The sequence below is a fragment of the Gopherus flavomarginatus genome, chromosome 12 (assembly GCF_025201925.1).
Source record: "Gopherus flavomarginatus isolate rGopFla2 chromosome 12, rGopFla2.mat.asm, whole genome shotgun sequence".
NCBI lineage: Eukaryota > Metazoa > Chordata > Testudines > Testudinidae > Gopherus > Gopherus flavomarginatus.
Window position 1 is genome coordinate 49,447,800 of NC_066628.1, and position 121,896 is coordinate 49,569,695.

A 121,896-nucleotide genomic window follows, 5' to 3' on the forward strand; every position below is an offset into this window, starting at 1 on the left:
CTTTCCATCCCCGTGCTGAGAAGGCAATGGTGCCTTGAGTTCTTAAGAGACATTAAGTGCAGGGGTGTTGCTTCCAATGTTTGTTTAGTCTTGTAACCTTTGTTCTAAGAAGTTTACCCACCCAGGGCTGTGCGTACTGAACTCTTTGACAGTTCAGCGCTGGGGTTTGTGGTTTTCTGTAGTACAGACTGAACCCAGATTAGCAAGTGTCTAGGGGCTCCTCCCCCTCCCCACCATATGCAGGTTTGCAATCACATAGCATCCCTGCACACGGACTGATTACGTGGCAAACTGGGAGGTTTGTTGTATATTTAGCTGTTCAGTATAGCTTAGCACAGGGGTCCCCAGTGCGGTGCCCCCAGGCGCCATGGTGCCCGCTGGGGCATCCATGGGTGCCCGCCTACTGGCCGCTGGACAAGCAGCTGCTGAAATGCTGCCGAGAAGTGGCAATGTTAAGAAGCACTATCATTGAAATCTCGCTGAATTTCAGCGGCGACACCTCTTGATGTTGCTTCTTGGTGGTGATGCCTCTTGACAGTGCTTCATGGCAGCTGCTTGTCCAGTGGCCACGGTCCATGGTGGCTAGTCGTCTGGTGCCCACCCCATGGAAAAGGTTGGGGACCACTGGCTTAGCAGCTAGAGAACTTGGAGGTGCCAGCACCATGTAACCAGCAGTCTCTCCGCAACCAGTTTGGAAGCCCTTGTTTGGCAACCTTTTGGTGCAAATGCTTCTCAGAGGGGCTTGATTTTACTAAGCTTAGTCTAGCAGAACAAAGGGTGATGGTTAAAGTGCTTGCAGGCCTGCATTTAAGAACCTTTCACTGGCGGTAGATTCCATCAGCGCTGATACCAGCTCTGGGCTAAGTGTCCCATGTCTCTCACATGTGGGTGCCTCAGCTCTGCCCCAGTTCTGAAGCCTCTCTTGCCAAATGTGGGCTGGCAAGACTGGTTGAGCTGAATAACATAACTGTCCCGGATAAAGAGTTCTCTGCAGCAGGCAGAGTGGATCTGCCTGTTGTCAGGGTGCTGTGTGCTGGATTTGTGCAGATTTCCAGGTGGATTAAGCTGAGATAGCCCAACCTCTCACCTTGTGAGATTCAGGCCAGTGCTTTAGCTTAAGTTCCTCTTCTGTTCCCCACATATGCTGCATTTCAACAGGAAGGCTTCCAAAGCCCCCTTCTTCATGCCGGCTGTTCTGTGCTGCTGCCAGTATTCAGGGATCTTCGAAGAATTGATGGTTTCTGAACAGTATCATTAGGCAACTCCTATGTAGTACAAGGTGCCACTAGGTGGCACCATACAATAAGTGCAAATTAATATATTTGCAGTGTGGTACCCTTGTTGGTCCCAAGAGATGAGAGCGAAGGTGGGTGAGGAAATATCTTTTATTGGACCAGCTGCTGCTGATGCAAAAGACAAGCTATCGAGTGCTCCAGAAAGAAACCAGCTTTCTTGCCTTTCACCAACTGAAGTTTGTCCATAGAATCTCAGAGTTGGAAGGGACCTCAGGAGATCATCTAGTCCCACACCCTGCTCAAAGCAGGACCAATCCCCAACTAAATGGCCTTCTCAAGGATTGAACGCACAACCCTGGCTTTAGCGGGCCAATGCTTAAACCCCTGAGCTGTCCAATACAAGATAATACCTCACCAACCTTGTCTCTTGCAAATTATTCATGCATCTTGAGCAGGGAGCTGAGAAAAAGCTGAGAACTTGCCAGAGGATTGAATAGCTAATTTTGTCCCTAGGAGAAATTGGCTGTTCTGCTGTGAAATGGGGAATCAGCATGGGCTAATAGAAAATCACAGGAGCGAAAAGGACCAATGACAATCTTCCTCCTTTTTTTTAAGATTGATTTTAATGTCTGTGTATCCAGAGATTCATTTTTGTCCTTCCCATCCTATGGTCCCCAGCTGACTGGCATGTTCTCATTAAAACAGCATAAAAGCTCAAAAGAGAGGGTGGTTGGTCTGTGCTCCCTGGTAGATCTCTTCAGTTGTCTCTGGAGAAGTAGCACAGTTTGCATCACATTTCATGACAGCATTTTTCGGCTGTGTTTGAACTCTGAATGGGCTTGCATGAGTGTTTCTGTTCAAGTGTCTCGTTAAAACTGCTTTTCTTTTACTGTGGACAGATCTTAAAGGGTTAAATTATCCTTAAACTCACATAATCTGTGCTTCCTGGGGGCTGGCTTTATGTATGCAACAGAAGGGGCTGGGATCTTAAAATTAATGTTACAATTTTTGGTGAAAAATCATAACCCTAAAATCACAGAACTGTGATTTTTTTTTTCTGCCCTAGTTCCTGATTTAGAGCCACTTTACTGTGTCTGTGTCTAGCAGTATGGCTATTACTAATGCACATGAAAGGAGCTATAACCAATAAACCATGACAAAGGACAGTATTTTATCAAGGATGTGTGGTGACAGCATAAACCACATGAGAAACTAGCTGCGTTTGTCAGTAGAACCATAGAGCTGATGTATAGAAGATGTTCTATATGCCTGTAATTTACTGTTTATAATATCCCAACATGAGCGAGATGGTGTGGTGTTTATTAAAACAATCGATTAGAAGGTGTGTAGGAGCAAGTGGGGGTGAGCGGGGGTAAGGGCCAGCGGGCTAGTCAGACAACTGCCATTCTTCAGAAAGCAGCCCTGTGTTTGAAGAATGGTGTTAGAACAGCGCATTCATTACATCAGCCTGGAGCTTATGACATCCGGCTGCCGAGTCTTGACATTGACACACACACACGGTTAGGCCTGGGTGTAGGAAGCAATAAAAGTGGAGTGAGGCGACTGTCCCATGTGACTCCCAGAGGTTCGGGGGGAGGAAGACTTATTGGATCGGCTGGTTAATTTCCTGGCACCCATGACAGGATTGCTTCTGGCACTGGAGTCTCAAGATCTCTGTGCGGTCTGATTTTAGAAGCAAAACCACTTTGAGCCAAGGTAGCTATGCTGCAGATCCTTCCCCTTCCAGTGCAAACGGTAACCAGCACACAAGTCCTCTAGCACCCCATCTACTCCACTCATCAATCCTTTCCAATCTCTCCTATCTCCCTGCCCAGCCAGTGGACACCCTTGAACTCCAGCCTCTATGGGTTGGTGTTAATGTGTTTCAGGATGGAGTCTGGGTGGGGGGAGGGGGCAGTCAGCGAGGGATGGTGTAAGACTGCAAATAGCAGCTGCTAGAGGTGTTCTGTAATCTTTAGGACAAGGTGATCAAATGAGTGTAGATAAGATGCTGAATGACTTAACTGCTTACTTCCTAGCTTGTCACAGCATGCAGAGGTGGCTCTGCAGTCCAGCAACCTTTTAAATCCAACATTAGCAACGTTTCTTGTTTGGGCATTTGCCTGGTAATACATATGACGCTTGTTATTCACCTGGGATGCGAGCTGGGTGGAGACATGGTTTTTAACCATATTCAGCAGAGCCAGGCCTCCCCCATTCACCTACCATAGCCCCCTGCATGTGCTTTCACATTCTGGGTTGCGTACTATGGCCTCCAATTGTCAGACCTTTTTTTCAGCTTTGTTCCAGAGCCGATGTCTTCTTTGTATGCCGGATGCCCAGGTCGGGGGAGCCTGTCTCTGGTTCTGACCGTTTCCCTGTAAAAGGCACACGGAACTGGAAGTGTAATGAGCGGAGGCCGTAAGCGGGTGCAGGAACTTTACTGAGGCCTGGTGCAATGGCACTATCTGTGCAACTACATTGTTGTTTTCCGGCCCAGCTGAATCGCTCCTGCCCCTGCAGGAAACCTCAGAAAATTCTTAGCTGTCCTTGGGGTTCTTTTCAACTGCAACTTCGGGATGTGGCAAGTGCCAGTTCAAAGGTGATCACGGGGTGAAAACAGGACTTAGAATGGGCCCTTTGTGTTCTCTGCTCTTCCCAGCTCCAGGGCTCAGTGAGAGCGGATGGTTCTGGCTTGGAACAGCCTGGGACCTACCCCAAACTCCCCCTGCAAAGCAATTCCCAAAGGCTGTTTCCTTCCGTCTGTGTGTGAGATTTAATTTGTTGCTGTGCTTTGAGATCTACATACGAGTGAAATGTGATTGTGTACACTGCAAGGCACTCTTAACCTCTCCTTCCTGTGGGGAAACCCTCTGCCCCCATCTGACCTGTCAGGCTGACCCTGCAACTCTGCTTCTGTTATGGATCCTTTACAAAACTGAGGTTATTGGGTCTGAGAGCATCTACCCTCTCCAAGCATCCATTGGGGAGGTCTGGCTGGGCTAATAACGCACTTGCTCCCAGCCGGTGTGCAGGCTTTGATTTCACTCATTTTCTCATTGTCCTGGTAGAGGACGAGTCCTTTGTTTAATCAGCTGCCTAAAATGTGACATTCAGAATCTGCAATCTCAGGCCTCTCCCAGGGGAAGGCACTGCCAAGCTGAACTCATTAGGTAAGTAAGTGTGAGCAAAGGACGGCAGGATGGCAGGTAAAGCTCATTTATATCCACGGTGGTGTTTACTTCCACGCAGCCTAGAAACGGCTTTCACTCTCCCCCCCAGCAGAGAGTTACCTCATCTAGCTGTTAGTGCTCAGCGAAGGAGGTTAAACCACCCCCACCCCCCCATGCACTTCTCTGTCTTCCTTAGTCTGCTAGTGAGTGCGTGTGACTGCCTGGGAACCACCGGCCCTTGCCCTTCTGAAATGGGGAGTGACTCGGACAGGCAACCTCGCACACGTTCCTCCCTCCCATCTGCAAAGCACCATCAGTCTGATTCTCCCGATTTCAAAAGCTAAATCCTGCTCCTGTGGAACTGGACCTGTTGGTCCTACCGGGCCTGGAACCACAATGCCGATGCATCTCTGCTCACCTTCCACTTTTTAAACAGCAGGGCCACGAGGAAACACTAGCAAGAGAAGTTTCTATTTGTTTCAAGCCGGCTCCTCTGTTTAGTACGTAAGTCATCAGTGTAGTTACTGAGGTGCAAGTCGAGCCAGCCAGAGGCTGCAGGGGACCTGCCGCCTGCTTTGGCCGATTGGTTCTCTGCATGTAGCTCTTATGCTAACGCAGTGCCTGTGGAAAATTGTAGCTTCTCCACTTTTCAAGGTGACCTCCCCCAGCTTTTGCTCGCAGTTGGGTCTCTGCCTGCCCTTGCTGCTGTATGGTGGCAAAAGATGGGCCCAGGGTAGCATTTGCACAGGAAAAAGCCCTTTTCTCTGCTTCATTTGTACGGTAGTGTCTGGTCTAAGTTTAAGAGCAGGATGTCAAGGAGTCAGGCCATTTCTATGATTAGCTCTCACCCCATGCTCTCTCCCTCAGCAGTGGGTGTTTGTATCATTAACAAAGCTGTCCTTTCTCCACGTCTTCATTAGTCATAGGTATTAAAAACAATCTCTAAACACGCAGACTAAAAATCTCTTCCCCTGATGTCTGGGCTCTCAGCGTGTGGGCTCCTAGAACATGACTAGATCTCTGTCTGAGGCAGGCCAGATAAGTCTCTCCTTACCAGGCTAGATGAGCATCTCACAACCTTTACAGTCTTTATCCTCCCAGCCCCACCAGGGCTATTATCACTTTCACAGATGGGGAAACAGAGGCACAGAGTGGCTAAGTGACTCGCACAAAGAGCCTGTGGCAGAGCAGGGTCTCACATCCTAGGCTACTGCCCTAAGCGCTGGACCATCCCTCCCAAGTCTCCACTGGCTCTGGACTTTTCCATCACAGCCACGGCCTGAGTTTCAAGGGAAAGAAGAAAAGACAATTTATTTAGATATAACCTTCCAAACCTCCTTTGTCCATTAGAAAGAAGCAAACTGTGGCCTGAGACTACTCTTGGTTCCCTGAGTGCCCTTCCTGCCCTCTGTTTCCTGCAGAATCTACAATACTTTTTTTTTTTTTAAATGTGGTTTCTTGCACTCTCCTTTTGGAGGTGTCCCCAGCGCTTGGGCGGGCCCTGCTCTCCCATTAACGGGCCTCTATTTGCCCCAGCCACTGCAAAGGTGCCTGTTGCAATCCTCCATCCCATCTGCAAGACGTTAACGCCAGGGCCTCATTGCGGCGACTTCACTGTAGGGTGACCGGACGTCCGATATTAGGGGGTTTGTCTTATACAGGCAACCTGTTACCCTTCCCCCCTGATTTTTCACCCTTGCGGCCTGGTCGCCCTACTTCATTGCCACGGAAGGGCATAAATGCTCAGCGAGAGTCCGAGCTCTTTGGGGAAACACCTCGTCTCACCTCCCTTTCCTGCAAAAATAGGATCTTGGCTTAGTCCCCTCCTGCCTCCCTACACGGGATTTCTTTGCCTGTGGACTCTTAGCAACTCTCCTTCTTTGCTAGTCTCATCTCCTGTGGGGTCTGGGGCTCTTTGTTTTAAAAAAAAAAAGGCAGTTCAATGACTCTATTATCCGGAAGAAAGAGACACCTGTTCCGTTCTTGGCTGTCGCGTTTGTGTATCTCAGCAGGGAGCCCTCCAGTGGAGTCAGTCGGAGCTTAATTGGATCTGCACCTTTAGAGCTGAACACTTTGTATCGAAAAGCACCACGACTCCTGCCCCTTCCTCCGCTTGGCTTTCGTAGATTTAAGCCCCGAAGAGCTCGTTGTGATCTCTAGTCTGAGCTCTGCCCACAGGCCGGAGAATGTCACCCAGTGGTTCCTGTATCAACCCATGACATCTAGCTGCACCCCTTCTGCTGGTATCTCTGGGCAAGTGGCTGCCAGATAATTAATTGCTGTTGGTTAATTTCCAGCATACTGCTCAGCACTGCATGAAATACAGACACCAGCAACAGCACTGAGACCATTTCAGGTGCAATTACCTTAGCTACCCCCACCTCCTTGTCGGGCAGGGGCAGGGGCGGCAGGTATTGAAGCCAGGGGAGGCTAAACATCCCCTAACCCAATCTGTGGTTCTGCCCATGCTCTGCCCCGTGGACCTGACCTCACTCCCCTGAAGCCAGCTGGAGCTCTGGTTGGGGCTTGGGCTGGCTGACGGCTAGGGACAGGGGGGCTAGGGCTCCTCCAGGCATAGGGGGTGTGGGGGTGGGCTCAGAGCTTCAGCTGTGAGAGGGGGGCACTCTAGCCATGGAGGGGGGCTTGGGCAGAAGGGGCAGGCTGGGGGCTAGCCTCCCCTACACGGGGTTCACCCACTACCCATGCAGCTGGTGGGGGCAGAGGGCTAGGAAGGGTGTGATGTTCCCCCTGGTGTTGTCTGAACTGGTGATCCGCTAGGTCATTCCAATCCTTGACTCTGGGAGCCAGCCTGACCCTGATCTGCTGTGAGAACCCCCACTCCTGGGCTCTTCACGCACAGCCTCTGGCATGGAAGGTGCTCCTTGGATTGTGCAACCAAATGACACTAGCCAATATCTGCAGTCCCAGACACAACCTAGGAACCTCCATCTTGCAGTGTCCAGTTACGCCCGCTGGCTGCTGCAACTTTATATAAGTTTGTTAATTTAACAAAGAAATTGATATGTACCAGGCTTGTTATCCCCAAGGGGAGCCTCTGACACACTTCAAACCAAATGCCCTGCTTCAGATAGAATAAACAAACAGATTTATTAACTATAAAGATAGATTTTAAGTGATTATAAGTGAAGGATAACAAGTTAGATCTGGTCAAATGAAATAAAAGCAAAATACATTCTAAGCTGATCTTAACACTTGCAATGTCTTAAAAATGTAGATGCACCACAGGCTGGCTGGTTACTTTTCAGCCAGGCTCTCCTCTTTGATCAGTGCTTCAGTCACTTGGTGGTGGTATCTGTGGATGTAGGTGGAAGAGAGAGAGCTTGGCAAAATGTCTCTCCGTTTTATCATGTCCTTTCTTTCCTCTTGGCTTGCCCTCCCCCCTCCCCTCACTTCAGAGTCAGGTGAGCAGTACCTCATTGCAGTCCCAAACTGACCAAAGGAAGGGGGGTGACTCCCTGGAGGGTCTAACAGATTCTTTTGTAGCTGCCTAAGCCAGTGTCTGTTGTTCCTGTGAGGCTGGGCTGGATTTGTCCCATCCATGCCCTAATGAGGTGTGAACTGCCTCTCTGTTCTTGGAGAGTTTTTGCATGGGCTTGCTTTAAGCCATGAGGATACATCTTCAGCCTCATAACTACATACATGAAATTATAACCTATAACCTTATAACATTACTGTAACAATTACTATAACATCATTAGAACAACAATGCTCAGTGTATTATGAGCCTTCCGAAGACACCCAACATGACAAACTTTGTATTAGATACTACACAATCATTTTATAAAGATGAACATGGGGGTGTAGGGTGTCCCCCGAGGTACAGAGTGTCAAAAAGGGATCTTAGAGGAAGAAGGGGCAGGCTCTGAGCTCCATTTGCTTGCTTCAGAAACTGTTTGGAAGCAGCCAGCACACTTGGCATCAGGAAAACTAGAGTTCAGTCCACGTGGGGGTGGGGGGTCACTTCTCAGCCCAGGAGCAACGGAAGCCGAGACACTGGTGGTGCTGCGTGGCCATACTGTGCCCTTCAGAGATCTCGGTGTTTTTCTAACAGGCATGAAGAGAGGCTCTCTGCAGGCCTGTGGGGTGAGCATCAAGCTCCCTCTTTTACAAATGGAGAGGTGCCGGAGCCCCAGAGAAGAGAAACAACTCGCCCAAGGTCATGTAGTGAGTCAGTAGGAGAATCCAGGGAGGAACCCAGGAATCTGGAGCCCCAGGCCTGTGCTATAGCTACTGATCCTGCTCCTTGGGGGTTGCATTTTTGCTTTGTTGCCCAAATTGTTGGTGGGAGCAGTGGGGATTTCATCGGGCTCCGAGTACACCAGCAGGGCTTGCTCTCAGCTCCGATTTTAATGCCCAATTATTATCCAGCACTAGCTGAGCAGGATTCTAGCTTGTTTTCCCTGAGCGCTGCACACAAGGATCCCCCCCGCCTGCCCTTTATAGCTCCCATTTTAAAACCAGGCCATGTCCCTCCCCGGCCGCTTTCCCCACAGCTCTAATGTCCTTTGGGGAAGCTCTGCACCGGCCTGGCTTGCAAATGTAGGCTCCAGTCTTTGGAAGGGCCGTGCCCCAATAGAGCCTGCTGGGGGCGGAGGGGGGGCAGTGCCCTATAGCCCCCACAGGGAGTGGGCGGTGGAGGGAGGGGGTGCCCCATAGAGCCCGCAGGGAGTGGGTGGGGCAGGGGCGGTGCCCGTATAGAGCCAGCAGGCTGGCGGGGGGGCAATGCCCCTATAGCTGTTGCTGAGGAAAGGGCAGAGCCCCTACAGACCCAGCAGGTTCTGGGGGGCGGGCTCAGCCCCTAGGCTCGGGGGGGCAGGGGACCTGCCCGCGCCGTCCCGAAGGGGGCGGGGCTGGGGCCGCGCGGGGCCGGGAGGGGGCGGGGCTCGGCCCGCGGGGCCGGGAGGGGGCGGGGCTTGGCCCGGCGGGGCCGCGCGGGGGCGGGGCGCTGGCCGGGGCTGGAGCCGCGCGCCGAGGAGCCGGTCCGCAGCCATGGCCCTGCTGGCCGCGCGCGCCGACTACCTGGCGCCCTGGTGGGCCGCCTGGCTGCACCGCTTCCCGCACGTCAGCCTGCGGCTGCAGCCCGTGCCCAGCGCCTTCCGCCCGCAGCAGCCCGACTACCAGCAGGTGGGTCCGGACCCGGGACCCCGCCCCCCGGCCCCCTCCTCCCCAGCCCCCCCCGGCAGCTCCCCTCCTCCCCAGCCCCCCCCGGCAGCTTCCCCCCCCGTGCACCCGGTCCCCCTCCTCCCCAGCCCCCCCCCCAGCAGCTCCCCCCCCCGTGCACCCGGCCCTCCTCCTCCCCAGCCCCCCCCCGGCAGCTCCCCCCCCGTTCACCCGGTCCCCCTCCTCCCCAGCCCCCCCCGGCAGCTCCCCCCCCGTGCACCCGGTCTCCCTCCTCCCCAGCCCCCCCCCAGCAGCTCCCCCCCCCGTGCACCCGGCCCTCCTCCTCCCCAGCCCCCCCCGGCAGCTCCCCCCCCGTTCACCCGGTCCCCCTCCTCCCCAGCCTCCCCCGGCAGCTCCCCCCCGTGCACCCGGTCTCCCTCCTACCCAGCCCCCCCGGCAGCTCCCCCCCCCGTACACCCGGTCCTCCTCCTCCCCAGCCCCCCCGGCAGCTCCCCCCCGTGCACCCGGTCCCCCTCCTACCCAGCCCCCCCGGCAGCTCCCCCCCCGTACACCCGGTCCTCCTCCTCCCCAGCCCCCCCCGGCAGCTCCCCCCCCCGTGCACCCGGTCCCCCTCCTGCCCCCGTGCACCCGGCCTCTGCACCCGGCTCCCCGACAGCCCCCGACCGCCCCCCCGGGCACCTAGCCCCCGTCCCTCCCTTGGCCCGCCCCCGTGCACCCGGCTCCCCGACAGCTCCCGGCCCCCTCCTACTCTGTCCCTCCCCAGGCAGCCCCCGTGCATCCTGGTCCCCTCCCCTCCTCGGTCCCTCCCCCCGGCAGCCCCCGTGCACCCGGCCCCCCGGCAGACCCTGGACCCTCCCCCCACTCCCCGGCAGCCCCTGCGGACCCAGCCCCTCATCTCCCTCCGTGTACCCAGCCCCCGTGCACCCTGCGCCTGGCAGCCCCCATGCACCCAGTCCTCCCCTCGCCGGCAGCTCCCGGACCCTCCCAGCCCCCGGGTCCTCTCCCCGGTAGCCCCCGTGCACCCAGCCTCTCTCCTCCCCAGACCCTCCTCCTGGCAGCCCCCTTGCACCCAGCCCCCCCTCCTCCCTAACAGCACTACGGCTTGGGGCATCCCCCAGGCACCTGCACCCCAGCTCTGTGTGCCATCCTCCCCCCCCTTAGTGCCTCCCCCACACCCTGTGCATTGCAAGCCCCAGTGCAGTCAATTCACACCTGCCACCTCAGGGCCATTTCTCCTGTGTAACCCCCACACACACCACCCTCTGCACACTGCAAACCTGGAGGGGCAGCTCTGGGGTCACCCTAGTGCACCCTTGTGTGCTGCCAACTTCCCCGGGGCAGCACCCCCATATGCCGATTCCCTGGCGTGCTAACCACCTACCCAGGGCAGTCTGCGTGCCCCATACCCTCTGCCTCACCAGCATCCCTGCAGGCTCTCCAGCTCCTCAGCCCCCCCCCTTGCCAACCCATGGCAGTTTCCACCCCCAGTAGGGGAGCAACCAGAAAACTGGTACCCAGAGCCCCCCATTCAGGCCCTAGTAGGGCAGTAGCTGGCCCCTTCTCATTACACCCCAGTCCCCCGACCTGCAGCTTGGGTACCGCCAATAAGAACCTGAATAGAATTAATGCATCCCAGGCCTTCCCCCAAATCTGGTCTCTGCACCCAGCCTGGCTATGGCTATGAACCTTTCCCAACCCAACGGGCTTTGCCTGTGGGGCTGTGTGGAGAGGGGGATGGGGAATTGCCTTTGGAAAGTTTGTGTAGTTACCAAATGGATTTGCTGGAAATCAGAGGGAGCTCTGGGTAGGGGAGGTGGGACCCATCCCTGCTTCCCATGGGAAAATTTCCAATTTCCAGGTAGCTTTTTCCTCCACACTCATGCTGCATGTGGATCTTTTGTTTGCTCTTTAAAAAAAAAAAAAAGGAAGGTGGAGCAGATACTCATCTCATGGGGGGGTGAGCTGCTGGGGAAGAACCTGTAGAGTAAGCAGAGAATGCTGATTTCTAGGCCACAGATGGCATGGCACCCTGTATGTCCCCCCTCCCCGAGTCCTGCAGATTAAGTTGTCACCTGAAATGGTATTTACAAAGGTAACGGCTCTTGCCTCCTAACCACACTTTCCTGTGTGCAAGAATCAGCAATTTACTCAGTTGTGTTAATGTTGAAACCCGTTCTGTTTGTTTTCGCTGTCATTCTGAGTGCGGCTGGCTGCAGGGAGTCGCTAGCCAGGCCCAGCATTTTAGGGGTTGTGTGCACATTAAAGGTTTGGCCAAACTTAGGTATTGAGGGAAAAAAATCTGCAAAATGTTTCTTGAAATGCAAAGTTCTTCTCTTCCCAGCAAAACATCCCCTTGCAGGGTTTGCAGCCCAGGCCTTGCACCAGGCTGGGAAGAAAAGCAGAAATGGCAACTTTCTAGTCAGTCTCTCGTCCGTGAATGAAGAGGGGGAAGCAGACAAAGGGACTTTGAATCACTGCTGCTCTTCTGCTCGCCTGGGCCTCTAAAGCATTGGATTCCATTAGTGCCACCCAGAAAGCAGCGCTCTCTTGTGCTAGCAGGGCCTTTGTCGCACTCCTCTGAACCCAACCCACAGGAAGGGAGTCGCCACTCTTTGTAATGTTAGGTCTTGGATGGAACACGTTTTGGGGGCAGTGGGAAGCTGCCCAGGTGTTCTCCTGTCCTTTGGTGTTTTCAGACTGTTTGTAGGTGCAGGGAGTGATCGGCTGGAGTAGCCGTTTACACACCATCTGCCTCCCTGGACGTGCTAGCCACGGTTACGAGCTGTGCAGGGCAAAGGATACTTGAGTTCATCTTCTGGAGCCCCCTTCAAGGGGCTCTCAGGGCAATTACTGTACTGTACCCCCCCATCCCCTGCCCTCCGTAATACTCTTCCAGCGCAGCAAGGTGCGTGGGTGGCGTCTTTCCTGTCAAAGCAAAGCAGAGGACGCAGCCATGACCACGGGATGCTGGAAAGCAGGGGACGTGGGCATTGGCGCACTTCTTTTTCCAGCCATCGGTCCTGCTGCTAGCTCTGTCCCACTGACTGACCCTTTCGCACCCTCCCACTGCCAGTCCTACCTGTCCCTCCTCTGTGCATTGCTAGGCCTTCTGGGCCTGCACAGCCGAGCAGTGTTACAGCCCTGTCCTTGTGGGTGTGCTACAGAGAGTGTCTGGGCTTTTGTGGTTTGTTGGCAGGGGACAGCTCAGTCACCTCCAGGAGGGAACCCCGGGTTGAAACCCAGCAGCACTGACTCCCAGAGCCTCCGAAGGCCTTCAGACAGTGCCATGCTGTTTGTTGGGGGCTTGGCCCGTGGAGGAGACATTAAAAGTTACTGCATTGTCATTATCCCCCCTCCTGTGATGCTGTTGTACTCTCTGCTGGTTGACTGCCACCCTCTGCCCCAGCGGTGTCTGCATTTCAGGGGTGCCTCCTCGATATAATTCCCAAAGAACTTTGAGTTGCAAGTCATTACAGAAATGCAGAAAATTTTACACAGTTGATGATTGACAGGGAGTGGCCAAAGGTTTCCAGTTACACTGGAAAACATGCTGATTCCACCCGATGCTAATTGAGTACAGGACTTTAAGCACAAGCCCGTGGGGTTAGAGGCGCGTCCTTTTCTTACTACCTGTCTGTGAGATGAGCTCCACAGACAGCGGGAATGGCTGTTGTTGGCAAAACGGGGGGAAACGGGGAGTGACATGGCTGGTGGGGGGAGGGGAGACTAATTGAGAACATTGTTTTTGAATTTGCGCCTAAAACCTAAGTATCTCAGCTTTGAACGTGAGCAGTGACTCTCGCCCTGGGACCCCATCTGTCCATTCGACAATGTGGGACGGCCAGGCGGGTCAGTACGTCACAATTGGTGAGTTGGAGCATGAGAACCAGGATGTGACTGGTCCACTCCACTGACCAGGCTGGGCAAAATGCAGAGAGCAGGTCCCTCTGCAAGGAAAAGCCACTTCAAGTTTTTCCCCCCTCCTTCGTTGATCTCGCCTGCTGGGTTGCTCACAAACACCTGCAAAGACGGCTCTTTCTGAGTAAGCTGACGTGTCCCTTGAAGCACCGTTGAGCTGTTTGGAGGACAAACGCCCGGCCGTTGGTGCTGAGAAGTTCCCCGTGCTCTCGTAGTGCCCACCCTGGCTTGATTTGTGCCTCTGAATGTCTGTTTAACAACAGGTACAAGGTACTTTGGAGCCTGACTGGTGGCATCGGCTGATCCTGCCTCCTATGAGCTTCTCCACCAGGGAAAAGTAGCGCGGCGTGAGGAAGCTAATGGGGGCTTGTAAGCAGCAAGAGGTGGCTGGCAGCACAGTGGACAGCTCTGAGTAGCTGCCAGGTGGGTGGTGGGGTGCCTATGACTGGAATCACTTGTTCTGATCGGTGCTGGACAGGCCCTGGGGAGCTGGGTGGAGGGTGCTGCCGATGGAGGGAGGTGCTGGCGGTGCTAGGCCTGCAGAGCTATAACCAGAAGGGGACCGATGCGGATGAGGTGTTGGTCACCTGGAGCGTGGACCCGAGCGACGGCTAGCTCCTCCATCTCGATGCGTGTGGCTCCGTCCCTGCTCGCTGCGGGTGGGCCCCAGTTCTCCTTCCTGGGATACAGGCCTGCTCAGGATGTGCCACCTGGACATGGGACTTGGCTGGTGGCTTCGGGACCTGGCCCTGCAGCGTTGGAGCGGATCTGGATGATCAGAGCCCAGGGGCTCTGAGATCCATTGAGAGCCCACGGCCACCCTTAGGAGAGAGTCACAGGGTCTGTGGACACTGAATGCAGCACTATGCGGGAAGCCGAGGTAAGCTCGGGGGGACCGGCTCACCAAGCCGGGTAGAGCGCAGCATTACCAGCTCCTCTGCCAGAGCAGCCACACCGGTCTCCCCTCACTCTGTGCTCCAGCCCCCTCACTGGGGCTTAGCTCCTGTCTGAAGGGCCCCTCCTGCTCCCACTCCGGCCTAAAGCAGAGCTTAAAGCAGGGCCTGTTCTAGTCAGGAGAAATTGTAGCACCACCAAAATGGAGCTCTGCCCCCTGAAGCACCTGTCTGTTGCCTGTGGACACCAGTCCCCATGAGTTAGGGGCCTGTCCCGCTGTCCTCTGCTAAAAACACACCACTCGCACCCCTATTCGGTGCGTTCCTCCCCAGGGGTAGGTGCGTGTCCCTGGTGCTGCCTGCATGTAGTCCACAAAGCACACATGGCGGAAAGACAATATACGGACATGTATGGCTATTATTTTTCCTCTTTAATCCTCCCCGCCATGAACGCACCGCTCCCCAGGAAAAGCGCCCCTCGCGGCTCCGTTCAGCACTCCAGAGCCCTTTCGGAGGGGCTGCTCAATGGGGTAGAGTCAGCTGCAATGTAATCAGAGCTGCAAAGCGCATCGGCCCTTGCTTAGCTCTGAATCCCATGCAGTTCTCTCCAGGGAGTGCTGTGGAGCCTGCCCATTATCTGCCAATAATAACTTAGGGGGAGCGGTTCCTGCTTGGTCTCGTGCCATCGGGAGCCGGTGGTGCACTCGATTCCAGCTGCCTTGATAAGATCATATCTGCTCACTATTAAGCACAGCTGTGCCAAACCAGGCTGGGCAGGAAGGAAACCTTCAAACAATACAGCCTCGCACAGGAAGCCCTTCGCAGCCCTGTCACCTTCCGTGCAAAGGTGTCCGGCGGGTTTTCTGCTGCTCGGAGCCCAGCAGCTGCCGCTGAGTGAGTGCACGGTGCTGCTCACTTTGGGATGGGGCTTGACGTGGGGAGGAGGGGGGTGCTGGGGCTGTAGGTCGTGGATAACATTTTCATAGCACCTCCGATCCCGTAGCTTACAGGCAGCGTGCGGAAATGTGCCCACCCCTGGGGTAGCATGCAGTGTAGCAGTGTGTAGAGGGGGCATGGAAGCCAGCAATAGTGGAGTGAGTCAGTATGCAGCGCTGTTACCTGGGTGGAAGGGGACGTGCTGCAGGGTTGTGGCAAGGTCTCCATTGGAAGGAGCACACCTCGTCAGCCTGGCTGGGTTTGGCTGCAGGGAATCGAGGGCTTGGCGCTGGGACAGGCTCTCAGGCTGAGCACGCTAGCAGTGGCAGCACTGTCCACTCGCTTCGGGCAGAAGCTGCTGAGGACACATGACACCTGTGCTCTTGGGTGGCTTTTGAATCTGGTTTCTCTTCTACACAGCCTGTTCAAACACAGGCGTTTGCCATCTCTGAGCCTGGCTCTCCGGGAGCCGACACGGAGCTGTGCGGCCTGCCGGGAAAGTTACTGCCCTGAATGGAGACCCAGCTTCCAGGCAGAGACATGGCAGTGTCCAGGGGCCATGCCTGTGGCAGGAGGCCGGCAGGGAACCCTGAGAGCCCTCCCATCCTGCATGGCCAGCACCTTTTCGCCCGCACCGACTGTTTCGCTGCAGTGTTCCTGGTCAGCTGACCCATAGCCAGCGTGCACCCCCTTCGTCCCTTCCAAGGGGGGCGGGGTGGCCTCGGGTTGCTGTAGAGTGAGAAGTGGGAGTGTAAGATGGCAGAGACCCTGCCGGGCGTCCCGTGGGGGCCAGAAAGCACCCAGGGCTTATCTGCACACCCAGCTCTCTGGCAGTCACTGGGTCACTCCACTGGAACTGAGATGTGTACAGAGGCTGGGGGCCAACCGATCCTGTGGTGCCCAGGGAGATGTGTACGGGGCAGGGGGCAGACCGGTCCTGTGGTGCCCAGGGAGATGTGTACGGGGCAGGGGGCAGACCGGTCCTGTGGTGCCCAGGCTTGGCAGCATGGCCTGGCAGAATGTGCATTGGAGGAGAAGCGTCAAGCCGGGCTCGTGTCTCCTAAACCCAGTGCTGGGGGACCGGAAGCTCCGCCAAGTTCCCCGCTGCACAGCGAGACTCGCCTTTCTCCTGGCGGGGGGTGAGGATTGGTTCGGACCTGTGCCACGCTTTGGTGCCAACGCAATGCTGCGTGGTGTGATGGGCGTGCCTGTCCCATGGGCACGGGTGTGGTTTAACTGATGATCATAGCTGGAGGGTCTAAGCCCTGACCCCCGATGTGCCAGGTTTGTCTCACTCCCTTCAGGGGTTGTGTGTCATGGGGGGCGTGGGGACCAGTCCACCTCGGAAAGCCCAGGGCTTCAGAGAAGAACGACCTGTCTGCTCTATAGCAGAACCATGCCTTCTTTGCAGGGTCACCCCGATGCCCTGTTTATCAGCCCCACCTTCCCCCAGAGGAGTGTGTGCAGTGAGAGGGAGAGGATGTGGCCAGAACGGCTTTCTTGTGCAACCCCAACATCCCGCAGCTCTGCTCTGAGCTAATGGCTGGGACTAGGCCCAGTAAGCCTGCTCTTCCAGCCCTGGCCTCTGTTTTCCTGACTGGGGTCCCCAGAGGTGACAGCACTGGGTGCAAGGCGGGGCCCTCGCTTTGTCCTCTCTCTCATAGAGATTTCAGCACAGTTCAAGGGTGCAGCCTCGCAGAGAGATCCCAGCGCCAGCTTCCGGACTCTGCCCCAGTGCTCGCTGAAAGCTCTGTTTTAACGGTGGGACAGACCTGCCACCTCACTCTCCCTCTGGTCCGGAAGTGTGTGGCAAGTTCCAGCCTGGGTGCCAGGATTCCTGCTGCAAAGAACTGACCAAGGACGTCCCCAGAACAAGCAGGGTCCCTGTGCCTGGTCACCTCAGGTTAATCATTGTGCCTGCCTCCAAATGACACCCTTTCACGCCCTTCCTGTGTCTGTTCCCAATGGGATCCGGCTCAGTCCGGTCAGCGGCTTTGAGCTGCTCCAAGCTCCTCTCCTGCCTGTGACCTCGTCAGCTTCCTCTCCCCTTTCTGCCCGCTGGTGCAGCTTTGCTTTCACACTTTGTAGGGTTGGGTTGGTCCTAACTGTTCCCCCACCTCTAACACACCTCCTGCCACAGCACTGGCTCCACCCAGCCCAGGGCTGGTGCTGGTCTAACCCACTATGAGCAAGTGCCCATCTGGCTCCTGGAAAGAGCCTCTTACCAGCCACTCGCAGTGTGGTGTAACTGCAAGGGCCACCCACAAAGCAAGTCCAAAAGGACGTGCTCCCTCGGCCGGTCTGTGGCCGAGCATCCTGGGACGTGAGAGCTGGGTCTGTAACATGGGGCTTTCGATGAGCTGAGAGCCCCTGGGCCTTGCCATTTCTGGGCTGGTACCAGCTCCTCCACTGATGCAAAACAGCAATGCAATAGCAGGTGGGGAGAAGGGTGCATGAAAGCCGACGGGACAAACGTGGCTTTATTGAAACCGGAGGGGATGAGGGCGTCCCTCCTTCAGAGAGCTGCTGTCGGGAGGCGAGATGGAGGAGCAGAAATTTGGGCTGATGGAAGCTGCAGGCTCGGTACCAGACCTTCTGTCGCTGTGTGTGAGCCAGGTGATCAAAGCTGCTTTCCCCTTTGTCACTGGGCTCATTCTGCTCTAAGCTAGTTGCCCCTGGAGCAGTGCAGAGCTGCTGCTGCTCCCTGCCCCTAGAAGCGGGTGAACGGCTGACAAAGGTTGGGATAAAAATATGCAGTGACAAGTGCACCAAAATAAAAGGGCAGGGGGAGCAGGCCGAGCAGGACATGGGCCTGCCTCTGGCTGAGGAAGGGAGTGGGAGAAGATCCCTGCCAGAGGGGGGTCAGCATCAGGAGTTCATCTGAGTCACTGTCATCAGCCAGTCACGCTCTGAGGTTTCCTGATCCGGGAAGGGAGGTGTTAAATATAAGGGAACTGGAAGCTAAAGGAAGATGGTGTCTGCCTGAGCTGTTGTGTGTCAGGATTTGCGTTGCACCAGTGTAATGCCTCAGAGGGGCCTGCTGTGTGCACGGTGAGAGAGTCCCTGCTCCAGTGAGCTCGCAATCAAGTTGCCCACGGTCGTGCCAAGCCGGGCTAGAACGCGTGGTTCCTGAGGCCCTGTCCAGTGCCGTACCCACAGGACCATCCTGCGATGAGCTCCTTTGCTGTTGCTCCCGTCTGTGCATCCTGGGAGAGGGTCACACCCTGCACGGTGATTGCTGTCTGCCTCTGTGGTGGGAGTCATGCAGTGCTGCTGAGGACACGAGGCTTCCAGGGATGCCTGCTGTGCGTCACAAGGACAGCCCACCTAGCCCAGCGTCCTGGCTTCTGACGGTGGCTGGAGCTAGGTGCTTCAGAGGGAATGAACAGAACAGGGCAATCACTGAGCGATCCAGGCCCAGCTTCTGTCAGTCAGAGGCTACGAGACACCCTGAGCATGGCCTGGTGTCCCTGACCATCTTGGCTAATAGCCATTGATGGACGTCTCCTCCAGGAATGCATCTAATTCTTTGTTGAGCCCAGTTATACCTTTGGCCTTCACGGCATCCCCTGGCAATGAGTTCCGTAGGTTGGCTGAGCCATGTGAAGCTGTGCGTTCTGTGGTGTGGATTGCATGCCATGTGCTCCTCTCCCTTTTCTTCTATAGGTTCTTGTCACTGGGGCAATGCCAAGTCCTGCCTGGTGGAGGGCGGGGAGCCTGTGTTGGTAACATGCCAGGAGCACGGGGCCTACCCCGATTGGCCCTGCATGGGAGTGAATAACAGCTGCCCACATCTGGACCATGGAGGTATGACCCTAGCAGACATAGCATGCAACCGTCAGTCTGCTACTCCGCTCAAGCTGGCGTGTTGCATGCTGGGACCTGTCGTCTCTCTGTGACCCACCTCCTGGTAAAGATGGCCCCGAACAGTGGGGGCCTGTGCTTGAATCACCATGTTGAGGCCCTCACGTAAGCGGGAATGTCTGAGGTGGCTGTCGTGGGGCAGCCCATCTATAGGGGAATTACAGCTCTGGAAATGGAGAGCCCTGGACGGGGAGGCACTGGCACCGTTTGTTAGGGCTGCAGGAGTAATTGCCCGTTATGGAGAGAAGTGATTCCTGCTGGTGCATTCTCCCTTGCCGTTCAGGCGGAGAACTCCTTGACAAAGAGCCCTGCAGCGTGGCTTTCCCCAGCAGCCTCCTCCCGCGCTCTGGCCTGCATTAGCTGGAGTAATCGAAGCCAGCCTCTTAGATTTGATTGGGCTTGGCAGGCAAGTGGGGCCGCTAATGACCCTGGAGCCCTCGGTGCCAGGAAATGGCTGGGCAGGGGAGGGTGTGCAGTAGCAGGGTCTGCAACTTGTTAGCGTGTGTTTTTAGTTCCCACAGCACCGGGTGAGGGGAGAACTGCAGGAGAGGATGTCCGTGCGGCTGACACCGGGAGGTTCAGCTCTGTGGAACCCCGGCCCATCTGGGCTTGGAAGCTCAGTCCATGATTCTCCCTCAGGGCGCTTTTCAGGCTGCAGCCGACTGATCGTTTAAAGGGAGATGAGGCGGCTGCGGTAACATCTCTAGTATCCTGGGATCCGCACAGCTGCCCCAAGGCCGCACTCTGCACTGCAGGATGGTTTGGGGCCCTTTCTCCTTTCAGCCACGTAACCAGTTTCATGAAAGGCTCCAGGGCTGCGGGAACTGGCATTGTGTTCTGGTCCCGGGAAACACAGCAGTGGAATACAAATGATGCGCATGATGCGCTAACGATGCTCCCTATCTCCTTCCTGGCTGGCCCCACGCTGGGTGGGGGGTGAGAGCTCCACAGGACCTAGGAAGTTGGCCAGGTGCCTAAAATCTGGGGCGGGAAGTCCCCGGTAGAAAGGGACAGCAAGAGTTACACCCTAACGCATCCCCTGCAGGGCGGGGACCAGACTGTCCCTGCTTTGTGGGTGGGGAAATTGAGGCAGAGCCGCACAGCGTCAGTGTTGGGTCTGGGGCTGTGCGTCTCTTCCCCTCGATCCAGGAGGGGGTTCACTGTGTGAACAGCCATTTACACTGGAACCATTGCAAATGTGAGCCATCGTTAGTATAAAGATTGTTGTGTGGATCTCTCTCACACGCACACACTCTGTGTGTGTGTGTCTGTCTGTCATGGGGAAGATAGATGAGTAGTGCTGGGTCTACGTTCCTTTCACTAGAAACCCATTCTTGCCCTGTCCTGTGCTGTAATGAACGAGGCCTCTATTGTTAAACTGTCATGTGCTCCCTGAATTATGGGACTGCTTTGCCCTTCTTCGAATTCAGTGCCCCGCTCCCTGCTTTATGGCCTCAGCAACCTGCACAGAGGGGCCTGAGATGCCACTTAATCAAACTGTGGAAGACTGAAAAGGTCACGGGAGGCCACTGCGCTTCAGGGGGAATATACAAGCCATTAAGATGTCAATCGATCTCTTTAATGACAACCTGTAACTAGCCAGGCAGCAGCCCTATGCTATAACCGACTTGTAGCACAAACGAGAGGCAATTCAACCAGACGCCCCCCTCTCCAGGCGTCCCTCAGGAAGTCTGGAGCCCAATTCTTGGAGCAGTCTAGCTAGCGGATTGCATACTGCCTGGGGCACGGACTGCACCACTGTCTGTCTTGCAAGGTGATTAGCGGACTGGAGGCGCTTAATACCTGCTTGCTGTTTTGGAGGATCCTTAGGGCCTGGTGAAAGGAGACACCCTTTCAGGTGGAAACAGTCCTGCCTTGGGTCACGCTGGGGAGGGGGTGGCAGGAAGGTTGGGGAACGGGAGCCAGTGGATGTGCTCTTGCCTCCTAGTTACTCTGTGTTTCCCTGCTGTCTGGTGTGTCCCATACAGGCTGCTCCCCCACTAACCCACCCCCCTGCCCTGGCAAATGTTGCTCTAGAACCAGCCCCAACCATCTGAGAGCAGAACCTCGATTTTGTGAGCCCCACACTGACAGGTGCCCATCTCTCCCGGTCATTTTTCCTGACCGGGACTGGGGTGGGGAATCATAACAGCGACATTGATAGAGAACAGGGCGGCGTCCCTTCACGTTCCGTGCGCTGGCCGTGGCGTAACGGCGACGTTGATGGAGACCAGGGCGGCGTCCCTTCACGTTCCGTGCGCTGGCCGTGGCGTAACGGCGACGTTGATGGAGACCAGGGCGGCATCCCTTCACGTTCCGTGCACTGACCGTGGCGTAACGGCGACGTTGATGGAGACCAGGGCGGCGTCCCTTCACGTTCCGTGCGCTGGCCGTGGCGTAACGGCGACGTTGATGGAGACCAGGGCGGCGTCCCTTCACGTTCCGTGCGCTGGCCGTGGCGTAACGGCGACGTTGATGGAGACCAGGGCGGCGTCCCTTCACGTTCCGTGCACTGGCCATGGCGTAACGGTGACACTGATGGAGAATAGGGCGTCGTCCCTTCACGTTCCGCGCGCTGGGCATGGCTTCGTCGTGGTTGACGGGTAGGAGAGCAGCGACGCAGCGCACTGGCTGGAACTCAGAGATGTTCTGTTTTGTGGCGGTCGATTTTTATGAACTTCTCAATCGCCCGTTAGTTTGTAAAAGAGGGGTTCTGCTGTATGTGCAAATCTGGATGGGAGTGTGACCCAGTAAGAACGCCTCATGGCGGATGGGCCAGTATCATGTCCTGCTGGCCTCCATATAGAAGATAGGTCTTAGGTCCCATGACAGTGACCTGCCCTCAGGAGTTGGTAAATTTGCTGGACAGGAAGCTAGCAGATGCCCTGGCTGGGGGCAGTTATGCTTGTGGTATTCTCTGGTCGCATCTCAGCTTTCACTTGCGCCAACTCTCGCTCTCATCGGATTAACTCTTTCCCTGCTGTTGTTTGTGGTATTAATGAAGCCGCTACTAGGGATGGAGCAGGGGGAGTCCGGGAGGAGGAAGGAGCAACAGGAACAGCTGAGCCGGCGAGCCTGGGACGGGCGACGCAGGTGGCATTGCTCTGGGATGGAGGAGACCCACCCCATGCATCTGGCACTACCTTCCTCAGTGTTGAAGGGCACGGGGTCATTGGCTCATGCGTCTCTCTCGGTGCCTAATGGAGACCGAGGAGGGCAGAGACTGGTCTGAGGCGCCCGTGCCTTCAACGTGGCAGGCCTTAGATCAGAACCAGACACCCTGAACTGACAGCTCGCAAAGCAGGGGAGCCAGAGGCTCCATGTGTGAAACAGACGCGTCTTGCCAGGCATATCCTGTGCTGGCTGAAGATGGAACGATGTGCTGAGCCCGTCGCAGCAGCCTGGGCTGCAGGGTGTGTGTAGGGAGCGGGGACTGCGGCTGCAGGGCAGATAAGAGAGGTGAGCTACGTTGCATGCAGGAGCTGAGCAGGGTGCCTTGCTCGTACTGTCTTCCTCGCTCTCAGGTGGAGATGCATGTGAGGAGAGCCCTGGCGAGTGATTTGAGTGAGTGCCTAAGAGCAGTTCAGCTGTCTTGCTGCCTGCCAGGTGGATAAATATCTGTTAGGGAAGGTGACCTCCCGTGGAGGGACCCGTGTCTTGGGGCCTGGCTCCTGGCCCATGGCAGACTGGCGCAGGAGGAGAGGCTCCTGACTCTGGAGCGAGGGCCATGGTACTGGCTCTTGGGGTAGCCGGGCAGGAAAGATAACCGGTGTCTGGGGGTCATGCGCTTGGCTGCTGCTCTAATGCTGGCTGCGGTGCCCCTATGTAACGAGGTGATCAGTAAATCGCCCGCCAGGTGTGAGTAGGCACCTTAGGGTGCATTCCTGGCTTTGTGCCTGGGCTCATTAGCGTCTGTGTCTAGCTACACTTTTCCACCTCCCCGGCCCTGGCTTGGGAGCAGTTATTCTAGACTCCATGGCAAGCACCTGGAAACAGAGCAAGGTGACTGGAGGGAAAGGCCAGTTGTCACTGTTTGTGTGACGTGCTCAGGATGGCTGGTGACCGTTCCTGCTGGGAAGGCAGTTTGGCTGCAGTGCTCAGCTGGGCCACGGGGAGTAAGACTTCGGCATGTGGCACATCCACTGAGCTGCTTCATGGGCAACCAGACAGCTTCATCGTGAGGGTGGCACTGCCCGGTGACAGCCAGCACTTGCGTAGCTTGGAGCTTCAGCGCAAGGCGTAGCCGTTTAGGGCGTCTGCCTGCACTGCAGACAGGGGGGTTCTGAACTCGGATTCAAATAGCAGCAAAGACACCACAATGGCTTTTAGCTCCAGTTAGCAGCTCCAGCTCCACCTCCAGCTGTCTTACAGGTTTGAACTCGAGCTGCTAACCTGAGTCAAGAACACACTTTTTTTGGAAGTTACTCCTGGGGGACTTCTGCACCACTGCACATGCACAGAATTTATGCCCCTGCAGATTTCTTTGCTTCCCTGCAGAAAAATGACTTTCTAATGTGGAAGCAAAGGGAAGCCCGAGGAGCAGTGATGCTACCTTCCCCAGCAGATGTTTTGGGTGCCCAGAGCAGCGTGCAGAGAGGTAAATCACTGTGGGGCATGGGGCGAGACTGGAGAAGACCCGACTGGTGGATCCTGCCCTGTGCCAGGCTCAGCTGCTAGTCTCAGCTAGGTTAGGGAGGACAGAACTTCCTCTTCCTCTTCCCCTGCACAACATCTGGGGCCAGGTCAGATCCACCCCCAGATTTCTCTCCAGCTTCAGGAATCTCTGCAAACTCCCTCTGCTCCCAGCTTCCTGCACCCATCGCTCCTCAGCTGCAGGGGAAAGATCCCTGTACAGGGAGCTGCTTCTCCATCTGCCCAACCCCCGTGCATCCAGACCCCCTCATGCCCAGCTCCCAGCGAGCCTCAGCCCCCAATGAGCCCCACTCCCCCTGCACCTGGACCACCCTGACGAGCCCCAGCCACCTTCACCTGGACCCCCGACAGAGTCCCATTACTGTTGCACACAGAACCTCCCAACAAACCCATGTGCATCCAGATCCCCCCTACACCTGAATCCCCCACTGAGCTGCCCGCACCCAGATTGCCCCACATCTGGAGCCCCCCACACTAAGCCCCTCCATACCTGGATCCTGTCTTGCTGAGCCTGCCTGCCCACACCTGGTGCACCTGGCATGGGGTGCGGGGGCAGGGCTATGGGTGTTTCTGGGGCAGGCCCAGTCCTTGCTGCAGGGTGATCTCCCACCTCTGTGCAGCCAGTGGCCTGTGCTCCCCAATGCCATGCTGCAGCCTCCACATTTATTTGACAAATAAAATTTGCAGAATTTTAAAATATTGGGCGTAGAATTCGTTATATTTTGGCACAGAATTCCCTCTGGAGTATGCAGTGTAACTGTACCTGTACACTGTGAGAGGAGATGGGAGAAGTAAAAAGGAAAGGAAAGGACAAGTTAAAAATTACTTAGACAAGGCCTGATGAAACCCATCCTAGAATTCTTAAGGAGCTGACTGAGGAGATATCTGAGCCATTAGCGATTATCTTTGCAAACTCATGGAAGATGGGAGAGATTCCAGAGGACTGGAAGAAGGCAAATAGTGCCAATCTATGAGAAGGAGGATAAAGAAAATCCAGGGAATTAGGTCAGTTTAACTTCAGTACCTGGAAAGATAATTGGGCAAATAAGCAATCAATTTACAAACACCTACACGAGAATAAGGTGATAAGTAACAGCATGGATTTGTCAGGAACAAATCATGGCAAACCAACTTGATAGCTTCCTTTGACAGGGTAACAAGTTTTGTGACTAGAGGGGTAGCACCGAGGTGGTATATCTTGGCTTAAGTAAGGCTTTGGATACTGTCTTTCATAATCTTCTCATAAACAAACTAGGGAAATGCAACCTAGATGGAGCTACTATAAGGTGGGTGCATAACTGTTGGAAAACCATTCCCAGAGAGTAGTTCTCAGTGGTTCACAGTCAGGCTGGAAGGGCATAACGAGTGGGGTCCCACAGGGATCAGTTCTGGGTCTGGTTCTGTTCAATATTTTCTTCAATGATTTAGATAAGGGCATAGAGCGAACTCTTACAAAATTTGCAGATGATACCAAGCTGGTAGGGGTTGCAAGGGCTTTGGAGGACAGGATTAAAATTCAAAATGATCTGGACAAACTGGAGAAATGGTCCGAAGTAAACAGGATTAAATTCAATCAGGACACGTGCAAAGTACTCCATTTAGGAAGGAACAATCAGTTGCACGCATACAAAATGGGCAATGACTGCCTAGGATGGAGTCCTGTGGAAAGGGATCTGGGACTCCGAGTGGATCACAAGCTAAATCTTGAGTCTACAGTGTAACACTGTTGCAAAAAAAGCAAACATTCTTCTGGGCTGTATTAGCAGGAGTGTTGTAGGACAGATACAAGAAGTAATTCTTCCGTTCTACTCTGCGCTGATTAGGCCTCAGCTGAACTCGTTGTGGACTGGGAGATTCCTCATGCTTTGATGCTCTGGGGCGGGGGGGAGTTTCATCAAATGCTGCTCCCGTGGGAGGGGGCTGTGGATTTTCCCAGCGCTGAGTGTGAGCTGGTCACTGCTGGAGCCCAGCGGATGGTGGTGAGCAGCCCCCTGCCGGCACTGGCCCTTTCTAGGGAGCCTGCAAACCATGGACCTCAGGCGCTTCCTGAACCGTGGTACTTTGTAGCCTGCGTGGAGTGTGCATTGACTCTGGTGTCTCTCCCTTGCTTAGTCCCTGCTGTTCCTGGGCCTGGTGGCTGCCGTCTGCCTTGGCCTCAACCTGCTCTTCCTCACCATCTACGTGATCTGCCTGTGCAGCTGCAAACGAGGCGAGGAATCAGAGACCAAGCGGCCCAACTCCTGCTGTGTCACCTGGACGGCTGTGGTGGCTGGCCTCATCTGCTGGTGAGTGCCCGGCGGGGTAGCCTAGGGCCTGTGTGACTGCTGCCTTCAGAGCCCAGCTGGCAGGGCTGGGGGGGACCTTGAAGCCGCTGGCCACCGGAAACATGGCCCAGTGGTAAGGCTAGGACTCCTGGGTTCTATTCCAGGCTCTGCTACTGACTTGCTGTGTGCCCTTGGGTTAGTCCCCCACTTCTGTGTGCCCACCTGTCAAGTGGGGGCAAACACCGCGTCCTGGGGGATTCCAGCTGAGGTCCTGGCAGGAAAGGCAGGGGACCAGACAAAGTGGACAGCCGCTAGGCAGAGATTCCTGGCCATTCTCAGCATCGCTCGGAGGGGAGGAATTTCTAGTGGGGTGCCTGATGAAAAAGACGCTCGTCACTGAGTGCTTTGCGGGCAGTTGATATTCACAACCCCCCTGGGTGCCCCGATGCCAGGGTGATGGGCAGAACACGGACTGTCTTGCAGCTGGGGAGGCGGCTCTCCAGAGAGAGGAAGGAGCATGCCTGTGGGGAGCGGGGGCTCTGCTCCCTTCCCCCTAGCCCAGCTGCCTTCAGAGAGGCTCTCAGGGCGGCTAGCCCCAAGCCTGAGTTGCTGGGGGAGGAGGAAGAGGCAGGCAGCTTTTTTTTTTCCCATCATCCCTGTTGCGTGCCCAGGATCCTCTTCTTCACCCAGTTGAGCTCCCTCCTGACCCAGGCTTCGTCTCCCGCCTGTCGCTGGATTTGTGGACCAGCCGCGCATGTGAATCGCTTTGATTAGATTCAGCTCTCAGAGGCTTAAATACCGATTGCTCCTCTCTGGGCGTAGGCTCCTCAGTCTGGGGCTGGAGTCTGAGGCTGCATCTTGCCCTGGCAATCTCCCCTTCCTGCTGTAACGTGGCTCTGGGCCCCGTGTGCATGCAGCCTCCTGGAAGTGCTGGCTGATCCCGGGGGGCAGCGGGGAATTGGGGTCACAAATCCCAGGCCTGACACAGCTGGCAGCCTTTGGTCACGTGAGACTCAGGGTTAAGTACAGATGGAGGCTGGGTCAGTTAGAAAGGGGGGGCAGGGAGTGGGCCCCGGAGGGGTCCCAGGAAGCTGGGAGAGGCTCTGCTGTCCTGCTGGGGGCAGTGCCAGCCTGGGGTGCTGGCAGAGAGCATCCCTGAGAGTGGCATGGCCTGACGCTCCCTGCCTCTGCTTGGCATGGCAGGCTTGAGGGGTCAGGAGTGGCATGACTCGGGGGTCAGGGCAGCAGTGAGGGACTGGGGTCTCTAGGGGAGTTAGTGGCTCATCCAGTTCAAGGTCCCGTGTCTGTATCTAAACCTTCCTGGAGCAGGGCGAGGCTCAGGAGCTCCCACAGTCACTGCTCTGCCCTGCGAGGCACCGTCTCAGCTCTGCAGCGCTAAGCCCGCTGGGCACTTCTGCTCCAGTCTGGTGCTTGGCTTTCTTGCGATGGGCAGGCAGCTGATGCCCATATCCTGCTGCCTGGTAGTTGCATGTCCTCACCAGAGGCGTTTTTAAGCCCTCCCCCGGTTTCAGAAGCTTGTAAGAACATTTGCCAGCAGCCTGCGGTGGCCGATACAAAATCCTGACTGTTCATCGGCCCGTCCTCACCCTGTCACGCAGGTCGCGTCTTGGGGGTTCGGGCTGCTCTGTTGCTCTCTGCTTTGCATTGCCGGGAATCCCCTTCTCAGTCCATCCAGGCAGGGCTCCTGCCCCAGGCGGCGGGGGCTCCTGATTGCTTCGGCGTGATCCGCTCCCAAGGGAAGGGAATAAAGAGATTGTTCTTCCCTCGCGTTTGACCAGACAGAGAGTTCAGTGTATGGCAATAGACATGCTCTAAAGAAGAAGCAAACGCTGCTGATGAGCTCAGCATGCCCTTCCCGTGACTGCCGGCTCCCCGCACTCCCCGGGCCCATTCCACCACTGCTCCATGTGACTCTCGGGCTGCTCGGAGAGGAATCAGTGTTTCCTCTTCTCAGTGACAAGCAAATGCTGCCCAACTTCCTCACTCCCCTGGGGCTTCCCAAGAGACTCGCAAGTGACACGGGCGGCAGCTGTGCACCGCTGAGAGTGCATCCGGGCTCTGGCATTGTAGATGAGGGTGAAGGCAGTGTTTGTAGCTGGCATCCCCCCCGGTAGCCATGCCTTTGGCCCCATGGCTCTACCGGTGCTGTGCCACCTGCCCTTGCAAAGTTTGGCTCCGCCACAGCTGTCGAGCCCATATGCACAATCCCCTGCCGTTCTGGTGTCAGGCTACCCTGCAGCTGTGCCACTGGGTCCCAATCCCATACCATGGCAGCGCTGGGCCTCTGCCGAGCACAGTACAAGCTGCACTAAAGCTGCAATGCCAGGTGCCCGTTAAGGACTAGGGCAGGACTCACACTCATTTCACTGGTGAGCATTTCCCTCTGTCGCCCTGGGGGAATGAAAGGCTGGGAACACGGTGGGAAGGGTGGTGGTGTTGGAGCACTGCACGGTGCCTGGAGAGGTCTCGTAGGTGGCGGTTGTAAGCCCCTCCCTCCTTGTGCTTTAGAAGTGCTGGGGGCGGCTGGCGCTGCTCCAGGCTGCGGGGGCCCGTGGAGTGCTGCGGCTCGAGGAGGAGGCCGAGCCCAGGGCTTTATAGCCCCCCAGAGGCGCCCAAACTCACATCCCTGGCTAAGTGGAGCCTCTTTGGAGCAGAGCGCAGCCATTAACAGGCTAATGGGGGGAGCTGGCTGCTCTCCATCATGTTCATTGACAGCTGCACTTGGGAGTGGGGGAGCAGCGAGGGCCTGCTTTCCAGGAGCCGTGCCGAGCACTCACTGCTCCTCCCTTCCAGGGCCCCCCAAGCGCTCGGGCCCAGCAGCCAAGCCTCTGCGCAGAGGGCGTGGGAGCCGCCAGGCGCGGTGCTGTCGGGGCCCTGTCCTTAGGCCGCGTGCTCCCCGGCTGGGAGCTGCATCAGCACTTCACCTTGCTCTGCGAGTTTCACCCCATGTAGCGGGCCGGGCCCCTACAAGGCAGGTCCATAGGCCACAAGAACGCCCTGCAGTCCCTCTGGGAGGCCCTCAAAACCCTGTAACGACCTAGCAGAAACTCCCTTTGCCTTTCTGGGGCGGGTGAGGCGGAGGCAGGGTTTGAACCCAACTCTCTGGCTGCCCGGTGCTGAGAGATAGCCCTGCCTTCCCGCTCAGGACCCTGCGGGAGGCATGGTGGCTCTGTCAAGGAGCAGGGAGAAGTGTGCACGTGATACAGTTGAGCACCTGGGACACGAGCAAAGCCCGTAGACCCCTTCGTCAGTCCGGCTCGGCAGTTGACACCTAGACCAGGGTGGATGTGGAGGGGATGCTGCTGGGGGTATCTGTGAGGCAGGCAGCAGAGCTGAGGTCGCTGGAGCTTGAGCGGGTGCCTGTGGCATGGCTCCTGGGCTCTGCAGTGGGTCCCTGAGGCCAGCTGGCTCACAAGGCCAAGGAGAGGCTAGCAGGAGACCCAGCTTTCACTCCTTGTCCCCTCCTGGGGATTAACCAAGGAGCAGGTTTAATCAGAGGCAGCGTTTTCTTTTCTGACAGATTCTCTTAATCTGCTTTGCCAGGCCTTGCGGCCTAAATCTCGCAGCATTCGCAGGGGCTGGCTTCAAATCCAACCTGTGTATCTGGCTTCGAGCTTTGCTAAGCCCCAGCGTGAGCAGAGACTCTCCTCTCACCCACCCAGAGGGGCACCTCTGCCTTCCCTGGGACCCAAATCAGGGGTGTTGGCACTTCTGCCTTTAAGCACCTGGATGCTTGTGCTCAGCCCAGTCTCAGGTATTTCTGTGGCTGCTGTCGCTGTAGTCTCTGAGCACCTCCAATGAATTTATCCTCACAACACACTGGTACAGATGGAAAACTGAGGCACAGGGACCTAGTGAGTCACCCAAGGCCACTTAGCAGGGAATTGAACCACTGGGGTGCGCTGGGCAGCGCTGGCAGTTCTGCAGGTGCCCGGTGTCTCATACCCTGCTTCTCGAATGGGGCCTGCTCACTGTGCACAAGTGAGCAAGAGATCTCCTTCTGGTGGCTGTGGAAGGGCAGGAGAGAGGCAGGGGCAGGCGACGAGATCGTTGACCAGGCTGCAGGCGCCAGGCAGCTCCAGGCTGTGCTAAAAGCTACTGATGGCTTTGTGTCGAGGATTGAGTTCGTTTCAAATCTGGACTCCCTCCAGCCCTCCCCTGCTTTTCCATTCTTGTGAGTGACGCCCCGCTCCACAGGAGTCCCAGCTGTGGGGCGAAGGGGAGCTCTGATGGGCGGGGATCTCAGTGAGCGGCGCTCCTGCGGGGTGTGGAGGACTCTGGTGACAGGCGAAGCCCTCCCTTCGCAGAGCAGGAACAGCCAAGGCAGCGACGGGGCAAACCTTCCCTCTCCTGCTCAGCAGCCTCTGGGGCTGAGGGCGATTCAGTCCTGATGCCTCTGAACCAAACCCATGGGTGGGCAGGGAGAAGCGATGGGATAGCTGCTTGGGAGGCGCATCCCTGTACCTGGCTTCTCCCCATCCCCTTAACAAGCCCTGAGCCACCCTCCTGGTGACTCCCCGTACTGGAGGAGGGCACTGGCCAGGTACAGCCCCGTGGCAGTCGCAGAGACCCTGCTGCCCTGACGAGCGGTTGGGGGAGTTTCAAGGCCCTGGAGTGAGAGGAGCTCAGGGGCTTCATTCCATTTCCTAGTGGGCTGGTGTCGCTGTCACAGCTGGCATCAGCTGGCCGTGTCGGAGGCCCAGGACGGGCTGCTCCCCCCCAGGAGGCCCGTCCAGCAGGGATGAGTCACGTCTCATGCACACACTGAACGTGCTGTAACGGTGCTCAGAGTTCTGCCATTCATTTGCCTTCCTCTGGCCAGAGCCAGCTGCCCGGGCTAGAGCCATGCCAGGCCGGCAGTGGGTAACAGCTGTGCCGTTTCCTTCTCCTCTAACCTGCGGTTTCTCTCGTCCATAGTGCTGCAGTCGGCATCGGGTTCTATGGGAACAGCGAGACCAATGATGGGGTGTACCAGCTGATCTATGCCCTCGACAACGCCAACCATACCCTCTCCGGGATTGACACACTGGTAAGGGCCTGCTGGGGTCAGCCGCACAGGTGCATTGTGGGATATCCCACCCGCATCCAAAGCATCTGCCGTTGGCCATTCTCCTTGGCAAGCGCTGGAGCTGGTGGGTCGGTTGTTGCAGCCTTGGGAGAGCCCAGGACTACCCCTTTGCGTGGCGAGATGTTTCTCCTGAGTTCCTTAGCTTGAGTAGCAGATACGTGGGGCTTTGGGAGGACGCCAGGCATGCGACTCTAATGTAGAAGAAACCATCACTGGCTCTCAGTCCCCAGCCCTTGGTGTGTTACAGAGCTGGTGGGTATCGTTAACCAAGGCACAGAGCAGGAAAGTGATTTGACCTGGGCCATGCAACTGAGCCAAAAACAGAACCCAGGAGTCCTGGCTCCTAGCTCCCCCCTGCACCACCATCACACACACATACATACACACACACACACACACACTCTAACTAATAAACTCTGCTCGCTACTCGTTCTAGCCACAGCATTACTTTACAAGCTGGCGCTCTGGCTTTCTCCTGTCCGCCTGGCCATGTTTTCCTACGAGCCATGGCCTTGCTGCGTTCACCTTGCCTGCAGGGGTGCTGGGCTCCTGGGATACAATAAGCCAAGGAAATTGGGCCAGAGCCTATTGTCCTTCCTGGGAAACTGGCGGTTTTTCCATCCTCGCCCCTGCTCTAAGCTGCTCGGATGATATAATCGGTGGGTCTCTTGGACGGGCCTTGTTTTAAAGAGACAGCTGTGTTCCTCCAGAGATTATGGGGATCAGCTGGCATCTCTGCTGCGGGGGCTGTGCTGGCAGCTCCCTCCTGCAGCTGCTAAGCTGGCTGAGAAATTAAACCTCTGAAAAACCAGAGGTTTATCCCAGCGAGACAGGCTAGGCCGAGACTGCGCTGCCCAGTGGTGGACACTTCTGGAGAACCAACAGCACAAGGCGTGGCAGAGGGGGTAACTCGGAGAATCCTTGTCGTCTCCTGTCCGGCGCTCTGCACGGGTTCCTTGGGGCCTGTCCTGCATCCCTTTCTCTCCTCCCTCTCCACCTTGGTGATGTCATCCACAAACCCTCCTTCAGCTGCCATCTCTGTGCTGATGACGCACAGATCTGCCCCTGCTCCAGCCTGTCTCCTGGCCAAACGCAGATCTAGCCATGTCTCTGACAGCTTCCCAGGGGTGTCTGGCCACCCACCCGAGCTCAGCATGGCTCTTCACCATCTTCTCTCCCTGCTACCTCCTGCGTCGAGATAGATCATGCCTGTCACTCAGGCCCACACCTGGGTGTCCTCTTCACCTCAGACCCCTCACCAGCGGCTCTCATCCAGCCTGTGTCTAAATCTCGCCAGTTCTCCCTGCCTGGTGTCCCTGAGCTACGGCCTTGCCTTTCCTGTCCATCCACACAGCGAAACCTCTCACTCCGGCACTCGCCAGCTTGCATCTCGATCACTGCAGCGTCCTTCTCTCTGCTCTTGGCAAACAGTGTCTTGTCCTCACTCGGCTCCATTCCGAATTCTGCTGCCACGATCCTTTTCCTAGCTTGGCGTTTGGACCGTGGCACCTGTCTCTGTGCGTCCCTCTGCCGGCTGCCTCTTCTGGCACATCACACAGAACTACTTGTCTCTTGTTCAAAGCCCTTCGCTGCCCGTCACCACCCTCCCTCTCAGGCACTATCAGCCCATGAGTCCAGCCTTCAGCACCCCCTTGCATTTTCAAACCAGCCCCTTTGTGCTTTCTCCCACGCTGCCCCTGATGCTTCGGAGGAGCTCCCTGAGACCATCCACAAAGCTCCCTCTTTATCCTCCTTCCTCTCCCTCCTCGGAACACCCCCTTGCTTGGAGGCCGGCGGGAAAACTTGGCAATGGCTCCGGAGCTGGTGAGGTGAGCGCACCATGCATCCTGCCGACCAGTACTGGCTCCCTGTGCTCCCTGCTCGTGTGTCTGGATCCACCTGTTGTCTTTTGTCTTGTATTCAATCCCCACCTCAGACAGCTTTCACTCCATCTCTCGGACTTGTTCGTACAGCACCTAGCGCAGCGGGTCTTGATGCTACAGCCGTGCACGGAATAGTCTGTCCTGATGCCTGGCGAGGCTGGGAAGGGTCTGCACATCTGCCCGGCAGACTCACTGCTCACAGGGAGTGCAGCGGTGGGGATTGTGGGGCAGAGCTGAGGGGTGGGGAAGGCTGGAGAGACCAGCAGGAGGCAGGGTGAAGGAGCGAGGCTGCGTGGAGATGGCAGCTGGCCCCTGGCCCCGCTGGAGCGGCGGGTTTCTTTCAGAGCCGGAAGCAGCGTCGCAGTCAGCTGAGTGACTTATCTGGGTCAGACCCCAGCTGCAGAACTGCTCCTCCGCAGCACCGTGTCGCTAGATGCCAAGCTGGGAGGTTTTCCTGCAGAGGGGGCTGCTCCCTAAAGGCTGCGTCCTCCAAGGCATGGGCAGCAGGCTGCTCCACCCCCAGGAGCTGGTGTGCCAGCTGTGGCCTCTGCCCTGGCTTCGGGGAGCCCCATGACGCGACCAGCCAGGCCTTTCCTCTCCTTGCCCACACCGTCCGGCCTCGCCCACGCCGAGCTGTCTGTAAAATCTCCTGCTGTCATGCCAGCACCCATGGTAGTGACCTGGGCACTGGCAGTTTTGCCACCGGGGCGACTCGATCTGCCCTGGGTCGGGTTGGTCAGCGTGGGGGAAATGTCTGGACGAGGAGCCCCGTTGTTCCCAGGGAGCACTGGGGAAAGCAGAGCCCTGCTGAGGGCCCCGGGCTGCACTGATCCATCCACTGCCCCTTGGCGAGGCCTTTGCAGAGCTAATGCAAGGGCTGGATTTAAACCTGCAAATACTCCTGCTGCTCTGCTTTGGGGGGTGAAGAGGATCCTACAAACAGCCCCTGAAGTGCCACTGGCTGGAAGCAAGGGTCCCCTCTGCCCTTTACAGACACCCAGCTGAGTTGCTCACTAGCATGGGGCAGCCCCTAGCGCTGCCAGGCTGGTGCTGTTGGCAGCCCTGCCCACACTCCCTGTGCCCCTGCATGGCACTCTCCCCTTTCTGCCGGGCTACTCCATGAGGGGGCGGGAGCTGCCTCCGTGGGGAGCTGCTGTTTGCTGGCTGCGGAGCTGGCCTGGCCGTGTGCAGGGCGGTCTGGGTGACAGGGCTGGGGAGGCAGAGAAGCAGATGCTCTGGTATGAGTCAGGCCCAGAGCCTGTTCCCAAGGACTCGCCCAGCAGGTCCCTGGGGCTCTGTGACCCCATCCGTGGATCAGGGAGAACCCACCCCATTGGGCAGAGCTCTGCTCCTGTTGCTCATCGGCAGCTTGTTGATTCGCTGTCGGAGCACAGCCCGCCGAGGTGGGCACCGCTCCCGCGGGGTGTGTCCTGCAGGGGGTACCTTGGGGCAGCACACGGGCTGCCGGGGCCAGTTCACTGTTCCTGCTCCTCTCCCCTGGGCAGGTCTCTGGCACCACGGTGCAGATGAAGGTGGGGCTGGAGCAGCACCTGGCTCGGCTGAACGAGATCTTCGCCACGCGGAGCGACTACGTGCAGACCCTGAAGTTCCTGCAGCAAATGGCCGGCAACATCATCCTGCAGCTCTCAGGGCTGCCGGTCTGGCAGGACGTGAGCGTTGACCTGACGGCTGTGGCCGGCCAGGTGGGCTACGTGGAATATTACAGGTGAGGGGGGGCAGGGATTGGGGTCTGCACTGCACTGCTGGGCCAGGCCACCACAGCACTGTGGGGCTGGGTAGGGGAGGAGTCCAGAGCCGCACCAGGGTAAATTCCTGTCCAATGCTCTGGCTGTTTGCTGCGGTGATGACCCTGCTGAATTGGGGGCTCTGCCGATTGGATTTCACCATCCTGTTGCAAACATGGCAGGGAAGGGGATTGGGGGTGCAGGGAGGGAGTATTGGGGGGAGGGGCAGGAGCGCCCCAGCCAAATGGTGCAGACCCCAGAGCTGTGAGTGCAGCCCTCTGCAGCGTGCGCCCCGCTGCACTGGAGTCGAGGATTTTAATTGGCTCCTTTGGCTCTGGAGAGATTCTAATGAGCAGAAACGGGCTGACTTTTCCCTCCCCTGCAGGATTAACGAACCAGAATGAAAGCGGAGCGCCCGTTGGGCTCCCGCGCCTCAAGGGAGAGCGAGCCAGACACAGGGTGTGCTCCCCATGCGCCGGCTCTCCCGCTAGCTCCCCACAGATCCGGCCTGCGCCCCACGAGGGCTGCTGCAGCGTATCTGCCAGCCCCACTTCGCCTGGTGTCGGGAACTGGCTGCGCCCAGGGGCTGTAATTGGCATCTATTCACCGCACCCCATGGAGCTCAGCCCCCTCGCTGCCCAGCGCTCGGGTCATATTCAGCGATATAGCGTCTGACCCAGGGAACAGAGAGTTTAGGCTGAACCCCGAGGGGAAGGTGCCCCTAGCTCTGAGCTAGTCTGTCTCCTGCGGGGGAGAGCAGAGGAAACCCCATCTCCTAGGGGTCTAACATGGGGAGCTGTCCTGGCCTGGCTCCTGGGGTGCTGGACTTAATAGGAGTAAATGCGCCTCCATCTCCGCCCATGTGGGCAGCCCGTACACCTGTCCTGCCCAATCCAGTGCCGTCCCATCTGCCTCTGTGGCAGGGGGGAAGCCCTTGCTTGGAAACCACTTCAAGCCTCTGCCATCATGACTGTGTGACGGGCACAATGGAAGAGCAGCTGGGTCAGGGCCGCGGGTGCACGTCTGCTACCATCGAGGGGAGAGGCTGAGATCCAGCCACGCAGCCAGAGATGGCAGGGCTCCCGCCATCCCCACCCTGAGCATACAAACAACCAGACTGGGTCAGGCCAGGGTCCATTTCTCCCCATCTCCCTGCAGCTTCAGCTCCTGTGCTGGCCTCTGGGGTAGATGGCCCTCCAGGGATCTGACTCCAGACCCTGACAGCCTTTCCCCTTCCTCCCCCGGGCCCAGGTGGCTTTCCTACCTCCTGCTCTTCATCCTGGACCTGATCATCTGCCTCATCGCCTGCTTGGGGCTGGCCAAGCGCTCCAGGTGTCTCCTCACCACGTGAGTACCCACCTCTGCCCCACTGCCTGGCATGGGGTGGGCACTGCCTATCTGGCCCCACCCTCCTGTGCTGCGCCGAGGCTGCTGCTATCTTTGGGAGGGGAGATGGGGACCTGCCCCTTCCCCAGGCCTGGAACTGGCCCTGTGCCTGCCTCCCTTGGGTTGGCACAGGGGCCCTGACGCACCTGCGGGATGGACGGTGCTGCAGCCCTGAGAGCCCTGCTCTGCCCAGGGGTCACCTCCCGCCCCCGAGCAGCAGGACAGCCCCGTTCTGGTCAGTGCTTGATAAGAGACGCGCCCCCCTTCCCAGACTGGATTGTTACAGTGCTGCAGTTCCCCGCGCTCCCTATCAGAGCCCCGCCTGGGACAGGAGAGCAGGCAGGATGGATCCCTGCAGCACAGCAGCTCGAGCTGCAAACGGGATAAAGCCAGAACCCGACTGCAGCGCTTGTTGTTAATTCAGCTGTCGAGCAGGCTGGTGTTGAGGGAGGCTGGTCCTTGGGGACACTTGCTGGCTGGCCAGGGGACGGGGAAAAGGCCAGGCAGGTGGCTGGGCGTTGCCCTCAATCCCGTAGCGTGGGCGCTGTCCCTGCTTGGCTCCAGCACCCTGTGGGCTCCTCTGCAGCCATCGCCAACCCAGCCCTGAGGAGACCAGCTGTTGCCACTGGCCCAGTCCTGGCACATGGGACCCGGCAGGCCCCAGGGGTTGCCCTGGCCAGCAGGGGTGGGCAGCTTGCTGGGTGCTTGGAGTTACGATGGGCCAAGGGCCCGGCCGGCAGCCATTGTGCATCGTAGCCTGGAACTGCAAGGGATAGGTGGGGTGCGCCAGCAGCAGGAGGGCAGAGGGTCAAAGTTCCTGACCTCTGAACCCTTACGGGCCACATGCCTTCTCTCAATGGCAAATGGTGGGTTTCCTGTCCCCACATTGGACGATCTGGCTGCACAGGGCGCCCCTTGGCGCCAGTTTGCATCACTCCTTAGTTGCTCACATAAGCGTGCAAGGCCCCGGTGCAGCTTGGCATGATGGGGACTCAGAGCAGTGATTCTCCCAAGGTCATTGGTGAGTCAGTGGCAGAGGCCCAGCCTGTGGTCTGTCCAGTCGAGATCTCGGGTCCCCATAACAGAGTTTTCTCCCTTTCTCCCGTAGGATGTTGTGCTGCGGTCTGGTGACACTCATTCTCAGCTGGGCCTCCCTGGCAGTGGACACCTCTGTGGCTGTGGTGAGTGAGAAGGAACAGAGCGGCTGGCTGCTGAAGTCCAGTTGTCTGTCTGTCTCCTCACTGTGTGTGCTGCAAAGCGGGTGTTAGCAGGACTAGTTCAAGGCCTGGATTCCATTAGGACACCAAGCAGCTGCTGCCCACTCCCTGAGGAAGGGAGCAGCTCTTGCTGATAGCTAGGCATGCAGCTGCCAAGTCCCTGGCTCTCTCCCGTGGTTTGAGCAGGCGCGGCGATGACCCTCGGCGAGGACCCACAATGGTGCAGGGACACGGCGTCTGGTGCATCGGTTTCTCCCCCATCAGGAACCGGCCCCTGCTCTGCTCTGGGGATGAGGGGGGTCTAGTCCTGCAGTGCCTGGGACTAAATGCAAGATCCCGAGGGTGGTGGTAGCAGAAAGGGGCGCTCCTCCCTCATGCTGGACACCGTGCGGGAGAGGCTGCATGAGGTGGTGCTGGAGCACGGGTGCAAATAGCCCCCAGCTCTTGGTGGTTTGGAGAGGCCAGAGGAATCCGGGTGGTGTCCGCTGTGCGGGGCAGGGGGAGACCTGCTTAGGGGACAGACGCTGTAAAACTGGGGCTCCACCATCTGTTAAAATGGGCCCAGTTTTGTGTGTGGTGGAGCTGACGTGGCAGGGGCAGCTCCTAGCGATGTGCTCCCCCCGCTGTTGTTTCCACCCCCTGGCCTGGGTTCTTTCCGAGAGGCCGGGCAGTGCTGTGAACGTGTGTTCTCTGCTTGTTGCAGGGCACCAGTGACTTCTGCGTCGCCCCGGACAAGTTCATCATGAACCTAACTCGAGGCGATCTCAGTGCAGGTGATGGAATCGCCTCTCTTATGCGTAGCACTTACACACGGGCCCAGCGTGCCTGGCGGGGTGCAGCTCTGGCACCTGTGGGGACACCAGCGGGTGGACGAGTGGGGCAAGAGGCAGGGCCGTGTAACTTGCAGAGATTGGGGATTCCTTGAGGGCTAACCTCAGCCCTGGTGTAAGCAGAGGCAGCTCTATCCAGCTACGCCAGATTGGTGCAAGTTACGCTGCATTGCTGCTCGCGTCCCCACCTGGAGTGGAACTGAAACCAGCGGGCACATTGCAGTATGACTTGGCCCAGTGCTGTCCATGGCAGACAGCCACCAGCAGAACCGCCCATCCCCGTCTCGTTCAGGCCGCTCAGAGAGGCTAATGGTTCTCGTGGCAAAGGCTCCTGTGCAGAGACACTGCTTTCCCTGCTCCCGTGCTGTGGGGCCTCGTACCCTGTTGGTGCTGGGGTGGGTTGTTGGGAGGGCTGGAGGGATCTCTCTGGCGTGGGTGAGAGATGCCCACGAGGGGCGGGCCGCATGTCACTCTGGTTTCCAATGTCTCCCCTTGTGCTTGCGTTGCAGAAATGGTTCACTACTACCTGTACTGCAGCCAGAACCTGAGCAACCCCTTCCAGCAGGTACGGAGCCCCCCAGCCCCTCCTGCAGCGCGGCCCTGCAGAGGCCGGCGCTGGAAAGAAACCCAGCCCATGCGTGGGTGTCCCCCTTGCAGGATCTGCGGGGCGTGGGACGAGAGGGGCTGACTCTGCCTAGGATGGGGGAGCAGAGTGCAGAAGGGCTTAGTGAGGAACCCAGTGTCTCCTATGGGAGTTGGGGCAGGAATGTGGCTCCCGATACCCTGTATCCCAGTGCCCCCTGCATTGCCAGCACCAACCGCAGCCACAGGGCAAGTCCACATAGGCACCTTGGGGTGAAAAAATCGAGACATCAAGCTCTCTCCCAGGCTTGTTCTGCAGGTCCCAGGCCCAGAACGGGCATAGCTGGCACTGGCTGGAATTTCCTCTCCAGGGTTACAATGCCCAGCTTGGCCTTTGGGTCTTGACAGCGTGGGGACAGTGGGGAGGTTGCTCTTCCTGCCCTCCTGCAGGTGGCATGGGCAGTGCCATATAGAGCTAGGTCTTGTTTTCTGCCATGCAGGCCCTGACCATCTACCAGCGCTCGCTCACCACCATGCAGATTCAGATCCAGGGCCTCATGCAGTTTGCAGTGCCCCTCTTCCCCACGGCCGAGGTAAGGCGGGACCTGCGCTGGGCAGTCAGATCTGGGGCAGCAGTCCCTCGCTGGGGAGGAGAGGCTGCTCCGGGCTTCCTCATACTGGGAACCAAACCCCATCCCGTTCCCTCTGCACAGCTGTGCATGCCACCCGTCTTGTGTGCCCAGCGCTGAGCCCACAGTGTGCCTGGCTGCCCTCTTCCCAGCCACTCTGCAGGACGGGCACGGTTCCTCCTGGGCTGAGAGCCGGGGAAGGGAGCTGGGGTGCGGAGGGAAGTGGGGGGGAATGAGGGAGGCATTCTAGCCCCACCCTAAATCCTGCACCCAAGGCCAGAACGGTTCAGCAGTGTCTGGAACGCACAAGACATTGGGGATGAAAGTTCAGCTGTGGTCAGGGCAGGGGGATTATCTCCCAAAGCTCCGTACATGCCACGTCCTCAGCTGCTGCATTTAGGGGAGAAGCAGAGCTCCACCGACCTGTCCTGCCCCCATTCCCCCACACGCCAGCCCCGCCTGTGCTGCCAGCTCCTCCAGCTTCCCTGTTTGCCCAGCTGGCTTCAGTGCCCCTACCTTGCCCCTCCTCTCTTGGCTGCAGAAAGATCTGCTTGGGATCCAGCAGCTGCTGAACTCCTCTGAGACCAGCCTGCACCAGCTGACGGCCATGCTGGATTGCCGGGGCCTGCACAAGGTGGGTGGGGTGTCTCTGCCAGGGCATCGGGGGCGGGGGAGCTTTCCCTCCTGTGACGTGGCTCACCCTGGGGCTGGCACAGTGGGGAAGGAGCAAGACGGTGTGGTCTGTCCCCACTGCAGGATTACCTGGATGGGCTGATGGGTGTCTGCTACGACGGGGTGGAGGGCTTGCTCTATCTGGCCTTGTTCTCGCTGCTGGCAGCCATGTCCTTCTCCACTCTCATCTGTGCCACGCCGCGGGCCTGGAAGCACTTTGCCGACAGGTGGGTCCAGTGCTGGGATCGCGCTGCCAGTGCCTGCTCGAGGCGGAAAGTGGGAGTTGTTTAGCTCCCCACCGGTCTGGGGAGCCGGGATATAATGGTGCATGTGGCCAGCCAGGTACCGCCCGGAAGTATGTGCCCAGGCTCGGTGCCATGGACAGCTGCCTGCCTCCTTGCCCTAGGAGCTGGCTCTCTGAGCCGCCTTTCCCTGGCACACTGGCTGCCTCTGGATCCTGGGGAGCGTCGTAGCCAAGCCCTGAGCCTGGACCCTGAACACTTCAGGCAGTGGCAGTACCGCGTCATGTTTCTTGGCTGGTCCCTTCCTCCAAAGCCATAGCGTCCAGTTCCTGTGGGTTTGCCCTGTGCCAGCTCTCCCAGCCCTGGGGCCCTGCCTTCCCAAGTGAGGTGGAGGAGGGCGAGTTGGAGGGGTGGCAGGTTTGAGGATCCTGTTCGCCACAGAGCAGGCACAAGGCTGGGCGAGCTCGGCCCGGGTTCAGACTCCACGGCTGTGCTCTTCTCACAGCGCCTGTGGTGAGATTGCCCAGAGAGAGGCCCCTTTACCGTCCCCGGGGGCTGCCCCACTGGGCCAGCCGTGCTCCCGACATCATCAGCGGGTGACTAAAGGGTCGCGCTGCCCCTCCTTCTTTTCAGGGATCGAGATTATGACGACATCGATGAGGAAGATCCCTTCAATCCGCAGGCCCGTCGCATCGCCACCCACAACCCCACCCGCGGGCAGCTCCGCAGCTTCTGCAGCTACAGCAGCAGTCTGGGCAGCCAGGCCAGCCTGCACCCGCCAGCACAGACCATCTCCAATGCCCCGGTGTCTGAGTACATGTAAGGCTGCTCCATCCTCAACACCCCATCCCCTCCTCGCCCGCTGGGGAACCCCTCTGGGGTGCTGGGCCAGCTCCTGCCATTGCAGGCCAGGTGCTCATGGACTGGCCTGCAGCTCCCTGAGCTGTGAAAACAGCACGCTCAGGAACTCCACAGGTAGAGGCACCAGGGATGCTGCTTGGAGAGGCCTCAGAGAGTCGTTGGGGAGGCTTAGAACAGATCCTTAAGGCATCACCAGACAGAAGCAACCCCCCCCAGGGGGGAATATCCAGCTCTCCAGCTCAGAAAGGTGAAAGCCCTGTGCTCGGATCGGGTGTGAAGAGGAAGAAGGCTTGTGGGAAAGATTGGTGCAGCCCCCTCACCTCTCCATCCCTCCTTCACTGTGTCTCGCTTCACTGCTGACTTCTCTCTGGGGGAAGGCTCTGTGCTTGGGGTGTTGTCCTGGGGCAGGGAACTACTGCTTGAGAGGGGTGAGTTCTGTGCCCCACTTGGCTGTTGAGTCCCCGTCCTTGGGAAAGTCACTTCACCTTGTTGGCCCAGTTGTCCCCTCAGTAGGAGAGAGAGAGGACTGATAGGAGGTGGGGTGTCAGTGTGTAAAGCTCTCTCTGACCATGGGGTGCACGGTGCTAGAAAACTGCAAGCTATTAATACTCCCCACAACCACCCATGAGTGCTGAAGGCGTTCTCAACCCCACTGTTTGTCTGCTTTACAGCCCCCTGCCTCCCTCCTCTGGGCCAGTCCAGTGTTTGTAGAGGGCTCTGGAGTGTCCCAGATCCCCTTCGCATAGGGATGCAGTATCCTACTCCATGCCTGTCCTCCAACCCAATGAGAGAGGGAATTGGCGAACGTTCCCCTGGTGCCGCTAATGACGAGAGCCATTGGAGACCTAGTCCATTCAGCAGACTTGTCCTTCTGGGGTGGTGCTCGGTCAACATAGGGTCTCCATCTCTGAAGGGCTGTTACTCTGTCTCCCCACAGGAACCAGACTGCGCTCTTCGGTGGAAACCCACGCTATGAAAATGTCCCATTGATTGGAAGAGGCTCTCCTCCCCCTACGGTACGATGGGCATCTGAAGCCAAGTCGTTTTTATAATAGGGCCTCTTTGCTTTCTCAGCTTTTATTATTTTAATTGTGTTGCTAAGTGATGGGGAATCCTTCCACTTCTTCATCAGAAACCAAAGGGCTTAGTTTGCTGAGCTAGTGACAATGGCTTGTGAACAGTTCTTCTTCCAGCCCCTCTTGCTCTTGGGCGTTAAGGGACGTACCCTGTCCTTTGAACACGGCACCTCTGGCAGTGCTAATCCCAGGCCAGGAATCGGCACATTCAAAAATGTAATGCCGTGACAGGAAGTCCCGCCTTTTGGACTCGGAGGTGGAACTTCTTGATACGCCCCTTGAGCAAGATGGAGAAAATGGCTCATGAGAAAGCAGGTGACTCATTGCCCACAGCTCTCCAGCTACATCACCGAGACATCACATGGCTTTGTTTTATTGCATCTTGTCATGACCTTCTGCTTGGTGCCATATTTAAAAACAAATGCATCCGTATCTAACTCGTTAACCGATTTCTTCTCCAATCTGCACTGTTGTTTTTTTTTCTTTTTAAAGGGGGTGGAGGGGAGCATGTGTCCTAAACGTTTCAGAAGACAAACTCACGTTTTGCTTCATTTGCTTTGGTTCTGGTCTTTTTATTTTTTTTATGTTTCTCCCAAGATTTTTTTAAAATGTTTTCACTGTAACCAAAACCTGTCTGCACTTACCTGGAGTGCTTGGCTTAATGTTCTTTAAAAACATCTTGCCTGCTAACGTTTGCTTTGTTTTTGCATCAACTATTTTGGAGCTATCTTGCCCATCAAGAGTAAGTTTGAGGTCTTTTTCTTTTCTGTTTTGGGATGGTCATTTTGTTCCCCTAATAACGTCCATCGTTTTAGCTGTCCTGTCTTCCATTTTGTATGTTTTCTTTGTATGTGTTTTGCTGTCATTGGAACAGAAATGGGAAACCATTGACAGTAGGCGCTCTGGAGCCAAACCCAGGGGTTCTGTGTATCCCAACACCAGTCCAAATCCTGAATCCGCCTGGATTGTGTGGAGGGCTCCCAGATTCTCTCACCCCATCAGAGTTCTTCAATACACCCTCCTTGTGCTCCTGCGTCAGGAAGGGAAACTAACTAGGACCAGGGGCTGAAACTGATCAGGGGGCTGTTTGGAAAAATTCCATCAAAATGCCCTTTCCACAGAAAAGGGGGATGCTTTTTCCCCCTAATACTGCTTCCACCTCTCTCTGCCTTAATAGTCTCTTCCCTGCCCTGTCTGAGTGAAATATGACCGGAAGCCAGGATGAGTGTTGACCCCAGCTGGAGTAAATCTAGCTGGAGGAGGTGGCAGTAATGCTGGGAAGGAATTTTTAAGAAAATAATTCAAGTATCTGATCCTCTTTGCCCAGCCAATATTCCTCAGAGCTGCTCCCCACCAGCTGCTTCTGGGAATGAACATGCTGTGCCAGGGTGATGCCCCTTGCATTGAGCTACAGCCTCCGTCGTTGGAATTGCTCAGACATTGGTGCTCTAGATAACATGGGAGATCTGGCACCTTCCCAGGGCAGCTTGCAATTAGCTGTGAGAGCACTTCATACTAAGCAGTGTCAGTAAGGGCTTCCTGTTAATGGCTGAAATGCAGGCCTGTCGTTCAGCCCTGCCCAGTCAGATGGCTCTTGTAATGGCCACCACTGCCCCCAGGAGGTGTGGGGCCACAGCATGCCCTTGGGCGGGTGTGCCCAGGGGCCCAGAATGCCTTCACCTGACCCTGTTGCAGAGGCTGCTGCGCAGTGGTTTATTGGGGGGTTGCAAATGGGGACTTGGCTGAGACCTGCTGAACTCATCTGACCCTCGAAGCCTGACTCAAGGATTTGAACCCAGACCTCCAGAGCGCACGTGCCTTTCAGTGGTTGCTAGAAATCATTAAGCTCCAACCTTGATAGCATCATCATTCATTATTTCTTCTGTGCATTGGTTGCTCCCCGCCCTCTGGAAGACGATGGGCATTGTCCATGAAATCCTGTTAGACACCTCCATCTCTGGCTGTAATCCCCTCGGGCGGGTGTCATCTAGCCTATGGCTAGGCACTAGGCCATTGTGGCCAGCTCATGCCCCTCCCGGCTCTTTGCCATCCTTGCACTGAGCAGTCTAATCGAAATCCCCGAGGAAGGGTTTTTAAGCTTTTGAGCTCCAAAATAACAAATTCTGAATAATCTTCCCTAATGCCTTGGCTTGGTGGGGACTTTTTTCCCTCCCCTTCTCCCCTTTTAAACTAAATAGCTAGAGAGAATTTCCTTTTGCATTGTTGTTGGGATGGGAATTTCTTGAGTCTCTGTCTGCTCTAGCCTCTCCCTTCAAATCTCCCATCCTTGCACCTGCCCCAGGGAAACTAGCCCCAGTCCCCCTGGTTCTGGGAGCAACGCTCATGTCCTACTGCAGAGTTAGCTCGGGCAAGCGACACCCAGCATCTTCAGGGCCTGTGGGGTATCGCATCGTTCTGTGTGCTATGACATTCTGATTCGTTCAGTGAATTGTGGGAGAACTTGTCTGTCCTGGGCAAACCGGGGGAATTGTGGGAAGGCACTGGAGGACTATAAGCACTTGAATGACTTGGCCTGTGTCCATACTGCAAAGTGGGCAGGTGACCAGTACGGGGTTTAGTTTGTAGCCCCAGACGAGCCAGCTAGCCCAGGTTGGAAGCACCACTGAACTTGGGGTCAGTGAGTTGTGTGTGTGGATGGGAGAGGGGCAATGCTTGAGTAAGAGCCTGTTAGTGCTACAGTGAAGACAGAGCTAGGCTGTGTCTAGGATTAATCAGAGCAGGGTTAACTATCCATGCTCCCACTGATGGAGCTGTCGGTGCCAGTCTGGTGGCGAGTGTGAAGCAGGCTACTGCAGATGCAGCCTTCCATTACCTTTTCCCACTGCCTGTCTCATCCTATGGGAACTGGAATTGGGACTGTTAATCTCCATGTACTAATAATTCAACAGGTCAGCCAGCAAACTTGTCCTATAGAGAGAGTCCTGTGAGCCGTGGCATCCTCACACCATCTCTGGCGTGTCTCTGTGCATTCCTCTTCCTCCATTCTCTCCCTCAGTGCCCCACTCAGTGAATGGCGTGCACACTCTGTGCGTCGCATTTGTGCCTTTTCCCTCTGCACGTGCAGTGTGCTCTGCTCCAGGGAGCAGCCCGGCATGGCACGGTTCTTTGCAAGGAGGAGTCATCCCAGCAGGCGTATCCCTTTTCCCTCCAACTTGCCACTGTCCAAATTGTATTTGGTAGACCTGAAAACCAAGCACTGATACATGTTGCCATAGTCAGGGCAGAATTACTGTAATGAATGATGGTTCCTCAATTTTTCAATCACAAAGGCCTTTGTACTCATCATTAAAATCCCATCACCTCCGCTCAGTTAGTATGTGAACCTAAAAAGAACGTTTGGATACACTGGGGCTGCTTGGTTCTATCATAATAAAATAAAAGTAGAACAGAATACTTTAAAATCAATTCCTCCTCCATTTAGGTGTGAGCCACCTAAATCAGCTGCTCCTTGTCCCTCCTAGGCGGTCGAAATATCAAATGAAGCAGGGGAACAGACCCACTAATTACTAAGGGACTGCTGGGTGGCTTAGACCCCACACCCATCCGCTGTTGGGTCTGTTAGGGTTTCTTATGGCTTAAAGAACTGAAGGGGAAGTGTTGGAGTTTTTAAATTAGGGTTTAGAATTTCCCCTGCTGTATTTACAGTTTGGTTTCTGAGCTGGGGCCTGCAAATCAGAAAACAAATGTGAGTAATCTTATTTCGCTGTCCCAGCAGAGTGAAAGAAATGCTAGAATTGGTGTAAAATTAGATAATTAAGACATAAATAAAATAATCTCTTGTTTTACAGATAACACTTTAGATTTCACTTCACCAGGGTAGGGAACTTGCCCATAAATAGGATCAAATTCCTCTTACTCACGGGGTCTTGACTGATAAATAAAGGACTAACTCAAAAATTAAAACACAGAGACTTCCGCAAATCCACTTGGCACTTCACTGTTGCTGTTGATTTCACGTGGAAGTTGCCCAGATATTATGGTGATGGGTGGCAGAATAAAACCCTCAGATAGATAGGTTTGCAACTGAAGCCTACTTTTTTACTGACTTGGGGTCTTAAACAGACATTTCCAAGTTCAGCAGCAAAGCTTCTGCTACTGAGTGGCTCACCTGATTACAGATCATAGACAGAACATATTTCCTAATCTCCCTCTTCTCCTCCACAGTACTCGCCCAGCATGCGAGCCACATATCTTTCTGTCAATGATGAGCATCTAAGACATTACGGCAACGAATTCCCAGCCTAATGCGTGCTCTCCCTGAGCAACTTACAAGAGATGAAAACACAAACAGCTTTTCTGCAATGGAAACCAAAGGCAACTGGAAAGCGCATGAAACAAAAAGGCCTCTTGCTGGAGAAGAGAAGGGACAGGAGCTGACGAGAGATCTGGAGCTGGTTCTGCCTGAAGGACAAATTACAGGTCAAAAGCTGATGGTTGCTGGAAGCCCAGAGCATGTTCCGTGTGCTCCGCAGACCGCTCCTGTATCATCAGGCAGCTTTTGCTCACATTTAGTCTTCCTCTCTGAAGAGCACATTGGACAATGCCCACAGCCTCCGTTCTCCAAACTAACCTCCCTCACGCCCTATGCTTGAAACCTGGTTTCCCTCTCTCCACCCATCCCCAGCGTGGAGCAGGGATTCCAGCTGGCTTGTGATACAACAGGCTAGGTGCTGCCACCTCTCTGCCTCCCCGGCCCGCGGGGCTGGATGCGGCTCGCTGCCATTTCTAGCATGGCAGCCGCTGCCAATTTGAAGACTGAAGCAGCTTTGTGCATAGGGGTGGGTTCCTCTTGCTTCCTATTTGCACCAGCTTGGGGTTATTTTATGTCATTGGAGGGCCTTTGGTGGGCTTCCTTTGATAAGTAGTTAGATGTGAATAACAAGACCAGTGCACTGTCCAAATACACAGAACACAGGCACATCCACCGTTCAGTATCGTGCACAACCACCTTGCAAAGTGGGGAGATGCTCCTCACTCCTGCAGCAACGCAATACCAACCACTAGTGATTCCAGCTTCCTTTTGAGGGTCCCAGTGGGTGGGCTTGTACCCTGCTGTCGTGTGTCGGCATCCTCCCCACACTCTCTGTAGCACCTGCTTGGTATTTACGGTACCAGACCTACACACTTCTCCTCACCTGTCTTGCGGTCCCTTTGCTACTGGAATACACCAGGATGGTCTCAGGTATTAGAGACTTTAGAATAATTATTTGTCCTTGTATTATTTTTTGCTGGTATCTTTTTTCCACCAGTAGTTTTATCGACTATCCAAAGAACAGACCCACACAGCACTTTTTTGCCTTTTTTTAGAAGGGTATTTTTGGTTTTGCATGGTTTTTATATAAAAAATCTTTTGCAGGTCTTGTAACTTTTTTGGGGCACTGATTTTTGTTCCTAGGGGCTGGCTAAAAAACAATAATAATATTTTAGAAAATATTTTAATCCAAACCCTGAGATAATTTTAAGAATCATGTGAGAGGCTGCATCTCGTTCAGGCCCTTTTCTACGGCCACTCAGCGTGGAGGATGGCAGCCACTTTTGTCCCATCGTGTGATGGGAAGTGGCAGCTCTGCGACTCCATCCCCACAGCCATTGAAATGGTGTTAGCAGCAAGCGGTAGGTGGCACTTCATTTAATTATGAGCAGTGTGGATGTTGCTGAGCTAAACAGTGCTATAGATTAAATCCAACAGAAGGATCTCAAGAAAACTCCTCTGTTCACACTGATCAGAGAAACCTGTTAGCTACAATAGTCTTGTAACACAGATGTTGCCAACACTATCTTCTCTTAGTGTAGACAACACCTCAGTTACCTCCTCTCCCTTCCATAATCAAAGAAAATACAGGTTCACCCTTTGCCATCCTCCTCCCATCTCCATTGGGGCAGGAGAGAATACCTCGTCAGCAGCGGTGAGTGAGAACTAATTTCTGGATTCAGAGGATTAAAAGACCCAGATGGAAAGAGATTTTTTTACCCACTTGATCCATTTAGGTGTCCATCCTCTTCCCGTGGTTAAATACAGCCCTAGCATAAGCATTTTAGCTCCATCTGAAATCAATGAGGTTGCTTCTGCTTGCACCAGAACTGAATTTGAACCATGGTTCCTCCTAAGCTGTGGTGCTGCACCCCCTACAAGACTGTGCTCTCAAACAGAGAGAAAAGCCAGCCTGCAGCCACCACCTCAGAACAGAGCAGTTGGTCCAGGGTTCATTCTACCGAAGCACAAAAAACCAGAGAAACTCTCAGCCCTGGATCATGCCAGATTGGTTGGATGTCGCTGGCCCAGCCTGCCCTGCTGATGCTGAGTTATCCTTCCACATTCATTTTTGCTCTTCTCAGCCTAACGCTGTGGTTGCGATGCTAAAACTGAACAGGCTGCTCCTCCTCAACTCTGCAGAGCTGCCTTCCCAGGCATGCAGAGACCTCTTGGAGGTTTTATAACCTGTGTCTTTTAAAGATAACTGTACATATCATGCATCATAAAATTGTTTGTACATCCATGTTACGCGTGACTAGCTCTAGGATATGGTTGAAAATCTTCATTTTTGCTTTTAATGTTTCAGTGTAACAGTACTGGTAGAAGAGTTGTTTTTAAATGCATGTGAATTAACCTCATTCTGGGCTCCTTGGAGGAACTGGGAGTCCTGCTTGATTTGTATGTACCCTCCAGGAAGGAGACAATAAAAATTTGGACTAAACATTCATCTCCTTTTGATCCTTATTACGGCAAGATGGTGTCTGCCAATATCCTCCTTGACTTGCATAGATGAGGCTTCAGTCTGTCCTAGCCTGGTCTCCAGAGCTGGGTGCACACTGCCGCCAACAGTTAGCTGCAGGAACAGTTTGCTGCAAATACTGAATTGAGTTTTTAATCTCCGCAGTCCAAGATGTCTTTTGATTGGTTACAGGTCACCTGATATTGCCTCCATTCCCTGACTGAATGAGTGTCACTTATAATCAGGTTGCTGCTGCAAATGCTCACAATTATGCATGGATTATTTAAATGTTGAGGTGCCCTAGTCCTACAGTGCTATTCAAACCTACTTAGATCTGTGGGTTTGAACTTGGCTTTCTGCCAATAGACTGCAGTAGTCACTTCATGGTTTGCCTTTGCTGCAAATATTCACACCAGCAAACGGATTTGCTAGCGTGTTTACAAGGAACACAAATGCAGTTAAACGAAAGTTGTTTAAAAAGTCTAGAATGCGGGTGTGTCTTCCCCCTCCTCCCCCAGTACTTGCCTAGCTCTAATTGTTTAATTTCAGAGCATGAGAAAGTTCTTCCAGCTATAAGGATGCTAGGGCCCAGCTATTCGATATCGAGAGCAGTGCCACCTTATGGTATAACTTGTTTGTGCAATACAGGGGAACCTCAGAGTTACAAACACCTCGGGAATGGAGATTGCTCGTAACTTTAAAATGTTTGTAACTGAACAAAAACTTACGGTTCTTCTTTTAAAAGTTTACAACTGAACATTGTCTTAATACAGCTTTGAAACTTTACTATGCAGAAGAAAAATGCTGCTTTCCCTTCATTTTTTTAATAGTTTACATTTAGCACAGTACTGTGCTGTATTTGCTTTTTTTCCCCTCTCTGCTGCTGCCTGATTGTGTGCTTCCGGTTCCAAATGAGGGGTGTGGGTGATCGGTCAGTTCGTAACCCTGGTGTTCATAACTCTGAGGTTCTGCTGTAGATGGATACCACACAATGTATTTAATTTGCATTAAATTAAGAACACCCAGGTCACACTCCAACATCTCTACTGTCGTTAGTGTCCTCTGACTCATGTTCAGAACCCACTTGAGCATTGCAAATGTTTAGTTTTTAAATTGTACTAGACAAATACCAGTATCTAAGGATATTAATCTAGGTTTTTAAAAGACTGAAATGGCACCACGTGTGTCATGGTTATTACCAAAACTGTTTTTTATGGCCAGGATATCAAATTTTGGTTTTATTGCTGCTAACAAGGATGGCAGTAAAAGCTCCAGAATGTGGGATCCAGGGAGCAGTTTACAGGTAGGTGCAGTGCCTCAACTGGGACCTGGGTGTCTGAGGACAGCTCTGTCTTTCTGGCCCATTTTATTCTTGACCCATCTGCTGGACATGCCAGCAGGCCTGGCTATCACAATGGCTGGTTTCATAAGGTAATGTTAAATGGGCAGCTCTAAACAGAGGCTACCAGTGCCATCCCTTTCATAGGTATTCCCATAATGTGTCAAACCCACAGTCAATCTACCTCATTATCTTCTCTAACAGTGGCCAGCACCAGATGCTTTAGAGGAACATGCAAGAAACCCCATAAAATGCAGTGAGATAATGTTCTCGTTAAGGAGGTCTCCTCCTCACATCTAACCAAGATTGGCCTAAGTCCAGAAACATAAAAATTCTTATTCCATCAAAAACTTTTTTTTTCAGTATTGGAACTCTGGATATTTCGGTTATTGATGTAAATGTCCAGTTCCTCCATGAATTTTGCTAAATTATTGGCTTCAATACCCTGTGTCAGTGAGTTCCACAGTCTAACTTTTTGCATTATTTATTTCCTTTCTCCATAAGCAGCAGCTTGGCAATCACATGTTAACATCTGATCTTTGCTGACCTGGGACAGCTTTGTACAGGTGGTCACCTGTGGGAAGGTTCTATATCCCGTTAGTACAGTACAGTTTTGAATAACAGGATTAAAAAAATGACACAATATTCAGGGGTGGGGAAATTTCTACTCTTCCCCATGCACCCCAAAAAAGGGGGCCATGGCAAATTGTGGAACTAGGGGAAAGATGTTTTGTCTCAATGCTTGTGGGCAATGCACGTTCCTTCTTTAGCTGTTAAAAGCTATGTTAGCCACAGCCATGGTGTGAGGTGAATTGACCGTCCTGTCTTACTAAGGATTGCAGTAGAGTTTAGCATTCTCCATCTTCCTCCTCTGGTATCCCAGGATTCTTTCAGTGACTCATGTTTTTACTGAACGGTTTCACATTGACCTCTCCTCTTTATGTATTCAGCTCCATCTCTCCCCACTCCTTGCAGTAGTGTCTGGAAACAAGCTGCTGGTAGATAATGGCTGTTTTGATAGTGAATAGAACTGCTTATAATTGTTGGCAGCACATGGCTGTTGGGTCACTCAGTGCTGTAATAAATCATTAATATAATGTAAAAAAAGGAGCTGCTTTTCCAGCTGACTTTTTGTAAAGCCCCTCATACAGGCACTGAACCACTGGCTGAGATGAGATCTATTCCCTGGGGTGGGCTTAGGCTGAAAGCTGTTCACTTCAATCAAAACTTCCTCAGAGTGGGGTTTGGTTTTTTCCCCCTAGGAAGCCAGTGAGTTTTAAATTTTGGCTGCCTTTTAATGGATGAAAATAATGGTCTGTGTGCACCAACATGCAGCCAGTTTTCTTTCAGCTCCTAGTTTCCTAAAGTGGGGGTCAGGACGTGGGCCCAAGGCCTCTGATCATCAGTCTGTAGGGCTGGATGGGTGGAGCCCCTACCATACTTCTTTCTGGTGTCAATTGGGATGATGCACTGGTACAGGTGGAGCTGCTACCCTGCCGCTGTATCTCAGTCCGAACTTGCAGCTTCCCCTCCTGTTCTAGCTCTGGGCCTCTATGCAGTCCTCCCGCCGGAGCTGCCTCTAGCCTCTTCCAGCCCCAGCTTTGGCCAAGCGCGTCCGTCCACCCTGCGGTGCTGTGGCTTGTCGGGACAGCGGGCGGGCCCCCACCCCCCATGCGTAGGTCGGGCCAGTAACTAGTGTGGGGCCGGCGGCGCTGCTGCATCCCAGGGCAGCCTGAGCCTCTTCACGGGCTGGTCCCACGAACTCGTCCCACCCAGCCCAGGCACCGTGCTTGGCCACGCGCCGGGAGCCAGGCCAGGGCAGCCCTGAGCCTCTTCACGGGCTGGTCCCACGAACTCGTCCCAGCAGCACAGGCACCGTGCTTGGCCACGCGCCGGGAGCCAGGCCAGGGCGGCCCTGAGCCTCTTCACGGCCTGGTCCCACGAACTCGTCCCAGCAGCACAGGCACCGTGCTTGGCCACGCGCCGGGAGCCAGGCCAGGACGGCCCTGAGCCTCTTCACGGGCTGGTCCCACGAACTCGTCCCAGCAGCACAGGCACCGTGCTTGGCCACGCGCCGGGAGCCAGGCCAGGGCAGCCCTGAGCCTCTTCACGGCCTGGTCCCACGAACTCGTCCCAGCAGCACAGGCACCGTGCTTGGCCGCGCGCCGGGAGCCAGGCCAGGGCGGCCCTGAGCCTCTTCACGGGCTGGTCCCACGAACTCGTCCCAGCAGCACAGGCACCGTGCTTGGCCGCGCGCCGGGAGCCAGGCCAGGGCGGCACGTTCCCCAGGGCAGGCCCAGGGTGCGAGGACAGGCCGGGTGGGGCCTGCAGGGGCCTAGGCCATGGTGAGGGGAGAGCAGCACTGGGGGGGGGTGGATTGGGGGATGGGCCCGGCCCCTCCCCCCGCCAAAGCACGCGCATGTGCCCTGCGCCCTCATTTAACACCCTGCCCTGCCGCTCCCACCAATATGGCGGCGGCGCCCGGCCCGTCACGTGACTGCTCCGCTGCCAGGCCCCGCGGGCGTTGCTAGGCAACGGGGACACGCTGCCCGCGGCTGCAGAGAGCCGGGCCCGGAGCGGATCTGCCCCCCGCGGGGTAAGGGAGGGGGGCCCCCTTGGGCTCCACCCCCCGGGGGAGGGAGGGAGGCAGGGGTCCTGCAGCTCAGCCCAACTCCTTGTCAGCCCGGCCCCCCTTTCTCCTGCCCAGCGCTGCAGCCCCCTACTGCGGGGTGCTCCTCGTGCAGCGCCTGGCACAGCAGGGACCCGCAGGTGCCAACGTCCTAGGGCTGGGAGCCACGCGTGGGGCCAGGGGGGCAGAGCCGGGCCGGGACTCCTGGGTTCGCTGTGCTGGGAGCCACGCGTGGGGCCAAGGGGGCAGAGCCGGGCCGGGACTCCTGGGTTCGCTGTGCTGGGAGCCACGCGTGGGGCCAAGGGGGCAGAGCCGGGCCGGGACTCCTGGGTTCGCTGTGCTGGGAGCCACGCGTGGGGCCAAGGGGGCAGAGCCGGGCCGGCAGCCGGGACTCCTGGGTTCGCTGTGCTGGGAGCCACGCGTGGGGCCAAGGGGGCAGAGCCGGGCCGGCAGCCGGGACTCCTGGGTTCGCTGTGCTGGGAGCCACGCGTGGGGCCAAGGGGGCAGAGCCGGGCCGGCAGCCGGGACTCCTGGGTTCGCTGTGCTGGGAGCCACGCGTGGGGCCAGGGGGGCAGAGCGGGGCCGGCAGCCGGGACTCCTGGGTTCGCTCTGCTGGGAGCCACGCGTGGGGCCAAGGGGGCAGAGCGGGGCCGGCAGCCGGGACTCCTGGGTTCGCTCTGCTGGGAGCCACGCGTGGGGCCAAGGGGGCAGAGCGGGGCCGGCAGCCGGGACTCCTGGGTTCGCTCTGCTGGGAGCCACGCGTGGGGCCAAGGGGGCAGAGCCGGGCCGGCAGCCGGGACTCCTGGGTTCGCTCTGCTGGGAGCCACGCGTGGGGCCAAGGGGGCAGAGCCGGGCCGGCAGCCGGGACTCCTGGGTTCGCTCTGCTGGGAGCCACGCGTGGGGCCAAGGGGGCAGAGCGGGGCCGGCAGCCGGGACTCCTGGGTTCGCTGTGCTGGGAGCCACGCGTGGGGCAAGGGGGCAGAGCGGGGCCGGCAGCCGGGACTCCTGGGTTCGCTCCGCTGGGAGCCACGCGTGGGGCAAGGGGGGCAGAGCGGGGCCGGCAGCCGGGACTCCTGGGTTCGCTCCGCTGGGAGCCACGCGTGGGGCCAAGGGGGCAGAGCGGGGCCGGCAGCCGGGACTCCTGGGTTCGCTGTGCTGGGAGCCACACGTGGGGCCAAGGGGGCAGAGCGGGGCCGGCAGCCGGGACTCCTGGGTTCGCTCTGCTGGGAGCCACGCGTGGGGCCAAGGGGGCAGAGCCGGGCCGGCAGCCGGGACTCCTGGGTTCGCTCTGCTGGGAGCCACGCGTGGGGCCAAGGGGGCAGAGCGGGGCCGGCAGCCGGGACTCCTGGGTTCGCTCTGCTGGGAGCCACGCGTGGGGCCAAGGGGGCAGAGCGGGGCCGGCAGCCGGGACTCCTGGGTTCGCTCTGCTGGGAGCCACGCGTGGGGCCAGGGGGGCAGAGCGGGGCCGGCAGCCGGGACTCCTGGGTTCGCTCCGCTGGGAGCCACGCGTGGGGCCAAGGGGGCAGAGCCGGGCCGGCAGCCGGGACTCCTGGGTTCGCTCTGCTGGGAGCCACGCGTGGGGCCAAGGGGGCAGAGCGGGGCCGGCAGCCGGGACTCCTGGGTTCGCTGTGCTGGGAGCCACGCGTGGGGCCAAGGGGGCAGAGCCGGGCCGGCAGCCGGGACTCCTGGGTTCGCTCTGCTGGGAGCCACGCGTGGGGCCAAGGGGGCAGAGCGGGGCCGGCAGCCGGGACTCCTGGGTTCGCTGTGCTGGGAGCCACGCGTGGGGCCAAGGGGGCAGAGCGGGGCCGGCAGCCGGGACTCCTGGGTTCGCTCTGCTGGGAGCCACGCGTGGGGCCAAGGGGGCAGAGCCGGGCCGGCAGCCGGGACTCCTGGGTTCGCTCTGCTGGGAGCCACGCGTGGGGCCAAGGGGGCAGAGCGGGGCCGGCAGCCGGGACTCCTGGGTTCGCTCTGCTGGGAGCCACGCGTGGGGCCAAGGGGGCAGAGCGGGGCCGGCAGCCGGGACTCCTGGGTTCGCTCTGCTGGGAGCCACGCGTGGGGCCAGGGGGGCAGAGCGGGGCCGGCAGCCGGGACTCCTGGGTTCGCTCCGCTGGGAGCCACGCGTGGGGCCAAGGGGGCAGAGCCGGGCCGGCAGCCGGGACTCCTGGGTTCGCTCTGCTGGGAGCCACGCGTGGGGCCAAGGGGGCAGAGCGGGGCCGGCAGCCGGGACTCCTGGGTTCGCTGTGCTGGGAGCCACGCGTGGGGCCAAGGGGGCAGAGCCGGGCCGGCAGCCGGGACTCCTGGGTTCGCTCTGCTGGGAGCCACGCGTGGGGCCAAGGGGGCAGAGCGGGGCCGGCAGCCGGGACTCCTGGGTTCGCTGTGCTGGGAGCCACGCGTGGGGCAAGGGGGCAGAGCGGGGCCGGCAGCCGGGACTCCTGGGTTCGCTCCGCTGGGAGCCACGCGTGGGGCAAGGGGGGCAGAGCGGGGCCGGCAGCCGGGACTCCTGGGTTCGCTCCGCTGGGAGCCACGCGTGGGGCCAAGGGGGCAGAGCGGGGCCGGCAGCCGGGACTCCTGGGTTCGCTGTGCTGGGAGCCACACGTGGGGCCAAGGGGGCAGAGCGGGGCCGGCAGCCGGGACTCCTGGGTTCGCTCTGCTGGGAGCCACGCGTGGGGCCAAGGGGGCAGAGCCGGGCCGGCAGCCGGGACTCCTGGGTTCGCTCTGCTGGGAGCCACGCGTGGGGCCAAGGGGGCAGAGCGGGGCCGGCAGCCGGGACTCCTGGGTTCGCTCTGCTGGGAGCCACGCGTGGGGCCAAGGGGGCAGAGCGGGGCCGGCAGCCGGGACTCCTGGGTTCGCTCTGCTGGGAGCCACGCGTGGGGCCAGGGGGGCAGAGCGGGGCCGGCAGCCGGGACTCCTGGGTTCGCTCCGCTGGGAGCCACGCGTGGGGCCAAGGGGGCAGAGCCGGGCCGGCAGCCGGGACTCCTGGGTTCGCTCTGCTGGGAGCCACGCGTGGGGCCAAGGGGGCAGAGCGGGGCCGGCAGCCGGGACTCCTGGGTTCGCTGTGCTGGGAGCCACGCGTGGGGCCAAGGGGGCAGAGCCGGGCCGGCAGCCGGGACTCCTGGGTTCGCTCTGCTGGGAGCCACGCGTGGGGCCAAGGGGGCAGAGCGGGGCCGGCAGCCGGGACTCCTGGGTTCGCTCTGCTGGGAGCCACGCGTGGGGCCAAGGGGGCAGAGCGGGGCCGGCAGCCGGGACTCCTGGGTTCGCTCTGCTGGGAGCCACGCGTGGGGCCAAGGGGGCAGAGCGGGGGCCGGCAGCCGGGACTCCTGGGTTCGCTGTGCTGGGAGCCACACGTGGGGCCAAGGGGGCAGAGCGGGGCCGGCAGCCGGGACTCCTGGGTTCGCTCTGCTGGGAGCCACGCGTGGGGCCAAGGGGGCAGAGCCGGGCCGGCAGCCGGGACTCCTGGGTTCGCTCTGCTGGGAGCCACGCGTGGGGCCAAGGGGGCAGAGCGGGGCCGGCAGCCGGGACTCCTGGGTTCGCTCTGCTGGGAGCCACGCGTGGGGCCAAGGGGGCAGAGCGGGGGCCGGCAGCCGGGACTCCTGGGTTCGCTCTGCTGGGAGCCACGCGTGGGGCCAGGGGGGCAGAGCGGGGCCGGCAGCCCGGGACTCCTGGGTTCGCTCCGCTGGGAGCCACGCGTGGGGCCAAGGGGGCAGAGCCGGGCCGGCAGCCGGGACTCCTGGGTTCGCTCTGCTGGGAGCCACGCGTGGGGCCAAGGGGGCAGAGCGGGGCCGGCAGCCGGGACTCCTGGGTTCGCTCTGCTGGGAGCCACGCGTGGGGCCAAGGGGGCAGAGCCGGGCCGGCAGCCGGGACTCCTGGGTTCGCTCTGCTGGGAGCCACGCGTGGGGCCAAGGGGGCAGAGCGGGGCCGGCAGCCGGGACTCCTGGGTTCGCTCTGCTGGGAGCCACGCGTGGGGCCAAGGGGGCAGAGCGGGGCCGGCAGCCGGGACTCCTGGGTTCGCTCTGCTGGGAGCCACGCGTGGGGCCAAGGGGGCAGAGCGGGGCCGGCAGCCGGGACTCCTGGGTTCGCTCTGCTGGGAGCCACGCGTGGGGCCAAGGGGGCAGAGCCGGGCCGGCAGCCGGGACTCCTGGGTTCGCTCTGCTGGGAGCCACGCGTGGGGCCAAGGGGGCAGAGCCGGGCCGGCAGCCGGGACTCCTGGGTTCGCTCTGCTGGGAGCCACGCGTGGGGCCAAGGGGGCAGAGCGGGGCCGGCAGCCGGGACTCCTGGGTTCGCTCTGCTGGGAGCCACGCGTGGGCCAAGGGGGCAGAGCGGGGCCGGCAGCCGGGACTCCTGGGTTCGCTCTGCTGGGAGCCACGCGTGGGGCCAAGGGGGCAGAGCGGGGCCGGCAGCCGGGACTCCTGGGTTCGCTGTGCTGGGAGCCACGCGTGGGGCCAGGGGGGCAGAGCCGGGCCGGCAGCCGGGACTCCTGGGTTCGCTGTGCTGGGAGCCACGCGTGGGGCCAAGGGGGCAGAGCGGGGCCGGCAGCCGGGACTCCTGGGTTCGCTGTGCTGGGAGCCACGCGTGGGGCCAAGGGGGCAGAGCGGGGCCGGCAGCCGGGACTCCTGGGTTCGCTGTGCTGGGAGCCACGCGTGGGGCCAAGGGGGCAGAGCCGGGCCGGCAGCCGGGACTCCTGGGTTCGCTGTGCTGGGAGCCACGCTTGGGGCCAAGGGGGCAGAGCCGGGCCGGCAGCCGGGACTCCTGGGTTCGCTGTGCTGGGAGCCACGCGTGGGGCCAAGGGGGCAGAGCGGGGCCGGCAGCCGGGACTCCTGGATTCGCTCTGCTGGGAGCCACGCGTGGGGCCAAGGGGGCAGAGCGGGGCCGGCAGCCGGGACTCCTGGGTTCGCTCTGCTGGGAGCCACGCTTGGGGCCAAGGGGGCAGAGCCGGGCCGGCAGCCGGGACTCCTGGGTTCGCTGTGCTGGGAGCCACGCGTGGGGCCAAGGGGGCAGAGCGGGGCCGGCAGCCGGGACTCCTGGGTTCGCTCTGCTGGGAGCCACGCGTGGGGCCAAGGGGGCAGAGCGGGGCCGGCAGCCGGGACTCCTGGGTTCGCTCTGCTGGGAGCCACGCTTGGGGCCAAGGGGGCAGAGCCGGGCCGGCAGCCGGGACTCCTGGGTTCGCTCTGCTGGGAGCCACGCGTGGGGCCAAGGGGGCAGAGCCGGGCCGGCAGCCGGGACTCCTGGGTTCGCTCTGCTGGGAGCCACGCGTGGGGCCAAGGGGGCAGAGCCGGGCCGGCAGCCGGGACTCCTGGGTTCGCTCTGCTGGGAGCCACGCGTGGGGCCAAGGGGGCAGAGCCGGGCCGGCAGCCGGGACTCCTGGGTTCGCTCTGCTAGGAGCCACGCATGGGTCTAAGGGTGCCAAGGTTTGCACTGCTTTAACTGTATTGGTTTGAAATTGTATCGTTAAGGAGGTCTGACCCTCTAGCATGAACACGGTTCTGCCAGCATAAAGGTGCTTGCCTCAGTTTATTCCTGTAAATACTCCTATAATAATGATTAGAGGAATAAGCTGTACCAGCGTAAGGCACCTTTATACTCCTATAACTGTGTCCATGCTGGGGATGTGGTTTTAACAATAGAACTGCCCCCACCCAACTGAAATAGTTAAATGGGAACAAAAACTGTGTAGACCAAAGGTTGCTCTTTAAAGGCTACGGCCCCCATTTCATGACTGTGCAATCATAGGTCAAAGGAAATGGAGGGAAAACCTGTTGCATGCTAGATCCATGTAAAAAAGTAGGGATACGCTTACAAAACAGATCAGTAGAAACCAGAGAGGCAAGACCCACTGGATCATCCAGTCCAGGATTGTTCCCTAATTTAAACTCTCTTATCATTTCTAAACACAGAATGTAATCCCTTGCGGTAGGGACTATATCTTCCTTTGTCCCCCATGAAGCATCTGCTGTGCAATACAGCAGTGAAACGGTAAGTGTGAAGCAGTGCAAATGTGCAACGTTTCCTTCTCCCTCGCCTCAGCAGGCACCATGGAGATCGTCTACGTGTATGTGAAGAAGCGCAGCGAGTTTGGCCGACAATGCAACTTCTCCGACCGGCAGGCTGAGACCAACGTGGACATCCAGCCAGACCCGAGCCTAGCCAAAAACTTCATAGAGAGGGACCCCATTGATGCTGCAATACAGTGTGCCAGTGATATGTCGGAGCATGAGGTACAGTAGGAGCAAACAGAGCTCTCTTTTAATGAATACTTACTTGCAAGGCTCCCTCTGACAGGATAAGAGAGATGTGTCGCTGAGGGAGTTGAAAGTTGGCTATGCTCAGCAATGCAAGGTGCCCGTAGTCAGTGATAAACTGGTGATCTTCTGGGACCCCGTTTGTAGGAGGAGGATATAGGTATCAAGATCTCCTCTGGAAGAAATACAGTGGTGCTGCTGCTGTAATAATGATACGGCATTCAGAGAAGTTTGCAATGATATTATCTCAGGGTTCTCACCCATCCCAAAATTCACAAGATGGAGCTAATGTTTTCATTGCTGTCTCCTGCAGGACAGTTAAGAGCTCTGAGTTTGTCTAGTGGTTAAAGCAGGAGACAGGGTTCTATTGGTTCTGATTCACTGTGTGACCTTGGCAGCTCTAAGATGCTAAGATATAAAGTGGATTTGATCTTAGCTACCTCACAGGAAATCAGGTGTGAGGCTCCATGGATGTCTGTAGCATGGCTTGAGATCCTCCGAGGAGAACCCCTGCCATAGCAGGGAAGAGACTAGTGTGTTGCAAACCTGGGATTCCATGAAAAAAGGGGGCAGTTGGGGGGTTCTCACTTCTCTGCAGTCAGTGATGGTAAATAAAGAAAACAATTCATGAATAATTTCTTAAGAGCTCCCAGAGTCGGACTGATCCTTTGCAAAGCCAATCTGCTCTGCTTGGGTGAGATATGAGGTGCTACTTTGGGTTTGAACAGTGGAGAAGTAGCCAATAATTCTTCATTCCAATGCTGGCCCCTGTTTGCAATCACATAGTTGGAAACCCTTCTTCTCCTGTGTGAGGAGTAATAAAAGTAACAACTTCGTTAGTCCCATTTGTTAACACTGCCAGATGAGCTCTGTGCCTCCCTTGTAATTTGCCCAGTATAATGCCCACTGCACTCCAGTAGATGGAAGTTGTGTGGGAGCACTACAGACATTTGGTGAAGTGATTATTCATAATTCCATTGTTAGCCACAAAGGGGACTATAAGTTCAACACTTGGTTATGGCCAGAAAAGTGACAGTAATGCTGGCAGCTTCTCCCCATCTGCGTGTGTGTGTGTTCAAGTCAGATCTGCTGATGGCACTGATGAAAATAGGGTTTACTCCCCTTTGCCCTGCAGGAGCAGAGCAGCCGGAGAGGAGTGTGCAGGGTTCTAGTCTGCCTTGTGCATCAGCAACTGAACAGCCTGTTCTATTCTGACTGCCGGCTCTAGTCTTGGCGATGGCATAAGAGCCAGAGAAAAGAGGGCTGAGTTTTGAGAACCCAGGTGGGGTTTGCAGCACTTACAAAGCCAGGGAAATCTGAGCACTGGCTGGATCTGGAATCAGTGAGGGAGTAAATGCTAGACCCCACGGAGCAGATTTAAAAACCAAGCCCATCAGCTTTCTATCTTGCTTCCCTCTCTGTTTGTGTAACACTTCAGGTCAACACGGAGAGATTTGAGATGGAAAACGAGGGGGTTAACCACTTGGAAGGAGGGTGGCCAAAAGACGTCAACCCACTGGAGATGGAGCAGACCATTCGCTTCCGGAAGAAAGTGGAGAAAGATGAGAACTATGTCAACACCATCATACAGCTCGGCAGTGTAAGGCCACTGTCCCATGCTTTCCTCCCCTCTTCCTGTCTGTGTGTGTTACAGCTCCCTTTCCCATCATGCTCTGCTTGCTGCCTGCCCTCTCAAGCCAGTAGTTTTCCCAAATGTCACATCACGGCTTATTTGGCTTATTTGCATGGCTTGCTTCACAGCTGATGGAACATTGCATCAAACAGAACAATGCGATCAATATCTACGAGGAGTACTTTGACGATGAGGAGACAGCAGATGTAGCAGATGAGCCTCCATCTGCAAAAACCATCAATGTGTTCAGGTATTGGCAGTCAGGAGGTGCTAAGCTGTGTGCTAAGCATTCACTATTCTGTTCCAGTCCATACTGACCATTGGGCAAGCTGAGGCGGCTACCTCAGTTAAGCCGGCGCTATTAAGCTGCATCTGCTGACAGGAGCAGGTATAACTGAAACAGCCATCACAGCAGATCCTAGCAGAATTAACTGCAGGACATCCCAGCTATTTGAATGGAAGGCTGTAGGTATAGCCTTTCTCCTGACAGGGACAAACTCTCTCTGCACTCAGACCAACCCTGTCAATTTCATCCTTGGAAAGTAATATATGGATATAGATGCTCCTTTGGGTATTTCCAAATCATTCTTCTGGGATGGGCAATTACTACAAGAGTTCAGTGCCCCGCCTCGCTCGGATTATTTGTTCCGATCACTGAAGGCAGACTGGTTTTCCTTCCCTGTGTTCTGAGCAGTAATAAACATGTCCTTCAAAAAACAGTCAAATAATGTTCATATGGGGAAGATCTAGTGGACTTGGGGTATTATGGGGCTCTTCAGTGAGTATCCCAAGTTTTAATATCTTTTGTACCACAGTGTCAAAGGAATCTTCCTTCTTTTGTTTCTCAAAGATATTTTTCAGTGTTAGGGCCTGTGTAGTAACTTTTAAAAGTTAGATCCTGGAATGTAATTGAATTTCTATAAATTTCTAACTGGAAAGGTTTATCGGCTCATCTAGGTCTTCCTGTCACAACCCAGTGCAGGATTGTTACCTGTAATCAATACTCAAGGGTTTTAACCTGTTTTAATTGAGGTTCCCGCCACTTCCCGTGGGCAACTATTGCATACCCTGGAGCATGACAAAATTGTTAGCAAGTTAATGCCATTGTTTTATTATCAAAAAGGGATCCAAATGTAATCAAAAGGACCGCCACGCATCTCTCCTGGCACCCGGATGGAAGCAAGAAGCTGGCAGTAGCTTATTCCAGCCTGGAGTTCCAGCGAAGCTCCAGAGATATGAGCTATGAGTCATACATATGGGATCTTGGTAAGAAGGGAAAATGCTAGAGTTAGTAATGCTTGCCACTAACATGGTCCTTCAGGTCTGTTAAGTGCTCTGACGGTATTAACTAACTAACCCTTACAGCACCCCCTGGGAGAGTAGAAGGGACATTGACTCCGGTTTTACACATAGGGGAATGAGAATTGGGGTTGAAGGTATCTGAAACCTGACCAAAATATGGAAAACAACCTGTAAAGACCCACTGTCTGCAGGGCCAGATTCACACCTTACATGCCACTAGGCACAGCGTCTTCCGCACCCCACTGCCTACAGCTGACCTTTGTGTTTGTTGTAAAAAATGAAACGAAAAGAAATATAAACACAGCCTCCCTGGGAAGGCACGAGACCCTCCACCACACATGGGGATCCCAGCCTGAGCCGGGGCGCAGCCCACCTGCCCCAGAAATGGTGCAAGGGGGGGGACCGTACCTCTCCCCACGGCAAGCAGTCCCCGAGTGTCTTCCGTCCCTCCCGCAGCCTGGCGCAGAAGCAGTGCTCCGGCTCTGCCCATGTAAATGACTGAGGCATTGGCCATGCCCCTCCCTCTCCCTCTCCCTCTCCCTCTCCCTCACTGGCATGGGGCGGAGGCAGCAGGGTGGCCGAGATTGGGAAGGGGCTGGGACGCTCCCAGCCAGCACCTTCAGCAGCCACCCCACCCCCCCCAGCCACAGCTCACAGCACCCGCAGGTGGGCTGACTTGGATGCTCATCCTGCTCGAGCCCCACACACTGGGCAACCACCAACCCACACCAGGAGCCCAGCCGCCCTCAGGGGAGCTGAATGTGTTAACTTTTAACCCACTTTTAACTTTTAGGCGGCCCTAAAACGCTGGCACCCTCAGGGCCTAATTGGAATCCAGTCCTGACTCTCTGGCTTCCCAGCATAGAGCCCTTCTCGCTTTTTCCAATGAGCTCAATTACATTTTCCAGACACACTGGATTGTTGAAGTAGCTTAATTGCCTATTCTGTTAAAAAAGAAGAAGCAACACAAGCCCTGGGTTGGGAAAATCACCTTGCTGAGGAACTTCCCAGGTGTACAGAACTTCAGTGCAGTCGGGATTGGGGGGGGTGGGGGGGCTTAGATTGATAAGGATGTTAGAAGCAGGACTCAGTCCACCACTGAAAAACAAAAGGATGACAAGCAAACCTGGCGGTGGCAGTGAAATCTGAGGAATGGACACCTCTTCCTTCCCCCCATCCTTTCACATGTGAATAGACCTTTCACAGCCACAGGGGGCTGCAACCACAATCTGACAGATAAGGAAGCTGGATACCTTCCTTCTTCTCCCAGCTGTCTGTCTAGTGACTTGCATTCCCAGCAGCTTGGAGCTCCTCAGTAATGGTCCCATCTGCTTTTTTTTCCCCTTTAGAAGCAAGGTGCTAAATGGGAGAAGAGTCCTGCCGAATGGAGGCAGTAAGCGAGCATTCAATGCAACACTCCTCGTCTTTCTGCCCCAAGACGTGGCATGGCTAATAGTCTGTTTTGGGGGGACATTATGAGGTGCATTTTTATCTGAGGCAGAGAGAGGAATTGCTCGTCTACTTCAGGCCCAGAACTGGAAGTCAGGACTCCTGGGTTCTCTTCCTGGCTGTTGTGATACCTTGGGCAAGTCATTTCCTCTCTCTACTTCCACCTGTACAATGGAGAGAATACTTGTAAAGTGATTTCAGGTGAAGAGTGCTGCATAGGTGCTAGAGAGTACTCCGGATTAGTACATTGCAGTAACAGTTTCTACCCTGCTTCTCGCTAGCATTAATGCTGGGCAAGATGCTGGAAAGACGTGGGTTCTGGAGGTCACTAGCTAGTGTCCATCATTGCTGAGCTGAATTAGTTGGAAATGTTGTTTTCCTTCTGGGCTTCACTCAAACTTTGCTTTTCTCTATTTTGTCCCTTCCCGGTAGAAAATCCCAACAAACCAGACCTGGTTCTCAGGCCATCATCCCCGCTTGTGAGCCTGGAATACAACCCCAAAGACTCTCACATCCTGGTTGGAGGATGCTATAATGGACAGATCGGTAAGGGACATGGATTTTATATAAAGCAACACTACTGGGGGAACTGCTTAATTTTAATTCTGCGCTAGGCTTGCTCCAGTGATAATCTGCATAAAGACTCCTTAGTGTCATTCACTCCAAGGCCTGGAATACTGAATTGGAACACACGATTAGGCAGCAGGTGGTGTCCGTGCAGGCTGCGTGGCTAGATAATTCACCGTGATGTGATAGTGATCCAGGCGAAGCCCGTTCTGACAGTGGTGGAGGTGGGTCGCCCTGGACAAGGGGCTATGTTATTTCCTAGAACACCCACTTTAAAAATGGTGGCCATTGCATTTGTTTATCCCTCAAAGCGTGTCAGGTACTTTCCAGATGGGAAACAGACATGGATGTAGCTGGTGGAATGTTCTGAATTACTAAGTAACTTCAGTGCTAGTGAAATCAGCAGTCCCTGGGAACTGGAGGCTCAGGCTTGTCCATACAACTGGTGCAGCCCAAACAGTGTCAGTAAGAGCTTCCTGTGCCTTCTACACGCACTGCCTGGCACCAGTGTGACTGAGTCCCATTATGTAGAATGGGCCGGTGGGTCTCTGTGTCCATCCAATCTGCCCGTGTGCGTGTGTCCTTGCTGCCTCTCACCTGCTGGAGTCAGTGCAGTGGGGACGGGAGGGGTGTGTGAGAGAGATGCGGACATTAGAAGCAGGACTGAGTCCACCAACACCCATAAACATTTTATTTATTGTCAACAGTAGCCCAGCTGTATCCCATTGACGTCAGTGGGGGAACCTCCCTCGCCCTCGCCCTGGGATGACTCTGGTCTGTAGTGTTCAAATAGCTACCGTCGCTCTCTCTGGCGATGCCCTGGCATGTCTTTGCTAACCAGAGCGTCCTTCCCAGCTGCATGGCTGTAGATACATCATGTCATCAAGCAGGCTAGAGTTGAGGACAGGAGGCTGCTGTTGTTGAGCCCGCGTGCTGTACAGAACACTGTGTCTCAGGTAGCTGCTGGTGGGTAGGCTTACCTGCTATTGCTCGCTTCCCCGCTGATGTGCCTCGGGAAGTGAACGGCAGTATGAGAAAAGCTCTGAATAATTACCTTCATTTCATTTGTAGAATAAGTTTTGTTCCCTTGTTTTAAACATTAAAAGGGGCTCCCCCTTTGCCAGATCCATGTAAGAGTCTATTATTTATTCAGCCACGCAAGCCTTTCAATTTAATCACGCTCATTTTTATGTTTTCGCTGCCCTTTGCAGCTGCAGTCTGATCTGGCAGGGCATGCATTAGAAGGACATTATCATGCGCTCCCTAGGTGATGGAAGAGAGAGTCGATTTCACCTCATCCTTCACAGGGCTCCCCAGGCATGCAGCTGATGGCCCAGCAGAGCACACGCTGTCACATTCAATTGGTTAATTATAACCAAGGAAGAGCAAGCGAGTGCCACTCTGCCACATCCGCAGAGGATCAACCCAGATACCCAACCCTGGCAAAAGCAGGGCTGGGGAATCATTTACACCCAAAATGGGAGCTGCCTTTATGCTGTGCTAGGGATTCTCCTCAGCAGCATCTGTCTGATGCAGAGATGTGTGTGTATAATACCCATTGTTTATGCAGGACTGTCACGGAGTCACCGGGCGATGCTCTGGAACTGCTCCCCACCAAGCCAGGCAGGACTTTGGGGAGCCTCTTCTCCCTTGGAGCAGACTTGTTCAGGGCAACAAGCTCACACGGCTTCACCTCCTGGGTCTCTCCTTGGAGCATTCAGCATCCTCTGCCCGTCCGTGCCCTTCCCACAGCGAGTCCACCCAGTGGGGTCCTGGAGAAGCCACAGGGTCCTGCACCCCCACTTTGCAGTCAGATGTGACTCTCAGCCAGCCAGTAACACAGAGGTTTATTCGATGACAGGAACAGGGTCTAAAACAGAGCTTGTAGATTCAACGAACCGGACCCCTCGGCTGGGTCCATTCTGGGGGGCAGTGAGCCAGACCCCTCACATCTGCACTTCACTCCTCGACCCCAGTCAGCTCCCAACTAACAACCCCCTCCAGCCCCTCCTCTCTGCTCAGCTCCTTTCCCGGGCCAGGAGGTCACCTGATCTCTTTGTCTCTAACACCTTCAGTTGGCACCTTTGCAGAGGAGGGGCCCAGGCCATCAGTTGCTAGGAGACAGAGTGCCAGGCATTTAGGTGCACTGGCCTTTGCTCTGCCAGATACTTAAAAACTGCCATGGGGACACTGAGGCACCAACACGGTATTCATAGAAAACATTAAGAACATTCCTAGTTCATCACAAGGACCTCTGCTGATTTGTGCTCCTGCAGAGCCGTTAGAGGGTGCGTGAGTTACAGGCTGGGCAGTGGTTTGACGTCAGCCTGCTATGTGACCTTGGGGCCTGAATTTGAAGGGCCAAGCACCCAGATCCCCAGCTGGAGTAGCACCCGCACCACTGCATACATCTCTACTGGGGATAGTGGTCATCCCCTGCCTCTCCAAGGGCAGTTGGGACACTTGGACTTTCCTACACTGGAATTTTTGGTTGCTGGCGTAGCTGCATCAGTGACTTGCTTACTCCAGCTTCAGGCTGCCCTGGGGAACCCACAGTTTAGCCTTTATTCAGCCCATCCACACTAGGAGTTGCAACAGTTTTGCTAGGTCAGTGTATTACTATATTGACAGCTAAAAACCCCAGTGTAGGTGAGGCCCAAATCAGTGGCTGGTTTAATGGCTCTTTTGCGATGAAATGTACAACATAAGTGCCAGGTAGTTGCAAACCCTTCTCCTTATTCCTGGCATCACTGCGGCACTGCTGAAGTGATAGCCAAAGAAAGACAAACTCCCCGTTCACTTCATCCCGTTAGCAAGCACCGAGAGGGGAAACAACTCGTGGGAGCCAGGTGGAGCAGAACCAAAACACTAGGGAGAATGGTTAATTGCCAGGTCCTCTCGGGGAGCTGCAACCAGTGGAGCGGGGCAGGGTATATGACACAGCTGATGGTCTTCTCCTCCTTCACAGCTTACTGGGACACCAGGAAAGGAGGACAGCCGGTGGAGCTTTCCACCATAGAATTCAGCCACAGGGACCCCGTGTATGGTATGATCTGGCTTCAATCCAAAACCGGCACAGAGTGTTTCTCCGCCTCTACCGATGGGCAGGTAAAGGCCAAGAGAAAAGGTGGTCTGTGGTCTCTGCACAGCCAGCACCTGGCATCACCAACGGCCACGTCTGACTTGGTAGCACTGACAGTTTCTGCTCGGAGGAGAATTAGTTTGCTCCAGGACACTCTACTGCCCCCCTCCCACAGAGAGGAAGCGTGGGTGTACGTGTGTCCTGCCATTGCAGGTCCAGTCATTCATGAGTTTGATTCAAGACCAGCTGCTACCTGATGCTGGGTAGTAAAAGTGCCAGCATCTGTATACGAGAAAAAAAAACGGGGGATTATGAGAGCGAGCCACTCTGATGTCTCCCATCCCCTCCGCCAGGTCCTGTGGTGGGATATTCGTAAGCTGACCGAACCCACGGAGACACTGGTGATGGACATCAGCAGGAAAGGAGTCTTGGAGAACGCTTTAGGAGCCATCGCGCTGGAGTTTGAACCAACCATGGTAAGTGCTGCTTGCTGTCCTTCCCACCAGAGATCAAGTTGGAGGCAGTGTCCTGTGGTAGCTATTGTTCCAAAGACCCCAGGTGTCCCAGGGTGCTGAGCGGAGCTTAGCAGGCTCGTGCAGTACTCCTAGGCCAGAAGCATGGTGGCCAGGATGCAACGCTTCAGGGCAGAAGTACCCAGTGGTGGAATCCTTAGGCACCGGCTTGGGTTATGGCCAAGGGGATGGGGAGGAGGGAACGTACATGTCTGTTGTATTAATGTAGGTGGAATAAATGGCCACAATTACTGTGTGAGACTTAACCAGTGTTAAATGAGGTCTGGGGTTTGGTATACAGAGGCATTTGCTTACTTAGTACTCTGGTAAACGCAGGGTTAGGAATCCTTTTAACCTTTTATTAAAGAGACAGAAAAGAAGGGCAACAGCGAAAGCCTTTGAAATGTAAAGTGTTAAGTGAGGCTTTCATTTTAAAACAGCCCTTGTTCCCTTTCCCGTAGCTGGAGAGTCTTTGAAGGGAAACCCCTTTGTTTGACAGGCACTGAGATGGCATTAAAGGTGGTAATAATTGTTCTTTTGGGGGAAAAGAGAATACGTGAGTGGAGCTGGGCTGGAGCTGGCATTGTCGTGGTTGTCGTTAAAGTTCAGTCCCGTTTTCTTTATTAGACAAAACATGACAGACGCCCGGAAAAGGGGGCGAGAAAAGAACAGCAGAGATAGAAAATGCAGCTTCTGTCTCTGATGTTGAGTCTCGCTGCTGGACAAACACAGGCACAGAACATGGTCTTATCAGCCACCCCAAGTTCTGGCAAACTTTTACCAGCATGGAGCTGTTTAGGGCATTTTGTTTAGCTGCTTTTTTGGTCAGAGGCTGTCAGCAGTGTTGTAAAATGTACAGTCTTGGAATGGCTAAGCCAGATTCTTCTTACACAGAAGGAAAGAGAGAGATCAGAAAGAGAAGAAATAAGGCAGGGAAGGAAAAGGACACATGGAGGTGTGGGGAGAGAGAGATACACACACACACCCCAGATGGTGTTTGGGGTCCAGCCAGGGGGAGGTGGCAGCATCAGCTGGGTTCCTCTCTCTGCCCCGCTCTGGCCAGGACATTTCTCAGGATAAGAATTAAGGTAGTCCCAAGAGGCGGTGGGGATGGTAGCCATGATGGTGAAGCTCACTCCAGCAGACAGTTTTTCTCCCAAAGTCTTTCTTCAAGGACCCCAAAAGGCTGTGATGGGCAGAATAGCCCATTCTCCATTATTTTGTCCACCAGTTAGGCCTAGTTTCCGACGCATCGGTTGTTTTTCACTGATTTCTGGTTCCCACGCTTTTCTCATTTACTCAGCGTGATCTTATAACAGTCCTTGAGCTATATCAGGAGGCCTTTGTGTTTAGACTGATTCAGTCTGTCTGTCTGCCTCTGCACCTTTCCCCATCAACACTTGTTATTATAGGTTATTGGGACATCTTATGAACTTTCACACACTTCCGACGGCTGAGCTGACATGTAGGGTATAACCTCTCTGCAGGGACTGAAGAGTGTGAGTACCAATTTCAGGGCAGACTATTAGGAACCAGGGCACGAACCCCTTATTGTTCACCAACCAATTACCAAGTGCAAACTCCTCAGGCACTATAACAGCCGTAACATGGAGTCACAGACAGTTCTCTTGGATCCGCCGATCTGTCTCACCACCCAAGTCAGCCGGCCTTTGTGATAGATGGTCCCTTACACCAAGAATCACAGCAGTAGTCAGGTTACTCCCAGCCCCAAAGGACCAGTCACTTCCCCCAGGTCAGGTGCATCTTAGATCTCACACTAAAGACAACGCTTGTAGCCAATCCTATAGTAAACTATCTAAAGATTTATTAACTCAGAAGAGGAAACTAATGGGTTATTTACATGGTGAAAGCAGGTAAACATAAAAACACAAATGAATTACAATCTTAAGTTTCAAAAGATAATAGAAGCTTCTATAATAAGCAAGCTCTGCGTGTTGTTTAGGGCTAACTCAGTCTACGCGGCTGAGGATCTCTTGCTTATGCCTAGAAAAACTTGCCTCCCCAGAGTCCCAAGCAGCACAGAGATAATCAGTTCCTCTTCATTAGGGGTTTTATTCTCTTCTTCACCTGCTCTTTTGGTTGCAAAGCTCAGCTGATGGGTGGGGTCCAAGCCATGGCTCATCTTCCTGGGGAGGAGGCAGAATAACAGCAAAAGTCTTTTGTCCTCTTCCTGACAGTATGTAGGGAAATTCCAGCTGCAGCATCCCACGATAGTCCATCTAATATTGATGGACTTTTCCTGTTGGGAAGGGCATGACACCTTCTGTTGAAGATCAACCTGTCACACTAATTAATGGATTCGAAGAAGTGAGCTGTAGCCCATGAAAGCTTATGCTCAAATGAATGTGTTAGTCTCTAAGGTGCCACAAGTACCCCTGTTCTTTTTGCAGATACAGACTAACACGGCTGCTACTCTGAAACTCATTAATATGTCTCTCCTGTCTGGTGATTGACACAGTCACAAGAGGTTCACAATACAACCCCTCAAATATTATTTTACAATATGGGACGCGGATGCTGTAAGTGAGCTTAATGCCGGCTGCAAGTCACAAGCGCATTCAATAAAGTCTAAACACTAAATGCATTTGTAAAACTCTCATCCCTATTTTAACAATACGAACCCTGTTGAGCCAGTGTCAGTGTTTAACTGAGAACGGGGACCTTGGCATGAGCTCGCACCTGGCCTGCCAGCATCGCATTGGGTACGTTTGTAGGCCCAGTTAGTATGACATCTCATACGGTCCTGGCATTCTGTAGGGTACAGCAGGCAAACCAGGTTCTCTACACACTGGTTTATATTTCTCAAACATGTTGATTTCCTGAGCTTCCACACCCTTCACATGCTTCATTACCATGCACCACATCTGTCTGCATTCAGAGTAACTCCACTGACTTCCATGGGGTTACTCTGGATTTACATCTGCCGTGCTGAGAGCAGGATGTGGGCCCACATGGGTTGTGTACAAATCTGCTTGAATTTCAGAGCGAGGCTGGCCAGTGCCATAAAGCATCTTGAATGCTGCAGGTGGTAATCTCTGCGCACAGCATGGATTTCCTTCATGGAACCAGACTTAACAAACCAGGAATTTATTGATTTTCTCCTGATCTTGGCATGCAACTAAAGGTCTCTGTTAGAAGACTGGGGTGATAATGGTGTGAGATTGTTGTTTGTTGCTAAAGTAGCGTTTTTGCAGCATACATAGGGCTCTTCCCTGGGCAGCCTGCTGGGTTCTCCATCAGTAAGGGTAAATTATCCAGTGTTGCGGTTTGGCTTCCCTTTCCCCGCTATAGCTGCAGTTGGATAATGCCGAGACAGGAATAATCAGATGTAGACTCTAAGGGATCTCTAATCTCCAGAGCCAGCAGGGGCCTAGCCATGATAAGCATCTTTATCTCTGCATGGGCAGCCGAGCAGTGCTGTAATCGCTGAGAATGCAGGGTTGCGCAGAGCTGGTGGGGGGCTGCAGTTGGTAAGTATCCTGCTCTGTGCACAAACATTGGGATGTTTACAAAGCAATGAGGCCAGCAGGGGCTGAGAGTTGGGGGGCTGCTTTGGCACTGACTCTGCAGAGCAAACCTCAGCCCCGTGGAAGTGCCTTTGGTTTAAGTGTAGCCCTGAAGACAAAGGAGCCGAGCTGTATATGACAATGTAGGGATGGGGAAGGCCTGTTGGATGAGACTCCATCTCTCCAGCAAGGCATCAAGAAATGTAACCTCAGTTTATATACACAGTACATGAAGTGCAGGCAAAAAAAATAACTTGTGCACGTCCAGGGAAATGCCAGTATTCTAGGCAGTCACTTGATCGTCAGCGGATTCCACACTACTTTTGCCAGCTTCGGGAAGCCAGAGTTGGGCTTGTTCTTAGAACAGTAGATCTCGTCCACAGCACTCTAGTTAATAGTACATCTCCCAGTTTTCAATGCCAGGTTCACTTCTCCTCTTGATGCCCGTTGAAGAAAGTTTGCCTGCATAACTCCTACGGGCATTACTTGGATCCAACTACACCCTCGCCCTCCACTCATCTAGAGGAGAACAAACCCCTTGCTGGGACCTGCCCTTCATGTGGGAGATCCTCTCCTGCTGGAAGAGCATCCCCACACCCAGTGACAGTTGCTTTCCACTGTGTTTCTGACCACAGCCGACTAAGTTCATGGTGGGGACGGAACAAGGCGTGGTGATCACCTGTAACCGCAAGGCCAAGACACCTGCTGAAAAGATAGTTGGCACATACAGTGGGCACCATGGCCCCATCTATGCCCTGGCAAGGAACCCTTTCTTCCCCAAGAACTTCCTGACAGTCGGGGACTGGACTGCTCGGATCTGGTCTGAGGACTGCAAGGAATCGTCCATCATGTGGACCAAGTAGGTGATGGGTTTTATTTTGCACTTACTGTTTCTATCCCTGATTTATAGGTCAGGATGGGGTTTCAGGAGTATCTCAGTGACAGAGGAACACAATTTTCAGTTAATTTTAATGGCACTTCAGTGCCTGAATCATTGGGCTTTGGAAATCCCGCCTGCTGCCCCTGCAAGTGGTGGTGGCAGGATATTGTTCCTCCCCCGACAATTAGGTTTCTTTAGATTTCCCCCTGCAGAGCTAGGTAATGAAGACAGAAGCAGAACACGAGTGAAGGGACCTGGATTCACTCTGTGCCCAGCTGTATGTCTCAGCCCCCGTATATATGAGAGGCAGCTGCCTAGCATATCTAGCACAGCAATGCTACGCACTCGGGGAATGTGGCAGTTACTCCAATGTAGCATAGCTCTGTAATGTGGATTCTTCAGCACCAAATGGTGTGAATGAGTTCGGAGAGCTGCTGGATTTGTTGGCAGGTACCACATGGCTTACCTAACAGACGGGTGCTGGAGCACCATCCGGCCAGCTGTCTTCTTCACAACCAAAATGGACGGGACCCTTGATGTCTGGGACTTCCTCTTCAAACAGAACAACCCCTCCCTCAGCGTGAAGGTTGGGTCAGAAACACGTCTTCTTTTCCCTTTGTGTCTCCTCCTCGCCCGCTGGGTGGGAGCTGCGGGGATCTGAGCCATTGCAGGGATGTGGCAGGTGCTTCGCAGACCTCTCCCGAGGCCGGTGGGAGGCTGCACCCAGGCAGTGATTTGAGTTGCTTGTGTGGAGCTCTGCAGCAGGAGCAAGCTAGCAAACGCATCCTGGCCGGCCCGGCCATGCAGAAAATAAAGTGGCCGGCGTAAGCTCTGGTGCACACACGGGCACTCACCAGCATCTCACTGTTTGGGCTGCCCAAACCTGGAGGAAAGAATTGTTCCCACCAAGCTTTTGCTATATCCGTGTTTCCAGTGTGCCTATCATCGTAGTATCTGGGTGCCACGTGGCGTTCCAGTCTGCAGGAGCCAGGCCTCCCTCCTCCCCCATTTAGGCCATGTCATACATAAGCGAAAACATCTTTTAAAAACCAGTTGCAGTGAGTATTAATGATAGTGCCTGAGGCACTTGTGTCAGTCAGTCCTGACATGCTGAGCCGTGTGGCCCCCCTGCCCTGACACAGGTGCCCTGACTCTCTGGTGATGGGCAGCACCTAAGCAGTAAACTCCCCAACTGGTCCTTCCTCCCCAGGTCTGTGATGAGCCTCTCTTCAGTCTGCGTCTGCAGGACAACGGGCGTTTCATTGGCTGCGGCTCTAAGCTGGGCACAGTGACCCTGCTGGAGGTCTCTTCCGGGCTCTGTACCCTGCAGAGGAACGAGAAGAACCTGGCCACGGCGGTGAGTGTCTCTTATGCTGCAAGTGGCAGCATGGGCCTGGCTGCGGTAGCTGCCATAGGTGAGCGCAGGGTCTGCTTTGAACACGGACGCTTCCAATCTCCCTCATAAAGTCTGCCAGTAGGAACTGGTGCGATGCAAGCGGCTGGCATGGATGGTCGTTAGCGGTTTGGGAGTACGTGCTCTGAGGCACCCAGATTGTCTATACACAGAAGCTGCCCTGTTTAACTTCAATTGGATTAAAACCAGATTTAGTTAAACCAGTGCAAAGTCCTGTGTGAATGCACTTATATCTGTTTAAGTCTGGTTCTGTGGGTTTCATTTTGCCCTCAGGTGTAGATAACCTGGGTAATAGCGTCCACACACAATGTTGCACCAGCTTAACTGAAATGGGTTTCAAATCAAACCTGCCATTAAACCGGTGCAGCGGTGGGTGTAGTCCAGGCTTCCCACAGGGTCTTTCTGTGTAGTGTCAGGAGGGGTACAGAGGTAGGCAATCCTGGGCCCGTCCTTCAGAATAGGGGGCATTCTGGTGGCATTCCAGGTCTCACTAACACCAGGGATGTGGCCCCTTGTGTTCTCCAGCCTTCCGCCTCTGCGCTATGCGGGGCTGGCACTCTCCATTTCCCTGGTGTGTGGAGGAGTTTTAAGACAAAGATTCACTCCCAGGGGAAACACTTGGGTTCCTAAGTAAGTGACCTGATTTTTCCAGCACCCCCAGCCGCTGTGGCAACTCCTCGTCACGGCCCATGGAGTAGGGTGAGGTGCCTAGCTTTTAAGCCCTGGAGCTCATCCCGAGGCGCCCTAATCCGCCAGGACGCACTCGCCCTGTGTAACTGCTTCACAGCAGGGACCTAAGCACCAGAGAGCCCACTCGCAGGGACTCCATACCCCGTGCTATGTGAAGGAGACCTGTGGCTGATCCCTGGATGGAGGGGGATTGCAGGAATGCTGAGGGCATGGCTAATGTGTGCACAGAGCAGCGAGGCCTGCTGTGGGGCAGGAGGGGAGCAGCTGGCCACGCTGTAGGGGTTAACCGCATGGGTTCCTAGGGGCTCTGCTTTAGTTCAGGGCCCAGGATTCCTCCCCACAGCCCTACTGCTGGGGGCCCAGGTCCCTGAGCCCTAGCCCTCTCTGCACCCTGTGCCTCTCAGATGTTTGAGCGAGAGACAAAGCGAGAGAAGATCCTGGAGGCCCGGCACCGGGAGATGCGTCTGAAGGAGCGCACCAAGGCCGAGGGCAAGGAGGAGGACGTGAAGGTGGAGACGGAGGAGGAGAAGCCTGAGGAGCTGCTGGCCAGAGTCCAGAAGGAGTTCTTCGAGATCATCGAAGCAGAGATTAGGAGGAAGGAGCGGGCAGACAAGCTGTCGAAAGCCCAGGTAGCACAGAGACAAGGTCTGCCATGGAGGGCTGGCTCTCTGACCATGGTGCTGCATCCTGGAACTGGTGTCTAGGAGGCCCGTGGGCGGGGGAATGACACAGCACATCACATGTTGTGAGGAGACCAAATGGAGGTGCAGCTCTGCTCTGCCAGGTCCCTGTGATAAGGGACTTGCTGATTCCAAATCATGTGGACTCAGTTAAAAGTCAGAGGTGATTTCCCTACCTACCAGTCCTGCCACATGTCTTAGACCTGTGACATTTATATCAGCTGTCCTGTCTGAGAACATGGCATTCACCCAGCAGGGCAGGGAGAGCCCAAGGAACAGACTGCTGTTGCAGGCTAATGGTCTGTTTGCCTTTGCTTTCATTTCATTGCAAGGGACCCCGATCCTCTGACAGTCACTTAGCTGAGTGTAGGTTTGATGGAAGTGAGCCTGGCACTGCGTTGTTCACACCATTGTCACTGAACTGCAGTTATTCACGAAACTCTCCAGTACTGGCTTCCCCCCCATGAAAGTACAGGCTGTTTGACAGTGTCAACTGCACTTCTATGGAGAAGCTGATTTCTGACTGACTGCACTGTCCCATTTACCGGTGCGCTGCCTGTTCTGGGGAACTCTACCAGGCTGGCACAGATTCCACAAGAATGGGGGGCTGATTTTGATAGCGTTTCTAAGTATTCACTGGTCAAAAGCCAAGGCAGCAGAGCTGGGCAAGGAGCCTGTTTCAGAGAGAAAGAGGGTCCGTAAGAGCAGGTTTTCCATGCCTGGGGACTTGGAATGCAATGATCTCCTTATTCCTTTCAGGAGAAGGAAGTTACAGATGAAAACGAGGATGAAGGCCCCTACAAGGTCAGGATACACCCCAGGATACCCCCTTTTCCCTACCATAGACTGATTCCCTTTCTACCCCCCCCCGACTCCTGAAAAGCCCCCACGCTGCACCCTGTGGCTTTTTTCAGTGTCCCTCCTCTGAGCACCTCAATTTGCCAGTCACTTGCCAATCCCCATGTGACATTCACACAGGAGCCAAAATTAGGGACACCCCTGTCCCAGCCGTACAAAGCCTAATGCTGCAGCACAGCTGGGGAACACGAGTCCATCTCGCCTGCACTGCAGGAGGGAACTGGGTAACTGGGTCCCCCACATGGCAGCGCCCAGAGTGTAGCTGGAGCCCTGGGTGCTGTGGGAAAAGAAGGGTTTGTATTCTCAGTGAGAGGAGCCCATCTTTCTCCTTCCAACCAGCCCCACTCGGGATATACTGTGGGGTCAGTCCCCTTCCTAAGGACACCAGGCGGGTTTGGCTTGGGAGCTTGTGCCCAGCCCTCTATTCTCAGCTGCTGCTTCTTTCTCTATGAACTTCCCCTCTCCCCTTGCACGTGAGCAGCTAACACTACCTCTCCGTGCAGCCAGCCTTCTTGGGCGGCCCCCTTTGAGGCAGCCATCCCATCCCTTCGGTCAGCTGCCTTGGGGCCGGCATGGAGAGGAGGCTTCCTGTCAGCCTCCATCCTGTGCAGTGCTCAGACCCAGGCGTCCTGCATGATGACAGCATAGCCAGTGGAGTCAGAAAGAGGAAGGGTGGATTCAGCTCTGCTGTCTTGTGAGCCTGCTCATTGCATCTGTAACAGATCTGGAACCCCACTCCCCTGGCTGGCAGGGCATTGGGATGCTGTCTATGGAAGGAGACTCTGGGCCCCAGGGGACCCTCCTTGGCCTAACCACTGTTCTCTCTCCGCAGGAGGAGTGAGCCTGGCGTGTGGCTCGCACAGTCACACTTAATTTATTCTTGTACCAGTGCAGGTTGTTTCCATTTTTGATCTTTTCTACAAGACAGACTGGATTAATAAACAGCAGCATTTTTAAGCCATGTCTGGTTGGGTCCGACAGACATCAGGGTGGCGGGATCTGTATGTTGCAATCTGCTTTGCATCCTGGACCGATGGAGGAGGCAGGCAGCCATTCCCCGGGCGCCGCTGTCTGCCTAGACACCGTGCTGTCTCCCCTACGCAGACCCGCAGGCTGAGTAGCAGCAGCCGCCACTGGAGGTCTGTGCCGTGTTCTGTTCCGCCTGCTCTCCTTCACCCACCTGCCCACAGGAGCGTGGACGTTCCCCTTCCCCTCAATAAGCAGGTGGTTTTATGACATGACAAAAGGCCAAACACTCCTGGTCAAACACTTGGCTCCTCTCCTTATCCCAACATGCACCCTGCAGCCACTGTGCCAGCTCGCCAGGCCTAGCGATCGCAGCTGGGGCAGCCTGTCTAGTCTGTCGAGGTTCCCCTGTGACACTCATCCACGCGGGATCTACTTGGGTCATGGAACTGATTGGCTGGTTCCAAACTCGCGACTCTCCTGCTGACAGCAAAGGGACCAGGCGCTGGAATACTTCCTGGGGAGGGCTACGAGGATGTACTGCGTGTGTGTGTTTGGCTGCAGGCATGCATGTGCCCCGGAGAAGCGGGAACTGAGTGGCTGTGTAGCAACAGCAGGAAGATGATCATGGCAGAAGCAAAGCCCCCTTGTATAAATACATGTGCGCTGCTTCGGTAATTTGCAGACATGGCTAGAAACTTCAGCCGGGGATGGGGAGACTGCTGCACATTCGTGGCTGTAACTTCAGTCTGTTCCGGGCAGGAGCTTTCTCCTGAAGCTGCTGCTCCGCAGGGAGAGCCCAGAGCTGCGGGGCTCCCATGCATTGCCCTGCGGAAAGGCCTTTCCAATGGCTTGCGGCTGGGAAAGTGAAAGCAGCTCTCCGGGCCGCTCACCCAGCGTTTTTGTACAGAGCCCCTTCTCCTTGTGGCCTCTCAGGCGGGTTGGTGTAGTCATCCCCTTTGTACAGATGGGGAAACTGAGGCACTGAGCGAGGGAGTGGCTCACCCTGAGCCAGGAATACTACCCAGGAGTCCTGACTGCATCCGGTAGAGCAAACTCTGTCCCTCAGTATCCCTGCCCCCTAGCTCCTCCCCCAGAGAGGGGAAATCCCTCCTGCCCCATGCCTGGGTCATCTGAGTGCTGTTACTGTGGCTGTTTATTCTGTGTCACCATAGTCCCCAGATGGCCCAGTGGTGGAGCAGAGGCCCAGTGCGCTAGGCACTGTACAAGCACAGAATGGGTATGCATACCCTGGACGTACGCAGAGGTCTGCTGGGGGGACAGCAACTCTCTGGATATTCGCCTAGTTTTACAACAGGCTACGTAAAAAGCACTGGTGACGTCAGTACAAACTAACATTTCATACAGACCATGACTTGCTCTATGTACTGTACCCTGCAATGGAAGGACAGTGTGCATGTTCCACTGGATTTATTTTATAATTCTGTGGTAAAAAGGAGAAAGTCAGTGATTTGTCAGTAAGTGGCTGTTACACGTTTATGTTTCTGTGTCTGATTTTGTAAGCAAGCAGTTTTGAAGTGAGGTGAAACTTGGTGTCCTCAGGACAAACCAGCCTCCTGACAGGGGGCCGGGAGTCTGGAAAGGTTGAGAGCCGCTGTGCTAGAGAAGGGCAAGCTGGCGGAGGGGCTCCGTGCTTCAAGTGCCAGGCTGGGGACGGGATCATTGACGGGAGACAAGCAGGGAGATGGCACGTGGCGAGGCCAGAGGAAAGGAGGCTGCGGAGATCGAGAGGTTGTGAGCCTGGCGAGGGCTCGAGTGCACAGATGGACAGGGAAGGCCGTATCGCTGCAGAAAGAATCTGTACGGTCTAGATGGAGACCGCTCCCCCTCTAGTTTCTCAGACACTAGCCCAATCTCCCCAGTGCGGATTCTCCCTCCCTCCTGCTTGCCCTAGCTTGAGGGGAGGGGTCTGGCCCCACAGCTGGGAAAGGAGCCCAGGCTAAGAAGAGGGGGGAGTCCTCAACCCTCCCCAGCAAAGCTGTGTTCCCTGGGGAACATGTTCATTCCCAGCTCTCAGCCGCCTGGGCCTTAGCCAGTGTCGTAGGTGTGCGGTGCAGGGTCGGGGGCAGCCAGGGCTCCTGGGTTCTACACCCAGCTCTGCCTCTCGCTCTCTGTGGCCTTGGACAAGTCATTTCCCCTTCTTGTGCCTCACTTTCTCACGCTGTAAAGGGGGATGATGCAGAGGCTGTGAGGCTGAATTCCTGCTCCAAGGCCAGGCGCCCTAGAAACCCAGCGGCACTTTGGGGCAGCTGAACAGCCACCAGAGTGTGCTGCTGGGATCGCATGTGATGCAGCCAGCTCTGGGGTGAAACGAGGTGCACAGCAACTCCACCCAGCAGTCTGAGGGCAGGAAGAGAAGAGTCCTTTTCTGTTGGAGGTTGCCAGGGAAGTTAGGTTAGTAGCATGTAATGTCCAGAGAGAGATTTGGACAGGATCCTTCCTTTTGGTAGATATGTCCGGGAATCTTTGATCCCCTCAAGAGGCCAGGCCTCAATTTCCCGTCACACTCAGACGCTGGGTGTATTTGCTGCTTGGGAAACCAACCAAGTGATTTTATGGGAAATAAAACACTCTGCCCAGAAGCCAGGTCGCCTGCTGTCCCGCAGTCGCCGGGTGATCTAAGATGGGCAGCCCTGCCCGCCTCCATCTGAGCTTGACACCAGCTCCGCAAACGGCCACCGTTTTCTGCTGAAATAGACACCTTTAACGAACCTGCAAATGAATCCTCAGTTGCCCCCAGAGGCCACACTGGTGCCAGTCAAATCCCCACAGCGCCTCTTACTGTCCTGTCCAACTGGGGCTCTGTGTAGGGACAGCTGCTGCCTCCCTCTGGGGGAACATGTCTGATTCGGTTTATTTCAAAAGAGCCTGGTTTGATTTCTGAGTCTGAAACCGCCTGTACATCTGGATTCTGGCTGGCCTGTGTTCTTCCAAGCTATTGATTAAATCCTGCTGATGATTTGTAGCATCTTTCCATTCTGTTTCTCCACGTCACACAGACACTGGCTGGCAGGGCTCAAAGAAGGGGTGTTAAGTGGTGAATGTGATGCACACAATGCTCATGGTTCCATCACATGACAAAAGTCTGTCACGGCGCTGAGCCAGAGAACTGGGAGTGAAACTTCAGAGGAGAGTCCTGTGAGCGAGAGACTGATGCATGCCCCTCTACCCACACACACTCTCCCCCTACTCTCACTCTCTCAAGGTGCGTCTACACTGTTAGCTTACTCCAGACTTACTCCCTTTTTTAGCCCTAAGTTGCGTCTACACTGGAAGCAGCTTCATGATTTTTACACCTTTTTTTAGCCCAACTCTCTCTCCACCCCTGACAGTCCCCACACATAAACCTTCTGCAGAGGTCATAACCTAGAACAGTGATTCTCAAACTTTTATACTGGTGCCCCCTTTCACATAGAAAGCCTCTCAGTGCGACCCCTTCTTATAAATTAAAAACACTTTTATATATTTAACACCATTCTAAATGCTGGAGGCAAAGCAGGGTTTGGGGTGGAGGCTGACAGCTCGTGACCCCCCATGTAAGAACCTTGTGACCCCCAGAGGGGTCCCAACCCCCATTTTGAGAACCCCTGACCTAGATGGACCCCAGCTGGGCGAGCAAGCACAGGTTCAAAGCATGCAAAAGCACGGGTGTTTTCTCTTTAAAAGTGCATCTACACTGCACACGCTGCGCCATCCCCAGCACAGACATTGATAGCCGTGCAGACCGTGTGTCCCCAGCATGGCCAAGCGGTGCCTCCGCCATGGACACGGCTGGTTTTAGCAGCGTAGTGTCCTTCTGCCTCCCCTGCCACACTGCAGTGTGGACCCGGCCTGCTGTGAACCCCCCCTACATGCCACCACCAGCGGTGTGCAGTGCAGACGTGGCCTGGGGTGCAGTAAGAATGTAGACACAGCACCCAGGCACTTCCCGCAAAGCCACCCTTCATGCCCAACGCCATGCATGCCCGCTTCCTGCATACACACAGTTCACACACCCAACTCCCCTGTGGCAGAGCTGCAGGGCATGTACACACACCCACACACACACCCACACCCTATACCTGCTGCCAGAAGGCGACTGAGCAAAGCAGAGCCCAGCCCAGCTGCTTGTGTGCTATTGTGTCAACAGGAGCCTGCCGCGCTGCGGTTGTTGTGTACTGTTTGAAGATCTCCAGGGGACCCGGCGAGATCCCACAGGCAGCGAAAGCAGCAGGGCAGGGCCCCTCCTGAGCGTAGCCCAGGCAGAGCTCCCGAAGGGAGCAGGAATGCTGCACCCCAGCCCTTCGGGGCTCTGTCGCCTCCAGGGGGGCAGTGAGGACAAAAGGCCCGGAGCCCGTGGATGGGAAAGGGGCAGGCAGGGCTGACGTCGTCCGCCCCCCCATTGTCGCTGGGAGGATTAGCCTAAGGCTCAGGTTGTTTAGGAAACAGCTGATGTAAGTGACCGGGCTGTGGAGGGGCACTGGGAAGTGGCGGGCACGGGGTCCTGAGAGCCATGCCTGTGCCAGCTGCTGGCCTGCCCCTCTAGCCCCTCTGTGCACCTGCCAGGATCATGAAGGAGGGGAAGGAGTCCAGAGACCAGCAACTCACGGTAAGTTCTTTTCTGTCACTTGATTAGCGCTCAGGGCAGGGGGGAGGGCTGGCAGGGACTGGCTGCCAGCGGTGCCCAGTGATGCCCGGTGGCACACCAAGGGAACCCGGGGAGAGTGGGGAATTCCCCTCCGCACTGCCTACCTGGTACCTGCTGGTTAATGATGCTCGCGTCCTGTCTGGCAGGGTAATAAGGGCCGGGTGGCTGGTCAGAACTGGAGCAAAAGCTGGAGTTTGGATGTGGGCCTCAGGGCCTGGGGGTCCAGGGGTGGGGAGGTGGGCGCTAGTCGTCCCTTGCCTCCTGCTCAGTCTGGAAATACCCCGGCTCCGCTGGGTCAAGTTACTGTAAGAGTCTCTAGCTGTGTTTGTATGTAACGACTGGGCTGCAGTCGGCCCTCTGTGCCCACGCTCGTGCCTAGAGGGAACCTGCAGTAATAGAGCCCTTGTTGATTGAAACGTTGCGGCTGTTGTACACTGTGACAACCTGTATGTGAGCTGGGGAAAGGATGTGTGCATGCCTGGGTAATGTACAGGTGTATGGAGCAGTACGTTGATTGACATGCACGTGTGTGTGTGTGTAAAACCCCCTGGAGCTCTTACACACCTGGAATAAAGCCACATAGTGTGGGTCAGGGACGCTCAGTGCTACAGACCTCCAGAGTGTGTGTGTGTGTGCGTGTGTGTGTGTACTAATATATATTCCTTTGTGAGTCTATTAAAGTACTAGCTATAGCCTCCATCCTAGGACTGGATTTTACATCCCTTGTCCTCCTACACTTTGCTGTCATGAATTGCAGCAGCATCACACACTCACAAACCAAAGATTCATAGATTCATAGAGGATGATGTCAGTATTTTTAAAGGAATTGTTTACTGGAGAGCAGTAAAACTGTCTTCTAAAAAATCCCAGCACCTCTCCAGATTTCCTGTTTTTCAGAACAGAAGGAGAAAGATACTGCAGAGCAAAGAATGTAAGAGGAACAATAAGAGCCCAATCTTGGATGATACCGAGTGTCCTCAACTTCCTTTGGGGCGCTTGTCGGATCTGAGGCCAAGCAGTGCACATTGTAAAGTGTGCATTGGATGCTGTATCGTGTGTGTGTGTGTGTGTGTGCAAGCAGCAAACGCTGGGTGTGCAGTGTGTAGGTGTGCATGCCCCGGAGTGTAATCTCCCATAGGGCATAATGATATGGCTGGACTTTTAGCTCAGTGCTCTTATGACCAGCCCCTCTCCACCCCGCAGCCCTGTCTTGGTTTGTATGTTGTGGGGAAAGACAGTTTCTGTTGTACGGTTGTGTTGGAGTGTCTCTGAGTAAGCGTGTCAGTGTCAATAACCCATGTGTCCGTCTGCACTGTGGGGTTGTGGTGCTGCCCCCATAGCAGGGCTCAGGTGATGCTCCCCACACAATTCCCACGTGTGCCGATGTGCGTTAGTGGCTGGAAAGATGCTATTTATTGATCTGTTCATACAAGAGATTCTGGTCAGCGCCGCGGCCCACTGATCGTGCTCACACACTGATGCTTCATTAACATAGACAATGTTTAAGTGCCCAACTCAGCTTGGCCTTCGCTAGGAAGCCATGCCTGGTGTGGGGGTAACACACAGGTCTGGGGGTGCAGTATTTGCTACAAATGAGTCCAAAGACCTCGGCTTTTGGCTCTAGCTACTCACCAAGCTTCTGCTGCAGGTTGGGTTCTGCCAGTTTTACAGCGGGGAGCCTCTCGGGTGGTTTGGGATAAGAGATAAGTAGACGTTAGGGATGGAGACTAACTCAGCCAAAGTGCACAGGAGTCTGCGAAATTGGAGTTGCTCGTGCAAGAGTGTTGAAGGTAAGTTGGAAGCAGAGCATTCTGGGAAGGTACAAGTTAGCATGGTAACCCAAACCACGGGTTTTTCTTGTACTGCATTGAGACCTTGAACAAACATAAAGGAGCCAGTAGGACAGTGGGGAACGTTGGGCTCAATAACGCTAACTTGAGCTCCAGTGTCTAATAAAAAGGAAGTGGGGGTGTCACCGTTAACTAACAGGGTGGCGTATGGGCGTTCATCGGTGGGATTTTTAATTTGGGCCGGGCAGCATCCGGCCCCTATTCGTTTTTTGTCCTAACATAGTCCTCCCAATTTTTCCAGCCTAGCTGTTCGGCTACATTTTGCTGCTCTTGGTTTGACATTTTACGCAGGGCTTCTTTGGGGATCCCTTTGTTAAGAAGGAAGCCAAATAGTGCCTGCTCAGTTTTAGTTCGCTCAGGATATTTTTGGGGATTAAACTGACTTTTTGGAGGGTTTTTTGATGGTGAATCAACTGGGAGAACAACAGGCGGGGGTGGCAGTAACAACTTAATTTTACTAACCACTTCAAATAACATTAAGATGGGTCTGCGAATGGCCGCATGCAAGTGCAGCATGGCACCGGTGTCAGCTCCAGGGGCAGCTTCTAATGCCAAATTAACCGCCTCTGCTGAGACAGGAATTTGGGTGGGATCAGTAACGTGTATAAAGGGTGTGGCCACCAACTGCTGTTGAATAGGTAAATTAAGTGGATTTTGTATTGGATCCCACAGGGCTATGGAAGCTCCTGCAATTGCCCATATTAGATCATGTGGAGTAACTAAAGTTCCCGGAGGGATATATAATCCTTTAAAACTGCCTTTCATTGCTAAAATGGCAGCTGCCGGGGTGGTAAGTGGCCAAATGCGATTATTTAATAAAGCGTGACCCGGGAAGCCTCGTGCCCAATTGGCCGTTTTGGCTAAGGTGCCAGCCTCCTCGCGGTCCACCAATTCTGCTCCGTGTTCTAAGGCTAGCCGCCCGACCCAAACCATGGGTGCCTCGTCGGCTTTTCGTTGCGTTTCCTTTAAAAACTCTTTAAGTTCGGCCTTAGTACGTGTTCGCAGTTCAGTAACCTGCGTGGTGTTGCCTGTTTGTGCGTCTGTTTTAGTTTTAGTTATTGCAATAGGCAAAGCTTCTGCTACGGTTTCAGACTCTGCACATTCTGGGGCTGTTGGCAGAGCTGGATACAGAGGAGTTTTAGGAGCTTCATATGGGGGGGGCAAAATTTTCCAAGAGGGACTTGGGGGGGGGGTAGTGATGGGCTCTACCTTTTCTGTCTTCTTCTCACTATTACCTTTAGGAGAGCCTGGGGCTGCCTGTTTAGCTGCAGACATTGTGCCTCCGTGGAGGACAGAACACAGATCGAGGGCCTTGCATATCATGCTAAACAGGACGGTGGAAACATCCTCAGATTTATATTCATCGGGTCGCAATTTTTTGGTTTTCTTAATCAAATTTAATTCTTTTATCATTTGGCATAATAATTTATGTGCCGGATCAGCAGGTATTACCCGAGGTGGGGGAATTAATTTGGAAACGGTGCCTCCAGATTTTCTAACAATGCGGCTACATTCTCTCCAAAGTTGAGAGGGATCTGCAGCACCGAGGTTTTCCACAGTCTCCGTGCACTGAGGCTGCAGGGAACAATCGGCTGGCTGACTCCTAAAGCTCGGGTGGCACCGAAGGAGGCATCCCATATCTGCCATGGTTAATGGTACAGTATAACCTTTTAGAGTTTTGCCCGAGCCAAGAGAACAGATCCATTCTATTTTTGGATTAGTCGAATTTTGGCTAGTAAGAAGGTGAAACTGCAAATGTTGGAACTGTTCAGTTTCATTATCTGCACAATCTGCAGTGCGCCATGGGCATGGCCCAACCTCCGTGCATCCTGTTCGTGACATCATGTAGATTGCCACATACTTTTAGGGGCGAAAGAAAAATGCAGAGCTGTTATTTACCAGGCTGCACGTGGCAATAGACTGTATAGGTAAGGGATGCAAGGAGGGTCTGGGTCACAATGCAAACTGCAGGCACACACACAACTAAAATTAATTAATTAAAAGTTTTATTGGGGATAGTTACAAGGGGTAGGGGAGCAGTGTATGATTAGCTAATAGGGTTAATGGAACTTAAAACATACAATGGCTAAAGTATGTACTATTAAACAATATTTATAAACAAAGATGCAGTAAACAATATTTATAAACACAGATGCAGCATTTAGTAATAACCAATACTTACGAATACAAACCAACTCATAACGACTGGCAAACGTAGAAACTCTGCTTAAAACACGTGAGCTGAGAGAGGCTTCGAGGTGATCAGGCTCGGTTACGGGTGTGCACAAGGTACACAGGATTCGTTTTTCTTTCTCCTCTTCTGCTTGCACATGGCAGACCAGCCTAAAATACCCACTGTGACATCATAGAAGTGTCATAGGGGACGGGGCCCAAAAACTGTGTGTGTTCGTTTCTGATTGGTACAAGCAAAGTTTACACCAAGTAGGGGAGCAGGTGCCTGAAAGTCTGGTTTCGACCCCAAAAGGTGAGGAAATGCATATAGTTCAGAATGCCTTTAACACTGACTGACAAAGGAAGAGGCCAGGGCAATACCGGTATGGGCAAGTCTTTTAGGATGCAGACAGGAACTTATCTTAACAATGGCCAGTCCCCATGGTTGGGTTCCTGGGTTGTGAGTTGCTCATGCGAGGTTTCTAATGAGTGTTGTTGAGAATCGTGAATGTTTTATTGAAATGCTTCGGTGCTGGCAGTATGGGAAGGGCGCTGGTGCAGATGTTCAGGTAAATAAAGTGCAGTGGTGGAGACAGAATGAAGGTAAAGGGCAGATTCATATTAATTAGTAGGATCATGGAGCAGACAAGGAGCAGTTTTGCTAAATTGCAGTGAGTGGCAATTAACATCCAAAGGATCCGGTGAGGCTCTGGGATTCTAAGACTGTACTTCACGCTGTGACCCCACTGATAGACTATTTCACTGCTGAGTGGAGTATAACTGTAGCTTTATGTGTGTGGAAATCGCATGCCTGTTTGCTTCACCATCAGTTTTTTAAATAAAGTTTGGTTGGCTCATTCCTAGTGGTTCTCTACGACCTAAATGTTCTGTGGCCTCCCTAGGGGCTCAAATTTGAAAGCTAAGTTGGGTTTTATTGCATCTTTATCTTTAACAACTTAATATTCATTGGGACCCTTTCAACATGAAGGATACAAAAGGTTACAAATCCAGGTGTGTTGCCACTGGGTGATGAAGACCTTGGCGCTGTGTCCTGGCATACAGAAAGCACCTGGCACATTGTGGGCACTTCCAGGGCTCAGACACCCACTAGTACTTGAATTGACCCCCTCCCAAATATAGGGCTACTCCTCTCCTCCGTGCCCACGCCTCACCCCCATGAGCACCAGGGATGAGTGAGGGCCCAGAACTGAGCCCTACATCTCAAGCCACTTGGCTTTGGACTTTCTGGGTGGGACTTGGCCTCTTCCCAAGCTCCTGGTCCCTTTGTAGGGAACGTGACCATTATAGCAACTCTGCCCCAGACAGGCAGGGGACCCACTCAGCTGTGAAACACACATGGGGTGAATGAGGCGAAGCAGAGAACCAATGCCACAGTGTCTGGGGAGCTAGTCAGGACATGGCTACTCTGTCTGGTTTCCACAGCTGCACCAGGAATCACTAGCCGTCAGCACCTGAGCTCTCACAGACCAAACCTTTCTGCAAAACCCAAGCGTGCTGAATACACCTTGGGCTGATGGATCAAACCGCTAGAGGGGAGCTTCGCTAACTGATGGATTTGATAAGTTTTTTGCAGCCCAGACCTTCCAGCAGCTGGCCAGGCAGTGAAGAGCTCAGGGTTAGAGGGAGGGAAAAGCCCCTCTGTGGACAGACTGGCTGAAGCTGTCGCTTTAAACTCGCGACAGGGCTGGTGTGTGCAGCCGGAGCCGCTGATCTGCTCCCAGCGGTGTTTTCTTTCTTCCAGGAAAAAGCTGTAATTGCTGCGTGCGTGGCCATCGGGGAGGGTGCGTCAGGGCCTCTGCGCTGCCTCGCTAGAGAGGCGATGCCTCCGGTGAGGCGTGGGGTGGGGAATGGACATCGGCAGCACAGTCGCTGCGCCAGGTGGGCGGCTCGCACTCAGCCAGCTTCCTAAGTGCTAGGAACTTCTGGAGACTCTCCGTGCCAGGCGGCACCATGGCTCACGTGCAGGTGCCGATTCCCCGTCTCTTCTGTCTTCCCTCCACTGGCTTCGTTGGCTGCCCGCATCTCTCACGCTCTCTTCACTGTCTTCCAGGTGGCCCTTCGGATCCGGCCGATCAGCATGCTTGAGCTGGAGGAAGGAGCTACTCTCATAGCTCATAAAGTGGATGAACAGGTAGGGCAGGAGCATTCAGGGTGGGTGGGCGAGCAGGGGACGGCACCCTGGCAGATCCAAGTTCAAATCCTGCCTCAGGTCAGAGTAAGTGGCTGTGATTTTGGGGCATTTCATCAAAGCCCCCGGTGTCCAGTCTAAAGAGAAATTAACCTAAAAGTTGGTGTGGCTGGGGGGCTGCAGGTCAGGATTGAGGGGTATTGGCAGAGCTGGGCTAGCAAGGAGGCGCCTGCAAGCTAAGAATGAGGTGCATTGGCAGAGCAGCGTATGGAGGAAGCTCGCGCTGCCCTTTCCCACATTAGGTGTGAATGGAAGATACTTGGCAGCGTCTCTCTTGAAATCCTCTTGCTAAGTGTTGTGATGGGAGACTGGGATACAACAAGCAAAATCTTCCAGGAGCGTTTTCTCTCGATGCCCTTTAAAAAGCAAAGAGCAAGGTGTTTTCATACCATTACACTTGCTTTCCTTTGTTGCTGGTTTTGCATTGAATCACTTGCTTCCCAAGGTGCTAGGGAAGCCCAGGTAGAATTGTACCCGCTGGGCCCATGTGCCCACAAAGAGTGCTCCTGCTGGGCATCTGAATATGGCTGGGCTGCCCAGCACTCCAGCGGCCCCCCACCCCACAGGGGCCACTGGCCTTAATTAGGGGTCACTCTGGCTTTCCTTTAAAATCTAAAGCAGCCAATAAAACCCCCTCCCTTGGGACTGCCCAAGAAGAAGAGTTTTTAAATGCACCCTGGGGACCCTCCCCTTGGACATGGCAAATTGCCTTGGAGCACTACAATTCCTGCTCCCGGTTGTCAGCTGCAACCCCCAGAAGCTACCGGGCGCTGGCATAGCCAAAACTAAACGCTGAAATGGGGGGAAACAGAACCCAGTCCCAGAATCAATCCCTACCTTCAGTGGGCAAGGGGGGTGGCGGGGAGCCAGGTGAGAAAAGGTTAACCACTGCGTCTTGCTTTCCCCCTCCTTGAGCCTTGCGTGACCTTAGGAGATACTCTGGGTAGCCCACCTGTTGCTGTAGGAGACCAGGTATTCTCTGGTTTGTTGCTGCAGGGTTCATCAGAACACCAGCCTGCCCCTGCTGGTCTGTGGCGCGTGAGCCTCGGGCCTGCCCATGCTGGTTTGCTAGTGGGGGCTTTCTCATGGCACTGAAGCAGCTCCTTAGTGTAAGAAACCCTTGGAACAAACTCCCCGGATCTGGCCCTTGGCTGAGGGTCTGGGCCTATCGACCTCTCCCATGTCCCCTGGCGCTGTCTGACCCTGGCTGCCTTGGCCTTCCCCTCGCCCCGTTCCATTATCGATCCAGCTCTATTAACAGCTGCTAAGCACTGGCGCCGGGTTACCACTCGCCAGTCCCAGCGTGGCCTCACATCAGGAGGAAATTAAGCTGCGTTTATTAGCAGGATATTTTTACTCCCCTCGAGCAATTACGAGAAGAGCAGGCGGCCGTGAGCTCGGGGCTGTCTCTGCCATCTGTGTTTACCTGGGCTGAGCGCTGCATTAGGGACTCTCCAGGCAGATGGTAACTGGCTGGGCTGGAAGCAGAGCTGCTTCTTGGCGGCTGGGCCCAGGGCTCACCAGGTGGGGAGCTGGACAGAGCAGGGCCCTTCGGGGTGCCAGGGGATTGCAGGGGAGGGAGGGACTGTCTGTTAGAGCCAGGAGGGGACAATGGAAGTTCTGTTTCACAAAGGATTTGGGGATTTCGATGTCTGCCTTCACTCTGCACCAGAGCAAAACCCTGAAAATTCCCAAAGTCTCTGAAGGGAAATTCCTCTAGGGGCAATTGAAACGTTTGGATTTGTCAAAATAGCGGCGTTTTGTTTGGCTTTTGGCTTTGTTTCGAAAGCGCACCCTTGGCTTCCCTTTGGTAACCCGTTGCTGAAGGAAAAGGTCTTTTCAGCGTGAAATGCTTTGTGCCAAGAAGCCTGCAGTGGGACAGTTCAGAACTCCCCACCCCCTTCTGATGCAAAATGAGATTCCAGCAAAATCGACCTGATCTCCCGAGCACGATGGAACACGGCTCCGTTGGCACTTCCACTCTAGCTCTGAGATCTGTGTGCATTACCAGAGCCTGAGTGAGAGCCTGGCTGATGCCCAGACCATGGGGACAGGGAAGGGGCGGTTACCCAGCTTGCGGGGTAGGTTGGCAGGCTCCAGAGCAGCAAGTTTTAGAGGTGATGCCCCAGGGAGATGCAGGGGCCGTCCCCACTCTAAGCGACTGCCTCAGGCTCTCTGCAGATGTCACTGCATCATGTTTTCACACGGGCTAGACACTTCCTGTGGTCCCGCTGTAATCACGAGGCTCTGGCAGCTGGTGCCCTCGGCTTGACCCAGGCCCTGGGTGTCAGATAAGAATTGGGCAGAATGCAGGTGCTCTTGGGGCTGTGCTGTGAGGAGCGTGTTCCCTGTCATGTTCTCATGCCATCTCCAGACCCATCTAGGATTCCTGCCTTTCTTTTCCCCTTCCTTCTCCGCTTCCTTCATTCCCTTCTTCGTAGCAATGAGGGGTAGGAACGTCCCCAAGACTTCTCCTCCCCCAGCTCCCAGGGCATGGCAGGATGGCTCCCTATTGCACAAGCAAGCTGGCTCTCACGTGTGGACTCCTCTGCACAGTCTGTTCACGCACGCCCGGAGCACCAGGCAGGACAGCGGTGGGGTCTGCCCTGGACAGCCCCAGAGCTGGAGAACCAGCCAGTTGTCCAGGGCTGGAACAGCAGGGGCTGTTGCAAGTGAGAAAAGAGGTGACCTGACATGTTAGGGCCTTACATCCCGGGGTGTTGGCAGAGCTAAGCGGGGGGAGCCTAGGCCTGGGATAGGAAGGGGCTGCGGCGAGTCTGGGATCGAGGTGCCAGCACAACCGAGTTCACTAGCGAGGGGGAAAAGTGCCCCCCACTGACCTCCAAGGAGTGCCTACCCCTGCTTCACTGGGATGCCAAATCCACAGCCTCCCCTTCTGGGCCTCTTTGGCTGATTTTCTTCCCCTGGTAAAACCAAGAACAAAGTCCAGGCCAAGGGAAGCAGCCATCCTATGCCCGTGGCTCTGCCCGCACGTGTGGGGGATCAGGGTGGGGGGTGTTGGCCACTCCCGTGTGTAGGGGGGAGGGGCTGGGAGGTCAGACGCAAGCCACTTCTCTGGGTTGCCTTGGCTAGCATGTGCACCCTCCCCCGGGCGCACAGGGGCCGGCGTGGGCCCGCTCCAGCCAGGGGACAATGCTATCTCAGACATGCACTGGCATGGTTTATCGGAGCACCCAGTCACCGTGGCAACGACTGTGCACAGGCCAGGCGGGGGGGGGTGGAGGGGTCAACGCTGGCTCCAAGCAATGGAACTTGTGGAGACAAACCCAGCTGCCACGTCAGGATCTGGGGTGGGGGGACAGGGATGCCAGGGCCTGGGGGCCTGGACAGGATCTCTCCTGATCCCAGCACCTGGGCACGGGGGCTATGGGGGCTTCCTTGCAGCCTGTCTCACCCTGCCTCTGCCGTCCCCATGGTGTCAGGAATCTGTCCTGCCCAGCTAAGCCCTTGCTAGTTCCTGCTTGAGCCCATTCTGTTGGGGAGCCAGCATGCGGGGCCCTGTCGCTGCCCTGTGCTGGAGGGCAGGAGGTGGGTAGCAGGGCTTCTTTCTGATCTTTGTAATTGTAATGCAAATATGGATTTTATCTAACAAAAACCAGTGCCCGCAGCCCTGGGAGACCCTACAATAACAAACCAGTGTGTGTAGCTCTGCCCTTAGGGGAGACCCTGCAATAACAAACCAGTGTGTGTAGCTCTGCCCTTATGGGAGACCCTACAATAACAAAGCAGTGTGTGTAGCTCTGCCTTAATGGGAGACCCTACAAGAACAAACCAGTGTATGTAGCCCTGCCCTTAGGGGAGACCTTACAATAACAAACCAGTGTGTGTAGCTCTGCCCTTATGGGAGACCCTGCAATAACAAACCAGTGTGTGTAGCTCTGCCCTTATGGGAGACCCTACAATAACAAAGCAGTGTGTGTAGCTCTGCCTTAATGGGAGACCCTACAAGAACAAACCAGTGTATGTAGCCCTGCCCTTAGGGGAGACCTTACAATAACAAACCAGTGTGTGTAGCTCTGCCCTTATGGGAGACCCTGCAATAACAAACCAGTGTGTGTAGCTCTGCTTTTATGGGAGACCCTACAAGAACAAACCAGTGTGTGTAGCCCTGCCCTTGTGGGGGACCCTACAATAACAAACCAGTGTGTGTAGCCCTGCCCTTATGGGAGACCCTACAATAACAAAGCAGTGTGTGTAGCTCTGCCATTATGGGAGACCCTACAATAACAAAGCAGAGCGGGACACTACAGGAGCCCTAGAAGTGCTTGCAATAGAAAGAATGCCAGGGGTGTGGGGGGGAGTGATGTTAACCCTGTCTGGTGACCTGGCACCCCAGTAAGTGGCTCTGGGGCAGGGGGATGCCCACAGCCAGGGGGGGTGGGGGGACTCTGTTTCTCACCTAGGACATGCTGGCCAGGCTGGAAGTAGGGCAGGTGGGGTGGAGTGACGCCACCCCGCTCTCCCCGGGGTAGGGTTACACACACAGACACCAGCCTGCCAGCCCGGCACTCGGGAAAGGTCAAAATCTGCATTGAAATGGGAGACGGGGAGAAGGCAGTGGGTGGGGGGAGGGGCAGTGCTGCTCTGGCTGTGTGCCCCCCCCCTCGTTGGGGGGAAGGGCTGGAGGAAGTGGCCGTGGAGGGGCTGAGCACGGGTGGGGAGGGAGCAGCTATGGGCCGGGAGGTCTGGTGGATCCAGCCCTTCCCTCCCTAGCGTAGCATGGCCAAGGGGGAGAGTCGGGGAACCCCCCCCCCGGCCAGGGTGAACAGCTCCCCACCCTGACTCCCCCGACTCCCTGGTGCGGGCAGCGAGAGTGCCCCCTGCTGTGTTGCTGCCAGAGGGTGCGGGGAGCACCCGTGGGGCAGCGCTCCCAGCTTGTCCCCCCCATGGAGGGCACCTTGCTGGCGCTGCCAGGGCAGCTGCCCCACCCTCGGGCTGCGCGGCACAGAGCCGCTTTTGTGTGTCGCTGACCCACAGAGGACTGCGATCAAAGGCCTGGATCGGCGCAGGGGAGGACAGTTGGATTCTCTTGGCACCCCGCACAAAGCGCTCGTTAAGGGCCGGCCCTGGCCCCGGGAACAATGCCCCGATTCAGGAGGCACAACGGGAGAGCAGCCTCCCCCTGCAGCCCGTCCTTCCTGTGCCGCTGTCCTGGCAGTACTGGCTCGCCCAGGCCTGGCAGGCAGCACAGGGTGAACGTCCTCACCGCACGCTCTGTCCTGTCCCTCAGCCTCCTGCATTTCCCACCGCTTTCCCCACCGGAGTCAGTCTGGAGGGGACGGAGCCTCAGTGGGGCAGCTCTGTCAGCCTGCTGGAGACCCCGGCCGATACCAGCTGGGAATCTGGCCTGAAGCATTTTATCCTGGCTTGTACTGGTCACCCGCTCCCCCATCCCAGGCACATGTACTGTCTCCTCGTCGCCTGTGAGCTTGATGGGCCATCCCCCACACCTGAGAGGGGAACGTATTCGCAAGACCCCTGTATCTTCTGCTGCCACCTCTTGGTTGCCTTGGCAACAGTCTTAGCACGGCTACAGCAAGCCCTTTGTAAGAAGGATCTGGGGCTTGTGCCTGGGACTCGCTGAATGTGCTGTATGTGTGCGCTTATTTTATGTGCAGAAGGTTGTTAACCTCTGGAACTTGCTGCAGCACGATATCTTGGAAGCTGAGGGAGGCTCTAGTGGCTAGAGCACCAAACTGGGATCTAATCCCATTTTGACCACCTGCCTGCTGGGTGATCCTGATCGCATCACTGCATCTCTTTGTGCCTCAGATTCCATCCGTAAAATGGCCTGAAATATCGGCCTCCTTTGTAAGGTGTGTGGAGATCAACTGCTGGCAAGCGCCAGAGAAGAGCTGGGGGTTGTACATTTCTGTGACTAGCTCTGGCATATGCCAGGATGCTGGTGAGGATGCTAGTGACAGCTTGAGGGCACTGTCAGATCAGCAGCTGGGGTTCCAGGGCTGTCCCTGTCCCCTGTGCAGCACTGCAGAGCTGGAGGTGTTTTCTGGGGGCTTACGGCTTCCTCTGAAACATCCTGCCCCAACACTGGGGAGATCTTCCTTCTGCCTGGGATGGCCACGGGGTGGGATGCCAGGCTGGTGGTCCGTTGGCCATGTGCCTGCCTGGCCGGGTTGGTGGCTGCTGATCAGATTACACTGAGCCCCAGCCAAGAGGCTCTGAGACGGTTTTGTTCTCTCCTTGCTCTGAAACCCAACCTGAGTCTCGTTCCCACCCACTCAAAGAGGAACCTGATGCCAGGCGGCAGCACGCAGAGCCAGGGGGCTGTTTGGGCTGAACATGGCAGCGCTGGGGGGTGCGGCTGCATTTCCAGTGGAACCGCCCCCGGAGCTGGACCTGGGGGGATAGCCACTGGGTTCGCCTGGCCCTTGGCATCCAGCTTTTCCCAGCTGCCGCTGGGGTGGTGCATGCAAGTGGAGTGGACTCCTGGTCCTAGAGCCATTGGGGATCCTACTCTAGGGGTTCCCTGAATCCCCCCATCCTCCTCCATTTCCTCCTTATTTCAGTGCTCTGGGCAATCTGCCTTGCTGGGCTCCCCACAACTGACCCAGGCACAGCCGGGCCCCCTAAGCCACCCCCTCCAGAGCCAGCCTCCGCCTTCCTAGCCTGGCTGAAGAACGGCTTATCTCCTCTAGCGGGGCCTCAGCAAACAGCCAGGTGCCTTGTGAATGGGGAGGGATGTCCCAGCAGCAAGTATGGGCCTGTCCTCTCCGCCGCAGCCCTAGGCCGTGCCCGGGAGCAGGAGCCAGGGGCAGCAGTGCTCACAGGAGAACAAAGGAGGATCATTGTTTCTCTGGAGGGGGCCTGGGGCTGGGTGAGTGAAGAACGCTGGGTAATGCACAGAGCCCGCAGCCCCTGGCACTCGCCTCGGAGACCAGCTGCCCAGGTCTCTCTGGATTCTGTATGGCTCGTGCTGGACCAGGGGTCCAGCTCTGCCCCTTGCTGTTGTCCCTCTCCAGCCCCAGCTCTGCTGGGGACCCACAGCCCCCCGCAATTCCCACCCTTGTTCTCCTCTGCATGGTGCCATCTGGAAAACGGAGCTGCTGCTCCGGGGCCCTGACTCGGTTCCACCACCCAGCTGTAGCGGTGTCTCCCCAGCGGACACCTGAGACCCAGCTAGTCTTTAAATAAAGGCCACTCCGGCAAACCTAATCTCCTAGCTCCCCTGGGAGAGCAGCAGTGACATTAGCCTGTGGGCCCAGTTCCCGGGTGACCCCCAGCTTTCAAAAGGGCCATTCGGGAGCAGGGAGGTCACTGGCTAGCATTCCCTGGTGAGCGTGGAGACCGTCTCCTTCTGGATCTACCTTCTCCATTTGTCCCTGCCGGGGGGAGAGGCCAAAGCAGAGGTCGGTCCCTGCTAGACAATCTGTGCCCCATACAAGCCTGCAGGGATCTCCCCGGAGTGCAGCTGAGCCCTAGTTTAGTGCTGCTAATTGCCAGTCGAGCCCCCAGGGGCCAGCCCGTCTCACATCGCTGAATCAGGTCAGTTATTAAAAGGCTGCAAACCATGAGCCCCCAGAGGAGGGTAGCAGCAAACAGAGACAGAGAGAGGGATGGGCAGGAGCCATGCCAGGGTGGGGGAAGACGGAGCCAGGAGCTGTACCAGGGTGGGGGCACCATGGAGCTGGGAGTTGTGCTAAAGTGTGTGTGTGTGGGGGGGTGATCGAGCCATGCCAGGGCGGGGGGCATGACAGAGCAGGGAACCTAGCCAGTGCAGAGGGCGTGATGGAGCCGGCTGTCACATGGCTCTCCCCTGATGTCAGCAGTGAAGCTGGCTGGGGAATGTTCAGCAGAACAGATCCCCCTCAGAAAACACCTTTTTGACTAAACCAGTTTTTTTGTCAAACTTGTGTCTGTTATGACAAAAAATTCATTTTGGAAAATGTGGTGGGAGAAGCTTTGACCAAAGCAACATGTCCTGCTTTGCCAGGGCTGGACCCAGAGATTCCATGGTTTGTTTCCAAAAGGACGTTTCATTTAGCAAGTGACTGTTTTTTTATATATAGAAACCAAATTTAACATTAAAACATGGCCAATATGGAAACAAACCATTTGGACTGAACCCAAATTGGGGCAGCACCACTTCCCAGGTCACGCAGCTGCCAGCTGGCACCAAGTGTCTGGGCTTCCAGCTGGCCCTCGGGGCTCCATCCCCTGGCATGCGGCCTCAGGGTATCTCAGCCTGTTGGAGAGCCTCTTGGGTCAGGGACTGTCCAGGAGGTGCAATCCTGGAGTCACAGGGAGCTGCTTACCTGCCGGAGAGCGGAATGGCCCCCTGCCGCAGCCGGCTTCCCTGGGAGATGGTCTCTGCCCAGCCTGGTCAGCGGGGCAGGCCGGGGGCTGTGCTCAGAGACCCAGCGGAGGGTCATTTCACTGCCATCCTGTTGTAGAAGGTGCATGACAGCCCAGCGCATGCCGCAGCCCAGTGCCAGCCTTGCCATCCCTCGTCCCCCCGACTGCTGCACTGGGACACACGGCTTCCCAAGGAGAGTGGCGGTTGCAGCGTGTGGGGCAGGCAGGCCTGATCCTAGGGATGCCCAGGAAAGGAGGCTGGCATGTGGCCACGCCCTGCTGACCCCTGGCACCCGGTGTCCCGGCAGGTGGTGGTGCTCATGGACCCCATGGAGGACCCTGAGGACATCCTGCGAGCCAACCGCTCCCGTGAGAAATCCTACGTCTTTGACATGGCCTTTGACTTCACGGCAACTCAGGTGAGGAGCTGGGCCCTGGGAATCCTGCTGGGCTCCAAACCCTTCGCATGAGCCTGTCATAAACAGATAGCTAAGGGTTAATGTCTCTTTCACCTGAAGCACCTGACCAGAGGACCAATCAGGAAACCGGATTTTTTCAACTTTGGGTGGAGGGAACTGAGTGTTTTGTCTTTGTTTCTGGCTGCCTGCTTGCTCTGAGCTTTGGAGAAGTAGTTCTACTTTCTAGTCTTCTGTTTCTAAGTGTAAGGACAAAGAGATCAGATAGTAAGTTCTATGGTTTCTTTTCTTTGGTATTTGCATGAATATAAGTGCTGGAGTGCTTTGATTTGTATTCTTTTGGAATAAGGCTGTTTATTCAATATTCTTTTAAGCAATTGACCCTGTGTTGTATTATCTCAATACAGAGAGAACATTTGTACTTATTTTTCTTTCTTTTTATATAAAGCTTTCTTTTAAGACCTGTTGGAGTTTTTCTTTACTTCAGGGAAATTGAGTCTGTACTCACCAGGGAATTGGTGGGAGGAAGAAATCAAGGGGAGATTTGTGTGTTGGATTGCTAGCCTGACTTTGCATTCCCTCTGGGGGAATAGGAAAGTACTTTTTGTTTCCAGGATTGGGAACAGAGAGGGAGATTCACTCTGTTTGGGTTCACAGAGCTTGTGTCTGTGTATCTCTCCAGGAGCACCTGGAGGGGGGAAGGGAAAAAGGATTATTTCCCTTTGTTGTGAGACTCAAGGGATTTGGGTCTTGGGGTCCCCAGGGAAGGTTTTTCAGGGGGACCAGAGTGCCCCAAAACACTCTAATTTTTTGGGTGGTGGCAGCAGGTACCAGGTCCAAGCTGGTAACTAAGCTTGGAGGTTTTCATGCTAACCCCCATATTTTGGACGCTAAGGTCCAAATCTGGGACTAAGGTTATTACATGGCGGCAGCTGGTGGGAGATAGACAGAACCCAGAAGCCAGTAGAAATATTATATTTTTCTTTTCTCTGCTAAGGGCTTTTTAGCAGAGAGAAGCAGTTGGTTTTAAAAGGGAACCAGAGAGAATTTTTTTTTCTGCTCTCTCTCGCAGTTTGTGGCTTGCATGTTAAGCGTCTTTTGTCATGCAATAGCCCTCCCATTAGGAGTCAAGTACCAGCACTTATAGGCATGCAAATAAAGTGGTTTTTCTGGTTTCCCTTCATTGAACATTAGCTAGAAAGAGAAAAGGAAAATTAGCTAAAGGCACTGTTGCTAGGCAGACTTCAGGAGGCAACAGAGAACCTGCAGTGCAGAAGATAAACACCGGAGGGCACCCCAACACAAGAAAACAGGAATCATGACTTCTAAGGCAAAAATTGACGCCGAAGAGCAAATCAAAGAAGCTGAACACAGGCGACAACTGGAAATAAAACAAAAAGAGATGGAGATGAAAGAAAGAGAAGAACAGATCAAAGAGGCAGCCTTCCAAAGAGAACAGGCAGCCCAAGAGGCAGCACACAAAAGAAAACTAGAAGAAGAAGAGGTGGCCCACCGCCGAGAAATGGAAAAGCACCGCCGAGAAATGGAAAAGCACCAAAAAGAAATGGAAAAACAACAAAAAGAAATGGAAAGAGCCACCCAGCCCCGAATCTGCAGGATTGGGGAGGTCCTTGGTGGGGGGCGGGGGGCCTTGCTATCCCAGCATCCTCTGCCCCCGCCCTGCCCCCTCCCCATCTGCGCGACACAGCAGCCATGGCAGTGGGTGCTCAACGGCAGTCAGGCAGTGGGGCTGGGCCAGACCAGGCCCTGGGTCTGGTTTCAGCAGCTCCATTTCATGCTAATTTCCACACTACGCTGACAGTGGAGAGGCTGCCCCCATCAAATGCTCCCTGTTCCCTTCTGACAGCCAAAACAAGGGGGGCAGGGAGAGCGTGGGAGCGTACCATGCATCCCCTCTCCTCCAATGCCCAGAGACCCACCCTTCAGCAGGTTTCTGAGCCCCTTGTTTGCCCCGGGCAGTGGGGAAGGGGATTGGAACTCATCTAGTAGATGGAATCAGAGCTGCCCAGCTGTGTGTCAGCAGCCCTATACTGCTCTGTTAGTGGTGATTCTCCTGCACCTTGGGTGGCAGGAGCCAAGGCATGGGGCACAGGAGGGTCTGAGCTCTGTTTCTGCATGCTGGGTGAGTGCGGGTCTGTCCCAGCACCCTGGGGGTGGCTGCATGTGGGTGGGTGAGTAGAGCAGGGGAAAGGTCAGTAAAAGTGGCTGGATAGCTGGGGAGGGGCCTGGGACCCAGGGGGAGGCTGGATGGTACACGCGCACCCATTTTCAGTTAGGGAGGGGTTGGTCCAAGGTAATTGCCTTGGTGTTGTGGAGGGGGGAGGTGACAGGACACGAGGGGGCCAGGGGGGCGAATCCTGACATATCTGTCTGTGCTGCCTCCCCCACCGGGGCCTGTCACCCTTCCACGCTCTCTGGCTGCAGGAGATGGTCTATCGTGCCACCACCAAGGGCCTGATCGAAGGCATCATCTCCGGGTACAATGCCACCGTCTTCGCCTACGGCCCCACTGGTGAGGGCCACGTGATGCTGGGAACGCTCGCCCACAGGGGCTGAGGCAGGGAGCCAAACGGGCCAGTCGCCACCTGCTCCTCTGGCCAGGATGGTAGCGTTTCAGCCTCGCCACCGGGATGGCAGGAGGGCAGGGTGTGGGAGGGACCCAGGGCCTGCAGGCCCCCAGCCCTGGCACTGCTAAGGAGTTGGCTCAGAGCCACAAAGGGGAGGGTGAAACATGAAGCAGGTGTCCACAGGGGATGCCTGCGAGCGATGGGTGGCTGGGTCCCCTCCCCGCCCAGCACAGACCCACGGAGGATGCCCCGTGCCCTCCTCGCCCAGCACAGGCCCACAGGGGATGCCTGCGAACGATGGATGGCTGGGTCCCCTCCCTGCCCAGCACAGACCCACGGGGGATGCCCCGTCCCCTCTCCTCCCAGCACAGACCCACAGGGTCCCCTGCCCCGCAGAGAGCCCAGACTGCCTTCCTCTTGCCCCCCAGGCTGTGGGAAGACGTACACCATGCTGGGCACAGACCACGAGCCCGGCATCTACGCACGCACCCTCCACGACCTGTTCAGAGCCATTGAGGAGACCAGTGACGACATGGAGTACGAGGTGTCCATGTCCTACCTCGAGGTAAGGCCCGAGTGTGTAAGGACAGGCAGGTTGTGTGTGTGGTGCTCATACAGGTTGTGTCTGTATATTGTGTGTGTGTATGTATGTGTGGTGCTCATACAGGCTGTATTGTGTAGTGTGTGTGGGGACAGGCGGGCTGTATGTGTGTGGTGCTCATACACCACATCTGCATAGTGTGTGTGCACGCGTGCATACAGACAGGCGGCCCCCGGGTCACCCCGCCCTCCCTGCCCGTCTCAGTCGCCCGGCTTTGTGGTCCAGCGAGCATCCGCTCTGTGCCCAGCGGGCAGATAATTGCCATGGTAACGCGCGGGGACCCCGCCACCAGATCGCTGCCTGCACGGGCTAGTACAATATTGACACACGCAGCCAGGCTGCTGGGGAGGAACCACCCACAAAGACTCCCTGGGAGCCAGGCAACGGGGCCGGGGTGGCTGAGAGGATAAATATCCGGGAGCGGGACCTGGGCAGGGACTAGGGGCGCACCCAGCTCCCTCGTGCAGCCGGGACCCGGCCCAGTCCTGCCGCCAGCCTGGTCCAGAGGGGCAGGGCTGAGGGCAGCATGCCAGCTCCTGGAGCCTCATGCCAGGGCTGCTCCGGAGCAGGGTGGGGAGCAGACGCTGGGCCTGAGGGAGCTCACAAGTGCCAAGGAGCAGAGGATGCTCATGTTCCTTCTCTGAGCTATTCACCCCTAGTAGTGTGGGGGGTTGGGAGCCAGACCTAGGCCTGGGGCACTGGAGCCTCTAAGCTATCAGCCAGCGATGCCCAGCATGCCTGGTGCAGATGCTGGCGGGCATGGGTGCTCACATGCAGCTCTTGCAAGCTGCTATCAGTGTCCTAGCGAGACTCTGCACAGAGTCAGGGCAGGAGCCCGACGGGTCAATGCCCAGTGAAGGGGGATTGGCCCTTCCCTGCATATTAGCTGCATTTCCCTGCTGCCGCCTGGTGCTTTGCCTGGCCCCCCCGAAGGAGGAGATGCCCTTGGCTTGGGGGAAGGTGAGGCCCCTCCTTGGCATGTCTCACGCTGGCCCCATTGTGGACACCAGCGTGGCAGGGTGTGATCCCAAGAACCAGGCAGCCAGGGCTGACGGGAAGCGAAGGCAGGCTGGCTGGGGAGGGTGCATTGGGCTCCCTCATGATCTGCTGCAGGGGGTGGCCAGCCCGGATGTGAGGTGGAGAGGCTGGCTAGGGAGGCCCCAAGATGGTGCCCCTGCAGCTGGCGCAGGATCGCTCACCCCTGCCATGGCCAAAGGCATAGAGGGGGCGCTGTTTGGCTGCTGCTCTCCCTCCCTCGTGCCAACCCCCACCCGCTTGCGCCTTCCCACCATGACTAGATCTACAACGAGATGATCCGGGACCTGCTCAACCCGTCGCTGGGCTTCCTGGAGCTGCGGGAGGATGCCAAGGGAGTGATCCAGGTGGCGGGGATCACAGAAGTCTCCACCATCAATGCCAAGGAGGTGAGTGTGGGGCACAGACCCCAGTACGACTTTCAATCCTGCAGCTCCCCTGTCTCCACACACACCCCCAAGCACAGCCTTTCCTGGCCCCGAGCGTAGGAGCCTAGAGACTCGCCCCATGCCTGGGTGCCGGGCCAGCAGAGCTGGGTCTGGAGTAGCCGTGGTTCGGCTGTTGGCCATGGGCGCCCTGCCCGGCAGTCCCGTCGTTCGAGTCCTGTGAGCGTGCTGTCCTGGCGCGGCCCCACAGCCCTCCCCTTGCCTGGCGCGGTGCTGAAGTGACATCCTGTGAAGGCGGGACCCAGGGTCCCTGCTTGGGCGCTGGTGGGGCGTGTACTGACCCGGCGCGCTGGGCTGCGGGACAGAGGGGAACGAACGTCCAGGGACACAGGCTGTATGTGCGGCTGGGGTGCCCAGCGACGACGCGAGGCTGCCATGGGCTGCAGGGTGCTGGAGGGACTGGGTGGCAGAACGACCGGCCATGTCCCACTCTGCCCCTCTCTCGCCCTGCCCACCATCTCCCTCTCGTCCGCTTGCTGCCCCACAGGTCATGCAGCTGCTGCTGAAGGGGAACAAGCAGCGGATGCAGGAGCCCACGGCTGCCAACCAGACGTCGTCACGGTCCCACGCCGTGCTGCAGGTCACCGTCCGCCAGAAGAGCCGCATCAGGAACATCATGCAGGAGGTGCGGGTGGGGCGGCTCTTCATGATCGACCTGGCTGGCTCTGAGAGGGCGTCTCAGGTACGGGGAGGGGGTTCCAGGCGGGAACCCAGCAGTGCCAGCAGCCGGTCGGTGCAGGGGGAGCACAGTTCCTTGCACCATGGGTTCGAGGGGCAACAGGAGAGTGGGCATACGGAGATGTGGGGAGGTGCCAGGGGCAGGCTCTCAGGTGGGGTGGAGGGTCTCAGCCTGGGTGCTGAAGCACGTTTTGTGCTGGGGACGTGGCAGTTGCGTGATGCATTGAGGGGACGTGGTCTGGGGCTGGGAGCCAGGTTGGTGGGTTCTAATCCCAGTGCCGCTGCAGCCTGGCTGTGCAGCTGCGGTCGAGCCATGTCTCCTGGCTGTGTCTGTGAGCTGGGGCTGAGGACCTGCGGCTTTGCATATCTCAACGAGGGGGTCACTGAGGCCAGGAGACAGCCTCTGACACAATCAGTTGCTGAAGGGAGGCTTCAGGACTCAAGGAATGGCTCCCCCCCAATTGCCAGAGCCCCCCAAGTCTGCGGGGTGGGGCTGGCCCCTCCATGTCCTGAATGGAGAGAGAGGGAATGTACATAAGGCGGGACAGAGAACCCACCCCACTGCCTGGGACTGGGCCTGCCAGGTTGTCACGGAGTCCCCGGGCAATGCTCTGGAACTGCTCCCCACAAAGCCAGTCAGGACTTTGGGGAGCCTCCTCTTCCTTGGAGCAGACTCGTCAAGGCAAGAAGCTCACACGGCTTCACCTCCTGGGTCTCTCCTTGGAGCATTCAGCATCCTCTGCCCCTCCGTGCACTTCCCACAGCGAGCCTGTCCCAGCGAGGTCCTGGGGAAGCCAGAGGGTCCTGCACGCCCACCTTGCAGTCAGACGTGACTCTCAGCCAGCCAGTAAAACAGAGGTTTATTTAGATGACAGGAACATAGGCCAAAACAGGTCTTGCCAGTACAGGCAACAACACCCCCCTTAGTTAGGTCCATCTGGGGCCCCAGGGAGGCCACCACTCCGCTGGGAGGCCTGAGCCTCCTCGGGGCTCCCCTCCATTTCCCAGCCAGCTTTCAAAAACTCCTCTCCCTCTCTGGCTTCCCCCCCCCTCAGCCTTTGTTCAGCTTCCCCGGGCAGAGGTGTCATCTGGCCTCTCACCCCTTCCTGGGTTCTCATGTTACATGCTCAGGTCTCCCCACTCCAGCCAGTCTCCCATCCCCCAGTGCAGATTGTCCTCCCAGGCCAACATCCCCCACTCAGCATTCACAGACCATGGTAAGAACAGTCCCAGTTCGTCGCACAAATATATTCACCTTGGTCTAGGTCAGACGTGCCCCGTGTGCTGTGCTGTGCTGCTGGGACACAGCTGCCAGTCTCTGGCCGCAGGCGAGCCAGGGCTGGACTAGCAGGGGGCAGTGGGTCAGAACTGAGGGGCACTGGCACAGCTGGGCGATGGACCAGGAGTAGGTCAGGCTGATGGGCATGATAATACACACGCTGCCACCCCCTTGGTGTGCCAGCAATGATACCTACTGCCCCTAGATACTGCAGCGATTGGCGCTTCCAGTGGGCCGTGGGTCAGACAGTTCATCTGATGAGCGCCGGGGCACCCAGACCTGGATTCACCAGCTTTGGGGCTGGATCAGTCCTGGGGAGTGGGGCCCCCATGTGTCACCATCCCACATGATTGTGTGCCGGGTTCATCTGCAGGCTGTGCTCCCCGGGGCTGCGTGGGGGGCTGGAGTCCTCGTTCCCGGGTCCGCTCTGCCCACGCGGTCCTGGTGCCAGGCAGAACAATGGACTTCGCCAGCTGGTGCTGCCCGCTTTAGTCAAGCTCACAGCGCCCCCTAGTGCCCCAGGATTGGGATTAGCCCTCCAGACCAATGCCCTTTTCCACACTCCATTTACTGGGCACAGCATGTATTTCAGGGGGGCTCTGGCAATTTCCCGTAGGGGCCAGGTCAGATGCCTGGACTCCTGGCTGGTTCGTGTTGTAACTTGGCCTGCGGCTTGTGGTCAGGTAAAAGCATCGGGTTAGGAGAGGTTCTCTTACGGACATGCTGCCCGCAGCAGAGGGCTCGCACCGCACACTGGGGTCTGCTAGAGGTGCTTGTGTGTATTGGTGTGTTGTTGTAGGGTCGTTCATGGGCACTGGTTTGTTATTGTAAGGTCGCTTGTTTGCACTGGCTTGTTCTTGCTCAGAGCTGGGCCGTTGCCTTTGATTTTCTCTCCTTTAAAAAGAAAAAGACCATTTAAGCAGGGAGGGGCGGGGGGATGTTTCCAAACAGCCAGACGCCCCTAGTCCCGAGCGCTTTGCCAGTGGAGGAGTGGGCCCTTCACCACGCCATGCTGTGCCATGCCCTGCAGGGGGTGCTGGCAGGGTCCCCGGAGGGAACTCTTGTGTGGGCAGCACGGTAGGTACAGACCCCACGCCCTGCACAGCCCCTGTCGCTCTGCTGGGCGTTGTCGTGTCCAAGCCCACTCTTCCGTGTGCTGCTGTGTGCCTGCGAGCCGGGATGTAATCCGGGCTCAGGAGTGGCCACGTACAAAACCCCGCGTGCCCCTGCCCCAGGGCTGACATTGTGCTGCCCGGCCCAAATCCCTGCCTCACGCCCTCGCCCTGTTCCCACAGACCCAGAACCGCGGGCAGAGGATGAAGGAGGGAGCCCACATCAACCGCTCGCTGCTGGCACTGGGGAACTGCATCAACGCCCTGAGCGACAAGGGGGCCCACAAGTACGTCAACTACCGCGACAGCAAGCTCACCCGCCTCCTGAAGGTACAGCGGGACCAGCGCCCGCCGGACCCTGGGCCAGGGCAGCCCCTTGGAGCGGGCAGCTGGGTGCAGGCAGGGGGAGGGGACCCGAGGCTGGAGCATCCCAGCGTGAGTCACATGGCACCAGCTGTGCACGGCTCAGGTGGCCCAAGTCAGCCGGGGTGCAGTGTGTGCTGGGAGGTCAGGACCACCGATGTGTGGCCAAGGGGCCAGCACAGCGTGGGCTCAGAGCACCAGGCTGGGGGTAGGCAGACGGGCCTGGGCCCAGCTCGTTCCAGTTCAGGGCTGGGGATAGGGCTGCAGCCTCCGGCCCTGGCCAACACCCAGCCCCACGATCCTCTGTCGCCAGGACTCCCTTGGGGGCAACAGCCGCACGGTCATGATCGCGCACATCAGCCCGGCCAGCAGCGCCTTCGAGGAGTCCCGCAGCACCCTCACCTACGCCGACCGTGCCAAGAGCATCAAAACCACGGTACGGCTGGGACCTGGCCCTCACGCAGCTCCCCGCCTGCCCTTCTGCCAACCGGTGCCCTGCCTACCCTTCCCCCTCCCAGTGCCCCACCCTCCCTTCTGGCACTTGGCGCCCCGCCTGCCCTTCCCCCACCCGGCGCCCAACTTCCCTTCTGGCACCCCGTCTGCTGTTCCCCTCACCCAGGGCCCGGCCCGCCCTTCTGGCACTCTGCCCACCCTTCCCTCACCTGGCACCCCACCCTCCATCCCCTCACCCGGCGCCCCATGCTCCCTCCTTTCACTCAGCATCCCGTCCCAGGGCACCTGGTGCCCTGCCCTCTCTTCCCCCACCCAACACCACAGCCTGGGCACTCTGTACCTCAATCCTCCCCCACACCCGGCATCCTGATCCTCCCCCTCGCCTGGGCACACAGCACCTCACCCTCCTGCCTTCTAGAAGACAGCCCTCTTCCCTCTTCCCCAGGAGCAGTAGGGGTGTGGTGCTGGCGGGGGTCACCTTCCCGACACGCTGACCCTTCACCCCCTGTCTCCGCAGGTGAAGCGGAACCTGCTCAACGTCTCGTACCACATTGCCCAGTACACCAGCATCATCTCGGACCTGCGCAGCGAGATCCAGCGCCTCAAATGCAAGATCGACGCTCAGGGGCCACGCCCGGCCCAGGGTGAGCGGGGCGACATCCGCCACATCCAAGGTAAAACCTACGGGGCCGGCCCTTCCCGCTGCCAGGCCTACCACCGCTCGTGGGGCACGGGCTGCGCCTGCCTCGATTGCACTGCCCTCTCCGCGCCACACCGAGCTGGCACCACTCCCTGTTGCTGCCAGAGCCAGGTGCTGGGCTCCCAGCCACGCCCCCTCCCTGGCGGAGGCACCTGGGCAGCTGTGCCCTCTCCCCGGTGGAGGCACCTGGGCAGCCGCGCCCTCTCCCTGGCGGAGGCACCTGGGCAGCCGCGCCCTCTCCCCAGTGGAGGCACCTGGGCAGCCACGCCCTCTCCCTGGCGGAGGCACCTGGACGGCCGCGCCCCCTCCCTGGCGGAGGGGGATTCTGATGATGCAGGAGGGATCCCTGCATGCCCCCATGCATGCGGTGTCTTGGGGACAGCAGCCCAGGGCCGGCTCCAGGCACCAGCTAACAAAGCAGGTGTTTGGGGTGGCCAATACCAAGGGGCAGCCTTCCGGCCGCTATTGGGGCGACATGTCCAAGTCTTCGGCTGCAATTTGGCGGTGAGTCCCTCAGTCCCTCTTGGAGCGAAGGACCTGCCGCCGAATTGCTGCCGAAAAGTGGAGCTGCGTGATCGCGCCACTGTGGCTCTTTTTTCTTTTTTTTGCTGCTTGGGGCAGCAGAAAATCTGGAGCCAGCCCTGCGGCGGCTGCTCTGTACATGCCATATCCTGCAGGAGGTGCCCCCGCAGTGACCAAACCCGCCCCTCGTGTGTTACAGCCGAGGTGCAGCTCCACAGCTCCCTCTGCGGCCGGCAGGAGATGGACCAGCTGCGGGAACAGCTGATCAGCGCCTTCCAGGAGCAGATGGACGTGCAGCGCCAGCTGATGGAGCTGGAGAACAGCTACATGGAGATCCAGATCGAGAGCACCCGGCACCTGCTGACCATTGCAGAGTAAGCACAGCCCTGCCCAGCGCCCCAGAGAGCCGGGGTGTCACTGGGGCTCCAGGAAACCTTCCCCCCTCCCTGTATAATATAACTGGCTTGGCGGGCTGCGTGTACTGGGGAGATTGCCCTGGCTCAGCTGCCGGCGGGGGCTGGTCAGTATAGCCAGGTAATGCCCAGCCAGGTTTACAGCCCTGTATCAGTGGGTGAGGAGTGCCACGCGTCAGCAGTTGGGCATAGCCCGGGGCCCAGGGGCTGACGCTCGTGTCCTCCCCTGCGGCTCCAGCTGGGACCAGGAGAAGAGGCGTCGCACACAGAAGTGCAGGGAGGAGCTGAGGAAGGACAAGAGCGGGAAGGATTTGGATACCGGGGACGAGCAGCCAGATGCGCCGGAGCCGCAGGACGTGATCTCGGCCAGGGAGAACATCGCAGCCCTCATGAGGGAGCAGAAGAAGCTGCGCAAGCAAAAGGTTCCTGGCGTGGGGGTGGGGGTGGGGGTGGGGGAGAGCTCGGGGGGGGGCAGGGGGAGGTGCTGTGGGACTGGGCTTTGGGGCCTGATGGGGGGGAAATTAGTTTGGTGGGTCTCAGCCCAGTGCTGGGAGCCCTCACACAGTCCGCCCCCGCCCCACCGCTCGATTGGCATCAGCTGTTGTGACTGCCAGATTCTGGTCAGAATTGGTCCGGGCTGGGCTAGCCAGGGGCTGCAGGTTGGGACTGAGGGGCACCGGCAAAGCTGTAGCATGGGGGAGACCAGGGCTGGGAAAGTAGGGGGCAGTGGGTCGGGAGTGAGGGGCACTGGCAGAGCGGGGCATCCAGGGCTGGGCTAGCAGAGGTCAGTGGGTCGGGAGTGAGGGGCACCAGCAGAGATGCTGGGGGGCACCCAGGACTGGGATAACAGGGGAAGTGGGTTGGGATTATGGGGCATTGGCAAAGCTTTGGGGAGAAGCACAGGTCTGGGCTAGCAGGGGGCTGCAGTGGGTCAGGATTGAGGGGCACTAGCAGAGATGGAGGGTGGGGAGCCCAGAGCTGGGCAAGCAGGGGGCTGCGGGTCGGGTTGAGAGGCACTGGCAGAGGTGCTGGGGAGCCCAGGGCTGGGATACCAGGGGGCTGTGGGGTGGGTCCAAGGGGCACCAGCAGAGCTGGGGGTGGGGAGCCCAGACCTGGGAAAGCCGGGGTCCGTCTGGCCAGGGGTCCAGTCCATTCCATTGTGACCCCTTGGGAAGGGCAGGCACGTGATGCGGGGCCCTGGGCTGCTCTGCACCCCCAGGCGGAGCTGGAGAAGCAGTTCAAGGAGATCCGCCAGCGGGGGCGGCGGCTGGAGGAGGTCCTGCCGCGACGCATCAGCTCGGAGGAGCAGCGCGAGGTGCTGAGCCTGCTCTGCAAGGTGCACGAGCTGGAGCTGTTGAACACGGAGATGCAGTCCAGAGCCCTGCTCAAGGACAACGTCATCCGCCACAAGAGTTATGTGGTGCGGCGCTTCGAGCAGCACCGCAGCCTCTGCGACCGCATCATCCAGCAGCAGAGGCAGATCATCCACGGTGTGGGACCGCGCCCCCCACCCTGGGCTGGGGGACCCTGGCGGGGTTGGGGGGCTCTGCAGGGCCCTGGCACACCTGCTGCAGCCGGTGCCGTGGGGTCACATTGCAACGCGACGATGTTGTGACGTGCTGAGGCCGTCACGCCAGCATGAGCCCACGTCGCAATGGGCTGCTGCTGTGTCATGACGTGGCGAGGCTGTGTTGCCATGCAACGGGGCTATGTCGTGTTGATGTCATGTCGCGACGTGATCATGTCATCTCGAGTGGCCCCGTCTCCTCCTGGCCTGGCCCGAGCCCCTTCCCCCCTGGGCTCACCTCTGGCCCAGGGACCTGTGTGTCAGGATTAATGCAGGCCTGGGGGCCCCTGTGTAGGTCTGGGGGGTGTGCCCCTAAGTCTGTGACCCCCCCTTCTGTCTACTCCTCTCCCTGGCAGAATATCACCTCTCAGTCCCGCACCACCTGGAGGAGCTGTATGAGATCTATCTGCGGGAGCTGGAGGAGGGCAGCCTGGACCAGGTCGCCAGCCTGGACCGCGTGGCCGCCAAAGCCCTGAAGGTACCTGTGGGGGACACTGGTCCGTCCCTTTCAGCTCACACCCCAGGGATCAGAACATTGCTTCACCCCTTGGAAACAGAGCGGGTCCCTGGGTGCTCTCTGGGCCCTCACACGACCAGTTCCAACTCGGGCAAAGTGAGTGCTGCTTCCAGCCTCCAGATGTGCAGCACACACAGTGGGGAGCTGGGGGGGCCTGGGTGTTGGGAGGGGGCAATCAGAGAGCAAGGTAATTTTCCAGGGGAGGGGGTTGGGGGGCTCAATATGGAGGGTTTCCCTCTAGCCCCAAAGGACCAATCCACAAGTGAGTGAGGGGCAGAGAAGCTGCAGCTGGGGGGCTGTGTCCTGCAGCACCCCCCAGGGGACCCCTAAACCGCAGGGCAGCTGGGACGGGCGTAATAGCAGCTGATTCCCCCGCAGGACACGACTCTGCCCAAGATCCCCCAGCTCCCGGCTGCAGAGAGCGCCCTGGACTCTGACCAGGAGAGCGTGAGGACGCTGGGCTCGGAGCACCAGCTGCTGCTGCAGCATGACTCCCGCAGGCACGCCCTGCCGTCCCTTGTGCTGGACGCAGAGAGGTAGGGCCTTGCCTGGGGGCAGGAGGGGCTGAGTGCCACACCTCCGGCCCGGAGACAGTCCAGCACTCGTGGGTGTCTGTGTTTAGGACCCGGCTCTGGCTGCCCGTGATTCTGGGGGAGGCATTAGTGAGACAAGTGGCTGGATGCAGAAAGGTGGGCAGAGAGGAGGCTGCCGGACTCAGCTAGGCCCAAAGAGGCCACATTCAGAGCAAAGGGAACCTCCTCGCTGCCCCTTCAGCCACAGCCCTTCCCTGATGTGTGGGGCTGGGAGGAGAAATGGACACAGAGTCAATGACGTTTTTGTTCATTTACAAAAGTCCTGTTTCCCCGAGCACAGTAGGAACCAACAGCAGCAGGCAGCTTCCTAGCTGAGAACCCCGCACCGCCGCCCCTCCTGCCATTCTGTGCCCAAGTAGCTGTCTCTGCTTTCCATCCGTGTCACGCCACTGCTTCTCCTGGCTTCCTGGTGCAGCGCCTGGCTGCAACCCACAGCCTAGTCCCGCGTTTGCAGCTAGGGAAATGTCTGTCCATGCAGCTTGGCTCTGTCCTGCCACGTGGCAGCTCCAGTTCGCTGCTGCCTTTGCCAGATACATGGGCTTGACTGCTCCTCCTTGAGCCTGCACTGGGGCAGCCGGCAGAGCCATTGGCTTTCCTGAGGTCTGGGCTGGGCTTTGGATCCAAGACTCCACCAACGGGAGCCATTAGCCTCTTAGCACAGCGTCCCGTGCGTGTGAATTCAGCACTTCCCCTCGCTCTGTGCCGTGTCTCCGCTCTGGGTGTGACAGGGAACTTTCCCTCTCTGGCAGTGCCCCAGCCCAGGTGTTCAGGACCAGCCCTCGGGTGCGGCAGATCAAGAGTTCGGCTGTGCTGACCCCGCCCCCGATCCACGTGAACAGCATGGTGACCCAAGAGGTGCGCGGGGCAGCTTGGGAAAGGCCTCAGTGTGGGAGATGCCAGGGGCCCAGGGCACGGACGCGCCTGCGTGAAAGGCAGCGTTAACTAGTAGCTGGAGCTCTGCACAGAGCCAGGAGTCCTGGGGTTAGTCCCAGCCCCACCACTGGGCTGCTGTGCCTCGGTTTCTGCCTCGTCAGCCCAGGACTCTCTGGGGCAGGAGCTGTTCCTCACTATCTGTGCAGTGCCCGCCCCCCAGGGCTCTGAGCTCGACGGCGGTTACTGAGTGTGGATGATTCATAATCGAAAACTCCAATGGAAACTGGGCCAGATTCTGCTCACACTGCCTGGCGTCAGGCGGAGGTTGCTCTGGGTTTACCCTGGGCAGGGCTGGGCTCTGGGCTTTTTACCGCCTTTCTGCCCTGCCCTCACCGGTCCTGTCCCAGCCCGACCGGGCAGGTAGTGAGTGCAGAGCAGCGCCCTTTGCTAGCAGATACTTCTGCCACAGGCAGTGGCCAGACACGCTCATCTCCCGTCTCTTCCCCAGTACCTGAACCGGGGGAGCCTGGCCAGCCTGGAGAGCCACCACAACTCCTCCCCGGACAGCAGCGAGAACTGCTCGGACGTCGCCCTGCGCAGAGGTGAGGAGCTCTTGGCATGGGGTGGGGCCCAGTTGCACCGTCACCTCCTCCTCTGGGGAAGGGAAGGCACAGACAGTGCCAGGATGGTGGCAAACGGCTCCTGCCGCCCACACCCTAAGAGTCAGGGGCTTCTGGGTAACGTAGGGGTGGGGGTCATGTCTTTGGTTTGGTTTGGGGCCATCCCATTCCCAAGGCCCCCGAACTGTGGGGAGACGGGGGGCTGGGCAGGGAGGCTCAGGCCCCTAGCGTGGTACGGAGTACGACATGTAGCATTGCCGGCCCATGCACACCAGCAATGGGCCATCTCCCTCCTCACCACGCCCCCGCCCATCTCATGACAGCCACGGAGCCACCGCAGGGTCCAGGGTAGCCGGTGCTCGCTCCATTCCGCCCCCTCCACAAAACGCTGCAGGTCACAGAGCCCTGTGGGGACGGATCTCTTCCCTGATGTGGACTGTCTGCCCTCCGGGCGTTAGGGGCACCGTGGGCACGGTGAAGATGAGGCTGAGGGTACGATGCTTCCAGTTTGCAGATCCGGGTGGGGCGTTCAGGGAGGGGCCCAACCCCCCAGATCTGGACCATGCGACTTGGGGGGGCCCCTCGCTCTCTCACGCCGGCGCCCACTCTTTGCAGAGCGCAGGGAGATCCTGAGCAGCACCAAGAGCATTGTGGTGAAGGCTGCCCGGCGCCGCTCCCGGGTGCTGGAGTCCGACCGGCTGCACCTGCTGGAGCCCATGAAGGAGCGGAGCAGCCTGTCGCTGCACTCCCTGAGCGAGAGCGAAGACCCCCTCTCCCCGGAGACCCCCGCCTCCCAGCGCCTGCCCTGCCCCGGCCTGCAGCATGCTGCCAGCGAGGACAACCTGTCCAGCAGCACCGGGGAGACGGCCTCGCGCCTCTGCTCCCGCCACTCCCCCGGACCCTGGCTCCGGGGGCACAAGCAGGGTGGCAAGAAGGGGAAGAGGGAGGAATCGCTGGACGGCAAAAGGCGGAAGCGACGGTCCAGGTCTTTCGAGGTCACCGGCCACGGGGTACGTGCCGTCCCCCGCCAGCCGATCCCCTAGGAGCTGCTCCCGCAGAGCCCCTCTGGGGCCAGCCCCCAGCACCCGTGCTAGCAGAGCGGGGGAGCGGCTGGGGCTGTGCGTTTGGGGGTGGGGCTCCCACTGCAGGAGCCAGGTGCCAGGCAGGCAAGGATGAGCCTGCAGCTTACCCACAATGCACTGCATGCTGGGCTCCCTTTCGCGTGGGCGGGGGGGCTGTAACCCTGGATCCGAAGTTCAGGGTTTGGGATCCAGGGCTCCAGCAAGTCACCGAGCTGCCCCCTCGGCTGAGTTTTGCCCCCGAGCCACTGTGACCGTTTCTCCCCCGCAGCTCCCAGGACCGAAGCCCAACGTAACCCGGTGCCCCCCCCTCGAGAGCAACTCTGAGCACAGGATGCCGGCAGGGGGGCAGCCGGTGCCACACCCTCAAGCGCCTGGCAAAGCCAAAGGGAGGCTCCCGCAGAGCCAGTATGCAGGTGGGTGAGCCTCAGGCTGGCTGGGGCCAGGGTGCCCAGCCACGGCTGCCCATGCTGGCTCTGTGCCAGACAGAGCGCGCCCGGGCCACCGCAGTCACTTCTGCCAGGGCATCGCCCTCGGTGCCAGTGGCAGCGTGCTCCAGCCCCTGGGCAGCACAAGGGCATGGGGTCCTGCCTCCATTTCAGCAGAGCGGGACCCTGGCTTGCTGGAACTGGGCCTGGCGTCCCAGGCTGGGCATGAGTGGCCCCCCCAGCCCCTCACCCGTCAGCCTCTGTGTCAGAAATGGGAGTGCTCACACATCAGGCACTGCCCAGCCCACAGCAGGGCCAGCCGCTTGCCCCACTGCCCTCCCAGGGTCCCTCCACCCAACCTCGGGGGGGCAGCCTCCAGCTCCTTCTGCTGGCCATGCTGTGTCCACTGACGCCGCCCCCAGACTCGGTGCCCACAGGCCGCCGGGCAGCGAAAGCCCCAGTCCTGCCTGTCCAATCCCTTCCCTAGGATGAGCTGTGTCATGGGCCAGTTCTCTACTCCTCCCACAATGAGCCCTGGGGCTCTGGAAAGAGAGAACGAAAGCCAGGGACCATTGGCACAGCAGAGCTGGGGGCAGCACCCGAGCACCTGGTTACCCAGGGCCCCTTCCCTGCCGTGGGCTAAGTCTCCCCAACGCAACCCAGCCCAGCCCAGCCCTTTACATAAGAGCCGTTTTTTCCCAGCATGCCTTGCTGGCCCTTTATGTTTGGCCACTACCGCCCTGTGGCCACTGTGCCCATCGGGTGCCCTGTCCTGTGCTGTGCTCCCCATGGTGGGGAGCTGCTGTGGGATCCGGATTGGGGCCGGGCTCCACTTTGCAAACCTCTTCTGTTTGTTTCCCTCTCCCCCAGGTCCGGGGGACCCGGCGTCTCTCCCGCTCCCCCTCCCTCATCCCGGCAGCTTGAAGAAAGGCCCCCAGCCCGGCCAGCGCCCCCACCTGAGCTACATCACGCTGAACGGCACCAGCACTTACGCCAAGGACGGCAGGAGCCGGCGCTATTGACAGGCTGAGAGCAGACAGCCCCGGACTGCGAGGGCAGGGGCTTGGGAAGCCTGAGCCTGGCAGGACTGTCCTGGAGGCTTGGCATGCCCAGCACTGCCGGGACTAGGGGGGCGAGCAGGGTGCGGGGGGGCTCCTCTGGGCAGAGCCTGCGCAGGGCAGGGAGCCTACAGGAGGAAAGGGGTTTACCAACATAGTTCTCATGGACAGTTGATTCTCTTTCCTCCTCTCGGCTGCCCCGCAGCCCTGGCTGCTGGAGTCTGTCCCTTCTGCAGCCGTCCGAACACGTTCTCTCTACCCCTCCATCCAGCAGTCTCCGCCTAGGAAGCACTCCGGCTGCCGCGTCCCCCTTGCCGAGGGTTACAGGGCGCTCCCTCTGAAGAGTCGCTCGGCTGATGGCCAGTCGCCTGTTCCCAGCAGGTCGCTCTGTTCACAGCCCCACGCCCCAGCTGCCGTGCGGCAGGTTGGGGCAATGGAGCGCTGGGCATCCCGCTGACCCCGTGTGGACTGACACCAAGCACCCATGCAGCTCAGGCCCCGTGGTTTGCTGCCCTGTGCCTTCCCTCTGGACTGCTGGCCTCGCCCACCCCTCCCACTGGCCTCCGGGCATGGGCTGGGCTCAGGGTGCCACACTCCCTTCGCACGCCAGAGCTTCCTGTGACCGCGGCCACCCACATACACCTGCCTGCTACCCCACCGTGCCGGCTGCACTGCACCCAGGGCTCTGCCTCCACGGGGGCCCTGCACGGCCCGTCAGTGCTGCAGCTCCCTGAGTCTGCAGGGACTGATGCCCTGCCTGCACCGCCAGCCTCGGGTTTCCAGCCCCCCATGTCACTCCCTTGCTCCCCAGGGGCTGCAGATCCCAGTTCCTGGAGGGTCTCGCAGTGCTCAGCAGCACCCCCTGCTGGCAGAATAACAGCAGGACTGGCCTGCTGCAAAGGGATTGGTGGTCTGCTGGAAAGCTGGTGGCCATGAATCTGGCTGGGGGCACCCCCGGCCCTCCGTTACTGAACGCACGGTGCGTGTGCACCGTCAGTGGGGAGTTCAGGGCCCTCCGGCTCTGCTCCCCCGGGGCCAGCTGTGGCTGAGGATTGTCTGCGGGTGTCTTGGGGGGAGGGCTGGGGGTGCCCCCAAAGTGGCCTCCTGCCCTCCCAGCTCCTGGGGTGAGTGGAGGCAGGGAGGGGAGCTCCTGGGTGTGGCCAGCAGGCAGGAGGCGTGTGGACCCTGGGGCTGGCTTGGTTACGCTGTAAATAAATCGTGTTGCCAAACTCCACCTGGCCAGGGCCCAGTCCTGCCCTAGCACGGCCAACAGGACCTGCAGCGCTCAGGACCAGGCCCTTGTGGTGCAGCTAGGATGGCACCGGATTCCAGCCAGGCCTGGGAGCCCTGCAGCAACAGGGTCTGGGGGCAGGGGGGCTCACTGCTGGGCTCAGTCCATGGGCTCGGCTCATTGGCTGTGGGGCTGCTGGGGTCGCCCTGGGCCCTGCGGGTATTTCCCAGGACTCTGAGCCTGGGGTTTTTACCTGGCAACGTTGTTTTTTATTCCTCTTGTTAAGGCTAAATTAAAAGTGATTTGTTGAGATTCTACGGCCCGGTTCAGTTGTGCTTCTGCAGCATTCGGTTGCTTGTTTTCCTTGTCTTTGGGGAGGCTGGTGCGAGTGCCCAACTCGGGCCCGCTCTGAGGGCCAAGGCAGCTGGCAACGAGCCCTGTGCTCTGCTCCAGCCTCTGCCACTGACTGTGTGACTCGGGCAAGTCATTTCATTCCGCTGTGTCTTGGCCAGCCCCTCCCACAGGGCTGGTCAGCGCTCACTGTGTCTCGGGACGGGGTTTGCTCGCGGGTCGCTTGGTACCAAGGTTCTGGGTATAAAGGGTTAATAACAAGTGCTACCTGTTAGATGCCAGCAGCCATGGCTAGTGTGTGTTACGGGTGGCTCCAGAAGCCCAGGTGTTACACATGGTTATGAACAGCCTCTTGGCCCCTGACAATTGATTTAAGTGTTAACTGAACCATCTGTTCACCATTTATTACCCCCTGGTAAATGAGCCTTACCACCAGGCGGGCCCCATTCCCAGCTGTGCTGTGCTCAGCGAGTCTGCCCAGCCTTTGCCGTGGTCCTGGGGCGTGAGCTGGGCCAGGTTGGAAGCAATTTGGGCTCAGCGAAGCTGCCACTGTTCAGAGTCCCCAGAATCGTGGGAACCATTCGAACCAGAGAGTGGTGTCAGGCTCCAGGCAGGGCGAGGGGCTCTGGCCTGGGCTAGGCAGGTCAGACTGGATCAGAATGGTCCCTTCCGGCTTTGGGGCCCGTGAGCCCCCGGGGCAGAAGGCCAGAGGTCACCCTGCTACCTGTTCTGAGCAGCGTTTCAGGCTGATGTCCCAACAGAGGAAACATCTGCGATGCTACAAGACAGCCCCCCTGAAAGCAGCACCACCCAGAGGCTCTTTTTCGGCTGTTTATTTGGAAGTTGGTGCAAGTGGCATTTGTCCGGGAGGCCCCGAGCATCGCCCGGGAGGCAAAGAGAAGCAGCCGGTGTCTGTCTGTCCATCAGGTCCCTGGAAGGACGAGAGGAGAACGCAGCGCTTGCTGGGAACTCCCAGCCTGGCACGTCCCGCGATGCAGTGCGGGGGGCTCTGGGTGGCTCAGCCGGGTCAGAACGTACAGCAGAACCGGGGGAGCTGAGTGGGCGAATCCCTCCTGGGGAACACTCTGAATTCCCTCAGTTACCCCCACCAGGTACCCTGCGCTAGCACTGCCAGGCTGGGAGCCGGAATGACTGGCCCTGAGGATGCCCAGAGAGCGAGCGATGGGAGCATTGGGTGGGGACCCAGCTGGTTCCCATGATGGAACCTGCCAGTGCAGACAAGCCCTCCCTGCTCCAAGCCTGGAGTGACAGTGTGTGTCAGACCGTCTTGGGAGCTGGGGGTGGGTGCACGCTGTAGACTTTAAAACTAGCTTTAAAAGGGCGGCGGGGGGGGTGGGGCGCGGAGGTTGAATTTTGAAGAGAGACACTCAGGGGCTTGGTTCTCAGTGTCCTCCCAAGGGGGGATACCTCTTCCATTGCCTGTATCCGCAGGCTCTGACCCTCCCAGCACCCCGAGAGCCCAGCCTGGGGGAGACGTGGCATCGTGGTCATCCCCCGCCCAGCCCACAGGGGCCCTGAAGTCGGAAGGGGTGGAGCTGCCCTTGCAGGTACATCTCTGGAAACAATCTCGCTGCTTTAAGTCACTTCTACCTAGGAACCCCCCAGCTTTGTGAGCTCAGTGGTCCTCTGCGTGGGGCACAGGCCGCCCTTTCCAGGGTCTGGGCGCAGCGCGCCAGGCTACGGGGTTACCCTGAGCAGCCAGTCCCCAGCACCTTTCTGCCCAGCTACTTCCTGACCTTGATCAGCGAGTGGTAGACGGGCTTGACAACCAGGTGCAGGTGCAGGGAGTTGTCGATCAGGTACTCGGAGGTGCGCTTCTGCAGGTCGGCGTGTGCCAGGAAATCAGCCAGCTCGTCCGTGCTCTGGTGGAAGCTGTACGCGTGTTTCACGAAGATTCGCCCCTGCTGCCGCACCCCCACCAGGACGGTCTTCTGGAAGCTGACGCCCGCGAAGTCAGAGCTGGTCATAGCCGGGGTGATCACCAGCCGGGGCCGCCCGTCCTCGATCCGGATGGACTGGATGGCTCCAGAGACAGAGTCCGAGTAGACGGGGCGCAGGCTGACGGGCAGCCAGCGTGGGGAGAAGAGGACGTTCCAGGTCACCCGCTTGCTGGCGTCATGGTTGCTGGGGCCCAGCTGGGTTTGGAAGCTGGTGCTGCGGTCATCGCGGGCCGGGTTGTTGATGACCCACGGGGAGCCCCAGGAGCTGGAGAGGTAGTTCCGGGGCAGGAACATGCTGCAGTTGACGTCGAAGTACTTGGCGAAGTGGATGGGGGAGGTGGAGTGGAACTGGAAGGCCTGGAAGAGCAGGTCCTGGATGGCCCCATAGTGCCGCACCATCACCGCCGACTGCTTCTGCAGGTGAAACAGGTGGCTGGGGGGGATCATGGCGTAGCGGATGGAGCGCAGCACCTTCACCACCACAGGGGCTTCGGGCTGCTTGCGGCCCAGCCACTCCTCGACGGCGGCGTACAGCTCCAGCTCGCTCTGCAGCACCAGGTCGGAGCGCTCCAGCAGCAGCACCAGCAGCTCCGCGCTGACCGTGGCCCACTCGGCGCCGCCCATGATGGCCGAGAGGTTCCAGGCCAGGAACTGCAGGCAGCTCTCCTGCAAGCCCACGTCCCTGATCTTCACTGCGTAGTGATACCAGCCGACCACGTGGCCCTGGCTGGACTCGCTGGCCAGGTGGCTTTTCATGTACTCAGCCACCCCGCGCTGGAGCATGGAGACGCGGTATTTGCTAGCGAGCCGGTGCAGAGGGATGGCCTGGTGCAGCAGGATGGAGATCTCCCCGCAATACAGATACCTGGGCGCAAAGAGTGACACAGCACCCCCGGCATTAGCTCTCCCCACACCTCATGGGGAAGGGCAGCTCTGCCAGTGCCCCTCACTCCCAACCCACAGCCGCCTGCTATCCCAGCCCTGGATTCCCCTGCCCACAGCTCTGCCGGTGCCCCTCACTCCCGACCCATAGCCCCTGCTATCCCAGCCCTGGGTTCCCCCTGCCCACAGCTCTGCTGGTGCCCCTCAATCCCGACCCACAGCCCCTGCTATCCCAGCCCTGGGTTCCCCCTGCCCACAGCTCTGCCAGTGCCCCTCAATCCCGACCCACAGCCCCTGCTATCCCAGCCCTGGGTTCCCCCTGCCCACAGCTCTGCCGGTGCCCCTCACTCCCAACCCACAGCCTCTGCTATCCCAGCCCTGGATTCCCCTGCCCACAGCTCTGCTGGTGCCCCTCAATCCCGACCCACTGCCCCTTGGTAGCCCAGCCCTGGACTCCCCTCCGCCAGCTCTGCCGGTGCCCCTCGACCCCGACCCACTGCCAGACAACTAGGGTGACCAGACAGCAAGTGTGAAAAATCGGGACGGGGCTGGGGGTCATAGGTGCCTATATAAGGAAAAGCCCCAAATATCGGGACTGTGCCTATAAAATCAGGACATCTGGTCACCCTAAGCTAAACTGTTGGTGTGGCCTGGGGCAGACTGGGACATCTCTGTACAGCTCCCCTATGAGGGTTTGAGCCCAGCTCCCTGATAGTGGGGGCCCTGTAGTCCTGATACCCAGGGCCGGCTCTAGCTTTTTTACCTCCCCATTGGCGGCACTTTGGCGACAGCTTTACCACTCCGCTTCATTCATTGCTGGCAATCCGGAGGCTAGTCCTTCCCTCCGAGAGGGACTGAGGAACCTGCTGCCGAACTGCAGCCGAAGACCCGGACATGCCGCCCAGGGCCGGCTCCAGGCCCCAGCACACCAAGCGTGTGCTTGGGTCGGCATGCCACCGGGGGCGCTCTGCCAGTTGCAAGGAGGGTGGCAGGCAGCTCCGGTAGACCTCCCACAGGTGTCCCTGCAGAGGGTCCGCTGGTCCCGCGGCTCCGGTGGAGTATCCGCAGGCATGCCTGCGGGAGGTCCACTGGAGCCGCGGGACCAGCGGACCCTCTGCAGCCACGTCTGCGGGACATCCACTGGAGCCGCGGGACCAGCGAGCGGCAGAGCACCCCCTGTGGTGTGCCGCCGTGCTTGGGGCGGCGAAATGGCTAGAGCCGGCCCTAATGCCGCCCCTTCCCATTGGCGGCCCCAAGCACCTGCTTCCTTTGCTGGTGCCTGGAGCCGGCCCCACTAAAACCCTCCCTCCCCTCTTCTCTCAGCCCCTCTGCCAGTATTTTCCTGGCTCATTTTGTAGCTGGCATCGGGCCTGTCTGGCTCTCCCTGTGCCCAGCCTCTCTCCAGACGGGGGAGTGGTGCCAGTGGCCTGGTCCCCTGTGTGAGGAGGTTCACCCCACCCCACCCGCCCAGGGGTGTCAGTGCCCCGCTCCCCCACCTGCCCAGGGCAGTCAGAGCCCCCCGCCCCCCTCCACACACCTGATGAACTTCTCGAAGAGCGCAGCGTTGTCAGCCGGCTCGTGCAGTGTCACCATGGTCTGGTTGTGCAGGAGGCTCTCGAAGGCTTCGCTCTGTAGGGCCAGGAGCAGCTGGTGGGTGTGGAAGACCTTGACCTCGTCGGAGCCGGCGGTGCGCACCCGCAGCGTGGTGTCGCTGGTGTTGCCATCCTGCAGCAGCTCCTGCAGCCGGTGGATCAGCGCCAGCGAGTGGTTAATGGTGGCCCCGGCGGCCTCGCCGCTGAGATCCGCTTTCTGGGCTGTGCGGGGGGACAGACACGCTGAACTGTGGGTATGTGCAGGGTGCTGGAGGGCAGGACACATGGGAGTGGTCTTGGAAAGCGGGGGCCAGGCCAGCCCATGGCAATGGCACCTGGGAGCGATGGCTGGCGGGGCCTGGGAATGGCACATGGGGCTGGGGGAGGGGGTTGGGAGGAGGATGGTAATGGGGGGATGAGGAGGGGTTGTGGGCACAATAGTGGAGGTAATGAGGGTGCTGTGGGCAGGCACAGGAAGCCGCAACACAACGTGCTGTAATCCTTAGCCTCTCTGCACAGCTTGCAAAGTGTTCACGGGGGGCCCCCGGCCCAGCCCCCCTGCAGTCCTCTACGATGAGATACAAATGCCCCCACGTCAGGGCTGGAAGAGACCCAGGAGTTTGTCCGGCCATTCCCCGGCCCCAGAGGACTCAGCCCGCGCCCCCCTGGTGCCCTGAGAGGAACCACAAAGAACCAGCATGACCCGTTCCATTCCTGGGCTTGGCCTGGGTCCCAGCTGGCTCTGCTCGCAGGCCCTGGTCTCTCGGGGGCCAGTGGGAGGAGAAACCCGCCCTGGGACATTATCATTGTGCTGCGGGTTCGTTCTCCCCAGATGGCAGAAGATCCCCTTGCTTTGGAACAGCTCCTGGAAGATCAGCGTAACGTGTGCGCAGGAGGGCAGGATCCAAGCCCTGGGCTACTCGACTCTGGGGCTTCGGTGCCACTCCCTACCCCACAGCTGAGCCCTCCCCCCGGTAGCCTGCTTGAGCTGCTGGGAGCCCCCTTGCAAGAAGAAATGGCTTAAGCAGCTGGCCTGTTCCCAGAGGACCCCAGTCTCTTGCATTGGCCACGGGCTCACTGACCACCCACTCCATGGAGCGACTGGGAGCATGACACACACTTCTGCTGCCCCCCAGTGCCAGCTGCCCTTCAGCGCCAACTGCCCAGGGTGCCGGGCCAGCCCAGGAGCCCACTCCCCCAGAGGCAATCCCAGCTAGTGGGGGAGGTTCCCCCGGCCCTGGCTACCAGAGTGAGTATTTGCTAACCCCGAGGAGCTGGCTCCCAGCCACCCTGACTGATTCACAGCCCATCATTAACTCAATGAAAATGCTGCCACTTAGCTAACGGGATGAATTAAACCCAGCTGCCAAGTCAAGTTTCCCTGTGCTGCTTTCCAGCAGCTTCCTGCTCCCGCTGCTCAGCCAGGATGGGAGGAGATGCAGGGCTGCGGGGAGGAATTGCTCCTTCAAGGGACAGCGCCCGGAGCTGGCAAACTCGCGCTGTTTGTGGATCCGTACCGAAAAGCCAGCGGTGACTGGGTTTGTGACTTTATCCGGAGAGCAGGAAATGCCCCCAACTTGGGCATGGCCTCTGAGCGCCAACGGCAGGGCCTGTCGGCTCCCTCTGCCTGGCACCCAGCCCCGTGGTACTGGCCTACGTGGCAGGCACAATTGCCTCGATTTCCCTGGAGCCAGAGCTGCTTGCACCCGCGGTGAATTTGGCCCGCTATTATAGCTCTTAAATCCACATTGTCAGCGGTTCTCCTGCGGATTACCCTTCCCTGCACGGATGAGCTCCCCACTAAACCCAACTGAGTGGGGATTAGCAACTTGCTTGCAAGCCAGGCCGGAGGAGTGGGGGGCTGTTCCCATCCCACCGCAGCTCAGGGCCTGGCCGCTCCGTCCTGGCGTGGATTTGCCGCACCTATGGGCCTGGCTGGGGCGCTAGCACCCAAGGGTGCCGTCGGGGCGCGGGCTTGGCTGAGCGCTGAATGGCCCAAGTTGCAACGCCAAGGTCAAGGTGGATGCCCCAGTCTCTGGCTGTCCTGTGGCCCCAGTCAGCTGCCAGTGCAGCCCCTTTCCCAGCAGTGCCAGGAACGTTGTCTGGATTCCCAGGCCCCTTCCCCAGAGCCATCTGCTTTGCCCCACCCTGGTCCCCTGCCCCCATCAGTCCCTGGTCTGCCCCACAGCTCAGCAGCCAGGCACCCTCCCTTACCTGCTTGGACAGGGAGTAGGAGCAGCAGGAAGGTGGCCCAGCTGCAGCCCCCTCGCCGGGGCACGGCTGGCCTGGCCCCCAGCAGCCCAGCCATGGCTCTGCCAGCGCCCGGCGAAGGGGATCAGCCCTGCACTGAGCGGGTGATGTGCCGCCCTGACTCTTTATGTAGGACACTGACCCTCCCAGCCCCGCGCCATTGATTGGTGGAAACGGACAACAGCTGTTACCAAGGAAACCACTTCAGATGGTGAATTGATTTCTTTCAGCACGGCGGCTCACGCCACGTAATGCCAACGCGTGTTCCCACTTGATCCCGCTCTCTG

At 57.2% G+C, this 121,896-nt stretch overlaps 4 protein-coding genes across 10 annotated transcripts; 3 read left to right on the forward strand and 1 right to left on the reverse strand.

Moving 5' to 3' along the window:
• The first annotated feature begins 9,418 nt into the window (after positions 1-9,418).
• Positions 9,419-49,006, forward strand: TTYH2 (tweety family member 2). 3 transcript variants are annotated; one of them, XM_050920813.1, is made up of 15 exons: positions 9,495-9,553; positions 18,964-19,104; positions 25,927-26,099; positions 31,017-31,128; positions 34,556-34,776; positions 36,047-36,142; positions 37,290-37,362; positions 38,102-38,171; positions 38,738-38,793; positions 39,311-39,403; positions 39,981-40,073; positions 40,196-40,338; positions 40,987-41,172; positions 42,152-42,230; positions 46,476-49,006. In XM_050920813.1, exons 2-15 carry the CDS (start codon positions 19,099-19,101, stop codon positions 46,554-46,556), a joined length of 1,482 nt encoding a protein of 493 aa, XP_050776770.1. In that variant the 5' UTR covers positions 9,495-9,553; positions 18,964-19,098; the 3' UTR covers positions 46,557-49,006. The 3 variants fall into 3 exon arrangements, with proteins under 3 accessions (XP_050776768.1, XP_050776770.1, XP_050776769.1); XM_050920811.1 differs by lacking the exon at positions 18,964-19,104 and having other exon boundaries at positions 9,419-9,553; XM_050920812.1 differs by lacking the exons at positions 9,495-9,553; positions 18,964-19,104 and adding an exon at positions 25,714-25,793.
• Positions 49,007-49,696: 690 nt separating this feature from the next.
• Positions 49,697-78,706, forward strand: DNAI2 (dynein axonemal intermediate chain 2). 3 transcript variants are annotated; one of them, XM_050920808.1, is made up of 14 exons: positions 49,697-49,715; positions 59,014-59,204; positions 60,667-60,828; positions 60,990-61,111; positions 61,985-62,127; positions 64,045-64,158; positions 67,148-67,287; positions 67,615-67,737; positions 71,936-72,159; positions 72,631-72,766; positions 73,391-73,537; positions 74,689-74,913; positions 75,724-75,768; positions 76,655-78,706. In XM_050920808.1, exons 1-14 carry the CDS (start codon positions 49,703-49,705, stop codon positions 76,661-76,663), a joined length of 1,794 nt encoding a protein of 597 aa, XP_050776765.1. In that variant the 5' UTR covers positions 49,697-49,702; the 3' UTR covers positions 76,664-78,706. The 3 variants fall into 3 exon arrangements, with proteins under 3 accessions (XP_050776765.1, XP_050776766.1, XP_050776767.1); XM_050920809.1 differs by lacking the exon at positions 49,697-49,715 and adding an exon at positions 52,902-52,959; XM_050920810.1 differs by lacking the exon at positions 49,697-49,715 and adding an exon at positions 58,186-58,397.
• A 2,226-nt stretch (positions 78,707-80,932) lies between these two features.
• On the forward strand, positions 80,933-114,831 carry KIF19 (kinesin family member 19). 3 transcript variants are annotated; one of them, XM_050920799.1, is made up of 20 exons: positions 80,933-81,397; positions 87,530-87,610; positions 96,310-96,420; positions 98,863-98,950; positions 99,434-99,570; positions 100,905-101,030; positions 101,575-101,769; positions 104,340-104,486; positions 104,833-104,955; positions 105,490-105,646; positions 106,394-106,568; positions 106,846-107,029; positions 107,827-108,097; positions 108,531-108,652; positions 109,070-109,227; positions 110,034-110,139; positions 110,666-110,759; positions 111,393-111,787; positions 112,128-112,272; positions 113,155-114,831. In XM_050920799.1, the coding sequence occupies exons 1-20, from the start codon at positions 81,359-81,361 to the stop codon at positions 113,304-113,306; spliced, it is 3,006 nt and encodes a 1,001-aa protein (XP_050776756.1). In that variant the 5' UTR covers positions 80,933-81,358; the 3' UTR covers positions 113,307-114,831. The 3 variants fall into 3 exon arrangements, with proteins under 3 accessions (XP_050776756.1, XP_050776758.1, XP_050776757.1); XM_050920801.1 differs by having other exon boundaries at positions 101,575-101,712; XM_050920800.1 differs by lacking the exon at positions 80,933-81,397 and adding an exon at positions 87,374-87,444.
• A 911-nt stretch (positions 114,832-115,742) lies between these two features.
• Positions 115,743-121,684, reverse strand: BTBD17 (BTB domain containing 17). The gene is made up of 3 exons (XM_050920816.1): positions 121,574-121,684; positions 119,305-119,581; positions 115,743-117,750 (listed from the first exon to the last, which is right to left on the reverse strand). The coding sequence occupies exons 1-3, from the start codon at positions 121,665-121,667 to the stop codon at positions 116,670-116,672; spliced, it is 1,452 nt and encodes a 483-aa protein (XP_050776773.1). The 5' UTR covers positions 121,668-121,684; the 3' UTR covers positions 115,743-116,669.
• Positions 121,685-121,896: the final 212 nt, after the last annotated feature.

Bases quoted from the DNA above. Each gene is read 5' to 3' on its own strand.
- BTBD17 (XM_050920816.1), bottom strand. From the start codon at position 121,667: ATGGCTGGGCTGCTGGGGGCCAGGCCAGCCGTGCCCCGGCGAGGGGGC. The intron at 119,582-121,573 runs GTAAGGGAGGGT...CCCCCCGCACAG, and splicing joins CCTACTCCCTGTCCAAGCAG to CCCAGAAAGCGGATCTCAGC. The intron at 117,751-119,304 runs GTGTGTGGAGGG...CTTTGCGCCCAG, and splicing joins CTCTTCGAGAAGTTCATCAG to GTATCTGTATTGCGGGGAGA.
- TTYH2 (XM_050920811.1), top strand. From the start codon at position 9,419: ATGGCCCTGCTGGCCGCGCGCGCCGACTACCTGGCGCCCTGGTGGGCC. The intron at 38,172-38,737 runs GTGATGGAATCG...CTTGCGTTGCAG, and splicing joins TCGAGGCGATCTCAGTGCAG to AAATGGTTCACTACTACCTG. The intron at 41,173-42,151 runs GTAAGGCTGCTC...GTCTCCCCACAG, and splicing joins GCCCCGGTGTCTGAGTACAT to GAACCAGACTGCGCTCTTCG.
- KIF19 (XM_050920799.1), top strand. From the start codon at position 81,359: ATGAAGGAGGGGAAGGAGTCCAGAGACCAGCAACTCACG. The intron at 106,569-106,845 runs GTAAGCACAGCC...CTGCGGCTCCAG, and splicing joins CACCTGCTGACCATTGCAGA to CTGGGACCAGGAGAAGAGGC. The intron at 107,030-107,826 runs GTTCCTGGCGTG...CTGCACCCCCAG, and splicing joins AGAAGCTGCGCAAGCAAAAG to GCGGAGCTGGAGAAGCAGTT.
- DNAI2 (XM_050920808.1), top strand. The intron at 62,128-64,044 runs GTAAGAAGGGAA...CCTTCCCGGTAG, and splicing joins GTCATACATATGGGATCTTG to AAAATCCCAACAAACCAGAC. The intron at 73,538-74,688 runs GTGAGTGTCTCT...TGTGCCTCTCAG, and splicing joins AGAAGAACCTGGCCACGGCG to ATGTTTGAGCGAGAGACAAA.